The 144,179-nt window shown below is 36.9% G+C and overlaps 6 protein-coding genes and 1 pseudogene across 8 annotated transcripts; 6 read left to right on the top strand and 1 right to left on the bottom strand.

Annotated features, from left to right (window-relative positions):
• The first annotated feature begins 50,556 nt into the window (after positions 1–50,556).
• Positions 50,557–56,054, top strand: LOC127095963 (65-kDa microtubule-associated protein 3). The gene is made up of 13 exons (XM_051034599.1): positions 50,557–50,799; positions 51,195–51,282; positions 51,419–51,625; positions 51,976–52,218; positions 52,336–52,545; positions 52,640–52,795; positions 52,892–53,051; positions 53,148–53,299; positions 53,391–53,478; positions 53,788–53,861; positions 53,964–54,038; positions 54,222–54,498; positions 55,241–56,054. The coding sequence occupies exons 2-13, from the start codon at positions 51,211–51,213 to the stop codon at positions 55,756–55,758; spliced, it is 2,232 nt and encodes a 743-aa protein (XP_050890556.1). The 5' UTR covers positions 50,557–50,799; positions 51,195–51,210; the 3' UTR covers positions 55,759–56,054.
• Positions 56,055–66,147: 10,093 nt separating this feature from the next.
• On the top strand, positions 66,148–70,158 carry LOC127095966 (AT-hook motif nuclear-localized protein 6). Its single transcript, XM_051034606.1, has 5 exons — positions 66,148–66,951; positions 68,428–68,531; positions 68,987–69,115; positions 69,349–69,510; positions 69,590–70,158. The coding sequence occupies exons 1-5, from the start codon at positions 66,588–66,590 to the stop codon at positions 69,896–69,898; spliced, it is 1,068 nt and encodes a 355-aa protein (XP_050890563.1). The 5' UTR covers positions 66,148–66,587; the 3' UTR covers positions 69,899–70,158.
• A 1,028-nt stretch (positions 70,159–71,186) lies between these two features.
• On the top strand, positions 71,187–73,676 carry LOC127095277 (uncharacterized). The gene is made up of 5 exons (XM_051033989.1): positions 71,187–71,264; positions 71,352–71,700; positions 71,748–72,802; positions 72,880–73,584; positions 73,671–73,676. The coding sequence occupies exons 1-5, from the start codon at positions 71,187–71,189 to the stop codon at positions 73,674–73,676; spliced, it is 2,193 nt and encodes a 730-aa protein (XP_050889946.1).
• A 29-nt stretch (positions 73,677–73,705) lies between these two features.
• LOC127095967 (uncharacterized) lies at positions 73,706–74,362 on the top strand. The gene is made up of 2 exons (XM_051034607.1): positions 73,706–73,824; positions 73,932–74,362. Exons 1-2 carry the CDS (start codon positions 73,777–73,779, stop codon positions 74,301–74,303), a joined length of 420 nt encoding a protein of 139 aa, XP_050890564.1. The 5' UTR covers positions 73,706–73,776; the 3' UTR covers positions 74,304–74,362.
• A 27,266-nt stretch (positions 74,363–101,628) lies between these two features.
• LOC127095965 (damage-control phosphatase At2g17340) lies at positions 101,629–106,421 on the top strand. 3 transcript variants are annotated; one of them, XM_051034605.1, is made up of 14 exons: positions 101,629–101,791; positions 102,030–102,076; positions 102,220–102,438; positions 103,033–103,098; positions 103,329–103,395; positions 103,521–103,589; positions 104,223–104,363; positions 104,688–104,816; positions 104,926–105,012; positions 105,389–105,463; positions 105,543–105,620; positions 105,768–105,845; positions 105,951–106,013; positions 106,123–106,421. In XM_051034605.1, exons 3-14 carry the CDS (start codon positions 102,263–102,265, stop codon positions 106,195–106,197), a joined length of 1,104 nt encoding a protein of 367 aa, XP_050890562.1. In that variant the 5' UTR covers positions 101,629–101,791; positions 102,030–102,076; positions 102,220–102,262; the 3' UTR covers positions 106,198–106,421. The 3 variants fall into 3 exon arrangements, with proteins under 3 accessions (XP_050890562.1, XP_050890561.1, XP_050890560.1); XM_051034604.1 differs by having other exon boundaries at positions 101,630–101,791; positions 102,255–102,438; XM_051034603.1 differs by lacking the exon at positions 101,629–101,791 and having other exon boundaries at positions 101,827–102,076; positions 102,255–102,438.
• Positions 106,422–114,207: 7,786 nt separating this feature from the next.
• On the top strand, positions 114,208–115,026 carry LOC127095276 (uncharacterized). The gene has a single exon (XM_051033988.1). It carries the CDS (start codon positions 114,208–114,210, stop codon positions 115,024–115,026), a length of 819 nt encoding a protein of 272 aa, XP_050889945.1.
• A 9,840-nt stretch (positions 115,027–124,866) lies between these two features.
• On the bottom strand, positions 124,867–124,966 carry LOC127099272 (uncharacterized; annotated as a pseudogene).
• Positions 124,967–144,179: the final 19,213 nt, after the last annotated feature.

Genomic DNA, 144,179 nt, shown 5'->3' with positions numbered 1-144,179 from the left:
AGGTCATTGAAGGCAACAGTTACGAGGATATCTTAGCATTCGAAGGGACTATCATCTTTTAACCGTAGGCAACATCGGAGGGTCATCGAGGGACAAAGTTGTATATTCGAAGGCAACATCCGAGGGACTATAATTTATTTTATGATGATTTAACCGAAGGGTCTTTGCTAAGGGTATCCCCACGTTCGCGGGACATGACCGTAATATCGTAATCGTAAGGCAACAAAGAGAGGTCCAAGATCACTTATTCAAAGGCAAAGTTTTACAATTAATTATATAATTAGGATGAAACTCCACATTAAAATTATTAAAAATAATATATTAAAAAATTAATACATTAGAAATTAATACATTAAAAATTAATTTAGGGTGAAACTCCACAAGGGTATCCCACAAATAAAGTGGAATACCTAGCCAATAACCTTTTCCTGGGATATGTGAACCTTTACGAAACTCAAAAAAAAGAAACATGTCAGAACACCAAATCAGGGTGCAATCGAAGATTACACCGGAGAAATATCACAACAATAAATAGGATAGGATGAATAATGCATGGCTATGATAAAACATAAAAAAACAGAATAGAAAAGTCAGCTACTGTCTCGTTCGCCTCTGCCTCGCCTAGCGAAGGCCACGGATTTTGAATTTGAAAACAGCCCCACGTTAGGAACTTTGAATTTTATGGCATTTTATCACAGGAATAACATGATCAAACATTCAGGGTATTCAGGCATATTTAAATTCCCATACGAAAGCAAATTATATATCAACATTTAATCATGATGCATTATATATGTAGATATGGCCAATTGAAAGTATAAACAATAGAGATACGCAAAACCTGTTTGCCAATTCAAGGTTGAAGGGATTGACCACTTGTAGTATCGGAATAAGTTAGGCAGCGGGAATTGGACGGCGATGGCTTCGGTGCAGATGGGCTGCCTTCAGGGTTTCTTTACTCTGAATTCTCCGGGTAGGCAGGGTTCCTATGCCAAAGTTTCTATTCGTCCTTCTCTGTTCTCTTTCTTTCTTTTTCCTCAAGGTTTTGTTCCAAGGAAACCTCAGAGTGTTTTGCTTCTCTTCCTTCTTTCTCCAGTGAATCTCCCAGTGTAAACTCCAAGTCTAACTCCCCCTACTGAAACTTCAGTATTTATAGACTAATTTCGTGGGTAATGGGCTTGGAATGAGGGAGACCCAAGTCCAAAATAATTTGTTATATTTTATTTATTTATTTATTTTAATTATTTAATTAATTAATTAATTAATTAATTAATTAATTAATTAATTAATTAAAAAAAATTTCTCTTTTTTTTTCTTTTTTTTTTTTTTTTTTTCGTTTTTTTTTTTTTTTTTTTTTTTTTTTTTTTTTTAGGAAAAATGATGGGTAATTTTTGGGGTATGACAATGTGTTTCATGTGTCATAGTTGAGGAGATACATTTTAGATCTATCTCATGTGATCCAAGTGGACGATATACAGGTGGGAGATAACTTGACTATGGAAACATCACCCATGCAGATAGAGGATTGGGAAGTGAAGTAGTTGTGTGGTAAGGAATTTGCCTTGGTGAAGGTAGTATGGGGAGCATCGGCAGGTGGGAGCATACCTTGGGAGCTGGAGAATTAGATGAAAGAGTCGTCTCCGACTCTATTTCCTTCAGGAAATTTTCGAGGGCAAAAATTCTTCTAAGTGGGGGAGAGTTGTAACACCCTGAGTTCATTTGTTTGATTTAATTGAATTATTTAAGATTTTATTCGAATTGGTTGGCATGTTAAATTGTTTATGATGTAGTTGAATGTGTGAAAAACACAAGAAAGAGGGAGTTTGAATTGAGTTTTAAAAACAAAAGTTTTTTACCAACTCAAGAACACCACTTAAATGTTAATAACAAAGAGATGAAAAACACAAGTATTTTTATCCTGGTTCACTTGAAACTAAAAGTTACTCCAGTCCATCCACCAAGGTGATTTTGCCTTATACACAAGGACTTAATCCATTATAGTCAACTGATTACAATAATCACAAAGAATAACCTTATTTGTCTTCTCAAGGATCCGACTATACCCTAGTCTCCTTAAGGACTCACAAAGAACACCTTTCTTTGTCTTCTTAAGAATATGACTACACCCTAGTCTCCTTAAGGAATCAAACAAACAGTTTGAATAATATTTTGTATGTTACAGGTTGCTTCTACACAAGCAGATTTTACACAAATGATAAACAAATCCTTAAAGAAAATGGTGTATAAAAATGATAGCTTTTCACAAAGAATTTAGGCTTTGTCAAATATTGCAGCGCTTTAGCATTCTTGTTTTTCTTCAAGTCTCCAAGTCCCACTTATATAACATAAGGAGAAGACCATTGAAGGGCAAAATGGGGAAACCAAATAGAGCAGTTGTTCACTGTTGGATGGTGAAATGAGTGATATTGCATATTGTCCTTCGCCCATAAATTCAGCGACAAGTGTGATGTATAGTACTATCCTTGCCCACAAAATTAGGTAGTGGAAAGAATATTTGATTTGTACCATGTACTATTTGATCACGTACCCATTTGATCTTATCTCCAAGTTCATTGGCTTCTGATGAAAGCTAATGAAGCATGAAATGAAGAAACATACAGCTGGATTCATAAACTTCATAATTCTCATCCAGAACCTTGACAGCATCAGTAGTCTGGCTTGAGATCTTTAGTATCTTCAGAATCTTCAAAATCTTTAGACTCTTCAGTCAGAACCTTGATAACCTCAACATCTGGCTTGAGATCTTCATAATCATTAGCTAAGTGATCCACTGTCGCGCACGGGTCAAAACGAGTAATTAGAAAACTATAGTTTAGCGGAAGCGAAAACTCGAGTATCGTATCACAAGGATTCTTGTATTATTCTTAACCTAATGAAATCGATTTAAGGGGGGTTTATGTTTTAGTGGTCGATTTAGAAAACAAAGTAAAAAAATGATTAAAATAAGCGATTATAAAATAAGTCAATCTACTGTTTTTGGTTTCCGGCTAATCACTGGTTTTTACCTACCAAATCCCTAAGCAACTTCGATCTCTATTCAATTCAAATTCGATTGACAAGCGCAATAGGTATATGATAGATTTATATTCCTATATTCCGAATTAAGCAAACGAATAAATACAATCGTGAATTAAGCAAACACGATTTATAAACGCAATTTAACGACAAAGCGACGAAAACGACGATTAATAGTTAGGAATGCAATCATACGAATTTAATCAAAATCATTCCACAAAATACAGATTAAGCAAATGCAATTTCATAGAATAGAATTGAAAGAGAACGAAATTAAATTGATAGAATAAAAACCTCAAAGCCTTGGAAATTCGGTTACAGCAGATTGACTCTAGGAGATTAGTTCCTTTTCATGATCGCACAAAAGCAAAAAATTATTGTGAATAATGTGTATTTGCTACAGTACTGCGGCTGCCCCTTTTAAACAGAATAAGGGTTTCACTTATAATTCAAACTGGGCCAGAAAACCTAAATTTGGCCCAACAAATGGCCCAAAAGAAAATATTTCCTAAAGTATGAAACTTCAACGAATTACTTGAGACGTCTTCACTCTGAATAAGCTTTTGGCTTCAACATAAAAGTTGTAGCTCTTTCTCTTAGCTTTCCAACACATGTCAGAACTTGCAAAACGACATCCTGTAGGTGAAGTTATGATCCGAACAGTGGACATGTATCAAATAACCGTTAAAACTGAAAATAGCAAACGAAAATAGATTAAAGGCAAACATGAACTTAAATCTAAAAAAATAATAAAATAATATAATAAGCAAAATAAAGTAGATAAATTCTTAAGCACTATTATAGAAGAATGTGCATCAAAATACACTGATCAAATTCCCCCATACTTGAACTTTTGCACTCCGAGCAAAATTACAATTTTAAAACAAAAGGAAAGAAAACAGAGCATGCACTTCCAAAAGTTTTCAAGATACAAGGTATAAGCATAATTTTAAGTCTAAGCTTCAAGATGTGGTGTTAGTGAGCAACTTTTTGTGACATTCAAAGCAGATAGAAAAATATATTACCAAAAAGTACATCAACAGTAGTAAGATCCTCACAGGATATAATTCACTCAACTCTCAAGTGTTTAGATTAACTGTTTACACTCAAAGCACAACATGAAAATTAGTACTACCATAAGCTTGAAAGGACTCTAACATCCACAGTTGAAATACATGCACACAAAGATCAAAAGGACTTTTATTTGGTTGTAACGTGGCCAAGGTAAGGGTGAGATAAATCCTAAGGGGTACTAGGCTAAAATTCAAAGAGATAAAAGAGACTTGAAAGAAACTGCGGGAGTTGAATTTACAAAATATTTCATTCACTTGAACAACTCTATAGCAATTGTTTTCTCTTCTCATTCCTCTTTTTATTCTTTTTTTTTTGAAGGAGTATGTATTGTCATGTATTGAAATATTACAAATATAATTCCTTTTTTTTCTTCCTCTTATCCTTCTATTTTTTCATTCCTTTTTTTTTTCTTTTCTATTTTTTTTCTTTTTCTGCAATTTCTAAAATATTACAAACATAATTATTCAACCCCACACAACTCCAAACAAGACTCTTTCAACCCTTTGAATAGGGTGATAACATTGTTTTTCACTTCTCGGCTTGTAGTGAATTTTAAATAAAAAAGGATAATAGGCTCAAGAGGGTTTCAAACAAGGGAAGCAATTATTTTAGGGTTGACTTTTTGGCTAACTGGCTAAAAAAACAAAAGAAAATAAAATTGCCTTTATCATATCAGTGTGTACAAGTAAGCAACAACATCAACAAGAGTCAATTCAAGTTCTAGAGGCCAACAGACATGAGTGAATCACGCAAGAAAGAAAGAGATGGATTTTTGTATGTTATCCATATAAGGCTCAAAATCTTACAAGGTTAATTGATCTACCACAAATTATGTACAATTTAGAGTTTAGTCTTATCTATCATACTAAAAATGTACAACAAATTTTTCACATCACACCACAAGACTTTAGTCAAGAGAACTAAGAAAAATACTCATAATTGTAACTCAAAAACCAAAGGAAAAGGCATGCAAACTTTTTTTAAGAAAGCAAACAAAAAGCAAAATAAAGAAAAACTGAAAACAAAATAAATAAATGGTTCCCTCCCCCACACTTAAAACATACATTGTCCTCAATGAAAGAGCATAAATATAAAATAAGAGTGAGAGAAAGGAAAGAACACACCCGAGGAGTCAAAGCGGATAAATGATTGCATAATCAGCCTTTCCCAAAGAGAGCTCTTCTACAGTCTCTTCTTTCAAAATCGGGCTCTCATGGAGTAGCTTTGGGTAGTGTCCATTGAACTTGAAATTTTGATTAGTGTCTTCACCTTGTATTCCAGGATCAAAGAAGAATCTTCGATAAGTAAAAGTTTGAATGGACACATGAAAGTGATCTCATTTTTCACAACATCAAGAATTAAAGGATTATGGGGCTGCCTCACTACTTTTGTTTCATCTTTAAGTGAGATCTTATGCATACATATGGATGAGCTAATATCACGAGTGTCAGCCAAGATCCATCCAATTCCCTTCTTATATGTTTATTTAAGTTGAAGCTTTGATGAATAATATGAATCCTCGAGAAGTGGTTTAGGCTCTAAAGAATGTAGTTGTTCAATGGATGGTATGTTTGGGGAAGTCGGTATGTCGAGAGCTTCAACTGCATAAACAACTTCATGGACAAATTCACTTGTAGGAGAAATGTTACCCTGCAAGGCAACATCAATCTCAGCACATACAACACAAAGTTTAGTGTCAGTACAATCATCACATGAATAAACATCATCAAACCCAGATAGAGATGGAAAATCAAGTGAAAACAATTCAGAAAAAGTGTCATCAACCAACTCAGAGATCAATTCAATATGAAAAACAGAATGCTCTTCCAAGAGATGTTTCATGGCATCGAAAATGTTAAATTTTGCGACAATGTCACCAAATTCCATGGACATGGTTCCATCGTCGACATCGATTTTTGTTTTTGCCGTTTTCATGACGGTCTGCCTAAAATGATGGGCGATCTGCTTGAATTTGTTTCTCTATACATGTCTAGAATGTAGAAATTTGCAGGAAAAATCAAGTCATTAACTTGAACAAGCACATCTTCCACTACTCCAATAGCGCGAGCATTGTTTCTGTTCGCCAGTTGAATGATTAAACTTGTATGCTGCTGTCATACCCCAAAATTTGCCCATCAATAGTTCAAGACATTTTTCAGGGGCATTCCGACTCATTTTATGGCACTGATCTTAAAGGGACAAAGGCCCAGCTCACGAATGGCCCAATCCAGAAAATGGCCCAAACTGGCCTGTTCGCTACACGCTCGCCTAGCGAACGTTCGCTACACGCTCGCCTAGCGAAGCAAACGTTCGCTACCAGCTCGCCTAGCGAAGCTGACAGACAACAAAAATTTTCGGGCTTCGTTCTGAGCCCATTAGGTCATGAAAAAGGGCATTATAAATACCAGCACTTCAGTAATGAAAAGAGGACGAAAAACGGAGGAAGAGGGACGAAAACCCTGGCACAGAAACCCTGGAGGCTACTTTAGAAAGTTCCGAGTGCAGAAACCCTGAAGGCCGCTTCTCCGCTCCGAAGCTACCGCCGCCCAACTCAATCCGGCTTCCAAGCAACCAGTCCCTTTCAATATCGCCATTGCACACAGGTTTGCGTATCATCGCTGTTTTACGTTTCCAATTGATATTCTTTACATACATGATGCATTCCGATTAAAGTATTGGTATGTAATTCGATTTCGTATGTGAATCTAAGTATGAACATCCTGTATAATTGTCTATGCTATGCCTGTGATCGAATGCCATAAGAGTGCAGGTTTTCGGAAGTCATGCTGCTGTCAAACTCCAAACCCGTGGCCGCTCGCTAGCTCATCGCTAAGCGAGCCTGCAGCGAGCCTTCGCTGAGCCTTCGCTAGGCGAAGCAGAGGCGAATGGGACAGTGGCTGCCTTGTCCCTTTGCTGTTCTATCTTGTGTTTATCTAATTGCGATTTTTGTATCACCTGGCCTGAACTCATAACTGTTATGTCTATTTTATGGTGCAATTGTCAAATCATATTTTATCTTAATGCTCTAACCCGTGTGTTGAATGGTGTAAGAGCTTCCATATCCCCAATGAAGCGGCCGGCTAGGTACTCCATTTTACGTGTGGGAGACCTTCGTGGAGATGGATCCTAAATTACTTCACTTTAATGTGAAGATTCATATTGATTGCCTAATTAATTTTAATGTATTAATTTTTAATGTATTGATTTTAATGTGTTGATTTTAATGTGTTGATTTTAATGTGGAGATTCATCATAATTACCCAATTAATTGTTAAAATATGGACTTTAAATAAATAATATCGGACCTCTCTTTTACCCCCGATTACGTAATATGGTCATGTCCCGCGAATATGGGGATACCCTTAGCAAAGACCCTTCGGTTAAATCATCATAAAATAAATCATGGTCCCTCGGATGTTGCCTTCGAAATTACGATTTTGTCCCTCGACGACCCTTCGGTGTAGCCTACGGTTAAATGATGATAGTCCCTTCGAATGCTAAGGTATCCTGCCTTCAATGACCAGTCGATGACCCTACGATGACCCTTTTACATCCAAAGGATAAAACTACTTACTTCTCAATAGTAAGGATAGTTTTACCCTCATAAGGATAGGAAATGCCCGGAAAGACCTCGGACAGGTATAACCCTTAATTGCTCATTCATAACCTAAAATACTTTTCACACCTCGCACTTCCAAACTATTTTTCTAAACTATTTTCAAAACTAAATGAGATAACCACTTTGTATACATTCATACAAGAATCATTACAAAGTTAACTTCTCCTTTTCAAAACATTTCCTATACATTTCTCAAACACTTTTTCAAACTAGAAAAACATAAATGATTGAGCAATTAAGAGCCCATGGATAACCATGGATACAAAGGGTGTTAACACCTTCCCTTTGTATAATGTACCTCCCGAACCTAAGAATCTAAATTAAGGTCTTTCCTATTTTTTTCCACCTTTCCTTATTGGATAAAAGAAAAGTCGGTGGCGACTCTTGCTAACCGCGACATTGCAATTAAAAACACATTAAAGTCAGTTCACCGTATGACAGAACTGGCGACTCTGCTGGGGAATAAAGAGAGGTCACCTTAAAAAAATCATTTATGTTTTCAAATTGTTCCTTCTTTTAAGGGTATTGTTGAGTGAAAGATCCTACACCCGGATCTAGTGTACCTTAGGTTAGTAGCAATAGATCATCGTGACTATCCGGCGTATACTGGAATGGTTAAAATGATGGCTACGGTTAATGTGACACTTTGGATGTCCTGATGTTCCTCATGTTTACTTGAGGAAAAATTTGGCATTCGCGTGGTGTCATCAAAGCATTAACCAGACCTTTAGAACCCTAACTGACTCATCCTAGCCATTAGAAAGTAGTGAGATAACTGACTTCGGTTCCGACTGGGGTTGGTTGAGACTCGATACTACACTCTTTGAGATTGGACTTTAGGGAAGCTTTGGTCAACCACTTGGCGTTGCACTGAAGTGGACTTAAAGAAAGGTCGATGATCTGAGATCCTTCTAGAACCCGGTTACTATTCTAGGACAGGTTGAACCAACCAAACTTCAGTGGGGAGGGTACTTACCTATGGAACTCATGCAAGCCTTAAAACCTAGGAATGATGGTTGTGTGACTTGCTTGTGCTTGTTGTTTACTTAACATCATAACATCATAAGATCATAAGATCATAAGATCATAACATCATGACATCATAACATTGAATTAACCATTTCGAGGACTTAGGGATTTAACTTTGCTCTATTTTGTAAAAAAAAAAAAAAAAAAAAAGTTTCTTTTTTGGTAGTTTATGCAAAGTTAAATTCCAAAAGTCCTTGAAAACATTTCATACATTGCATAGCATAACATTGCATAACAGGTGTTCTAAAGGGATCAATGTTCTCACGGTTTTCATGCGCACAGAAAAATGGACCTCGAACAAACTGTCAAAGATCTCCATGCTCAGAATGCTCAACTCCAGGAAATGATCTTGAACTTATCCAAGGGGCAGGAAGAACTGAAGGCTCTCTTGCTCGAGAAGAAAAAAGACAAGAAATCTGTGAGGCACGTTAACCCGGGAAGGAGGCAGTTTACGAAGATCAATATGACTTTAGCACAAGCACTGCAGGGTATGCTAAAAGCAAATTTAATTACCCTCAGAGATCCTCCTGCAAAACCCAACACTACTTCTCCTCGTTATAATCCCAATGCCAGGTGTGCCTATCACTCCGATAGCCCCGGGCATGATACAAACGATTGTTGGTCGTTGAAGAACAAAATTCAGGATATGATCGACACCGGAGAATTTGAATTTGATCCGCCTAAGACTCCTAATGTCATCACTGCTCCTCTGCCTAATCATGACAAAACTCTTAATGCTATAGAGGATGCTGACAGCGATTGCGACCTGGATAGCTGGGTCTACCCAACAATTGGTGACAGACTCGATAATTGGAAAGCTGAAGACACTATCCCGATTTCCTTTAGTCGGGAGTAATTGTTATTGCTATTTTAGTATTTCAAAAGCATTGTGTCTATACCCGGGGCACAATAGCTAATTTTTCAAGGGTTTTGTCATTTTCATAAGCATATTCATATTCAATAAATCAATGGACTTTTTGCATTCAAATATTGCGCTCTTTATCTTTCCTGTCATCTTTTAAACAAAGCTATGTTTTCTTGCACACACTCACGTAACAAATTGCCGATCCATATCCACTCTGGATCCTGTTGGTAATGACTCTACTACTGTTCATTATGACTTTGAAAATCCGATCTACCAAGCCGAGGATGGAAGTGAGGAAGATTGTGAAGTCCCTGGAGAACTTGCCAGACTGGTACTACAAGAAGAAAAGACTATACAGCCGCATGAGGAATTAATTGAAATTGTAAATCTGGGTACTGAAATAAACAAGAAAGAAGTCAGAGGTTTCTTGGGGCACTCGAATTACATTGCCCGATTCACTCCACACTTGACTGCTATCTGCAAACCCATCTTCAAATTACTGAGAAAAAATCAAGAGATGGTATGGAATGATGAATGCCAAGAAGCTTTTGACAAAATCAAGAAGTATCTCCGAGAACCTCCAATTCTGATACCACCAGTTGAAGAAAGACCTCTCATCATGTATTTGACCGTGTTAGAAAATTCAATGAGGTGTGTGTTGGGGCAACATGACAAGTCTGGTCGAAAAGAGCATGCCATATACTGCCTTAGCAAAAGGTACCGGCTGTGAAACAAGATACTCACAGCTCGAGAAAGCTTGCTGTGCTTTGGCTTGGGCTGCTCGCCGACTAAGACAGTATATGTTGAATCATACCACTTTATTGATTTCTAAGATGGATTCTATCAAATATCTATTTGAGAAACCTGCTGTCTCCTGAGAGAGTTATCACTGATAATGGTACTAAACTGAACTCTGCATGCAGTTCAAAATAAAACACCATAACTCTTCTCCGTACCGGCCAAAGACGAACGACGCCGTGGAGGCTGCTAACAATATCAAGAATATAACAGTAACATACAAAGACTGGTATGCGATGTTACCTTTTGCTCTTCATGGTTACCGCACTTCGACAGGGGCAACCCCTTTCTCTTTAGTCTATGGAATGGAAGCCGTTTTACCAGTGGAAGTTCAGATCCCCTCTCTAAGAATTGTGAAAGATGCAGGCTTAGATGAGGATGAATGGATTCAAGCTCGACTCGATCAGATAAATTTGATTGATGAAAAGAGACTTGCGGCTGTTTGTCATGGGCAGATATATCAGAAGCGCATGACCCAGGCATTTAACAAAAAGGTCAAGAGACGAGTGTACCAAATCGGCGACTTAGTTATCAAGCGTATCATTCTACCACAAGGTGATCCCAGGGGCAAATGGACTCCCACATACGAGGGGCCATTTGTAGTTAAGAAGGTAGTCTCTGGTGGAGCCATGATGCTTGCTACAACGGATGGCAAAGAGTTCCCGCATCCTGTGAACGCTGACATAGTTAAAAAAATACTACGCCTAAAAGAGACCCGCTAGGTCGACGTATCTAGGCAAAAGTAAGGGCATCCCGGCGAACCAAAAGGGTTCGGGAAAAAATTAGGGATAAACATATACAAATGTACACCCGGCAAGTCGAAAACCTGAAAAGGCGGCTTGGGCAAAAAAGGGTATCCTGGTGGACTGAAAACCTGAAAAGGCGGTCCAGGCAAAAATTAGGGATTAAAGCGTAAGACTATGTCCCGTTCTCAGTCAGCTTCAACCAAGTTCAAGGGACTGAACAAGCCAATCACTTCTATCCGACAGCAGGAGATGAGACGCTTGAAGACATAATGACAGTAATGGAATTAAAATCAATAGGACCTGTTCTGCATAGCTTTCTCTTTGTTTTCTTGACGATTTCCTCTTACTAGGATTTCTGTCTCCTTGTACACAAATTGCCCGTTTACAGGCCCTCTTTCAAATCAATACAATTTCATTTCCAAAAAGATGCTTTTGTTTTTACCTTTTCTGTTTTGTTTGCGTAAACGTCCATTGAGTTACTTTGAATTGATTTATGCATTTGAATATGATCAATGTTTACCAAAAATACATGCCTAGAATGGTAATAGCAAGTACTACACGACTTCAGGATCGAGGAGAAGGTCTAACCATGCTTCCCAATGAATCCGTTGCTAATTCGATTCCCTGGCAACGCCAGTTATTCCCCAGAAGAAATTGGCATCACTAGACTGGTCATCTCTTCTACCCCCAGCCAGGCTCTGTTGAATATCTCTGCCATCAGATAAAAGTCAAATACCCCTAGCTAAGGAAGGGTCATCAATACAAATATCTCCGACCAGAAGACTGAGATTTATTTCCCCAGTAGAGTCCCCTGGAAGAACGTTTCAGACACATAGTGCATTCATTACATCACTTCACATCACATACCTACATACAATTTTCGTTCCGCATCATATACATTACATCATTTCATAACATATACATGTATACAATGCTCTCATTTATTCCAGACGCATAATTCACTCATTACATCATTTCACAGCATACGCATGCATACAACATTTGCATCTCATGCATCATGACATGGCATAAAGCTAACTTTATTTTTCAGGTCAATTATCCTCCTGACATAGTCAAAACAAAGGTCCATTCAGACAGACATCTTTATCAATTACGTTCAAGATGCAACTATATCCCTCAGATACTGCCTAGCGTACGGTACATTCCGAGGTGTGGTCTAGCGTACGACTACTTTCTTCTTCAGATACATCTTTCAGATATACTTCATGTCACTATTCATTCTGACATCCTCCTAACGATGGCATCTATAAGCTCATCCCAAATATTCATTGCAAATACAACATATACAAATACTATCAGATATAGCCTAGCATACGGTTCATTCTGATTCAGCTCAACATATAACTCCTTCCACTCAGATACGATCTAACGGACGATCCATTCTGATCTTCAACTACTCCCAACACGGTCTAATGTACGACCCAGTTATACCTTCACTTCTCAGGTACTGCCTAGCATACGGTCCATCCTGATTCATCTCAACACATGACTCCTTCAACTCAGATACGATCTAGCGTACGATCCATTCTGACCTTTAACTCAGATACGATCTAGCGTACGATCCATTCTGACCTTCAATAACTCAGATACAGTCTAATGTACGACCAAGTTAGACCTTCAAATCTTCAAATACCACTCAAATACAGTCTAATGTACGACCAAGTTAGACCCTCAAGTCAGATTCTGCAAATACAGTCTAATGTACGACCAAGTTAGACCTTCAAGTCAGATTCTGCAAATATAGTCTAATGTACGACCACGTTAGACCTTCAAGTCAGATTCTGCAAATATAGTCTAATGTACGACCAAGTTAGACCTTCAAGTCAGATTCTGCAAATACAGTCTAATGTACGACCACGTTAGACCTTCAAGTCAGATTCTGCAAATATAGTCTAATGTACGACCAAGTTAGACCTTCAAGTCAGATTCTGCAAATACAGTCTAATGTACAACCAAGTTAGACCTTCCAGTCATCAAATACAGTCTAATGTACGACCAAGTTAGACCTTCAAGTCAGATTCTGCAAATACAGTCTAAGGTACGACCAAGTTAGACCGTCAAGTCCTCGGATTCTGCCCAGATACAGTCTAATGTGCGACCAAGTTATACCAGATTCTGCTCAGTGACAGTCTAATGTACGACCAAGTTAGACCGTCAAGTCCTCGGATTCTGCCCAGATACAGTCTAATGTGCGACCAAGTTAGACCAGATTCTGCTCAGTGACAGTCTAATGTACGACCAAGTTAGACCGTCAAGTCCTCGGATTCTGCCCAGATACAATCTAATGTGCGACCAAGTTAGACCAGATTCTGCTCAGTGACAGTCTAATGTACGACCAAGTTAGACCGTCAAGTCCTCGGATGCTGCCCGAATACAGTCTAATGTACGACCAAGTTAGACCAGATGCTGCTCGAATACAGTCTAATGTAGACCAAGTTAGACCGTCAAGTCCTCGGATGCTGCCCGAATACAGTCTAATGTACGACCAAGTTAGACCAGATGCTGCTCGAATACAGTCTAATGTACGACCAAGTTAGACCTTCATCTCCTCAGATGCTACCTAGTGTACGGTACATTTCTGAATTGTAGTCTAGCGTACGACTACCCCCTTTTCATCATCAGATCCAGCCTAACGGACGGCTGATTCTGCTCACATACAGTCTAATGTACGACCCAATTAGACCTTCAAGTCCTTAGGTGCTACCTAGTATGCGATCTAGCGCACGATCCATTCTGACCTCTCATCCCCAAGCACAGCCTAACGAACGGCTCATTCCGCAACTTGGATAAGATCTAGTGTACGATCCATTCTGATCTTTCCTCCCCAGCAAGGTCATCCGCCTAATGAACAACTCACTCTGGTATTCAGATACGGTCTAGCGTGTGATCCATTCTGATTTCTTTATCCCCAGCAGCGTATAACACACTCTGACTCCCCGGCGAAGTCGACAGCATAATGAATGACTCACTATACGGTCTGGCGTATGACCCAGCGACACCCATGACTTCGGATATCGTCTAACGTACGACGCACTCTGAAGCTCTCATCATCAAACTTCCTAGATGGCATCTTTAAGCCCATCTCCATCAAGACTAACTAATTGACGAATGCAAATTTTTGGGGCGTTCTAAGTGTTCAATAATCTTCCACCTCCAGACCACGAATGGCGTACATACCATCCTAACTCTCTCGGTTCAAGAGTATTGAACAGGGGCAGCTGTCATACCCCAAAATTTGCCCATCAATAGTTCAAGACATTTTTCAGGGGCATTCCGACTCATTTTATGGCACTGATCTTAAAGGGACAAAGGCCCAGCTCACGAATGGCCCAATCCAGAAAATGGCCCAAACTGGCCTGTTCGCTACACGCTCGCCTAGCGAACGTTCGCTACACGCTCGCCTAGCGAAGCAAACGTTCGCTACCAGCTCGCCTAGCGAAGCTGACAGACAACAAAAAATTTCGGGCTTCGTTCTGAGCCCATTAGGTCATGAAAAAGGGCATTATAAATACCAGCACTTCAGTAATGAAAAGAGGACGAAAAACGGAGGAAGAGGGACGAAAACCCTGGCACAGAAACCCTGGAGGCTACTTTAGAAAGTTCCGAGTGCAGAAACCCTGAAGGCCGCTTCTCCGCTCCGAAGCTACCGCCGCCTAACTCAATCCGGCTTCCAAGCAACCAGTCCCTTTCAATATCGCCATTGCACACAGGTTTGCGTATCATCGCTGTTTTACGTTTCCAATTGATATTCTTTACATACATGATGCATTCCGATTAAAGTATTGGTATGTAATTCGATTTCGTATGTGAATCTAAGTATGAACATCCTGTATAATTGTCTATGCTATGCCTATGATCGAATGCCATAAGAGTGCAGGTTTTCGGAAATCATGCTGCTGTCAAACTCCAAACCCGTGGCCGCTCGCTAGCTCATCGCTAAGCGAGCCTGCAGCGAGCCTTCGCTGAGCCTTCGCTAGGCGAAGCAGAGGCGAATGGGACAGTGGCTGCCTTGTCCCTTTGCTGTTCTATCTTGTGTTTATCTAATTGCGATTTTTGTATCACCTGGCCTGAACTCATAACTGTTATGTCTATTTTATGGTGCAATTGTCAAATCATATTTTATCTTAATGCTCTAACCCGTGTGTTGAATGGTGTAAGAGCTTCCATATCCCCAATGAAGCGGCCGGCTAGGTACTCCACTTTACGTGTGGGAGACCTTCGTGGAGATGGATCCTAAATTACTTCACTTTAATGTGAAGATTCATATTGATTGCCTAATTAATTTTAATGTATTAATTTTTAATGTATTGATTTTAATGTGTTGATTTTAATGTGTTGATTTTAATGTGGAGATTCATCATAATTACCCAATTAATTGTTAAAATATGGACTTTAAATAAATAATATCGGACCTCTCTTTTACCCCCGATTACGTAATATGGTCATGTCCCGCGAATATGGGGATACCCTTAGCAAAGACCCTTCGGTTAAATCATCATAAAATAAATCATGGTCCCTCGGATGTTGCCTTCGAAATTACGATTCTGTCCCTCGACGACCCTTCGGTGTAGCCTACGGTTAAATGATGATAGTCCCTTCGAATGCTAAGGTATCCTCACAACTGTTGCCTTCAATGACCAGTCGATGACCCTACGATGACCCTTTTACATCCAAAGGATAAAACTACTTACTTCTCAATAGTAAGGACAGTTTTACCCTCATAAGGATAGGAAATGCCCGGAAAGACCTCGGACAGGTATAACCCTTAATTGCTCATTCATAACCTAAAATACTTTTCACACCTCGCACTTCCAAACTATTTTTCTAAACTATTTTCAAAACTAAATGAGATAACCACTTTGTATACATTCATACAAGAATCATTACAAAGTTAACTTCTCCTTTTCAAAACATTTCCTATACATTTCTCAAACACTTTTTCAAACTAGAAAAACATAAATGATTGAGCAATTAAGAGCCCATGGATAACCATGGATACAAAGGGTGCTAACACCTTCCCTTTGTATAATGTACCTCCCGAACCTAAGAATCTAAATTAAGGTCTTTCCTGTTCTTTTCCACCTTTCCTTATTGGATAAAAGAAAAGTCGGTGGCGACTCTTGCTAACCGCGACATTGCGATTAAAAACACATTAAAGTCAGTTCACCGTATGACAGCTGCAAAGGACCAAGATCAAGGTTATTATAAACAGAAGTAGGCATAACATTAATGCCCGCTCCCAAATCAAGCATGCAATTTTTGAATTTATTATCCCCAATGGTACATGGAATAGCAAAAGTTCCTGGATCCTTGCACTTTTGGGGTATGGCCTGATTGAGGGATGAAACAGTAGCTTTTTCAGGTGAATGTTTAGGCTGGATAAGGGCTGAAATGTTTCGTCCTAAATTTACTCTCTCATTGCCCTTCAACATTCTCTTACTTGTGCACAAGTCTTTTAGAAATTTTGCATACTTTGGAACCTGCTTAATAACATCAAGAAGCGGAATGTTTACCGCCACTTTTCTGAACACATCTAAAATCTCTCTCTCCTTGTCTCCATCATCAGTCCTTTTATTTTTCAGTATTCTATGTGGGAAGGGAACTGGTGGCACATACTCTTTCTCTTTTTCTTTTTTTTTTGTTTCTAACATAACAGAGGGTTCAGTTTCTATCACAACGGAAGAAGGTTCAGGTGTTACCTTAAGAATTTTTTTATTATTTTCTAGGGCTGGTTATGTTACCTTCTCGGATCTCAAGGAAATTGCACCCACATTAGCATTATGGCCTTTTGGATTCACAACTGTTTGGGCAGGAAGTTGGTTTGATCCTTGGGCTTGCTGCATGACATTCATCGAAGTGGCAAGTTGTCCAATCTGTGTCTGCAAAGTCTGAATACTGGAATCTATTCATTGCTGAAATTAGAGATTGTTAATAGCCATTTGTTTGACAAGATCCTCCAATGAAGGTCCAGAAGGTGCAGAGATGGAGACTTGGGGAGTGGTCTGTGGTTGTGGCAGGGGTATGACTAATTGTTGTTGGGTGGGATGATGGTTTCCATGTCGAAGGTTTCGATGGTTCCTCCAATTGGGATGATATTTGTTGCTGGACAAGTCAGGAATGTTGTACCCTCTCTGATTATTGCTTTTGTTGAAAAAGTTAGCTGCATATGCTTGAGGCAACTGAGTGACCGAATCATCTTGAAGAATATGACATGTGTCAGTTGGATGTTCAATAAAAGTACAAATACCACACAAGTTTATTGTTTGAGGTTTACTCACTGCCATTTGTTTCACTAAAGAAGTAAGCTCTTCAATTCTGGTTTCTAAAGCCTTGTTGGAAGAGGAAACCTGAATGTCATTCACACCTTTTGTTTGGACCATAGAATTATTTCTGGTTGTGAATTGTTGGGAGTTGAGTGACATGTTCTCAATCAGGGCTTTAGCAGCAACTGGAGTTTTATCGACAAGTGTTCCACCACTAGCAACATCAAGAATGTTTCTATCCATTGGTAACAATCCCTCATAGAAATACTGAATAAGCAGTTGTTCGGTAATTTGATGTTGAGGGCAGCTAGATACTAATTGTTTGAATCTCTCCCAATACTCAGCCAATGACTCATTTCCCTGTCTAATACCACATATATCTTTTCGGGTTGATGCAGCCCTGAAGGCAGGAAAGTATCTCTCTAGGAAAACTCTCTTCAAATCATTCCAAGTCGTGACAGAATTCGGCTCAAGATAATATAACCAATCCTTGGCAGCACCCTGAAGTGAAAACGGGAAGGCTCTCAGCTTGATGTGATCTTCGGTGATTCCTTCAGGTCTCAATGGTGTAGAGCAAACCACCTGAAATTCCTTAAGATGCTTATGCGAATCCTCACCTGCAAGACCACTAAACCTTGGCAACAAGTGTATTAAACCAGATTTCAACTCAAAAGGAACAGTAACATCAGCATATTCAATACATAAACCATTGTAATTCATATCAGGAGCAGCAAGTTCTCTCAGAGTTCTTTAGTCAGCCATATTAAACTCAATAGAAAAAAGTCAACAAAGAATGAGAAAACACATAACTAATTCAGCAATGCAGCAACAAATAGGAAAATACCGACTATGTCCCTATTAAGAACAAACAATTGAAATACGTAAAAAACTATTAAAATAAAAGGGAAAAATACAAAAACACAAAAATTAATCTAATAACGTCAATTAAAAATTTTGAGAATTTTTTTGGAATTTTCTGAAACTATCAAAACAGGAAAAAAAATTCTTAAAAAATAGAAAAATAAGGAATTTCAGGTTTTTAGGATGACTTCCACTATTTAGTTCCTAAATAAAGGCTTTTGATCCTTGATTTTTTCCTAGTTAATCAACAAAGAATCGGAATAATTTGAGATGATTTTCTTACAAAAACAGATTTTTTTTATCCTAAAACGCAAAAACACCAAAACACAAGAAAGTTAGGGCAAAAAAATGTTAAAACACCTATGACTATAATAATATTTAGACTATAATAATGGTTAAAATCTACAAGAATCCGCGACAACGGCGCCAATTTGATCCACTGTCGCGCACGATCAAAACGAGTAATTAGAAAACTATAGTTTAGCGGAAGCGACAACTCGAGTATCGTATCGCAAGGATTCTTGTATTATTCTTAACCTAATGAAATCGATTTAAGGGGGTTTATGTTTTAGTGGTCGATTTAGAAAACAAAGTAAAAAAAGTGATTAAAATAAGCGATTATAAAATAAGTCAATCTACTGTTTTCGGTTTTCGGCTAATCATTGGTTTTTACCTACCAATTCCCTAAGCGGATTCGATCTTTATTCGATTCAAATTCGATTGACAAGCACAATAGATATATGATAGATTTATATTCCTATATTCCGAATTAAGCAAACGGATAAATACAATCGTGAATTAAGCAAACACGATTTACAAACACAATTTAACGACAAAGCGACGAAAACGACGATTAATAGTTAGGAATGCAATCATACGAATTTAATCAAAACCATTCCACAAAATACAGATTAAGCAAATGCAATTTCATAGAATAGAATTGAAAGATAACGAAATTAAATTGATAGAATAAAAACCTCAAAGCCTTGAAAATTCGGTTACAGCAGATTAACTCTAGGAGATTAGTTCCTTTTCATGATCGCACAAAAGCAAAAAGTTATTGTGAATAATGTGCATTTGCTACAGTACCACGGCTTCCCCTTTTAAACAGATTAAGGGTTTCACTTATAATTCAAACTGGGTCGGAAAACCTAATTTTGGCCCAACAAATGGCCCAAAAGAAAATATTTCCTAAAGTACAAAACTTCAACGAATTACTTGAGACGTCTTCACTCTGAATCAGCTTTTGGCTCCAACATAAAAGTCGTAGCCCTTTCTCTTAGCTTTCCAACGCATACGAGAACTTGCAAAACGACATCCTGTAGCTCAAGTTATGATCTGAGCAGTGGACATGTATCAAATAACCGCTAAAACTGAAAATAGCAAACGAAAATAGATTAAAGGCAAACATGAACTTAAATCTAAAAATATAATAAAATAGTAAAATAAGTAAAATAAACTAGATAAATGCCTAAGTTCTATTATAGAAGAATGTGCATCAAAATACACTGATCACTAAGTAACACGACTTCATAAGCTTGCCATTCTTCAGAACCTAAATGATCAGAGTCACATTCAAAAGCACAAATTGAGAGAATGTTATAGCAACAACATAGTGTCTCCTCAGAAGCTTATCGAGAGTGAATCAGCATAAAAGCATAAAGATCATTGCATCAGCAACTTTGGACATCCTTCAGAACTTCTAATGATATGCGCAAAAGTAGAATTGGAACACATTGTTCAGAAACTGATGACGTTGCACGTCATATACTCAGAATTAAAATTGGATGTTAAAGTTACACAATAACAAACCATTAGGGTACCAGAATTGTTCTCACATAAATACAACATTGTTATTATCAAAACTCAAGGTATACCAAATCTTGTTCTAACAATCTCCCCATTTTTTATGATGAAAAAAACATGTATTTTGATGAACAGTTTTGTACATGGTAATCACAGAAGGATACATCTTACATAAGCACAAAACTCCCCCAAAGATGTATAATTCTAAAAAGATAAAATAAGAATGAAAGAGCATTTTCCTTATTAACCTTTTTGAAGTACCAGAATAATCTTCCATCAGAATTTGGCTTGTCTTCAGAAATATGCTTGATGTTGTCCAGAGCACTAGTTTGTTAACATAAACATTATGATTAGCTTCACTTCAAGAGCTTGGTTGAATTCTTTTGAAGAAGCTTCAGAACCTGGTTATCTTCAAAAGCTTGAATTCTGGCTCTCTTTGAAATTCTCTTTCAGATCTTGGATACCTTAAAAAAAATCTTTGAAAAGAGACTTTAGAATCTGGTTAAGGATTCTTATTAAAAGCTTGATTGTCAAGTTCCAAGTTTAGAGCTTGGTTTTTAATTTCTTGAATAGTCAATGCTTGGATCTGATTCCTTGTTGATATTCTTCTCAAACAATATTAAAACTTCTGATGTTTGAACTTATCCCTGCAAAACACTTAACAAATTATTCTTCGAAGTAGTTGTTAGCAAAAACATTAAACAATGTTTGGGTTCTGATTTATGAATATAGGTATATCAAAATAAATTACGATTCTCCCCTTTTACTATGTTTCTCCCCCTTTATCATCAATAAAAAAGATATAGACAAATAAAATAAAAGTGATAGAAAGACACAAACATGATTTTCTTTAGGTAGTTCCAAAAGGCAAAAAATGAGTACAAACAAGTTGTAAGCAAAATGAAAAAAACATAAAGTGAAAAACAATTTTATATATATATATATATATATATATATATATATATATATATATATATATATATTAAGGGTTCTTAGGAGTAGGAGGCGGAAGTCTAGATAGTATCAACTGAAACATTATTTCCTTTCTATCCAGACGTTCTTTGACCAGGGCATTCTCAGCTTTCATTTCCTCGATGGTCTTCATAAGCACTCAGGAATGTCCCTATAAGTGGTTCCAACAGACTATTGATTATGAGAAACCTTAATCTGATGGTCTTCAAAAGCAACCGTCTAAGCAAAAACTTCTTCCATGACGCATTCTGGATGCCCATAATCTACCTCAGCTTCTGGAACAACTTCCTTAATCTCTGGAGCAAGAAGACACAATGCAGTATTTTGTAACTTCCAGATTTCCATTAGGGGTACAAACCCATAACAGAAGTTTATTTCAGATGCTTTGTACCCAAAGTTCTTTAGCTTGGAGATTTTTTGGAGTTTATCCAACTTCTGTAGTCTTCCCAAGCTGAGTCACTTTCAGCAGGATTAGCTGATGAACAACTAGTCGTCATAGCTGCATGAAACCAATATTTAGGTTTGGTTTGGGTGGTTTAGGGATTCTAACATAAATATATGTGATGGTTGTATGAGGTTCCGGACCATAAACAGTTGAAAGATAAGGGGAATGACCTTTGGTGTTTCTGAAACAGCTACTTCTGGTTTAGGTTCAAAATTGAACATTCCTTCGGAAATACCCTCAGACACTTGGTTACCATAATATCTTGAAAAATATATTTTGGGTGTTTTTATATTTGGATTTTCAATGTGGGGAGCAGAAATAGACATAGATTAAGGTGGAATGGGTGATGAAGGTAACTGTGAAGGAGGTGGTGTTGGTGGTATTTGTTGTTGTTGTTGTTGTTGTTGTTGTAACTGAGTTTCATAAACTGTAGGAGTTTCGGTAATAGGTTCTAAAACAAGTTTTAAAATAGGTGTTTCTGTGGGAAGTGGTTGTGAAAAAGGAATGGTTTGAGAAGGATATGAAATTGGTTGTGAAATGGGAGGTGGTTGAATTGGTAAGATCCTTTCAGAATTAACAGAATCAGAAACAAAAAGATTTTTGGCCTTAGGAAGCTTACTAGTAATAAGAGTGTCAGAAGCTCTAGAAGATTGTTGGACAACACCAAACATGTCCTGTAAAAGTATTGATTTCTAGTGCTCACTGAGAGGCACCTCGTCTTCATCTAGAAAGGTAGCAACCTTCTTCTTCTGAGGTCTTGAAGATCCTTCTTCATGAGACTCTTTCTTCCTTTTCCCATACACATCTGGGTAAGTCTCTGGTAAGTTAAATGGGTCAAATATTGGGCCAATACCATCTTAATACAACTCTCAAGGTAATGCATCATAATTTCTTGAGGATCAATCATGGTGAATACTGGGAAGTTGTCCACTGGAATCCTAGTTCCATAGATATCATGCTTTGAAGGAATGGTATCTGGCCTGATTACCTTGGAGATGAGAGTCATGCTCTTGAGATTCTTCCCCTATAAGATCTTTCCAGCATCTTTCACCAACTCCTCAATTAAACCACTGATTAGAAGGTCATCCACAAGACCATTTTCAGCCAGAATGTCAGAAATTAGCCTTCCGTTTGGAATGCACCTTCCCTTCTTGGATGTGTTTCCAATTCTAGTTTCTCTAATAGAATCCCTGAGAAACTTGAACAATATTGTTGGAAGATCCATTTTGTACCCTTTTTCCAAGAAGAACATCATATACTTCTGGATAATGTTGATGTAGTCATAGGAGTTTGTACTGGGTCGATGACGAATACATCCCAAAATCATCTTAAACCACACCCTTAACTTATTAGTTAGGTCATTAGCAGTTGGATTTTTGCCTTCATCCAACTTTGTTCCTTCCTTAAAAATAACAAATGCTACGATTGCTTCTCTTCTTGCATCAATTTTTATGTTGTAAACCCTTTTTCCACAGCCATTATGAGAAATCAGGTCAGCGATTGATTTCTTAGTGACAACAATCTTCCTGTTCATAACAAAGGAAGATATTATGTCTTTGCTAGCAATAATGTGTATCTAGAACCGCTTCACAAGCACTAGATAAACAGGACCAGTTAAAATTTTAAAAAAATCCTTTCCATCCTTGGAATTCCAAGGTCTTCGAGAAATCAAATCCATTGTCTTTCAAAATTTTGAAATCCACGATGGTCTCATAAAGAACCATAAGCTCATTAATAGGGATGTTGAGAGTAAGTTCAAGGATCCCTCAATAACAGGATGATTTTCATCAGTCATGGATCAATTGGGATATTATTGTTGTTGTTGAGGAGAATCCATTGTTGAAGTATGAAATTGAGGATGAACAGTTGCAGAAAAAAAAAAGGTGTTTAAAAGTTTGAAAGACGAAAGTGTGAGAGTATAGTGCGCGTAGTGTGAAAATGTGAGTGAAATGGGTTTATATAAAAAAAACTGCAATGATGACAACTTAAAAATATGCAGTCATGGGGGGAAGCGTAAGAGATTTTAACCTAATTCCATGAAATAAGAAACCCAATGTGTCACGATATCATCACGCATGCTCATAAAGTGGGACAGTTGTCACCACTTAGAACCACGTGATATCAAACGACAAGACAAATATTTAATGCAACAATTGTTCAGAATCAGGAAGACAAACCGATAAGTTTGCTTATGATCAAAACCTTTCTGATTCATGAAACTTTCTCACTTCATAAAGCTCATGTCTCGGGATAAACAAATAAATTCTCATAATCTAATCTAGAGTTCTAAAGACTTAAACATTCTAAAATTCATCTTTTCATTCTGGACATAAATCCATAAATAAGTTTTTCATAATGAAAATGAATTTATCTTTAGTAAGGGGTTTTGTAAAGATATCAGACCATTGATGGTCAGTATCAACAAATTTTAGGTGAAAAATACTCTTCTGAACATAGTCACATAAAAAAAGATGTTTAGTTTCAATATGCGTAGCCCTATAATGCAAGATAGAATTCTTAGACAAACAAATAGCAGAAGTATTATCACATAGAATAAGAATGTTACTCTCAAAATACCTCTTTAGAATCGGAGTCTGATTCTGATTCTGTTGTCACCTTGTCTTCTAGTTCTTCAGAACCTTCTAGATCAGCTATAGTTGCCATCAATGCAACATTGGCTTGTTCTTCGCTAAAATATTCTTCTTCGGTCTAAGTCATCCTATGTAGCCATCATCCCCTTCTTGCCTTCAGAAAAATTCTTCTTAGGCCTTTTGTCCTTTTTCATCTTAGGAGATTCATTTTTGTAGTGGCCTGGCTCCTTGCACTCAAAGTAGATAACCTCTTTTCTAGAACCTTGCTTCTTTTGTCCAGACAAAGAATCAGAACGACCAACAATTCTTCTAGCTCCTCTAAACTTCCCTTGCCCATTCTGCCTGTGTTTCCAGAGTCTGTTGACCCTCTTAGAAATCAAAGATAACTTATTATCATATTCTAAGTCTTTATCAGAAACTTCTAATTCTTCCTCAGCTTGATATGCTCTTGTCTTCTCAGGCTTGGACTTTAGAGCAATAGATTTACCTTGCTTATAAGGTTCATATTCCTCGAGTTTAATCTCATGGCTTCTCAAAGAACTAACAACTTCTTCAAGACTAATATTATTAAGATCCTTTTCCAGCTACAATGCAGTTGCCATATGTATCCATTTTTTAAGGAGACTTCTCATTTTCTTCTTGACATGATCAACTGTAGAGTATCCTTTGTCCAGAACTTTCAGTCCTTCTACAAGCATCTGAAATCTTGAGAACACAATCTCAATAATTTCAGCATCTTACATTCTGAATGCTTCATACTTCTGGATTAAGGCCAAGGCCTTTGTCTCATTTACTTGAGAATTCCCCTCATGAGTGTTCCTTAGAGAGTCAAATATGGATTTGGCAGAATCTTTGCTTGTTATCTTCTCATACTCAGTATAAGAGATAACATTTAGCAATATAGTTCTGGCCTTATAATGATTTTTGAAATCTTTCTTTTGTTTATCTATCATAGCATTTCTTGCTATATTATTTCCTTCAGCATTAACTAGGTGAATGTAGTCATTGACTACAAGATCCCAGATATCAACATCGTATCCAAGAAAGAAGCTTTCAATTCTATCTTTCCAATAATTAAATTTCTCACCATCAAATATTGGTGGTTTAACACTGTAATAATCTCTCTCATCGTAGTTAACAATGTTAGCAGCATTATCAGTAACCATTATTTCTCACACAAACTAGATTGATATTTAACACGGTGAAGTGTTGATAAATCTTTTATCGTAATCAGAACCAGGGTTATGATGCCAATTAAAGTTGTGAAAAACACAAGAAATTGGGGGTTAGAATTGGGTTTTAAAAACAAAATCTTTTTACCAACTCAAGAACACCACTTAAATGTTAATAATAAAGAGATTATCAAGGATCCTACCATAGTCTCCTTAAGGACTCACAAAGAATAAACTTATTTTCCTTCCCAAGGATCCTACCCTAGTCTCCTTAAGGACTCACAAATAACACCTTTCTTTGTCTTCTTAAGAATTTGACTATATCCTAATCTCCTTAAGGAATCAAACAAACAGTTTGAATAATATATTGTGTGTTACAAGTTGCTTCTACACAAGTATCCAAGTATTTGTATAAAAACTGTGTATAAAAATGATAACTTTTCACAAAGAATTTAGGCTATGTCAAATATAACAGTGCTTCAGCATTCTTGTTTTTCTTTAAGTATCCAAGTCCCACTTATATAGCATAAGGAGAAGACTGCTGAAGGGTAAAATGGGGAAACCAAATATAACGGTTGTTCACTGTTGGATGGTGAAAGAAGTGATATTACGTATTGTCCTTCACCCACAAATTCAGTGACAGATGTGATGTATAGTATTGTCCTTGCCCACGAAATCAGGTAGTGGAAATAATATTTGATTTGTACCATGTGCTATTTGATCACATATGCATTTGAACTTATCTTAAAGTTAATTGGCTTCTGATGAAAGTTGATGAAGCATGAAATGAAGAAACATACAACCGGGTTCATAAACTTCAGAATCTTGACGTAGTCAGCAGTCTGGCTAAATATATTTAGTATCCTTAGAATCTTCAGACTTTTCACTCAAAACCTTGATAACCTCAACGTCTGGCTTCAGATCTTCAGAATCTTCAGCTAAGTAACACAATTTCAAAAGTTTGCCATTCTTCAGAAGCTAAATGATCAGAGTCACGTCCAGAAGCACAGACTAAGAAAATATTGCAGCAACCACATATCGTCTCCTCATAAGCTTCTCAGAAGTGAATCAACACAGAAGCAGAAAGATCATTGTAGTAACAACTTTGAACATCTTTCAAAACTTCTTATGATAGGCGTAAAAGCGGAATTGGAACACATTGTTCAGAAACTGATGATTGCACGTCATATACTCAGAATTAAAATTGGCTATTAAAGATACACAATAATAAACCATTAGGGTACCAAAATTATTCTCATACAATTATAACATTGTTATCATGAAAACTCAAGGTATATATGCAAAACTAAATCTTGTTCTAACAGTAGTTGTGGGGTAAGTGTCCTTGATGTAGAAGTATAGGGAGAGTACGAGTTGGGAAATGGTGTTTAGAATTATTGGGAATTTAATGGATATTTAGAATAATATTTATTTTTGAATTAATTAAAATAACGAGGAAATTAGGTGTGTAAAAGAAATGGGTGCAAGGTTGGGAATAAGGAAAATATGGAGGATAAAATGGGGATGCAATGATAAGTTGGAGGGTACAAAGGGAAAAGCCTATTTTGGAATGAAATAAGTCTTGGAACAAAATAAAGATTTGAGAATGTAGAGTGTCAGAACGTGTTTTGGAGAGTTGGACCAAAAGAAGCAAAAAGGGAGAGCAAATGCTTAAGGTTGAAGAACTCTAGGAAATCAAGGGGGCTTTTGCTGGAAATCAGGTAAGGGGGAGATGTGCTACTTTAATGGGTGTTATAACATGTGAGATAGATGGACGAACCCTTAACCTCCTTAGGATTGGGTATTGTAGATCTTAATTCTGGTGTTGTGTAATCACTTTGATTGTATGATGAATTAGAGTGAAATTAGTGTATTGTATATATTTATATGTTACTTTGATGTTGTTGATCATGATATGCCATTGATTGATGTTTGAAGGTTTTTAACCTTAACTATGTTATTAGTGATTTAAAGATGATGAGTATGATGATATATGTTATAACTTGATGTTGACTCTTGAAAACTATGAGTATATGATGAAATTAGGAAGTTATAACCATAAAAAATGAGTTTTATTTGATGGGTTTTCGTGGTATGAGTTTTTGGTACATTTGGGAGTGTTTACATGGTCAAAAAGTTGATTTTTTTTTGAAAAATTCGCAGTATGTGTCGACCTATAAAGGTCATGTGTCGGCCTATGAAGGTCGTGCATCGATACATGCAATCGACACACAAGTTAGAATGTACAAGCTTTAAAAATGCAGCACATATGCCGACCTGTAAGTCGTATGTGTCGACACATAGGCAAAAAACTTCTTCTATGCGTCGACCTATGAATCGTATGTGTCGACACATAGACTACTTTTTTGCTTAAAAAAATTATTTTTTTCGGCACAGAACCTTTTTTACGTATTTCAAAAGGCTTATAGGCTTCCTAAGGCTAAGTTACACTAATAGTAGTCAAATTTCAATAGTATAGAGGTTTATAATGATTTGTTGATTAACTAGTGAATCATTACAATAAATGCAATGATGTGCTATTGTTCTTGGGCAAAGTGATATGAATGAATGCCATGTAATAATGTATGATGAGTTGCTGATGTTTATTGATGTTAATGACATTATAATATGAATTAATTATTGCATGAAGAATGATGTGATACATGAAGGATGAGATGTGTGTGGAGGATCCTTTGTAGTGAACCTTGATTTGTTAGTTGCATGTTATTTAAGAGTCATACATCATGGTGTACATACTTTAGTCCAGTTTTGGTGGGACTCGATCCTATGGTGATGAACCGGGTGCGAGTAGCTAATTCCTATTATGCGGGATTAGTGAAGTGTTACCTAGGGTGATAATAGCGATTTTGGTGTGCTCCAGTTCCAAGAGGGAATCGATCTTATGGTAGGTGTCGCATTACGCGAAAAACCGGCGGGAAAACGAGAACAACAGAGCCGCCACCGTGCGTTATTTATCCCAAAAGAGGGAAAGGAAACGCTTAGAGTAAACCTGGAAAAGACGTGGTCTCGCGACCAAAGAGAATGGGATCGGGAGTCGGTTATGCGAAGGGAAGGTATTAGCACCCCTACGCATCCGTCGTACTCGACGGGATCCACGCTCTAAGAAAGAAAAGGTTGCTAAAACAAACACCACACACACACACACACTGGCTGAAAGAGACACAAGAAAACAAACAAAACTGAAACTGACTCGGCAGGATATCGCATCCTGGGCCTACTTAGTCTATCAGGCATAGACATCAGAGTCAAAGTAGTTCGAACTGGGGAAACGACACATGCTCGCTAGGATATCGCGTCCTATGCATACGTATCTCCTTGGACGAAGGAGAATCAGAGCATTCGTAGCTCGGCTGACACGCACACAAAAACAGGCAAAGGCAAACGTGGAGCCCGAATGCCAATCACTGGACTTACATCAGCATCCAAACCAACACACGCACACTGGAACCCAGATGCCACTCGATGGACTTATACCGGCTTCCAAGCACACAACAAGAACAAACAGACAACAAATTGCTAAGGAGTCGGGAACTCGAGCCTAGCAATCGTCAAACAACACACACAAAAATAAAAAAAGGTGCCCGGAGAGACCTCGCACGGTCTCCTGCCTACATACCTCGTCTGGAACGAGGATCAGGGCGATGTAGTTCCCCTACAGAGGGAGAAAGACTAGCCTAACCAGATAACAGAGGGAGACACAACTAGGGAGACTACGACTCGAGCCTAGATGTTATCATGCAAATCATCCCTAAGTTAAGGTTTCTAGCTAACTTGCACAGGAAGCAAGCCTATCCTAACCCTGACTTGCACAGGAAGCAAGCCAAACTAAACCTAACTTGCACAGGAAGCAAGCTAAACTAAACCTAACTTGCACAGGAAGCAAGTCAAACAAACACACAAGCACAAGTAGCACACACTATATGCAAACAATGGGCTCAATCAAGGTTAGGTTTTAGTCGAGGGGTCATATCAACCTCAACAAACAAACCTCTGTAACTGGGTTAATGGTGCTCTTAACCTTGACATTGAGAGCGAAGGTGAAGCAGATGAAAGGATATGAGGGGTGTGCCTCATTGCTCTTATCCCTGGTCAGGGAGAACATTTGAATATCAGAAGGTGTGGGAGTTCAGAAAGTAGGAACTCTCTCCACAGATTATTGACTCGATAGATCTTGGGTTAGGATCTCAATGCTACAACCATGTCATGGGAGCAAGGAGAAGACTCACAGAATAGTGGGAGATAGACTACGTATCTCTTATATCCACCAATTGCCTTATTTAAAGGACTTTTCCTGCTTGGGACTAATGTAAACACACACAAGCATTGCCTCTTAAGGAGGACTTCAGACAGTTGCCTGGCCAAGTAACAGGCCAGGTCTTCCAGACTACATGGAGTAAGGAATTATACCTCAATGCAAATTGCTTATCAAGCAAAGAAAAGCAAAGTTCACAAGGAACTAAAAGCAACTAAAGTACCTGAAATCAGTCAAGCACAGTTAGTATATCAGACACAAAGTTAGAACAAACAACATAAACCAAACAGATAATACAGTCAATCAGTCGTGCAAAGCACAAGCTCAAAGCAAGTGAGCTAAACAACCTACAAAACACACAAGTTAGTCCATGATAAAACATCAAACTCAAGCAACTGGTATTAATCTCTTTGAAGCATTTGTTGCTTAACCTGAAACAACAAGCTTAAACATGAGCAACAAGACCACTAGGACAAGCCTAGGGTCAAAAAGAGATAAGAAAGTCAAAACAGCAAGTGGCAAGTGTCCAAAATCAAGTTCAAACAATCAAGAAACAAACTCAATTGGTTTCACAATCATATCATTCATCATCATCATTTTATAAGCAAAAGAAGTCAAAGCATGGCATATGGAAGCTCATAGAAGTCAACAGCAAGACTCAACTAAAAACCAATCATAAACAATTCCAAAAATCATCAAATAATTCATGCTCAAACATAATCCATAACATGATATGCATATCAAGTTTCATCTCATTTGGATCAAAGGAAGTTGGTCAATGAAAATCAGAAAGGCAAGGCAAGTTCAAGCATACTCAAAGAAGTCAACCAAACATGCACCAACTTGAATAATTCATAAAACAGTGATAGCATATGAGAAATGAATGGGATCAAAACCATGGCAAATCTTAAGATGTCTACTAATCACATGTCAAATTTCATGTTCATCCAATAAAGTATGAGAATTTCACAAATGAAATGGGAACATGTGTCACAAAAATTCAACATATGACTAAACAGGGGAGAAAATCCCAAACAATTAGGAAATGCCACAAATAATTCCAAGAAAAATCACATGTAAACTAGACATACTCAAGTACATTCATGCAAAAATTCAATCCAATTTGAGGTCAAGAGGCATGGTATTGAAAATCATCAAGTTGCACATCAATGGTGTGACACAAATTGTCACACCCTACTTCAAAAAATCATAACTCAATGACCAGAGATGATAAATTCACAAACTCTATACCAAAATCACCATGAATGTGTCTAGTTTGTGCACAAAAAATTTGGAAGCCATTGGACAAAGCATCATCATTTCACAAATGTTTTGGAAAAAGGTACAAAAAATGGTCACATGTCACAAACCCTAATACCATTTAAAATCCACTCATGCAAAAAAAATCAGGAAAAATCATGATTAAATAATAGAGATCCAGATGAACACAATGCAAAAATTCTCATGAAAATTGGATTTAAAATGAAGGACTTATGAATTTTGTAAGTTGATGTATCCAAATGAAATAAATATTAAAACCAACATGATTTAGTGAGACCAATGGCATGGGCGATGGCAAATTTGTAAATACCGGACCAACTAATCAAAACGCAGCGCTTTGGTACATGAGAATGAAATAACGTGATTGGCCAGTATGAATGCACAGTGTCATGCAACGTGAAAGAGGATTTTCTGGGCAGCACACGAACTTAGGGTTTACATGAACAGTATCATCATCTTCAACAATCAACTCACGAAAATAATTTTCCAGAAATTCAAATTAAATGCATCATTGGACTCAGCAAACATCACACAACACGAATCCATCATTCATTTTCATTAAATCAAAATAAACAGCATGAATCGAACAAGAACAATAATGAACACAAAAATTCATTTCCACATAACTTCAAAAATACACAATCATTTTCAAAACCAAGACCACCATAGAACTCAGCATGCAAAGACCTTTCCAAAACATGTTAAGATTTAGCAAATGGTAGGGTTCGAAATCTTACTTGATTTTGAAGAAAATAGTGAAACAGTTGGGATTTGGATGTTTTAGCTCGAAACAGATGTAGCTTCCAGCTTGTATTGATGGATGATGAAGGGAGTTTGGCTCAGGAAAGCTTGGGATGGCTCAAATCCAAATCTGCCATTGATGTGTTCTTCAATGGAACAGTCATATGCTTTGCTTACAGTTGGTTTTTGAGGTTTGAAATGAGCTCAACAAGGATGATATATCATGTAGCAACCAAGAAGGAGTCGTGCTCTTTGCAATTTTTCCAAGAGAGGTTCAAAATGCCAAGATGAGAAATTGAGAGAGAGTGAGAAAATCTGTTTGTAAAGTGGCTGCTAGGGCTTCATTGAGCAGAAAATGAACCTTATATGTGTTGTTTAAGGTTTGCTAAGTGAATGCTAATCACAATTTGGTTTAATGAGAAGTTTTGCTAATTTGAGCATTTTGGCCTAAGTGCATGGTGCATGAGCAAAAGCTGCGAAATTGGGCCTTGTAACATGTTCCAAATGTCATTCCTGAACATTCCCAATTGGCACAATTGATTAAAAATGGTTATTTCAAAAATTCATTTTTGTACCACACTTGAAATAATTCAAAGCCAATCCAAAAATGCCATTTTGATCTATGATGTTTTGGTGAATGATGGTTACATTTTTGGAAAGAGGGGATCAAATGTGACTTGTTGCAAAAACCCCACCCAATTTGGCCAAATGGTTTGAGAGATATGGCCTTTTGAAGTTCAAAAATTTCTGAAAATGATTCGATCATAACTTGCCAACCATACATGGGAATTGAGTGTTCTTGGACTTTTTGGAAATGGGAAAACAAGATCTTCAACTTTCATGTTGGGCAAAAATTCATTTGAAGCTTGTATCATGATGTAAGTTTGAGGATCAAGACTTTCCATTTTTGGCAAATTCCAATTACAGGTCAACTTTCTATTTTTGGAAATTTCTTGTCTGGCTTCAAATTCTTCCATGATGGTGTTTGACATGTTATATGAGGCCTATATGGACATGAATGAGACCTCTCAAACCAATTCCCACCTTCAAATCCCTGATCAAATGCACAGTTGACCAACAGTTGACTTTTTAGGGTTTCTGGTGAACTGAGCCATGACTGATGACTTCTGAGCAATCAAACCTTGACCAAAACACTTCAAAAGGACCCCTAGGTCATGTGAACATGTTGGACCAACCCTAGGGCCTTGGCTCAATGAAAATTGCACTTGCTTGCTTGATTGACTGATCTCCTGACCAGTTTGACCTAACTTGTCAGCTGAACTTGCACTTGGGCAAATGGACAATGCAATGTTATGCAGTGGACTATATTATGTTAATGAACTAATGATGAAAATGTATGTACAAAATGTAGGTGCAAATTTGAGGTGCTACAGTAGGGATCATAGAGTAAGATGAACCTGAGTGTTCATATTTGGTACCACATGCATGTCGAGTTGGTGTTGAGTGAATTGCATAAATATTGCATTATGTTGATTGTTGATGATTTGTTATTGGACGAGAATACTTTGTGTGTTGGTGTTGATTGAGAATTGTGTATGTTGATGTTATGCAATAATTCACTTCCACTTGTGTTTTCACTATTGATTATTGAAGTGTATTCTCACCCCTTCTATTTGAATATTGTCTTTACATGGGCAACATGCAGTTACTCATGAGTAATTTGCTGCAGTAAATGGAAGGTAGCTCTTAGAGTGGCTTTCTGTAGTTGTTGTTTCTTTAGTAGGGTATTTCTCTAGTCAATGTAACATGAGGTTGGGAATGTTTTGTTTTAATTTATTTTGTCTTAGTGAATTTGTCATTGTGTTTCGATGAGGTTTAAATGGTTATGATGTGAACATCACGATAACTGTTATTGCATTATGAAGTTTGAAGTTATGAGATTTAATACCTTGAATTTCAATTATAAATTGTTTGATTGATTCCGCTACAATGATATCCTAAGTAAAGGTGAGAAATCAATGAGAGGAGTTGTGTGATAAGTTTTATAACATGTCTTATGGAGCAGGATTGAATTTTGATGTGTGTGACACCCTTGTAGTCATATTTTCAATTAAATTATGCGTTAAAATTACGTGCGGATTTTAAGGTGTTACACTAGTAGCTTCCCCTTGCGTAACCGACTCCCGAACCCGAATATGATTGCAACGATCATCTTATTTTTATTTTAAGGGATTTTATCGATATTTTCCCTTTCCTTCTTTGAAATAAATAAAGTTCAATGGAGAATCTGTTTGAATCATTTTTCGTGAGCGTGCAAACGCCCCGCAAAGGGTCGTATTTTTCGAGATACGACAAGATCAACTGGGGATTAGGGAATGTTGAAACCAGTCGGGCATCAAAGAGAGATGTTGGTCGGCAAAATGATGAAGGAGAGTGCAAGCCTCTGTCCAAATTTGATGCTTATTCTCTTCTAAACACTTCAAGGGAGAAAATTTGAAAAGAATATCCGAACACGAAATTCAAAAAAGTTCACTACGCCAAATAAGGGAAAAGAGGGCGCTTTTTTTGGCCTATAACAGCGCTTTAAAGCGCCCTCTAATCTGGCGCTGGCATAGGTAAAGACAGCGCTTTTTTTCCTGGTGAAAGCGCTCTCTAAAGTGGCTCTTTAAGCCCTTTAAGGGCCACTTTAGAGGGCGCTTTTTAAAGAAAGCGCCCTCTAAAGTGGAAACTTTTAAGGGCGCTTTTTAAAGAAAGCGCCCTCTAAAGTGGAAACTTTTAAGGGTTTAGAGGGCGCTTTTACTGGAAAGCGCCCTCTAAAGTGGACACTTTTAAGGGTTTAGAGGGCGCTTTTACTGGAAAGCGCCCTCTAAAGTGGAAATTTAAAGGGTTTAGAGGGCGCTTATTTTGGAAAGCGCCCTCTAAAGTGGGTGGTTATTTAAAATTTTTTTTTAAAAAAGCGCTATATTTTTTATTTTATTTTAGACAACCTGTATATTGAAGCAGTACACCTAAAACTGTATAATTTGAAGCCCTTTTTCACACATTGCATTCAACAAGCCTTATATACAACAATCCATACATATACAACATTCCACTGATATATAATCGTTTAACTTCTAAAGATTCTAAATATACAACCAATTCATAACTTAAAAAGAAATAAAACTAAGTAGCAAAAGCATCTCTGAGATGTATGTTTTTTTTGCTAGCCGCAGTCTTCTTAGCAACAACCTCTTTTTGTTCAATATCAATAGCATGAACCTAAAATATCATAAAATTAGTTAGGTGAAGTATAAGATCAAGACTTAACATTTTCTATGCATAAATATCATATAATTATGTTTATACCTTTTTTTTTATGCAACTGACTCGATTTGCTGTAATAAAAGCCATTTTACCTGTAATAAAGAAAACAATTAAAATCATTTGACCTGTACCTTTTTCACTAAGTTCTCTTTCTTTTCTTGGTTGGAATATGTTCTACATGTCTCTTAACAACACGGACGATTGGATTGATCCAAATACCCTCATTATGATCATTTCTAATATATGAATCATTTGATATAATATTCTCATCTTGATCATTTCTGGTAAACGATTCAATCTCAACATCAATATCACCTTGATCTCCAGTGTTTTCATCAATTACTTTGTTGGAAAAAAGAACTATAGACCATTTCGTACTTTTCGGATCATTGACATAGAACACTTGTCTAGCTTGAGAGGCTAGAATAAAAGACTCATCTTTGTATCCCACCCTATTAAGATCCACTTGCAAAAATCCTGACTTATCCATTCGAATGTCGTTATTATTTTCAACCCACTTGCAACCAAATATAGGAATCTGAAACTTCTCATAATCAAACACCCAAATGCGCTCGATAACACCAAAATACGACAGATTTGCAAATTTGGGGTTTAAGTCCTTCACACTTGATATGTGCATTGCTTCAGCTACCACGGTGACACCACTATTCTGCATAGTACTTTTATCATCAACATTTCGGGACAATCCTTAAGATCTCCTTCAAGTGCTTCTGCAATCTCTTCAACTCGATCACAATCGTATGTATCTGCGCCACTATAGTTTGAGGCATAGGTCGTACTATCCCCCGGTTCAACATTCTCGTTACTTTTCTCACCATGCAAATTCCAACATGTATAACTTCGATCAATTCCATGCCTCATTAGATGCGATGTCAACTGAACTGTGTCAACCCATTTCCCATAACAACAACCCAAGCAAGGACATATCATTCTACTGGGGTCTTCGGCGTGCGCAACGGCAAACTTAACGAATTCTGATACCCCATTCTCGTACTCTCTCGACAATCGATTGGAAGACATCCATGTATTATCCATTACTAATTAGAATAAACAAAAAACAATTTCAGAAGAGAAACCAAAAATGGGATGAGACAAAACAATTTCGCTTTATTGAGTTAGTCTCTGTGCAGGGCATTCATGTCTCCAACAACAACCCAAAACCAAAACAATTTTGGTTTATTGAGTTAGTTTCTCAACATTTTCAGATATCTCTGACTTCAATAGCATGAGAATGTATGAACCATGCATTAAGCATTAGTGGTATGCACTAATTTGTAGCATAGTTATATATCATCATATAGTTTTTACAAAAGATAAACATTGACTAGAAAATATATATGTAGAATTGTATAATGGTCTAACTGAAAGCTAACAGAAGAATAGTCGACTCTAATTTACTCTATCAAATAACATCCATACCTAAACTTCTTAAGTTACTAGCTACGCTATGTATGCTAGAATAAATACACTCATAACCTGCATAGTGTACCTTTGATTGGTAGAAGGTGTTTTAGATATTGCTGCCTCCTTTTTCTACATCGAGAAACAAATGGAACAGTTGGTGAAATTTAACCCATAATGCCTAGTCTCCATTGCTAGCATTGCAACACAATAATTATTGTTGAGAATACTCAATAAATGTATGAACCAAGAAAAATGAAACCAAAAATGAACAATAGTGAACGTCAGAAGAGAAACCAAGTAATATGAAGATTAGAAAAATACCTATGGTGTCAAAATCGAACAGCTAACAACGAATTAATAGAAGGAGGAAACGTCGTAGATCTAACAAAGGTGGAAGGAGAACGCCTTAGAAGTAGCGAAAATCGTAGCAGTGAGAACCCTAACGTGAAAAAGAACGAAAAATAACAGAGAGTGAAATAACAAAACGCGCAGTATGTTATAATTTTAATGTTTACTAAAGGGGACCTTAGAGGGCGCTTGTGGAAAAAAAGCGCCCTCTAAAGGGGGCCTAAGAGGGCGCTTATGAAAGCGCTCTCTAAGGCTTTCCAAAAGCGCTTTATAAACTGGAAATGCACATGGACTTATAGAGCGCTTTTTTAAAAGCGCCCTCTAAGGGTAACCTTAGAGAGCGCTTTCTAAAAAGCGCCCTGTATTGTTGTCCCTCTATCTCCTCCTTATTTTTTCGCTTCACCTTAGAGGGCGCTTTATTACAAAAGCGCCCTCTAAAATGCGCTGTCTATTCCAGTTGTTCGCTCCTTATTTTTTCGCTTCACTTTAGAGTGCGCTTTTGTAATAAAGCGTCCTCTAAGGTGCGCTGTCTATTCCAGTTTTTGGCGTAGTGGTTGGTATCAGGATCTCGTATTCAGTTAGAGATTCTTCCTGGACATACAAGTCCAAGTACTGAAATTTCCATAAAAGCCACAACTATAACAAATGACTGCATCCAACTAAAGGATGTGATTGAAGGACTAACTAAGAAGGAACGATTGGATGAGTACACCAAGGATAACAAGAGAGGTCGAGAAGACTCACCAAAGAAGAAGAAATCTCCCAATAAAATTGTTGAAGTCGTAGTTAGGGCCAAAATCAAGGATATCAACAGTAGAGAAGAATAAGGATACAAAGAGAAACGCTAGTACATTACTTCCAACACTAGTGGTGCCTCGAGGGCAAGGAATCCCTCCAAAGGGACATTGAAGAGGAAGATCAACAAGTTGATGACCATCAATAAGAAGGACGAAAGTACTTTGAGCAATGGACCAAAGAAGTAAATCCTCAAAGTATGGGGGATCCCGAATGAGATATTTTCATTAGTGGTAACAACCACAATCACTAACTTTGACGTCTCATGGGTACTCATAAATGGTGGCAGCTCTTGTGATAAATTATACTCATGTCTCTTTATAGGGGATGAGGCTGAAAAAAGAGAAGTTGTGGCCATACGAAGGGTCTGACCTATAGGCTTTCAACGACAAAGTGACCCGTCCGTGGGGGTACATTAAGCTAATGGTCACTTTAGGAGAATAACGGGATACTAGGATAATCGATTCTCAATTTCTGGTAGTTCTTTACAGAAGTGTCTAAATTTGCATCCTAGGAAAACCCTTTAAAGCAACCTTGGATACAATATCATCTTTATTCTACCTAAAACTAAAGAATCACAATGTCCATGATGAGCCGATAACGATAAATGTTGACCCTTCTAGAATGATGAAGATCTATAAAGATTTTTACTAAGACCAAAAAGAAGGCAAAGGTAAAGTTATGGATATCAATGTAGCCTCCTTGGCTAAGAAGTTTAAAACATGGTTATCGGACCCCCTATACATTTAAGGCAGGTCATCTCGTCTTGACAAGTACAAGTGGTTGATCCAAGTGAATTTGAAGCCAACCACCACGTCCTTAATGGCCAATAAGCAGTGGTTATGCCACATGATTATCTTAATTTAATACTTTTGTAAAAGAAATGACACACTATTATAATGTACTATGTTATTCGATTAAAGAAATACTACATCTGTTCCTTTTTATAAGAGACAATTCAATTTTTAAATTCATTAAATAATCAATGTATCTAATCTATAAACAAACCAAATACATTGATTATTTAATGAACCTAAAAAATGAGTGGTCTCTTATACAAAGGAACAGAAGTAGTAATAAATTTCCACTGAACTATTTTCATTCCTTATGATTAAGAAAGGTAGTTATGAGTCTGAGATACAACCAAAAGAGGTCAATGTTCCATCATAAAGACATGGGAGTGTTGTCACAAACGCCTCATGCGTATGACTAAAGCAATCAAAATTCCATGATGCCAATACACACACACAAAGAAAACAAACCCCAACATGGAAAATACTATCTCACCCCTCTTGGTAGCTAGCCACTCAAGAGGAAATGGTGAGCCTGCCATTCACCAATCTTTAACCAGGTTTTCACCTAGAGGTAGGGAATGGGTATCAACCTTTGGTTGGACACAATCCCCAAAGACTTCCAATAAAATTTGAGCACAGTCTCGGAGAAAAATCTACATCCCAAAGAAACGAACATGAGACCAAAATTAATACCATGAAAATAGGTGACAATATGGGAAAGTAACAAGTTGGAATATATATTATGGTAAAAAATAATCAAATATTACTTATCCATTAATTTACATATGTCACGTATAAGTACGCCGATAAAAAAAGAGTTAATCCAACAAGGAAACCACCTTCACATTTTCAATAGCTTGATTAAAACAAACATGCTTTCGAGGGATCAACTTAGTAGGATAAAAATGTTCCACCTACTTCAAGGAGTTTTCAAAAGAGTCCTGGGAAATATAGTAACTTTCTTTTATTATTTTGTTCTACTCCTTAGACAAACAAATTTTCTCGAGGCGCGTCTCACAGAGGCCATCCTAAATATATATTTTTTTACCTTTTTGATGTTCCTTCAGAGACTTTTCAATCTCTTATATATATTTTTAGGAAGGATCCAATGATTGGTTTGCTTCGTCTAGGGCAATTTGATAGGCCACCTCTCCTATCATTGTCGATGAATTTGCATTTGAATTATAAACAGTAAATATCATGAGTCTTATGGTAAAATTAGAAGGATAAAAAAGTAAGTTAGTTTTAAAATAACTCTCCTCCCCATGTGAACCAAACATATTTGTAAATAAAATACCTTTATTCCTCTCCCCTTTCATACTTTGACCTAAACATATATGTAATTAAAATCCCTCACCTCCCTTCCCCTCATCTCTCTTCCCCTTGATAAAAATCCTTCCCCTCCCCTCCCATCGATTGAACAAAATAAACCCTTAAATAACTAGAATTATGCACTATCAACCAAAAGCATTAAATACTAATACTAACCACCCCAACATCATCCAATGCAGATAGAAATCAATTTAAATAATAAAATATACACAATTTCAAATAAATAAATAAATTATAAAAATGGGGTGTTATAACTCCCCACTACTTAAAAAAATCGCCCTCGAAAATTACCTAAAAGAAACAGAGTCAGATACGATTCCCTCATCTGACTCTCCAACTCCCAAGTCACGCTTCCACCAGTTGGTCCTCCACACACCACCTTCACCAAGACAATCTCCTTACCATGCAACTACTTCACTTATCGATCCTTTGTCCACATGGGTAATGCCTCAACAATTAGGTTTGCTCTTACTTGTACATCGTCCACTTGGATCACATGAGACAGATCTAGAGTGTATCTCCTCAACTGAGACACATGAAACACATCATGAAGATTAGTAAGTGATAATGGCAAGGTAATCCAATGGGTCACCTTTCCTATCCTCTGCGAGATCTGATATGGACCAACAAAATATGGTGTAAGCTTTCGAGACTTCTAAGCTCGACCAACACCAATTGCCAAAGTAACTCACAAGAACACATGACCTTCCTCTTGGAACTCAAGTGCTTTCCTCCTTTTATCATGGTAACTCTTCTGGAGAAACTGTGAATCTTTCATCTTCTCTTGGATCATCTTGATCTTCTCAAAAGTTTGCTGCATAATCTCATGTCTAATCACTGTACTTTCACCTGATTCATACCAACACAGAGGTGTCAAGAACCTCTTACCATAAAAAACTTTGAACGAAGACATTCCAATACTTGATTGGAAATTGTTATTTTAAGTGAACTCAATCAACAATTTTTTTTTATCTCAATCACCTCCTTGTTCTAGAACATAAGCCCTCACAGATCCTCCAAGGATTGAATATTTTTCTCCGTCTGACCATCCGTCTATGGGTGATAAGCAAAACTTTACTTCAACTTAGTACCCACCGCTTCTTGCAAACTCTTCCAAAACCTTAATGTTAATCACAGATCTTTATCTGACACAATGCTTGATGGAATACCATTCAGGCTAACAATGTTCTCAATATACAACTCAACCAACTTCTATAAAGGATAACTGATCTTAATCAGAATGAATAAGCCAATCTAGTCATCCTATCAACAATTACCCAAATGGAATCACATCCCTTCGTCGTCTTTGGTAAACCCATTACAAAGTCCATGGAAATGATGTCCTACTTCCACTCAAGAATACTCAACGGTTTCATTAGACCCAACAACTTCTGATGTTCAATCTTCAACTTCTAACAAGTCAAGCAAGCATAAACAAACTCAGTTACTTCCTTCTTATTCCCGGCTAAAAAAAATCTTCTTCAAGTCTTGATACATCTTAGTGGCTCCAGGATGAATACTCAAACCACTTTTATGACCTTCCTCAAGGATACTCTTCTTAAGCTCTAGAGCATCTGGTACACAAACCCTGTCTCTGAATCTTATCATACCATTCTCGCTGATTCTAAAATCACCTCCCTTACCTTGATTGATTAACACAAGTCAGTCAACCAATTCCGTATTGATCTTCTGACCTTCCTTGATCTCTTGAAGGATACCACTAGTCAGCTTCAGCATACCCAACTTCACACTATTATGAGTCTCTTCACACACTCGACTCATGTCTCTAAATTGCTCAATCAATTCCAATTCTCGAACCATAATCATCGACATATGCAATGACTTCCTACTCAACGCATCAACCTAGATGGTAACTCAAGCCAAAATCATAATCCTTTAGAAACTTAAGTCATCTCCTATGTCTCATATTCAACTCCTTCTAATCGAATAAATACTTCAACTCTTATGATCACTGAACACAAACGCTCCCCGCGATGAAACACGTGGTCGAACAAATTTCTTCTCAAGCAACTCTTCCAACTGCTTCTTCAACTCACATAACTTTGAAGCATATATCCTATAAGGATCCATCGACATCGGACTAGTACCAGGTACTAAGTCTATGACGAACTCAACTTCACGCTCTGGTAGAAAATCACTGATATCATCTGGAAACACTTCAGGAAACTCGCATACCACTGGTAGTTCACCAACCACAACTTTTCTTTCAGCCTTCATAGAAGCTAATATCATAAACATTTCTGCCTCATCATTCACGAACTCACCCACTTGCTTGGCGGACACAAACAACTCATCACTTGCGTCAAACTCTGTAAATGACACTGTCTTGTTGTAACAGTTGATATGAACATGGTTGAAATCCAACCAGTTCATTCTAAGGATAAAATCAAGATTTATCAAAGGTAGACACACTAAATTCATTCCAAAACTCTTACAATAAAAATAAGTGGACAATTCAAACAAACCAACAAAGTGATTCCTGGACCTAAAGCTAGGGTATCAACAATCATACTCCCAGCCATAAAAGACAATTTCAAACTCAATCTCTCAGCACAGTCAAGCGAAACAAATGAATATGTTGCACGCGTGTCAATAATAGAAATCAGTGAAATACTATTAATAAAACACATACCTCTAATCAACCTTTCTGAGCTAGTAGTCTCTGACCCTATCAACGCGAAGACTTTTCCCCCAGACTGAACTTTCTTTGTCTTATGACAATTGGTACTAATATGACCTTGTTCACCATAGTTATGATAAGTCGGCCCAATACTTTTGCAATCCGTCACTCCGTGACCCATATTTCCACATTTGAAGCACCTCAGAACATTATCATTGCATTCATTAGCATGGTGGCCCAACCCGCCACACTTGAAATACTTGACAGAAGTGAAGTCTCTCCCCCATTTAGCTTCCTCTCATATGAAGCTCTCTACTTCCCTTTGTCAGCTGGAGCATTATACGACTTCCCACGATATTGATTTTTTCCATTCTTCTCACTAATACTATTATAGTGAGCAGAATGAGCCCCGTTATCCTCATCATATATCCTACACTTATTCACCAGCATAGGAAATTTGTGAATCTCTTGGAACCCAATTCCCTATTTGATCTTTGGATGCATTCTGCTCTCAAACTTAATGCACTTCAATCCCTCAGCAACCGCATCATTGTAGTGAGGACAACATTTAACAAGCTCTTCGAACATAGCAGCGTATTCGACAACAATCACATTTTCGTGCTTGGGTTTGAGGAACTCGATATCCTTCTTGCTACACACATCCTCAAGAAAGTACTTCACTAGAAAGTGAACTCTGAACATAACCCAAGTAACTTAAGTACCAACAACTTCAAGTCTCTGGCGTGCATTATTCCACCAGTCTCCAGTCTCTTCAAACAACATGTGAGTACCGAACTGCAACTTCTAAACTTCCATGCAAACCATCACTCGAAAAATTTCTCAATTTATTTAAGTCATGCCTACGCACCCTCGGGAACATATATGCCCTTGAAAGTCAGCGACTTGTTTCTTTGAAATTTGTCTAGTCCATGAAACTCATCATTATCACCTTGATGATTATGTTGCCCCTACAGCGCCTAAGCCACTGACTCAAAAACATCAATGATTGCATAATTATTTCTTTCAGCCATTACACTGCACATGATCAATAAGACATTAGATAAATAATGCATTGATAACATACACACACATGTCGCATACTCGAGACAATTAACATGTCAAAAACCTGGCTGGATGGACCAACTTGATTTGATACCAATATGTAACACCATAAACCCTGAAATGCAAAATAATGTGAAAATAAGACAATTACACGCATAGGGTGTCAGTCAAACACAACATAAACTTACTTCGTAACACATTCTATATAAAATATACAATAATTAAAATGCATGTCATCACATGCTCGCTTAACATAGACTCATCACATCAGAATCAATTAATATAAATAATTCAATAAAGAAATAAGTCTCATGACATAAAACACGGTCATGGCAAAATGCTTTCAGCATCAACAACGTTGCAAATAATAACAAAACCAAACGAATCATTCACCCGCCCAGTGTTACAGATCAGAGAAATGGAAACTAAACATCGCATAAAAACACAAAAGAAGAAGAATAACCTCAACGTCATCCCCCAACTTCTAAGCAGCTACTCATTTACCTGCTCGTATGTACCCCAAGAAGGAGCACAAAATCACACAAACAACACTGGGGTGAGAATACACTCATAATATATAATGGTGCAAAAGTATGCAAGGATAGCCTAAACAACATCAACAATTATTCAACATAATTTAATTTTATACATCGCCAAAGTATTATCAATCATCAACATTAACATGATCACTCAATACACATGCAAGCAATAAATACAAATATACTTAACACCAAGACTCAACAATGCATGCAATTCCATTATGGACAACACATGTCACTCTCTCTCCTGAATCCCCACCATAGGATCAGAGCACACCAATTCCTTACCATCGCCATATATAACACTTAACCCATTCCTATATTGAACCGGCTACTTGCTCATAAATCCTCACCACTGGACCAGAGCATGCCAAAATTCAATGTTATCAACATAAGAAACGCTTCACTAATTCCTCATTGGAATTAGCTACTCGTTCCTGAATTCATACCACCATACCAAAGCATACAAAAACTGGACCGAAGCCCGTACACCATGATGCATGATTCACCATAACATGCAATCTCACCAAAAATGATCACCATAATAGACAACATCATCATTCTCCATATAAAAAAGTGAATTAAATCAATTAACATAATAAACAACATTAAACACCTCAAAACCATGGCCAAACAGTAGCCAATTCACAACAACACATCAAAAATCGGAACGACAAAATCCCACACAACTGAGCGAATTACGTTCATTCTGGCAGCGTGACAGGTTGCCCGTCACCAAGGTGATTCCTGTCACCCTACATGCCACATCACTCGTCTTCCTAGTGACGACCGTCCCAACCAATCATGATAGTCTACCCGTCAGGAAGCTGACCCTCGTCAGTGCCTCCAAAGCAATCACAACCAAGGCATCAATAGGGTGATACCGTCCCCCTAAACTAGAAGGCAAAGTTGCATTTTTCCATTAGAGTTCAAATCAAAACTCCGATTTCACATCCCCTGACCGCAAATCGCACAACAACCCCAAGGGAAATAACATTTAGCATCCAAGCCTTAATTATCCATAAATTGACATGCAATTTCACTCATTTAATCATGGATTTGACATGGATTGTTCATTAATTTCACAATAACATATGAATACACTTTCATAGCAATTTCATCAACATAACACATGATTTTCAAGGTATAACATTGCACGAATTTCACATATTGCATCACACATATCATACAATTATAGGACCCAATCACATATTCATCTAACATTCATCGAAAGGAAAAAAGTAAGAAAAATCGAATGGGATTAAGGATTTCCCTCTACCCCATCATGCAATATACACCATATTAGGAGTAGTCCCCATTACCTTAGATTGCTTGAGAAATTTAGAATTTGCTCCAAGTTCTTCTCTCCTCTCCAAGCTCTAACCTTGCCTCCTTCTCTCAATTCTATTTTTCACGTATTAATTCTCAAACCCTTACTAACTTCTTCTTATTAGAGCTCTAATCTCCCTAATTAGTGACTTCTCACCTTACCCTCACTCATTCTTCTATTCACCAAAATGCCCTTCTTGACTCTAATATTATTTTAATAATAATACTAATAGTTTTCTCCTTTTCTCTCTACTATTTTCTACTATTCTATATTATTCCAACAAATTAAGTAAAATAAATACCTTCTAATTATTTAATAATAGTAATTCTCATTATTCTAATATTTTTAATTCTATTATTATCTAAATAACTAGAACTATGCATTATCAACCCAAAGCACCAAATACTACTACTAGCCACCCCAAAAACACCTAATGCACATAGAAAACAATTTAAATAATTAAATACACATAATTTCAAATAAATAAATAAATTATAAAAATAAGATGTTACAAGGCGCATCTCACAGAGGCCATCCTCAATCTTTTTTCGACCTTTTTGATATTCCTTCAGAGACTTTTCAAGCTCTTATAGATTTTTTCGGGCATGATCCAAGAATTGGTTTGCTTTGTCTAGGGTGTCCTCCACCTTGGATAAAGATGTCTGAGTAGAAGCCAAAGTCTCATTCTTCTCCATCACTTCCCTAACAAGCAGTTTTATCTTTTCGACTAGGGTTTTGGGATAATCTAAGAGTTTCACATCGGGCTCTATAGCCAGGAACGAGTCAGAAGCCCCTCAGATTTCTCCTTAACACTGATTATGATCAACAATGAGGGCATCAACCCGTACTTTGAGCACCTCCCTCTCCACCACACCAGAAGCTCAAAGCCACCACAACAAACATTGCCTCCTCATTTACCAATCAATTTTGGCTCCACCACAAAGTAATTGTCATACCCGTTATATCAACATTTTCCTTTACATGTCGATCCAAATCCTTTTGGCTCAGACCGAGACAACATGTATATGTTCATGGCAAAAAACGTATTTGTATTGTCCATCTCAACAATTCCTCAATCGGCTCAGTTGATTTTTCCCTCCTTAAGAATTTTTTAAATAGTTTTTTTTTGAAAATATATGTTGTTAGTTATCAAGTGGTTGTATGAATTATTCCATTTGCAATACTATTTTCCTTTGATTTTCTCGGGGGAGGGGGGGGGGGGGGGGATTTTTCCGTACAAAAACCAAATATATTTATCTTTATGCAGAGAATAAAATATGTAATCATCTTTGATGATATTAAAGAAAAGTTTAATCATTTTCTAATGACAAATCATTATTATCCCCTTTGACATGTCTTAAGTCATGACATAAGTAACTTTTACTTTTAAAATTTTCATTTGTTAATATATTTGTCTTGGAATCGACTAACATATCATCATTAGGATATTCCTTGTCTATGATGGATGTTAGGTGTGCACCTATTTCTCGGCTAACACATTTATTTTCTTTTTTCTTGAGTGAACTTATAAATTTGTATTGCCCTTAAGCCAATTAATTCAAGTTGTTGCAAGTCTCCCTTTCTAGTTTCTCTCTATTTTAAAGGTGCATCTCACTGATGGCCGTTAAAACATACTTTATGGAATTAGACATAACATTTTCCTTCTATTTTTTTAACCTTTCAATAAAGTTTACGACTTATACAATTATTGTTTCAAGTTCATTGAATTGTTCAACATTGCCCAACTATTTATGCGGATCCCCACAATTAATTTGTTCTTCCTTCCTTCACAACATCTTTCTTTTTCCGTATTCACACGTGCACTCTCTCCTCATAACGTAACTTTGTGCCAATAATCATCTCGGTTAATGACACTATAAACATAAAACACAAGTAAAATGTCAAATTGTTAAGTTTGATTATTTTTCACAAAGTCTAACACTCCCACGACATTTGTTGGACTATGTGAACTTGAGAAATATTTAGGGTGTGTTTGATTTAGTTTATAAAAACAGTTTTTCTGTTTTCAAAATTTATAAAATTAAAAATTTGTTTGATTACAATGTTTTAGAAAACTGTTTTTAAAAACTCTTTCATTTTTATTGTTTTTAAAAGTGAAAAACAAAAACAGGTTTAACATGTTTTTCATTTTTAATTTTGGATTTTTGTATTTCAAATCTCAAATGAAAAACACGAAGAAAAGTGACAATTTTCATTAATGGCACATATGTAATTATAATAAACTTTATCATTTTTTATAATTGAGTCAAGTGAATGAAAAACTAAGTAGTACAACTAAAAAATGAATGTAATGCACTTGCATAAGTTTATAAAAGTATTTTTTTTCTTTCTATAAACCATGACCAATTTATACTAAACTTCATACACCATTTGTTACATTAGTTATTTATAATATCTCTATAAATAAATAAATAATAGAATATTATAATTTAAAGTTAAATAATTTTTTCCTTTTAAAATTATAAAGTTTTGTTTGTTATTATCATCATAAAAAATTCATATTTTTAATCTTATAAAAGTACATGCGGATATTTTTAGTCTCTACTATTAAATCAACCTATATTTTAAAATTATTTTGTATATATTTTTAAAGTAAGATAAAAAATTCCATAAAAATAAGTTGAAAGTCAAATTTTAAAGTTCGTGTTTTAATCATTTTCATTTTGAGTTTTTGTCATTTAAAGTATTAATATTTGTTCCGTTATGGAACCAGAAATGGATGAGATTGCGGAAATCACGACGGGGCGATGCTTCACGAGTGACTCTACGATATGATTTTGTGAATCGAAGGTTGCGATCACAATGCAACTTGAACCGAAAGTATTGATCTTGGATCAGCGTCTTTGATCGGTGTCGATCTTGAATCGACATTGCAAATCTCCAATACGACGGTTCAAATAGAGGTACTTGCATGGTTAGCATTTCAATGCCCAAGTCAGTTTAGTGTTTGAGAAAACTGCAATGAGAGTGCAGATTAGAAAGTGTGTACCTGAAAATCCTTTGTGAAGGTATTTATACCTTGAGCTTGATGAATCAGGTGGAATAAGTGGAACTCGTGTTATTAGGCATTTAGTTGACGGGAGAGGTGAGTCCTTAGGCCTTTGGCCTATACGAAACAACATTTAATTTTAATCAGATATGAGATATAGGAAGCTCACTCTTTGAAAGAGTGAGCTTGGGTTGATGGTGAACTAAGGGATTCAAATTGTATTTTGAAGTTCTGGTCTGCCGTCGAGAGATGGTATATGCAAATACTTCGACGCCTAAATTACTGACTATTGTGAGAGGTATTTAAGATTTAAAAAATGTGTACCTTAATATGATCCTTTAACTGTCGATATATAGTAAAAAATGGTTTTGGGGGCATATAACCTTAAAGGTAAGATGGGTATTATAAGATTATTTGATACTCGTGCTTCAATCATTTTTCATGATCATGTGTCCCTTTAGCAAAGTCTATCGCAAGTCTTACAATTTAGAACCTTCTTATGGTTTACAGTTGGACGAGTGATGTTTGCAACTTGATGTCATGATGATGATGTTGGAAGAGTGACTTAAAGCATAAGAGAGAGTGAATTGTGGTATTCAAAATTCGCGAGTAATTTTATATTTTTCTCAAATTAAGCTTTAAACAAGGTTAGTATATTCTTAAGAGTAAGTAGCAACGAAAATAAAACACTAAATAACATTAAATAAAGATAGTAAGGGTTAATTGCTTGGTTAATACTGGATATAGAATTGTTGCAAGTCATTAATGTGTTGTCTTAATCGTTTGGTTAATTGCTTGACCCTGCTCAAATTGATTGGCATAATGCTCCAATCAGTTGGCTGACTTGTAAAATTTTTACCAATCGATTGACACAAGTTACCAATCGATTGGTTAGTTCAAAAGTTACTAGGAGAGTGATTGAACAACTTCTTAATCACTTGACTTTCTTTAGAAAATAATTTTCAAGATAAAATCATTTGAAAAATATATTTTATAGTGTGACTGAGTTGCCTTAGTACTTCAAAGTTACTTCCTTACTTTTTATAAAACTCGGGTCACTCAGACAAACACACAAACATGACTTGACGAGTTTTCACACTTTATCCGAGACTTCAAGATCATTTGCTAGATTACTTCATATCTTATAATCACTTTAATCTTGAGTCTCATTCTGTTGATAAAGCATGAGATATTTCTTTGGTTAGATCACCATCATCGAGGTTGAAAGTTATTGCCACCGACTTCGTCACAACCTTCTTTTAGAACACTGTTTTTAAAAACTCTTTCATTTTTTTTTCCTGGTTAAATCTAACAGTCTGCAACCTTCTTGAAATTTTGAAATTTTTAGAGAATTCTATATTTAAATCGATTCACTGCCAATTTGGGTCTTTGGACCCTGTCGAAACAAATTCATTTTAAAAATAAACTTTTTATAATGATTTAAAGATGATTGCATAAAATTATTTAAAATTTTGAAAAATAACTAAAATATTTTGTTTAAGAGGGACTAAAACATTTTTGCATAAATTTGTAATGACTAAAAAATTTAACTTTTTAAGAAAAAAAAATAATTTTATAAGAATTAGATTTAACTCTACAATTTAATCATAGAGATGTGACTTTTTAAAAATAAACCTACCAAACACGTTTTTTTATTATTCTTTAAAACAGTTTTTAAAATTGTTATTACCAAATGAATTTTATTTTATTTTAGTTTGAAAAAATAATTTGTTAAAATTGTTTTAAAAAATATATTTTAAAAATTAAAAATCAAAACTCATTCAAACAATTAGATATTTGTATTCAATTATATCGTATTTGACTAATCATCATTAAATTAATAGACTTCGAGTAATCATAATAATACGTATTAAAAAATAATATAAAAATATTGTCTTGAAAGATACATATCCAATCTTTTGAAATTTTCAATTTCTTAAAATACTAAAAAATATAATTTAGCTAAAAACATTTCATTTCTACCTTGGAAAACAAATTTTTTAACTGTGTGGTATGTGCTTAATCATGATCATAAAATCATATATCGGTATTTTTTTAAAAACCTGTATACATTCACTTTGACGAAAATCAGGATCCTATGATATTACATATCATCACTGACGTTTGGTTGCAGTAAAACAAACAGATTTCTTAGTGAGAATATAAATATAAATGTTACTAGTAGTACGTTACTATACCATCCAAATCCAAACAACTCTTTTTTCTCTCTCTTCTGAATTTGAAATTTGAATTCTTTTTTCTAATTTTTACTAATCTCATCATTTCACTTTTCTTTTACTACAAATCTAAACCCCACCATAGACCGTACATACACAATTTATTTAATTAACTTAATAAATTAATAATAATAATAATAATAATAATAACACAACGATAAATAAATCCAAATCAAATTCACGTCGAGCGCTCTTCAGACCTCAACGGTCACGTTTTTTCCCTTCCTTCAAATAAATAAAATTAAAATTAAAACGGCTATACTCTCTTTCACTCTCTCTCATCATTTCAAACTTCAAACTTCAAAACCTCAATCTCATTTTTGTCTGCAAAATTCAACTCGTTCCTTTTCTCATCACCACTTGAGAACACCAAAATCTGATAACCCTAAAGCGATTCTTCAATCACCATCTTTCTCCGTTCTTCAGGTCAGTGTACTATACTCACTTCACTTTTTTCATCTCAATCCCTAATTTTCCAATTTTCAATTCTCTTCCTAACTCCACACACTTTCAATTTCTATTCCTTTTCTACCAACTTTCCGTTTTCCCTCTTTTGAAGCTACTTCCAGCTAAGATCTATAATCATTCTCATAATCTATTTCCCCCGTTTTTTTTTAAATCGTTTGATTTCAGATTTTTTTACTTTTGAAACCCTAACAATTTCAAAATTATTTTTCTATGTTTGCAACTCTTGAACCGATTTTTTATAATTTTTTTATAATTGTGTTTGTAACTCTATGATAAGTGAATTTACAGTTGAATCAGATATATTTGTAGCTAGTTTGTGTAAATCTGAATTTTGAAGAGAATGTGTCTGGCAGATACGAGTGATTCAAAATGTCTAATCCTCCAAATGATCCTATTTCGCAAGCTGAGACAACTTGTGGATCACTTCTGTATGAACTTCAGGTATGCATTGAGTTTTGATGCAATGTAGTTATTTTTTCTGCGACAACATTTTGTAAGAAAAAGTGATAATTTATGACTGAAAAAGGTTGTGAAACTTATGAGAATTTATAATTGTTTGTTTTGATTTATTTATTAGATAATATGGGACGAAGTTGGGGAGGCTGAGCCTGACAGAGACAGAATGCTGTTTGAGCTTGAACAAGAGTGTCTTGAAGTTTATAGAAGGAAAGTAGATCAGGCGAATCGGTCTAGAGCTCAACTAAGGCAGGCGATTGCTGATTGTGAGGCTGAACTTGCAGCCATCTGTTCAGCAATGGGAGAGCGTCCTGTTCATATAAGACAGGTTGGTTATTTTAATAACGGCATTAATTTGCTCATTTTTGTTTTAGTCTGGGTGTGTTTGTCACCTAAAGAAGAGCTTAATTTGAAAATAACTTGATGTGGTAAGATCAGCATTTAAAAATAGCAACCTGAGTGGATTGCTGCTACCCTATTTAAGCACAACAACTTTTACAGGAGAGATGGCTCATCATTAATAGACCAAAGGATAAGTCATTCCACTCACTCACATATATTATACTAGGAGACATTGGCCTGGCTTAATGCATAATTTTTTGTTTTCTTGGGTATTTTTTTATGCCAAGTTAGACTGCTAATATGATTGGTACTATGTTCCCTTTCTCTTTTGTCTAGTCTGATCAAAATGCCGGAAGCCTAAAGGAAGAGCACGCACGAATTCTTCCACAGTTGGAAGAGATGCGAAAGCAGAAGGTTGAGCGTAGAAATCAGTTTATTGAAGTTCAAGAGCAGATTCAAAGCCTCTCAATTGAGATATATGGCCCCAAAGATATTCCTTCCATTGTAGATGAAACTGATTTGTCTCAAAGAAAACTTGAAGAATTGCACAGACAACTAAATGCACTTCTAAGTGAAAAGGTCAATTAATTTACTTCTATCCATCATTTTTTCTGTTCCATTTAACGATATTTTCTCATGTTGCTCTTTATCACTATTACCAACTACTAATAATGGTTGTTTGTTCTTTTCATGCAGAGTGGTCGCTTAAAGAAGGTTCAGGAGCACCTGTGTACTTTAGAGTCTCTTTGTTTAGTGCTTGGTTTTGACTTTAAGCAGACAGTCCTTGGAGTTCATCCCAGTTTAGGAGACTTTGAAGGACCCAAGAGTGTAAGTAATGATACCATCCAGCAATTGGCTGTTGCAATACAACAATTACGGGAAATTAAACTACAGAGAATGCAGAAGGTAAACAAATATTTAATAATAAACTCTGCCACTTTATATTTTGAATTTTCTGTTCTTTCCTATGCTTGAAAGTTGTAAATCATGTGTTTGGCAGCTCCAAGATCTTGCAACAACAATGTTGGAGCTCTGGAACCTGATGGATACACCTCTTGAAGAGCAACAAAATTTTCAGAATGTTACTTGTAATATAGCTGCTTCAGAACACGAAATAACTGAACCAAATACCTTATCCGCGGATTTCATCAATTGTGTGAGTTAAAAGTTACTTGAGTATAGTATGGAGTATATTTCTTTATTTTATACTGTTCATTATTCATGAAGAAGTACTAATACTAATGCCATGCAGGTGGAGGTTGAAGTATCTAGGTTAGAAGAGTTAAAATCCAGTAAAATGAAGGAGCTTGTACTAAAGAAGAGAACTGAGCTGGAGGAGATTTGTCGAAAGACTCATTTGATTCCAGAAATAGATGGTGCAGTCGAGTATGCTGTTGAAGCTATAGAATCCGGTAACATTCTATCTATTTTGACGAGTAATGTGTTTCCTGAACATGATTGCACTTATTTCCTTTGCACACTTAAAAGTCTGCATGTTCTTTGTACAGGATCTGTGGACCCTGGTTGTGTGCTTGAACAGTTTGAGCGTCAGGTTGCCCAAGTTAAAGAGGAAGCTTTGGGTCGAAAAGAAATACTTGAAAAGGTTGAGAAGTGGCTAGCTGCATGTGATGAAGAGTCTTGGCTTGAGGAATACAACAGGGTTAGTTGTTTGTATTTTCCTTCAGTGTGGCACTTTGACTTCCAATATTTCAATCATACTTGTCTCACTGTTCATTGATTTCATCTTCTAGGATGATAATCGATATAATGCTGGAAGAGGCGCTCATCTCACTCTGAAGCGAGCTGAGAAAGCTCGTGGCTTGGTGAACAAAATTCCAGGTATTTATAGTTCTTAATTGTTATGCATATGTCATGGCTCAGCTATATAGTGCATCATTCAATTATGTGTGGAGTTTCAGCAAAGGTGCCAATTTAAATGTGTAGTGATAGTGCTTACTATTCTGACTTTGTTTGTGAGTTCCAATTCCAAAAGCAAGAATGGAATAAAAATAAGCATAGTTTGGTTGTTTTCTTTGATTGGTTTCCTTTTTTTTCTTTCCATTTTGTTCCACTTCAACTTCATTTCTATTCCAAGCCATCTGCATCAATATTTACATACGTTTGTGATATGTCTTTTTTTGCATATAGCAATGGTTGATGTGTTGACTTCAAAAACTATGTCCTGGGAAGCGGAAAGAGGTGTACAGTTCACGTATGATGGTGTAAGTTCTCTCTCTAAGTCCCTGGCAGTTCTCGTACTAAAAATTGGAATTTTTTAGTAAATCAGCTTCAAAATGATTCTGTCTGTTTTTTTGGTTTTTTAGATTCGTTTACTCTCAATGCTTGAAGAGTACAACATATTACGGGAAGAGAAAGAGCAAGAACGGCGTAGGCAGCGGGTATGGTCCTCCAAATTAATTACGGTTAAAAAACCCTAGTATTGTCTCTCATACTGGATTTTGAAAGCCCTAGAATAGAACTCTCAATGCTTGAAGAGTACAACATATTACGGGAAGAGATAGATGTTTTGTGTACTTTCTATTTCTCCTAAACTTGTTCAAATGTTACTTTTTCTGTTTCAGGACATGAAGAAGCTTCAGGGGCAAATGATAGCGGAACAGGAGGCGCTATATGGGTCTAAACCAAGCCCTTCCAAGCCCCAGAGTGTAAAGAAAGGATCTAGGATGTCAACAGGAGGTGCAGCTAGTAGAAGAGTTTCACTTGGAGGAGCAATGCTTCAGACTCCAAAACCTGATTCAAAAGCTACTACTAATTCACGTGCCACGAGGAAGACTGACAAAGTACATCAAATTGATCAACTAAGTTACCTAGAAGATGGGATTTCCTGTTTATCATCAGGTAGTTTGTTCAAACTTTACTTTTGGTTTTCGTGGTTGCCAATTCCTTGCATAGTAAATGAGAAGAGATGATGACACGATAGCTGTTTATTGTACATTCTCTCAAACTTATGCTTGACCTGACATTGTTAAGTTAAGGCTGTATATTGTAGGAAGAAATAACATCTGGCATATCTATTTCCTTGATGTTTGTGTATCGCATAAGTTGCACAAATAGCCACATATATGATTGATAATATAACTCATAGGGGGTGTTTGTTTAATGGATACAAATGTTACTCCCGGGAATGTGACATTGGAATTCACATATTCCCTTGTTTGTTTCAAGTTTTGATAATTTATGTCCTGGTACTTTTTATTCCCAGGATTATGTTTTGTTCATAAATTTCTTTATTTTTATTCCCATGTCAAAGGATGGGAATCTTATATTCCCATGAAAATATAAAATAACCAACCATAACTTCCCTCTCTCATGTTATTTTAACACATTTACTTTTTAATTTTTAATTTTTAAAATTTAATTAAAATAAAACTTAAAAATATTCCTGAGAACTTTATTGATTTGCCAAACACATTGATGGGAATAAAGTTCCTGGTAATAATATTCCTAGGAATGATATTCCCGGGATTATAATTTTAATCCATCAAACAAACACACCCATAGACACACATTCTGGTGTACCATATGGTCTTAGAATTCTTATGAGTGTTTCTTTTTCTTTCTTTTTTGTCCTTATGTGCAGCTCGAAGAGGACTGGATATTGCTGGCATTCCTGTTAAAAAATATTCATTTGGTGCTGCTAGTACTAATGGTACGGAATCCCCTCTAACAAGACAACCTAGTGTTCATGGCATGGAATCCCCTCTAACAAGGCAACCTTTTTCTCCTATCTCATCTAATGTGTCATCAAAAACCAGTGTGGTAAATGCTGCAAATGAACATAGTACACAGAGTGAGAAGTTGCAGAAAATAATGCCACTCAACAATGTGCCCTTCACTAGTCCCTGCAAGGCAATGACTGTGGTTGATAATGAGAATAGAACTCCAAAGGCAATGCCTATTCCTATCCCTGCAACACCTTCAACAGTATCAGTTCCTATGAATATGGCCTTGACTCCAGCTCCTTCAACAGTTTTGATGAATGTGGCCACGACTCCAGTTCCCTCGTCAGCTTCTTTTGGATGTGACATGACTCCAGTCCAAGAGATTGAATATTCTTTCGAGGAAAGAAGACTCGCATATTATAATATGTTAGCATGATTATTTTGTTTGGCCAAGAGATTACTAGTATTGCTACCTGTGATGGATAATCATTTGTCCATTGTAATTAGCTAAGAGATTGTTACTTGTGATGGATAATCATAAGTCAATTGTAATTGGCTTCCTGATTATATTACGAGACGTGAATGTAGACTAGGATGTGGAAACTTACTACTGAGATTTTTCAGTGGAGTGCATTTTAATTTCCGATTGTTTCATCTGGAAATGGTCATTGCTGTATTGGATCCAACTATGGAGAATTATATTTTTATTTGAAAACCCTGCATTTCATTGTAGTTCTTCTCAAAATTACTTTCAAATAGACTCATCTCATTCTTTTCTTCTACCACTTTCACGATCCGTATCATCAAAATTACTTTATAATTTCAAGGTTCATGATGGATTTGCATTGAAAACTTTTTATAATTGGTAGTTGGAGTAGCAAACCGTATTGTCAGATAACTTCTTGAAAGCAATATTTCTCAACACTGTCATTTTGTTTTGATATACACCCCTTTGATAATTATTATAAACAATTTTTTTTTAAATTTATTGAATAATTGATGTATTTGGTCATTATTATATATATCAGATACATCAATTATTAAATAATCTAAAAATTATATTGTTGTTTATAATAGTGACCAGAGAATGTATTATTCAAACATTTAATTATGATAAATTAAAATTCTATTTACACATATGAAGAGAGCGGATGAATGAGAAATGTTTATATAAATTTGAAGTTTGAAAGGAGAAACTGAATGTTTTTGGTGAGGATAAATATTAATTTTAGATATTTATCGATAGGAACGAACTCAAAAAGAAACAACCCATGAAAATAAAAAATTGATCGGTGCGTCGTATATTGTCGAAATGGAAGCATAATTATTTGAGAATTAGTGGTTGAGTGGTTATCATTAAACCACTCTTGTCACCTCTACCAATATATCTACTCTCTTTTTTCCATACATCGTCAAGTATTATTTTAAAACTTAAATCACTTTTTAAACAATTCTTATGAGATGAGAGTGAAGAGGGAAAACAAATTAATTAGGTGAGTTGAGATAAAGTGTGTAGATTATCAGAAGATGAGAGTTTTGGGTATATTTTTTAAGGATTTTTATCGGTACTTTTATTGTTAATTAGTTATGAAAAATAAAAATTAAGAATGATGGTCTTTAATTAAGAACTTTAACAGATAAATATGTGGGCGATTGATATAAGCCAATTAGATATAAGTAATCGAAAGATGTCAAATGATTATTCAATAAAAGAAGTACAAGATCTTAAGAGAGCATGAAATCTCTCCCCATTCATCACTACTGGCATATTCCTCGCCTCTCGTCTTCTTTGCACAACACAATGTTTATGAGGATATAAATCCAACAATCAATTAGTGAAATGAGGGATATAATCAATTTATTTATCTTAAATGAAAGAAGTGTACTTCGGAACTCTTCCATGAACGTTAAAAAAAGAACTCTTGAGTTATAGATTGATTTCTCCCCCCCACCAATTTGTTCAATTTTATTTATTTCAGTTAATAGATTATATGTTAAAGATATTCAGATATACTCAATTGCATGTGTAATGGCTATATCATTACTAATCGCGCTATGATTTTTGTGTAAGGGTTATATCGTAGCATTGACATTGCAAACCACCCCGCGCCCATTGAAAGCTTATTCCTTTGCTCCTTTCAATCACACCACGATAGTACAAATCGCCCAACGATTATCCAAAAATCTTATGTTTTCTTTCCTTTTTTCATTAACTAAAATAACTTAAATTCACGGGTTGTCTTCCATTCAACAATTTTTTTAATGTCATGATTTTGATGGTCTAATTTCTCAAGTGATCTGTAGTAAAAGATTAAGTTGTTCTCACATTCTTTCCTAAATGGTAGTGTTTTAGCCTATGATCGTTGACCTTAAAAGTTTGGACATCTTCTTTAATTTTTATCTCTAAAGCTCCATGTGAAAAAAACTTTGTATTATTTACAAGCTTAGCCATGGACTTCAGCTTTCCAGAAAACAATTTCAATATGGAATTACACAACATAACCCATTGCCTTTACAAACCCCTCTCTTTTGAATATTTTGATCTTCCTTTTTTTTCTTTGTAAGTTTTAGCATTCTTTAAATTTATCCACTCATGGAGTTAAATAATTGGAGTATTCTCTACTTTTTGCAAAATCAAAACGGAGAGATTTCAACACCCATAAAGCTTTGTGCTCGAGCTTAAGGGGTGAGTGACATGCTTTACCACAAACAATTTGATAGGGACACGTATCTAGTGGAGTTTTGAAAGTTGTGCAATATGACCATAAAAGTATCACCCAAATTGATTGTTTGATCTCTTCTTGAAGCATTAACAAACTTCTATAGTATTTGCTTTATTTGTCTGTTTGAAAATTCCATTTGATAACTTGTCTGAAGGTGATACATTGTAGCATGTGATACTTCTTCAATAATTCCACCATCTTTTGGTTGAGAAAATACATATCTTTGTCACTTATCAAAGCTCTTGACACTCTAAAATAAGATATTTGTCTTTATGAAATCCATCATTGTCTTGGCATCATTCATACAAGTGACAATTATTTCTACTCGTTTAGAGACATAACTTCGAACAATATATAATTCTTGGTGTAAGAGGGTGAAATGGATTTATAAAATTTATCCCTATACATCAAATATTTCCACCTAAAACACTGGATTATGAGGCATTTCAACCCTTTTAGATATGTTCCATGGGTATTGGTGGTGATCACATCTTAGAACGTAAATGAATGTATCCTGAATAGTGATGACTATTCTCTCTCCACTAAAATGGGCACCATCAATTTTAGATTCAAGGTGCAGAGTTGAGGAGAATGACTTAAGAAATCTAAAAAATTAATTCGCTAAAACACAGTGTGCATGTGGGGAATGCGATGGGTTTGTAGGAATGCCCTGCGTTGGGATAAGATGCAATGCGTCATGCATTTTGCCGGGAATGCATTGCGTCATAGGAAAACGATGCATTACATTTCGCATGATACTTATAAAAGGTTTTTTTTGGCTTATTAAGCACTTATAAAATATGAGATATTCTTGTGAGCATGAAAGACTATTAGGGATGGCAATGGGCAGGGGTACTATAGTACCCATCCCCATACCCGCGATTTGAAAAAATTCCCGTACCCGAGCCCATATCTGTTTGGGTGCCAAAGTTAGCATCCGTACCCATGCCCCATGGGTATGTAAGTACACATATCTGTACCTGTGACTCGCATTCCTATTAAAAATAAATAGATCAATTATAAAATATTATATAATTTTAAGTTTTAAAAAACATAAAAAAAAATCAAACAATTTATTGTTGAATTAAACGGACACGTATATTAAATATGTAATGATTTAACATTGATATACGTTTTATAATTGCTACACATATATTTTTATATAATAATATAAACTAAAAAATAAAAATAAAAATAAAAATACATAAATATATAGTGTGCGGGTATGAGGCGGGGTGGATACCAAGGTGTCCATACCCACACTCGTACCCGCTTATTTTTATGGGTAATTACCCGAACTCATACCCGTACCCGCTTATTTTTATGGATAATTACTTGAGCTCATGCCCGTACTCATTTTTGCGGATTTTTACCTACCCGTTGCGGGTAAATTTGCGGGTGCCCATTGGGGATGAGTTAAATTGTCATTCCTATAGATGTACATATTCTTTATTTTCTTCTCACCCTTATGATTTAGTAGGGGCGGCCTTGGGCCAGGGTAAGCAGTCTCGTGGTCCAGGACTTCAAAAAATCGGGATCTCAAAATCAGGAGAAGAGTTAAAAAAATTATAATAAATAATAAGTAATATAAATTGTATTTGCTAAATAATTAACATTTCACATGCAATAGTCAAGTGGTTAAGACAGTGTTGTTTAAATGAAAGAGTCTCTAGTTTTGATTATATTTTCATTTTATAATTTTATAAAATTTAATACATTAATTTTATTTTATATCTCCATTTACAAATAATTTTTTAATATAATCTTTTGAAATTGATATGAGTCATGAAGTCAAGCTTTGTTATCAATTATTATTATTATTTTTTAAATTTTATTTCAATTTTTTTTATAAATTTTAATACTATTTATAATTAATATTTAAAAATTCATCCTACAACCATATCATTTATTATCAAATTTTAATGATTAAATATAATTCATTATCATTTTTGAAAGTGGACCATCAATAATTATTTTTGTAAAACACTCTTTAACTCAATACATTGATTTGATTTGATTTGATTGTATCGATGTCAATATAAAATTCACATCTCATTCTTCAATATATTTTCACGTTTTCACATAACTATCCCTTTTTTAGCTCTTCACCGTCGAACCTTCGCTTCCCACACGCCAGCCACTTCCCCGTCGTCACCTCGGTGACAACTATAACCACAGTCATTCTCTTTGAGTCTAACACAATGACTTTTTATTCTCTCTCTTTGAAACAAAAGAGAGAAAACAAAACACCAAAAAAGAAAATTAAAAATTAAAAGTTAGTTGTTATAGAGGTCCGTTTTTATTATTTGCCCAGAATTACTAAAAAGTTAGAACTGACCATAAGATTTAGTTATACCATATATGAAATTAATTTTGTTTGAATCCATATAATTGTTGAAGAGTAATTCAATATTTTAATATTTCGGCTACGTGACATTATTATTTGTGTATATATAGTATTGTAGATATTAACAGTTGTATCCACTGAGGATTATAGTGTAGTGTGTGTGCAATCATTTTGTTGTAACCGTTTTAGTAGTATAGTGGAAGTTTGCTATTCTCTCTTCTCTTTCTTCTTCCATCGTCATCATTCTCATCTTGTGCACCAATAATTGGTATATAGAGGTTCGATTCAGATCCATGGGCAAAGACGAGTGAACGACTAGGCGTTGTATGATTCATTTCGTTTCTTGAGTTTGTGTTGAACTTTTGATTGGAATCGTAATAGAATCACATTTCTTGATTTTGCGGGATTGAGAAACACTAGTGTTTTGGTGAGATCTGAGTTTCGCACAAGGTTGAAGATGAACGGAAACTATAATCTGAGTACCAAGCTTCTAGTGTTCGATTGCAAGAATTGGAATCATTGGATGATTCAGATGCGTGTGTTGTTTGGCGCCCAAGATGTTCTTGATCTCGTTAACAACGATTATGTTCCGATTGTATTTTTGGAAAATGCAACAGATGCATAGAGAAATGCTCACATGATCTGAGGAAGAGGATCAAAAAGTGTTGTTTTACATCCATCAGTGTGTGGATATGAACGTGTTTAAGGAAATCGTTGATTCGAAAACGGTGAAGAGCGTGGGGGACACACTAGTATGGTGCTACGACGGTGATGCATAAGTGAAGAAGTTAAAGATTCAGTCTCTATGTAAGCAGTATGAGAATTTCAGCATGAAGAACAATGAAAAGGTACCTGACTACATCTCAAGAGTGATTCTGATCACAAATGAGATGAAGTTGTATGGAGAAACTCTATCTGAATATAGTATAATTAAGAAGGTGTTTAGATCTCTTACTCATCAATTTGATTACATTGTGGTAACAATTGAACACTCTAAGGATCTTAGCACCATGAGAATTGAAGAGCCGCAAAGTAGTCTAGAGGAACAAGAGTTGCGTTTATGTGTGAGAAACTCTGAAATAGAGGTAGAGCAGCAGGCTCTGAAAGAAACTTCTAGTAAGAAATATCAGAAGCAATCTTCGTCAGAAGCCAGGAAGAGATTTGATGGTGTTCAGAAGTCAAAAACCCCAACTTCTGGAATTTAGAAGATTACTCAAAAAGAGAAGGAGAAGTATGACAAGAGGAAAGTTCAGTGCTACTGTTGTAAGAAGTTTGACCACTTCATTGTTGATTGTTGGTCAAACAAGGAAAAGAAGTCAGAAGAAGCAAACGTAGGCAGATGCGATTCTGATGATGAATTTATGTTGTTGATGGCTTCTGAATCTGATGATGCATATTTGGCAGACTGGTGGTATATGGATAATGACTGCTTAAATCATCTTACTGGAAATAAGAAATGGTTGGTTGACTTTGACTCTGGTAAGAGGACAAAGATTAGATGTGTTGATGATAAATACCTCAATGCTGAATGTATGGGAAATGTCAGAGTAGTTCTGAATAATGGTAAAATAACATTGATTCAGAATGTGTGGTATGTTCCTGGCATGAAAAACAATATGATGAGTGTAGGTCAATTAATTGAGAAAGGATTTTTAGTTACCATGAAGGACAATCTTTTGAAGTTGTATGACTATAATCAGAAGCTGATTATGAAGTCAAAACAGGGGAGGAATAGAACATTCAAAGTGAATGTTAAAACTCCAGACTCTGAATGACTTAGTGCAACAAGTGTTGTGAAGAAAAGTGAGTTGTGGCACAAAAGATTTGGTCATTTGAACTTCAGAAGTTTAAGGCATCTGAATTCAAAAAAGTTGGTACATAGAATTCCTGCAATTAAGAAGGCAGAGAAGTCATATAATGTGTGATGAGAGGGAAGCAACCAAGACTACCATTTGCATCTGAAATGCCTCCAAGAGCAAAGCATGTTTTAGGTGTGGTGCATTCTGATGTGTGTGGACCATTTCCAGTACCTTCACTTGGAGAGAATAAATACTTTGTGTCATTTGTTGATGAGTTCACAAGAATGATGTGGGTATACCTTATAAAGTTCAAAAATGAGGTGTTTGCTGAATTTAAGAAATTCAGAATCAAGGCTGAGAATCAGAGTGGTCAGAAGCTGAAAGTTCTCATAACTGATGATGGAGGTGAGTATAACTCTACAGAGTTTAGAAAGTTTTGTGAGGAGAACGGAATTGAGCATGAGGTGACTGCTCCATACACTCATCAACATAATGGCCTTGTTGAAAGAAGAAACCAAATTTTGTTTGATATGACAAGGAGCATGCTGAAGGATAAGAATCTACCTCACACTTTGTGGAGAGAAGTTGTTGCCACCTTAACGTATGTGCTCAACAGGTGTCCAACTAAGAAGCTGAAGGAAATTATTCCTTTAGAGAAGTGGACTGGAGATAAGAAAAGTGTGAGCCATCTGGAGGTGTTTGGTTCTGTTTGTTACAAACATGTTCTAGATGCTAAGAGAAGGAAGTTGAATGAAAAAAACAGAGTTATGTTGCTTGTAGAGTATCAAAGTACATGTGCTTATAAGCTCTATTGTCCAGTCACTAACAAGGTTGAATTCAGTAGAGATGTCATTGTGAACGAATCAGAAGCGTGGGATTAGAGTAAATCTTAATCCAGCTATGGTGTAGAATTAAACTCTGAAGATACTTCAGAATTTGAAGATTCTGAAGATGAGTCAGAACCAGAAAATGATTCTGAAGGTGAGTCTGAAGTAACTCTGAAGGTGAATCTGATTCTGATCCAGATTTTGATGGTGATTCAGACTTTGGTGGAGATCCAAACTCTGAAGGTGGTCATGCATCTGAAGGTGGTACTTTTGGGGTTCCAACATCTGATATTGTTCCAGTGTCCGAAGGAGATTATGAACATGTTCAGAGGCCATAGAGAATCAAAAGCATACCAAGAAGGTTTGCAGAGTTTGACATGCTGCAAGATACTGAAGTAGACTCTGAAGGAGAAGTCATTTAGTGCGCCATGTTAGTAGACTTTGAACCAATGAGTACATAAGAAACGTGTGGCTGAAGTCCATAAAATAAGAACTCGAGGCTATATAAAGAAACAAGACTTGGGAGTTGACTAAGCTTAAAAAGGACAAGAAAGCCATCAGTGCCAAATGGCTTTTCAAGGAGAAACTGAAGCCAGATGGATCAATTGACAAACATAAAACAAGGTTAGTAGTAATAGGTTTCCTATATAAACCTGGATTAGATTACTTTGAAGTGTTTGCTCCTGTAGCGAGACATGAGACAATCAAACTGGTGATTGCGATAGTTGCTAACAGGAATTGGCCTCTGATGTCTTTAGATGTGAAATCTGCATTTCTGAACGGTTCTTTGCAAGAAGAGGTATACGTGCAACAACCTCCATGGATTTAGAATAAGAATCAGGAAGGGATGTTGTACAAGTTGCATAAAACCTTGTATGGACTAAAACAAGCTCCTCGAGTTTGGAATCTGAAGATTGATTCATTTTTCAAGCTCCAAGGATTCAGAAAGTGTGAGATGGAGTATGACGTTTCTGTTCAGCATATTTCTGAAGGCAATATGATTCTGGTATGTCTCTATGTTGATGACATATCGCTAACAGAGAGTTTTGAACATGAGATAACTAAGTTCAAGAAAGTGCTGATGAGTTTGAGATAACTGATCTTGGAAAGATGACATGTTTTTTAGGGGTGAGTTTTAAGTACTCTGAGAAGGGTGTCATTTTGCATCAGCTGAAATATGAACTTGACCTTCTGAATTGTAAGGCTGTTGTCACACTATCATAAACAAATAACAAATTGAATTCTGATTTTGAAGGTGATGGTTTAGATGCTATAACTTTAAAGCAATTGGTTGGATCTCTGAGGTATTTGTGTAATACCAGACCTGACATTTGTTATGCAGTTGGAATGATTAGTACAATCATGCATAAACCGAAGTGGTCTCATTACCAAGCTGCTGTCAGGATTATGAGGTATATTAAGAAGACTATGAAGTATGGAGTTTTGTTCCCTTCTGAAGAAAAAACTAATTCAGAGCTAATGTGTTACTCAAACTCTGATTATTTGTTTGAATATCTGAGAGGTCCTATCTCTTGGTGTTCCAAGAAACAATCAATTGTTGCTTTGTCAACCTGTGAAGCTGGATATATTACAAGTGTTGTGGCTGCATGTCAACCTGTTAAACTTCTGAATTTACTGCATGATTTGAAGATCATGGTAAACAAGCCTCTAAAGTTGATGATTGATAGCAACTCTGCAATCAATCTTGCCAAGAACTCAATGTTGCATGAGAGAAGCAAGCATATTGAGACTAAGTATCATTTTCTGAGAAGGTTCATAATGGAGTGCTAAAAGTTATGCATTGTAGTATCTAGAAGCAGCTGGTAGATGTTCAAACGAAAGCGATAAAAAATGATCAATTTCTCCACTTAAGGGATGAAATTAGTGTTATTAGTTTTAATTAGTTAAATCTTGAATTAAGGAAAGGTGTTGAAAGGTAATTCAATATTTTAGTATTTCGCCAACGTACATTATTATTTGTGTATATATAATACTGTAGCTATCAACAATTATATTCATTGAGTATTATAGAGTAGTGTGTGTAACCATTTTACTATAACGATTTTAACATAATAATAAAATTTTATTATTCTCTCTCATCTTCCATCTTCATCTTCTTTATTTTGTGCAACCAACATGCATTAATTGCGATTGTCTTTTATCCCCTACATTCAAATCATAATATGTTTGACGTTTGTATCTTAAAAATACTGGACTTCGTTTCTACCTTCAATATTTTCATGACTCAAGTTAAAATATACAACACTCTTTAAATTCTAAAATCTCATGCTCTCAACCAATTGTTCGTCATTCGTCACAATAGTTGCATCCACACCCCTATTTAAAAGCGGCTTCCATAAGCACATGAATACAATTATGAATTATTGTATACCAAATATTTTGCTCTCTCTTCATTAAGAGTGCTCTTAATTAACTAGAAGAGACGAATATGAAGACAAAAATAGCAGAAGTTTGGTGCATCATCATTAACTTCAAGAATATAACATGACCTCGAATTTCAACACAATTTTCTGAAAACCATGATATCATCTTCATCTTTTATATATAAAAAATTTAATAAATCTTCATGCCTTAACATTTTTCATGATTAAAAGCAGAAAGTAGGTTTTTACTTTTAGAACACGGTCAACAGAAAAAAAAAAAACAAAAAAAAAACAACGCGTTTACAATTACAGTGGCATCTTCCGTAAATTCCTCAAAGTTCAAGCCCATTTAAAATTCCATTTTAATATCCATTTTTAAATTCATCTATTTGGTCAACTTTAATTTTTATTTAACTCAAAAGACAAAGAACTTGTCAGTAGTTAGGAAAATGCAATGGTTCTCTTCTAAACTTTACACCTTTAAATATTTATTTAAATCAAAAACTTTAAATAAATAAATCCCATTTTCTTTCCTTTTCAAAAATGCAACTAATTTTTTAATCTATTCAAATTAAATATCTGCATTCACAGTTAATTATTAATTCAACTTTATTAAATTTCCAAGACGGACGTGAATCATTTTCTTAACCAAAATTTATACTTTCCATTTTTCTATTAAAATATTAATTCATAATTAAAATCCGAATATTTAATTACTTTATTTTAATATTTTTTAATTTAACAAAATTTTTTATCAACTTTATTTATTTACTCAACCTTTTCCATCAAAACCCTAATTTCATAAATCACTTATCAGATTTTGTTAACCAAAGTTTGTATTTTTTTTCTTTGTAATTTTGGAGTTTGTAGATTTTTTTTTGGTAATTTCAACGTTTTTTGTGTTCTCTACAATGGTGCAGATTTGAAGCTGCGATTTTCTCGGAGACCAAGGTCAACTGTTTCAATTCCATTTCTAGGTCTTCATTTTTCAAAAATTTCATACGAAAATTGCTGTTTTTGAAGTTTAATCTGTGATTGTGAAATTTTCTGCATCAAAATCTGTTTTTTGAAGTTAATTTTGAATTTTTCTGAGTTTTTTAGTGTGATTAGGTTGTGAAAACGTTAGATTCTTCAATAGTTAGGGTTTAAACCAAATTTAGAAGTGCTAGGTATCTTAGTTTTTCTATGATTTGCATAAAAATGGAGGAAAGAGAGAATTTTGGTGCTGTGAATGCAGTGGCGGGTAATCAAGTCGCAGTGAGCTTCCATGGAGCTCCTAGGATTGAAAACAACTTGGATTTTTCCATGGCGACGGTGCCAGTGTCGATGCCGGTGACGGCAGTGAAGAAGAAGAGGGGGAGGCCAAGGAAGTATGGGCCGGACGGGAAGCCTACTCCTGGGTCTGCGACTGCGCTTTCACCGATGCCGATTTCTTCATCGATTCCTTTGACTGGAGAGTTCTCTGCTTGGAAAAGGGGTGGAGGGAAGCCTGTTGAATCTATCAAGAAATCATCTTTTAAATTTGATTTTGAAAGTCCACCAGGACAAGGTATTATTTATAGCTTTTTGATCTTTTTAGTTTCAAGTTTGAAATACTTTGAAGCTTTTAATTTTAGTAAGTTTGTGTTTATTAATTTTTGCTTCTTTGACTGTTATTTATGTTTTTAAGATTTTGTTTTTACTGTTATTATAACTTATATTTGCAGTTTTTAAGAAATGATGAATCTAGTCTAATGGCTCTTGTTATTTTCCTTTTAAATAGAGGATAAACATGACATATTTTAATTTAATTTTAATTTTAATTTTAATTTTTGGTTTGAATTTTAATTGATATGGAGTAAGTTATTTTCTCTGATATGTGTTTTTAGTATGCAATTTTGTATATTTGCTTGTGAATTGTGATAGAGTTTACATTTGGGGGGTGGGGAGTAGAGTGGACCCATAGCTGAGATTCCTTTTCAGATCTGAGTACAAATTGTGAGGTGGATTTGGATATTTTTGTGGTTGAAACTTGAAAGTGAGTTTTTGTTTTTGTTTATGTTTATGTTTAGGGTAGCATATATGATGCTCCTTATTTTCCTTTATGAGAAGAAGTAAAAGATTGCATGAGAGTAAATGAAGGGACCAGCTAGAACTGGTCTAATTCTAATCTATAATAATTAATTTTAACATCTTCTTAGCTTACTAGTTGCCTTATTGGCTGATTTGAATAATGGGTTGCAATATAGGAACTTATCCATTATTATGGAGACTATGTGGCCTCGTAGAACGGTAGTATCAAACAATATTGCAGTCAAATGTGTTGAAATGAATTTTAAATTTCGCGGGGAGGTTTTTGGTCAAAGGGTTTGTTTGGATGGAGAGAATCAGAGAAGGATTTAGGTAGAACTTTGAGATCGCTTAAAACTCTCTCTTATTCCTTACTTTTTTTTAAGTCATTATTGAGTAAATACCAAAAAAGTCATAAAACAAACTGTTTAAGCACCTAAAGGTTTAATGTATATAAAAAAATTGATGTTTATATCCCTGTATTAGAAGAAGAAAACACTAAAATATATACTGTAAAAAAACATAAAAACATAAAATTATACGTAATATCAAGTTTTTCATTTTAAACATTTATTATCTATCGGTACCACTGCCATTTTGACCTGTAAAGCAAGCATAGCAGCAACCAAGCAAACCACTCCTCTACAGAACAGGCTTCCATTAGCTGCCGGTAGTCTCTATAGTGTTCTACTTCTAGCATTTTAAACAACAAAATAAAGAAAACAGACAAAAATCATTAGTACTTAATGCTTCCTTTTCTTTCCTTTTTCTTTGTTTGTTTGGTTTCCCTTTTCTTTATCTTCCAACATCCAAGTAGGTCCCATTGGCAGGATAAATTTCACATAAGGACCAGGATGATGTGAATCATGAATGAACTGGTTATTGTTCTCATTTTAGGAAGATCAATTGTGGACTTCTATTATTATATTTCCTGTCTTTCTCAATCAATTAACCTTCCTTTATGTATTTTATGTAGGTGTAGGTGTAAGTGCAGGTGCAGTTGCAGGTGCAGGTGAGAGAATTGCAAAAGCAGTAGGTGCCAATTTCACGGCTTATATGCTTACCGTGAATTCTGGCGAGGTAATCTATTCATTTCCCTTTTAGTGCCTATACCCTGAAGTAAAGTTATGATGTTACTATAAGTCTACACCAATCAATTCATGTATGTATGAATACCTTACTTAAAATGCAAATAATGTTGTCCTTTTCGTATGTTCATATCCCATATACATGTTTCTGTATCTTGTGTATAATGCTCATTGTTCATCTCTTTTGCACGTTTTTCTTTACCTTATGTATGTGCACATAGTTGTACTTTAGTATGTGTACTGTATTGTGGAATGAGGATAACCAGTTGGAAAAAATCATTTAATTCCCGAGATAAACAGCTACGCAAGTGGCTCAGATGTGTTTGAATTAGCTTGGTACCGTTTATTTTTTTGTTGCAATATGTAATAGTGATGTGATATAGCGCACATGGTAGTGGTTGTGTATGTTGTCTCATTTGCATTTGTGATTTTCATGATATGTCTTAGGATGTCACCATGAAAATTATGTCCTCCCAACAAGGATCACGTGCTATATGCATTCTCTCTGCAACTGGCACAATTTCAAATGTTACACTTCGCCAATCGACTTCTTCAGGGAGTACTTTAACATATGAGGTGAGTTCAATACCGTGTCTATTATGGAAAATATGTACCATAATGTCCTTGGTTTACATACAGCCCTTTGCCCTCTTGTACTTTAACATAAAGGGAAGGCTCATTTATGAGCTTCATTTTTCTACTCTAGAAAGATAACTCTATCCTTCGATGGCATCATTTTACTAACTTCATACTGAGTTGGTGTTACAATTATCTTCAAGTTTCATACCTCATACCGCGTTCTTTTACAGGGACGGTTTGAGATTCTTTCCTTGTCTGGTTCCTTCATGCCAACTGATAATGGAATTACAAAAAGCAGATCTGGTGGAATGAGCGTCTCTTTGGCAGGTCCGGATGGTCGAGTATTGGGCGGCGGGCTCGCTGGTTTGCTTATAGCTTCTGGTCCTGTGCAGGTAATCCTCAAGAGTATGCTCGATAAACGGAAAGTCTTGTAATCTCTTTCCAACACTCACTATCTTGTGCATGCATCAGGTTGTTTTGGGAAGTTTTCTTCCTAATCACCATCTAGAGGACAAAAGCAAGAATCAGAGGACGGAGCATACTATATCAACCATTACACATAATCATCCTCCTCCACATGTTAATCATCATCATCACAAGTCTAATGAAGTAAGTTTCGGTGGCGTGAAACCTATTATGACACCTGCTGCATTTCAAGAAGAGAAAATTGTTTCTTTCAACAACAACAACAACGTTCAAGACTCTAGGAACAATTCATCTGCTGATGACAGAGATCCTTTACCTGAAAAGGATTCTAATCATAGCCAATCAAATGCTTGAGCTGACTCAACCTCATACTATACTGAAGCTCTCAAAATTAACTTGCCAAGACAGAATTGTGGTTGTCATCATCATGTGTCAAAAGTTGCAATGTTTAGTGGTAGGTGTTAGTTTTCCACGTTGTTGTTTTGTTCCTCTGATGTATCTCTTGTAATGTTTTGTTTACTCAGTATGGTATCAGTTAGATATAGGATACTTGTTGTGCTATTATTATTTTTGTACTTGTTTACATTTTATATATAATATGGATGTTAAATTAAGTGTGAGTGAATGTGATGTAAACTGTTATTTTGCTGTGAAAGAAGATTTTGCATATCAACTTCTTAACTTTAGCTTCTCTTGTTAATAAAAGGCCACTTTACTTTTTTATAAATCAGGTTCCAGTATAGTTTTCAAGTAAATAAATTAATTGGTGATTATAACTGTTTCTGTAACTAGAGCTATTGCCATCATCTTTTTAATATAGATACATTAGTTACTTAAATTATTATGTTTGTTTCCTGAATAAATTGAGACAAGTTTCATAATTAAATATAGTTAAATAATAAGAGATCTATATGAGACTTAAATAGTTAAAGTTTACTAGCCCTTTTTTTCAATGCTTATAACTCATTCTAGAGTTCTGTATGAATTTCAAAGTAGAAGACGCCTTCAATATTTTTCATGTATAAAATGTCCAAGACCAAATATAATTTGAGCAAGAATATTCGTACAACTTTTTATTTCGTTAAGCAACTGATATTATTATTTAAGTAACAAATTAAACATTTTCATGTGTTAAATGGATTGTTTATTGAATTTCGAAGCTTTTCATGCACCGAATTTGTTGACGTTTTGTTTTTGGGTGGAAAAGAAGAGGAACCCCAAGGCAAAGAAAAAGAAAACAAGCAAAAAGACAAAGTCAAACAGGCCAAAAAAAAATGAGATAATAATTTTTTTAAGGGTTAAATACACTTTTCCCCCTGTAATGTTAGCGAGTTTAGGATTACCCCCTGTAAAAATATTTTTTGTAAACCCCCCCTTATGTTATGTAGATTCCTTCATAGAACCCCCTAATATCCAGGTGGCATGGAATCTAATAAGAGGTCCTACACCTGGCATATTTTTAATTTTGTTAAAGTGATTATGTGTCATTTTACACTTTTTAATTTCAAATACCCCCTTAGAAAATTAGGGTTCTGAACATAGCAGGGAAGACGAAGACGAAATTTCCAGGGGAAGACGAAGACGAAGAAGAAGAATGCAGGGAACGAAGCAAACGAGAAAGACGACCGCAGTGAAGACGAAGATGAAGACAACCTCAGCGAATACGAAGAAGCGATCCAGCTCAGTGAAGACGAGCTCAGTGAAGTGTCCAAAGTCCGAGGTTAGTAAAAATTTGAAGTTCATCAATGTCGTAGGGTAAAATTTTGAAATCAACAATCTTTGACATGTGGGTATAATATATTGACAGGATTCACAACACTTTAGTGTTACACTCCACCATGGGGGTGAATTTTACAGGGTTTTTGAAGAAGAAATTATATACAGAGGGGGTACGGATACGACAGTTAATGGGATACATGTTTCAAATTGGAACATGGATAACATTGAGAAGTTGTTGAGTAGGTTAGAGTATAAGGCTGATTGTGTTAGGGTATGGACAAAAGTTTTAGAAATTCAAGATGGTTTTTTTCTGATTAGGAAAGATGATGATGCTGTTGATGATTTTGCTCTATACTTTAGTGCAATGAATGTGAAAGGAGATTTGTATGTTGAACATAGTACTGGGAACATGGACCCTGCTGATAGGGAACCTAAATGTGTGAATGATGATGACCACCCCCTGATAATGGAATTGATGGGTTAGATGAGGAGAAGGTAGAGGGGTTAGATGACAGTGAAGATGAAAGAGATACTGCTTACTTTGATGGTTTTGAAGGAATAGATGTTACTAAGCCTATTAGGGAGGAGCCCAATAACAGTATGGAGGAGCCCAATAAGAGTATGGATTCAGATGATGTATACTATAGTGATGAGTTGAATAGTTCTGACCCAGATGATTCTTGTGATGAAGAAAGGCCCAAGTATGCTAGGTTTAGGAAAGAGCATCTAAACAAAGACTTTATATTCAAGTGGGGTATGGAATTCAACACACTTGATGACTTTAGGGCAGCTATCCGTGAGTGGTCAGTGCTTAATGGGAGGGAAATTTCTTTTGTGAAAAATGAGGGAGATAGGGTAAGGGTGGTGTGTAAGCATAAATGTGGGTTTTTAGTCTTATGCTCTAAGGTGGGCCACAAGGAGACTTTTGCTATAAAAATACTTGTACATAAGCACACATGTGCTAGGGTTTTGAACAACAAGTCTGCTAGCTCAAAGTGGGTGGCCAAGCATGTGGTAAAGAGGATGCAAACTTCTGATACAGTCAGGATAAGAGACATCATCCAAGATATGAGGCAAACATATTCTGTGGGTATTACTGTTGCAAAAGCATGGAGGGCTAAGCTAATTGCCAAGAAGATAATTGAAGGTGATGCTGACAATCAGTATGCTTCCATATGGAGGTATGCAGAAGAACTAAGAAGGGTAAACCATGGCAACACTGTGAAGATAAATGTAGAAAGACCTAGTCCATCCATACAACCAAGGTTTGGGTCATTTTATTTCTGTTTTGATGGCTGTAAGAAAGGCTTTATTCATGGATGCAGACCATTTGTGGGGGTTGATGGATGTCACTTAAAGACCAAGTATGGTGGACAGTTACTTATTGCTGTAGGCAGGGATGCTAATGATCAATACTTCCCTTTGGCATTTGGTGTGGTTGAAAATGAAACAAAGGAGAGTTGGAGATGGTTTATACAACTACTAATGGAGGACATTGGTCAGGATAGAAGATATGTATTTATCTCTGATCAACAGAAGGTATGTATTTAACTCTATCTTTCTGTTGCAAATTATTCTATTCTCTAAATGTTGAAAAAATTTCTATTTTGTATCAGGGACTTGTGGCTGTATTTGAAGAATTGTCTGATACTATTGAGCATAAATTATGTCTTAGGCACTTGTATGCTAATTTCAAGAAAAGGTTTGGTGGAGGAGCCCTTATTAGAGATTTAATGATGGGAGCTGCTAAAGCCACATACTATCAGGCATGGGTCCAAAAGATGAATGAATTGAAGAATGCAGATCCCAATGCTTGGACTTGGTTGATGGCTGTTCCTACCAAAAGCTGGTGTAAGCATGCCTTTTCTTTTTACCCTAAATGTGATACATTGATGAATAATATCTCAGAGTCTTTTAATGCTACCATTCTAGCTGCTAGGGACAAACCTATACTCACAATGTGTGAGTGGATAAGAAAATATCTGATGAATAGGTTATCCACCTCTGCAAGTAAACTAGAAAATTGGCCACATAAGGTGATGCCAATACCTAGGAGAAGGTTAGATAATGAGGTGTTCAATAGTGGTCATTGGTTGCCAACATGGTCAATTGCTGAGACTTTTCAGGTTACACATAGTTACAACACACATGAATTTATTGTTGACATTGCTAAAAGGTCATGTAGTTGTAATTTTTGGGAATTAGTAGGAATTCCATGTAGGCATGCTGTAGCTGCTCTGAGTTATAGAAAGCAAAACCCTGATGAATTTGTTGATGCTTGTTACACAAGAGAAAAGTTTGCACTATGTTATGGATTTTCAGTAAGTCCAATCAATGGTCAAGATATGTGGCCAGAAGTTGAGATGGAACCACCTCTACCACCTGCATATAAAAATGGTCATGGTAGACCTAAGAAGATTAGGATAAGAGAAAGTGGAGAGGATGGTGCAAGGAAGAGAAGATCTGGTGTTGCATATAAGTGCACCAAATGTGATAATTTTGGTCACAATGCTATGACTTGTAAGGCTACCACTCAGGATCCCAATGCACTTAAAAGAAAGGTAATTCATTGTGATATACATTTTGTCTTACATTCTACATTTTGTCTTACATTCTTCATTGTGATATGCATTGTGATGACAACCATACATTGTGTCTTACATTGTAGAGAAAACCTAAAAAAGGACATGTGCCAACTGCAACTGATATGCCAACTGCAAATGATATGCCAACTGCATCTGATATGCCTGCCCCAACTGCAACTGATATGACTGTTCCAACAAATGTGCCTGTTCCAACTGATCCACAGCCTCCAACTGATATGCCTGTTCCAACTATTATGAGTCAAACAGGATCTAGTGTGGCTGCCTCAATCACAAAACAATCCAGAAAAAGGGTTGAAAAAAAACCTATCATCAAAAGAAGGCAAAGTGAGAGGATCAAGTTGAGTTGGTTTAAAAGACTCATAACAGGTGAAGGAATATCTAGTGACAAACCAATTACCCTACCAGAAAATGAAGACATACCCACTTCAAAATGAGGGACTGATTATTATGTTTCTGCTATGTATTTTGTAATCCTTTTGGAAAACTCTTTTGTAATGCCAACTGATCTTTGAAGACATGTATTTTGTAATCCTTTTGTAACAAACATATGCACTTACTGTGATGATCAATTCTAATGTATCAGTTTAACATTATTGGTGTGTATTGTCTATAAAACACAATGGCTAGTCTGTCACATTTTTTTCTTGTTTTTCATAAACCATGAATTCTGCAGAGAGCCATGGCTAGTCTGTGCACTAATCTTACAACAAAACCATGAATTCTGCAGGACCTAAAGAAAAAGCCAAAGTATTTAATTACATTCACCTTGAATTCTGCACTGAAAAAGTTTAAGAGATAGACTACATTAATATATTTCAATTTATTTATATGTTTACTATGTCATATTTTCTTTAGAATTACTGACTATAAAATTGTTATGTAGTTTTCTGATGATTTTGCAATTTTGCTCTTTCATTATGATATAACTTTTTTCTGTCATTATTGGTAGATTGAATGCTGAAAGTTTAATCAAATAATGATGTTGCACTGACAGTTTAAGATTGATGAACAGATTACATTTCATTGATGAACACATTACAAGTTCAACATTACATTGCTGAAAAACACTAATGACATAACAATTACATGACAGACTCATTAGACTAACTTAACCATAGCTGCTATCAACATCCATGACAGACCAATTACAAACATTAACCATACATTTTTCCTCTTTTCCATTGCAATCTTTTTCTTCAGTTTTTCTAACTTGTTAAGCTTTCCGACTCTGCAATCTATCTCCTCAACAATCTCTTTAGCAAATTCAATCAAATAAGCCTTGTTGACTTCACATTGGCGGCATCCAGACGGATTGGTTTCTTTCACTGCAAACTCATTGACCAAATCATCCCACAAAAATAAACCGTACCCATTCTGCAATTTGAGACAAACACCACCAACAATTAATTTCGAAATCAAACTCAAAATAATAAAATGCTTCAAAATTGCTCACCATATAATTCCTGCATTTCCAAAATTTGCGACCGGGGTTTTCAATTGACTTGGAGACCAACAACTTCATGGTTTCATTGCATCCACATCTTGGTAAGCCGTTTCCAACTTCACTCGTGGAAGATGCCTTGCTGCCACCCATAACCCAGATGAAGGGGACACGGACGAAGATGAAGAGAGGGATGGATTTGGGGTAGGGATGGATTTCACGAAGAGAGAGAGGGATGGATTTGGGATAGGGATGGATTTCACGAAGAGAGAGAGGGATGGATTTGGAACCCTAATTTCTAGTTTATGCCATGCTGGAGACCTAATGAAGATTCACATGTGAAAATAAAAAAATTAAAAAGCCACGTCTGAAATAAAAAACCAAGATTCCATGCCACCTGGATATTAGGGGGTTCTATGAAGGAATCTACATAACATAAGGGGGGTATTGAAAAAATAACTTTACCAGGGGGGTAACCCTAAACTCGCTAACATTACAGGGGGGTAAAGTGTATTTAACCCTTTTTTTAATGAAACCTATATGTAAATTTACGTACTACACAAAAATACTAAAATATTTTTCATATTTTAAAAATGCATCTCTTGACGTATTGTGTACCAACGTTATGACGCATTAAATGAGTGTCACCTTAAATGAATATTAAAAAAATTTCGAAGATGCATTTTTGGGTATTTTCAACAAATATAATGACAATTGATCAGTTCAGTGGAGATGTCAGAGATGCATCTTTGAAAATTTGGGGTAGAATTTTAAAATTTGCTATCACCTTTACATGTCAAACATTTCCGGAGATGCATCTCCGAAATAATTTGATAAAACACAGAAATGCATGATCACAGAACCATACTTGTTTTTCCACTCAAAATTCTACCATTCTCAATCCATATTTTCACTCCAAATCTTCAATCTTGCGTTTCATCACATCAAAGAGAGCAAAAGAAGTTGAAATTCTAAGTAAAGATCATTTATTTCAAACCTTATTCCTCACATTAATCTTGTTTTTTGTCTGAAAAACTAGCATTTATTCCGAATATACATTTCAAGAACGAGTATGAACTTACCCGCAAATGCATCTCCAATATCTGTTTGTGTTCATTTTTTCAGCTCTATTTACAACATTAACGCTTATTTACTGTTCTGTGATAATTGTTTTCATGAGAAATGGGCACCCCGATGTTTTTCCTAAACAAGTTGTGTCACCCACTATCAAAGGTATTGTTGTGAAGGCGGGTAGATCTTGACAACCAATTTAAAAATGAGCAAGAGTTTGAATCTCGTGATCACATGCTTCATTAGATTCGTACAAAGACCTCAAAACTTAGATTTAGTGTGGTTATCGGAAGATCCGATAATGGTTCGAATATAAGATGTACTTTTGTAATAATAACGTGCGAAAAAGCGGGAAATATAAACCTCTTATATGGAATTTTAAACGAGACGACACCGGTTCAAGAAAATGTTAGTGTCCCTTTAAGATGTGTGGTTATATGTTGGCAAACAATAACTGAATATTTAATGTTATATGTGGTTTTCATAACAATGATTTGTGTGAAAAGTTAGTCGGTCATCCAATTGTGTGTCGCCTTATGCCGGAAGAGAAGGAATGTGTTACTGGCATGACATTGAATTTGGTTCAACCAAAAAATATACTTGCAACTTTGAAATGTAAAAAACCGGAAAATATCTCAAATATCAAGCAAATGTACAATATTCAGTATCGAACTAACAAGGCGCTTAACGAGGATAGAACTGAAATGCAACAACTCTTGAAACTGTTTTGAAACTGTTGAATGAAAACAATTATATGTCTAGGTACCGAATGTGCGAGGATGGAGTTACCGTTAGAGATATATTTTGGACTCATCCTGATTCCATAAGTTGTTCAACACGTCCTACTATGCTCATACTTGATTCAACGTATATGACCAACAAGTATAGACTTCCATTATAGGAGATGGTTGGTGTTACCTCTACTGAGAAGACCTATTATGTCGGGTTTGCATTTCTAGAGAGCAAAAAATAGGACAATGTTACTTGGGCCTTAGAGGTGTGTCGGGAAATGCTGAAGGATCAAGAAGAGGTGCCTAAAGTGATTGTTACCGACCGTGACACCGTCTTGATGAATTCGGTTGCAAAGGTATTTCCTACTTCTTATGCATTACTTTGTAGGTATCACATAACAAAGAATGTGAGAAGTCAGGTTAAATCCGCGGTAGGGACGAAACAAATAGAGTTCGAAGATGGAAAATGGTGAAGTCGGACGTGGTTTTGGAAAAAATAATGGATGCATGAAATCGTATAGTAAATTCTTCCACTAAATAATTATATGCCGATTTCATTATGCATTTCAGGAAAGTGTGCGAAAAATATCATGATTTGTTAAAATATGTTAAAAGCACAATTCTTGACCAGGTGAAGGAGAAAATAATTTGTGCTTGGACCGATCAGGTTAGACAACTTGAAAATACAACAACTAACCGAGTTGAGTCTCCCCATGCCACATTGAAGAATTTGTTGGGAAATAGTAAGGGCGATTTGTGTAGAGATTGGGATTCCGTGAACCAAATGATTCAGAAGCAACATAATAAGATACATACATCATTTGGTTGGATCATCACTGTTTTGGAACACAGATTTAAAGACAACTAACTTTATTCTCAGTTGGTCGAAAATATATCTTGAGCGGACGTGAATTATATTTTTCATGAAGCTAAACGAGATGATAATATAGGCTCTGATAGTGTAAAATGTGAATGCACAATTGTGAAATATGGTCTCTCATGTGCTTGTGTTATTGCAAAAAAGGTGAAACTTAGTAGCCCGATAAGAATGGATGAGGTTTGCACTCACTAGAAGAGGCTTAGGTTTGACGATGATAGTGTCATAAAAGACGGTAAATGAAATATCTTTATCTTGACCGAATGGGAAGTGATACAAGAGATATTTTTGAAAGCCGGTGACAAAAAGAAACTCCATATCAAAGAACAATTGATGAATATTGCATATCTGGAAACCACCAACTTGAAACCACCTTCTCAACTGGTAAAAACAAAAGGTTCTCTGAAGAAGCTTAAGCCTACACCAAATGACACTTCAACGATGCGGTCTCCTTCGTATTTTGAACATGTTGAGAAAGTTTTTTCGGACTCGCCAACTCCAAAATGTTAACAAAAAAATTCAAAGGATCTCGCATTAGCAAACCACTTCCTTCGGCGCCTCCATCAAAGATTCCATTCATTACCGAGATACCAATTTTTACGCACAAATACATTGAGCATATCGTCAATGTTGAGGGGACGGTAATTGCAGTTATCGAGTTGTTTCAAATTTACTCGATAAAAGAGAAGATAATCATACACTTTTCCTTCATCAACTTATCCAAGAGTTGAGGATCCATAAAGAATCATACACACGACTATACGAAAAGAAAGAAAACTTGATGAAGTTTATGAGTCTCTTATTCCTTGCCTTAGTGGACCATCCCCAAAGGCAAAATGGACATGCTTCCCTAAAATGGATCACCTTATAGCATATGCGTATGATAGAGTGTGTATTGATTTTACACGATATAGTTTTTCAGAAACCTTTTTCCCACTGTGCACCGCCCACCTAAAAATCCAAATAATCGTATTATGTGTATTGGATGGCTTTCAAAATCATGGAATTTTTTTCAAGTTTACTTGAAACCGGGATACTCTATACCACTTACATCACCGGAGTGGGCAACTCATTCAATAACAAAAGTCAAGACTTGGCCGGACCATTTTATGGAAAGGATGCAAGAGTTCGAGAAATTGAGAAACATTGAAAGAGAATCAAATGCACAAAAGTCAAAGGGGGTACCACCCATAGATTTAGCCGATGATAAATGTTTTGATTCATTTTAATTTTCTGTTTAGTCGAACAAATAAGTGTTATCATACCTCAAAATTTACCCTACCCTTCACAATGTCCACCTAGTTCCTTAACCCTAATTCATATGCATATCTTCATGATAAATCATTTCACTTGCATTAGCATTGTTCAAGACAAGAGGACATGTATCTTGGATTCAAAGCATTATTGTGTGTACCTAGTGGAAGCTAGGGTTTCCTAGCAACTTGAGGTTGCTTAATCAAGCTAAATCCTAATTAGTTATCCTTTGTTTCTTTGTGTGTGTACCTTGTGTTGAAGTTTCATTTGTGTCTTCTTAGTGAAGCAAAACCCTAATTATGGCTATCCTTCCTTGTGGGGGCATCTAACCCTAGTTTCATCTGGTTCATTACCATCCATTTGTGCATGATTCATTTGCTTGTTCAAACTCCATTCAAGGCCACTTGTTCTTGGTCCATTATGAGGACTTATTGATTGAATCAATTTCATTTCAAGTCATTACATGTTTATCTGTTGCTTAATGATATCTTTTGGTCCAAAGCCCATTCCCAAGGCACTTGTTAACACTGAAACGCATCACATATTTGGCTCGATTTGCATATATTTTACTGTCGTTTTGATTTCATTTCTAGTATTATGGTGGTACTTAGTCTAGAATTCAAGTACTTAACCATATGGAAGTCGTACATGAAGAAACGAGGCAAATCAGATGGAAAATGGAGAAAAATGCACATTTTACACTCACGGCGACCAACATGGCGATCGCCATAGAGCTAGCCACGATGTGTCTGACATGTCCCATGACCCAATGATCACAAAGACCAAGTCCCCACATTTTATGAAGGTGGCGTTCGCCACAAGGGGTATGGCGATCACCATCCCCTATAAGAGTGAAGCAGTCAAAGGGCTGGAGCATTCTTCCTGACTTTCCCATTTTTCTCTCACATGAATTTAGCCACATTGACTTGGTATCCAAGGATTTGTAACACTATAAATAGAGGTTGAATTTCACATTTTAAGGTATCCAATATTAGTACAACTTAAGCCATATATTCATATTTTTGAGAGCTTTAACTCTTCACATCAGAGGGTTATCGCATTGCGGTTGCCATTAAGTTTGTAGCACTTTATTTTGGATCACTTTTAGTTTTATCTTGCCAACATTTATTTTCATGTTCAAGCTTTCCTTCGATTTATTTCTGTACCATATTCAAGACTCCGTTTGGAGAAGGTTCTTATTATTATCAGCTTTATTTATTTCTTTTGTCTATTTACTTCTTATTACCAGGATTACTTATTTCTTTTAGTCATATACGTTATATGCTTGTTATTTTTCTTGCCTTACCTTAAATTCAAAGTTAAATTTATTTCACTGCATGTTCGTAATTTTAATCGAATCGCTTGTTATGTTTAATTTGCAATCCATCGCTTTATTGTTTACTATGATCATGTCCAACTAATCTATTGGTGCTAGAATGTGAGGGTCGTCAATTCAACGGTACTTGATATGTTATTTCTTTAGGATTACTATCAGGGCTATTTTGTTTTTTATCTAAACTTTTAAGAAATTAAATTGGTCAGGTTACTACGAGAGTATGACCGTAGATATGCCGGGTAAGATCGAAATTCGTCCGGTACCTAAGATAAAATTGTTAATTTTTTTTAATAAACACCGCGAGAGCACTTTGTTAATTAATGAGGAGAAGTTGATATTTTTAGAAAGTGGTTTTAAAACTGTTTTCGGACGCGTTTATAAGTTTAGAATCCGGTTACCCGAGCGAAAGCCGGGAATCCTTTAAAGTTAAATTTTTCAACCAAAATCACTTTTTTTACTAAGCAACATAATTTAATTTCTAAAAAAGGGTTTTCACTACTTTAATGCAAAGCGCACCAGGCATGCGAGAGCGGACAGTCTAATTTAGAGAGTAAAACCTGGTTCCGAATACACGAGAGCAACGATTCCTTTTTAATTAGTTCTTTTACAAGGAAGGAAACATTGTCCCGTAAGTAGTTCTACTTAGGAATAATAAGAGTATTATTGATCAATGAGAGAAATATTCCGGTATTATATTTATGAATTTATTCAAGTCCATTATTTTTACTTTGTTGTTCCTGTTCCTAATCTTTTACGATCGCCTTAGATAAACACCGTACCAATAGAAAACGATAGATTTACCATTAGGTTTTTGTGGGTTCGACAACCTTTTATATTACTCTGATACACTCCGTATACTTGTGGAAAACACCCATCAACACCCCAACTCCCACTTGGCCCATTCATGATCATTTCATTTGGTTATTGCTAGTTCTTGTTTGGCTTAATCATAATTTTCCATGTGTCCATTAATCCTTCATTCAAGTTTCATTGTCCATTCATTGGTCATTGGTCATTGGTCATTGTTCAATCAAGTCCATTCATTCATGTCATTCCATTTTGTCATACGGTGAACTGACTTTATGTGTTTTGCTTTTAATCGCAATGTCGCGGATAGCAAGAGTCGCCACCGACTTTTCTTTTATCCAATAAGGACAGGTGGAAAAGAACAGGAAAGACCTTAATTAGATTTTGGGTTTGGGAGGTACATTATACAAAGGGAAGGTGTTAGCACCCTTTGTATCCATGGTTATCCATGGGCTCTTAATTGCTTGATCACTTATATTATTTTTTCTTGTCTGAAAAAGTGTTCGTGAATTGTTTAGAAAATATTTTGAAAAAGAGAATTTAACTTTGTAATGATTCTCGTATGAATGTATACAAAGTGGTTATCTCGTTTAGTTTTGAAAATGGTTTAGAAAAATATAACTCAGTAATGATTCTAGTATGAATATATACCAAGTGGTGATTTTCTAGTATTTGTGAAGTGTGAAAAGTATTTTTACATTGTGAGTAAGCAATTAAGAGTTATACCTACCCAAGGTCTTGATGGGCATTTCCTATCCTCGTGAGGGTAAAACCGTCCTTATTATTGGGAAATAAGTAGTTTTATCCTTTGGATGTAAAAGGGTCATCGTAGGGTCATCAATTGGTCATTGAAGGCAACAGCTGTGAGGATACCTTAGCATTCGAAGGGACTATCATCATTTAACCGTAGGCTACACCGAAGGGTCATCGAGGGACAAAGGCAACATTCGAGGGACTATGATGATTTAACCGAAGGGTCTTTGCTAAGTGTATCCCCATATTCGTGGGACATGACCATAATACCGTAATCGTAGGGTAACAAAAGAGAGGTCCAAGATCACTTATTAAAAGGCAAAGTTTTACAATTAATTATATAGCCGTAATCAATTAGGTAATTAGGTCCACATTAACATCGATGAAATCAATACATTAAAATCAACTAGAGAATTTAGGATGAATCTCCACATTAAAATCAAGTAATTCAGAATCCATCTCCATAGGGATATCCCACACATAAGGTGGAATACCTAGCCGGCCATTTCCTCGGGAATATGTAAACCTTTACACAATTCAGCACACGGGTTAGAGCACCGAGGTAAAGTACAATTGAAAATTGCACCACAAAATAAACACAACAGTCATAAAGTCAGGCCAAATAATGCAGAATTATAATGAAGCTTGATTAGACAAACATAAGGCAGAACAGAAAAGAAACAAAACAGCCACTGTCTCGTTCGCTCCTGCTTCGCCTAGCGAAGGCTTAGCGAGTGCTCGCTACAAGCTCGCTTAGCGATGTGCTAGCGAGCGGCTGCTGGTTTTGAATTTGATGACAGCATGATCTCCGGAACCCTGAACTTTGCGGCATTGAATTACAGGAATAGCATGGATAAACATTCAGGATATTCAAGCATATTTAAGTTCGCATGTGAAATCAAATTACATATCCGGAAATTTAATCATGATGTCTTATGTATGTAGAGATTATCGATTAAAAGCATAAAACATTAGAGATACGCCAACCTGTTTGCAACCGAGCTGCGAGGTTGAAGGGACTGACCACTCTTGGTATCGGATGGAATTGGGCGGCGGTAGCTTCGGAGCGGATGAGCAGCCTTTAGGGTTTCTTTACTCGGAATTCCTTAAGCTGGTCTCCAGGGTTTCTGTGCCAGGGTTTCCGTCCGTCTTCGTCTGTTTTCGTCCTCCTCTTTCCTGACTGAAGCTTGGCTATTTATAATGTTCTTGTTGTGACCTAATGGGCTCAGAATGAAGCCCAGAAATTCTGATATTCGCAAGCTTCGCTAGGCGAAGGAGTTGCTCGCCTAGCGAGCAAGCTAGTTTGGGCTTTTACTGGATCTGGTGCTTCGCTGGGGCGAGTGTCATAACGAGGGGTTCGCTAGGCGAAGGAATTGCTCGCCTAGCGAGCGAGCTAGTTTGGGCCTTTTTCTGGAGTGGGTCCGTTGTGAGCTGGCCTTTTGTTCCTTTAAGGTCAGTGCCTTGCAGAATAAGTCGGAGTGCTTCGAGAAATGTTTTATAAGATTAGTGGGCAAATTTTGGGGTATGACAGCTGCCCCTGTTCAATATTCTTGAACCGAGAGAGTTAGGATGGCAAGTATGCCGTTCGTGGTCTGGAGGTGGAAGATTATTGAACACTAGAATGCCCCAAAAATTTGCACTTGTCAATTAGTCTTGACGGAGATGGGCTTAAAGATGCCATCCAGGAAGTTTGATGATGAGAGCTTCAGATTGTGTCGTACGTTAGGCGATATCCGAAGACATGGGTGTCATATCGGGTCGTACGTTAGACTGTATAGTGAGTCCTCCATTATGCTGTCGACTTCGCCGGGGAGTCGGAGTGTGTTATATACTGCTGGGGATAAGGGATCAGAATGGATCATACGCTAGACCGCATCTGAATAGCAGAGTGAGTTGTTCATTAGGCGGATGACTTTGCTGGGGATGAGAGATCGGAGTGGATCGTATGCCAGATCGTATCTGAGTTGAAGATCCAAATAGGTCGTACGTTAGACCGTGTTGGAGTTGTGGCATGTCAGGCTGCATCTGAGGATGAAAGGGATAGTCATACGCTAGACTACACTTCAGAGATGTATGTATGCTAGGTAGCATCTGAGGGAATGAACATCCAAATGGGTCGTACGCTAGACCGTCTCTGAGCAGAATGAGCCGTCCGTTAGGCTGGATCTGATGATGAAAGGGGTAGTCGTATGCTAGACTACGCTTCAGAAATGTACCGTACACTAGGTAGCATCTGAGGAGATGAAGGTCTAACTGGGTCGTACATTAGACCGTATTGGAGTTGTTGAAGGTCAGAATGGACCATACGTTAGATCGCATCTGAGTTGAAGGAGTCATATGTTGAGCTGAATCAGAATGAACCGTACGCTAGGCTATATCTGATAGTATTTGTATATGTTGTATTTGCAATAAATGTCTGGGATGGGCTTATAGATGCCATCGTTAGGAGGATGTCAGAATGAATGGTGACATGGGGTATATCTGAAAGATGTAGTTGAATCCTGAATGTAATTGATAAAGAGGTCCGTCTGGATGGACCTTTGTTTTGATTGTACCAAGAGGATAATCAACCTGAAAAATAAAAGTTAGCTTCATGCCATGTCATGATGCATGAGATGTTTTATGCTTTTGACAATAAATGCGAACAATGTGTGTATGCTGTGAAATGATGTAATGAATGCACTATGCGTCTGAAACGTTCTTCCAGGGGACTCTACTGGGGAAATAAATCTAGTCTTCTGGTCGGAGATATTTGTATTGATGACCCTGTCTCAGCTGGGGGTATTTGATTTCTGTCTGATGGTAGAAACATTCGACAGAGCCTGGCTGGGGATAGAAGAGATGACTAATTCGTCTAGTGATGCCAATTTCTTCTGGGGCATAACTGGTTTTTGTTGGGGAATCGAATTAGCAACGGATTCATTTGGAAGCGTGATTAGACCTTCTCCTCGATCCTGAAGTCGTGTAGTAATTGCTATTACTATTCTAGGCAGGCATTTTTGGTAAACATTGCTCATATTCAAATGCATAAATCAATTCAAATTAAATCAATGGACGTTTACGCAAACAAAACAGAAAAAGTGAAAACAAAAGCATCTTTTTTGGAGATAAAATTGTATTGATTTTGAAAGAGGGCCTATAAACAGGCAATTTGTGTACACGAAGACAGAAATCCTAGTAAGAGGAAATTGTCAGGCAACAAAGAGAAAGCTATGCAGAAAAAGTCCTATCGATTCTAATTCCACTACTGTCATTATGTCTTCAAGCATCTCATCTCCTGCTGTCGGATATAAGTGATTGGCTTGTTTGGTTCCTTTGACTTGGTTGAAGGTGACTGAGAACGGGACATAGTCATACGCTTTAATCCCTAATTTTTGCCTGGACCGCCTTTTCAGGTTTTCAGTCCACCAGGATACCCTTTTTTGCCCAAGCCGCCTTTTCAGGTTTTCGACTTGCCGGGTGTGCATTTTTATATGTTTATCCCTAATTTTTGCCCGAACCCTTTTGGTTCGCCGGGATGCCCTTACTTTTGCTTAGGTACGTCGACCTAGCGGGTCTCTTTTATGCGTAGTATTTTTTAACTATGTCTGCGTTCACGGGATGTGGGAAGTCTTCGCCATCCATCGTAGCAAGTATCATGGCTCCACCGGAGAATAACTTCTTAACTACAAATGGCCCTTCGTATGTGGGAGTCCATTTGCCCCTGGGATCACCTTGTGGTAGAATGATACGCTTGATAACTAAGTCGCCGATTTGGTACACTCGTCTCTTGACCTTTTTGTTGAATGCCTGGGTCATGCGCTTCTGATATATCTGCCCATGACAAACAACCGCGAGTCTTTTTTCATCAATCAAATTTATCTGATCGAGTCGAGTCTGAATCCATTCATCCTCATCTAAGCTTGTCTCTTTCATGATTCTTAGAGAGGGAATCTGAACTTCCACTGGTAAGACGGCTTCCATTCCGTAGACTAAAGAGAAAGGAGTTGCCCCTGTCGAAGTGCGTACTGAAGTGCGATAACCATGAAGAGCAAACGGTAACATCTCATGCCAGTCTTTGTACTTTACTGTCATCTTTTGTATGATCTTCTTGATATTCTTATTAGCAGCTTCCACGGCACCGTTCATCTTTGGCCGGTACGGAGAAGAGTTATGGTGTTTTATTTTGAACTGCGTGCAGAGTTCAGCAATCATCTTGTTGTTCAAATTAGTGCCATTATCAGTGATAACTCTTTCAGGGATGCCGTATCGACAGATGAGATTATTCTTGATGAATCGTGCCACCACATTCCTGGTAACAGAAGCAAATGAGGCTGCCTCTACCCACTTTGTAAAGTAATCAATAGCAACAAGGATGAAGCGATGTCCATTAGAAGCCGTAGGTTTGATCTCTCCGATCATATCAATGCCCCACATTGCAAAGGGCCAAGGGGCCGTCAACACGTTTAATGGAGCAGGAGGTACATGTATTTTATCCGCATAGATCTGGCACTTGTGACAAGTTCTGGCATGATGGTGGCAATCAACTTCCATGGTAGACCAATAATACCCTGATCTCAGAATCTTCTTGGCCATTGTATGTCCACTAGGGTGAGTCCCAAAAATACTGTCATGCATGTCTTCCATAATCTTTTCTGCTTCCTTTTTATCCACACAGCGAAGCAAAGTCGAATCATGATTACGTTTGTATAACACTCAATTACTCAAAAAGAATTTAGCGGAGAACTTCCTCAGGAACTTTCTGTCATTGACGGATGCCCCTTCAGGGTATTCCTGAGTTTCTAAATATCCTTTCACTTCATGGAACCAAGGTCTCTCCTCTACTCCCTCAGTATTATGACAATATGCTGGTTCTTCTAATCGTTCAATGGTTATCCTAGGAGCTTCATTGTCCCATTTGACTCTGAACATAGATGACATGGTAGCCAACGCGTCTGCCAACTGATTCTCCTCTCGTGGAATATGTTCGAATGTAATCTCTTCAAAGTATGGGATTAATGTCAACACCCGCTCTCGATAAGGGATGAGATTCGGATGTTTAGTGTCCCATTCTCCTTTGATCTGACTGATTACTAAGGCTGAGTCTCCGTATACGCTTAAAAACTTGATTCTCAGGTCTATAGCAGCTCTGAGTCCCAAAATACATGCTTCATACTCGGCCATATTGTTGGTACAGTCGAAACATAGTCTAGCAGTGAAAGGCGTATGACGACCCTTGGGAGAAATAATTACAACACCAACACCATTACCCAACGCATTAGAAGATCCATCGAAAACCATAGTCCATCGGGATCCCGGTTCGGGTCCTTCATCCGGTCCCGGTTCTTCATAATCAGTAACAAGCATGACATCCTCATCTGGGAACTCAAAATTCATAGATTGGTAATCATCCACTACTTGATGAGCCAAATGATCGGCTAACACGCTTCCTTTGATTACTTTCTGGGTAGTATACTGGATATCATACTCTGTTAAAATCATCTGCCATCTCGCTATTCTTCCGGAGAGGGCAGGTTTCTCAAATATGTATTTGATGGGATCCATCTTAGAAATCAACAAAGTGGTATGATTCAACATATACTGTCTTAGTCGGCGAGCAGCCCAGGCCAAAGCACAGCAAGTTCTCTCGAGCAGTGAGTATCTTGTTTCACAGTCGGTAAACTTTTTGCTAAGGTAGTATATGGCATGCTCTTTTCGACCAGACTCGTCATGTTGCCCCAACACACACCCCATTGAATTTTCTAACACGGTCAAATACATGATTAGAGGTATTCCTTCAACTGGTGGTATCAGGATCGGAGGTTCCTGGAGATACTTCTTGATTTTGTCAAAAGCTTCTTGACATTCGTCATTCCATATCATCTCTTGATTCTTCCTTAGTAGTTTGAAGATGGGTCTGCAGGTGGCAGTTAAATAGGAGATAAACCGGGCGATGTAATTCAAACGTCCCAAGAAACCTCAGACTTCTTTATCTGTACGGGGCACCGGCATTTCTTGGATAACTCTCACCTTAGCCGGGTCAACCTCAATTCCTTTACCATTGACAATAAATCCCAAGAGTTTACCGGATCTTACTCCAAAGGTGCATTTGTTCGGGTTCAATCTCAGCTTGTATTTCTTCAACCTCTCAAACAATTTGTACAAATGATCGAGATGTTCTTCTTCAGTATGAGATCTGGCTATCATGTCATCCACATATACTTCTATTTCATGATGAATCATATCATGGAACAAAACCACCATAGCACGCTGGTACGTTGCCCCGGCGTTCTTTAAACCGAATGGCATTACTTTGTAACAGAAAGTGCCCCATTGCGTCACAAACGTAGTTTTCTCCATGTCTTCAGGTGCCATCTTAATCTGGTTATAACCCGAGAATCCATCCATGAAGGAGAATACTTTGTGTTGAGCGGTATTGTCTACTAGAACATCAATGTGCGGGAGTGAAAAGTCATCTTTGGGACTCGCTTTATTCAGATCTCTGTAATCGACGCACATTCGCACCTTACCATCCTTCTTCGGTACCGGTACCACATTGGCAACCCATTGAGGATAAGAAGTAACAGCCAGAAAACCTGCATCAAATTGTTTCATAACCTCGGCTTTGATTTTCTCAGACATTTCAGGACGCATGCGGCGAACCTTTTGCTTAACAGGACGACAATCTTCCTTCGTTGGCAAACGATGCACTACTATATCAGTATCCAATCTTGGCATGTCTTCATAAGACCAAGCAAAAATCTCTACATAGTCATGTAACATCTGAATCAATCTTTCTTTAATACTGTTTTCCAAGCTTGCTCCTATTTTGACTTCTCTCTTGTCCACTTCAGTACCCAGGTTTACAATTTCGATTGACTCTTCATGCAGCTGTATAGTCCTTTCTTCTTGCAGTAACAGTCTGGCAAGTTCTCCAGGTACTTCACAATCTTCCTCACTTCCATCCTCGGCTTGGTAGATCGGATTTTCAAAGTCATAATGAACAATAGTAGAACTATTATCGACAGGATCCAGAGTGGGTATGGATCTGCAATTCGTTACGTGAGTGTGTGTAAGAAAACATAGCTTTTTTGGAAGATGACAGGAAAGATAAGGAGCGCAATATTTGAATGCAAAAAGTCCATTGATTTATTGAATATGAATATGCTTATGAAAATGACAAAACCCTTAACAAATTAGCTATTGTGCCCCGGGCATAGACACAATGCTTTAAGAAGTTCAATTGTAAAAATTAAAAAAAATGCAACACTAAAATAGACAATAACAATTACTCATGACTAAAGGAAATCGGGATAGTGTCTTCAGCCTTCCAATTATTGAGTCTGTCACCAATTGTTGGGAAAATCCAGCTATCCAGGTCGCAATCGCTATCAGCATCTTCTACAGCATTAACCTGATCTTTGACCATCCTTTCAGAGTTAAATCCCAGACCACACTTGTCAGACTTGTACGGTACGTTGATCAGTTGACCCCAACCAGTACGACCACCATTTTCAACCACGGCTTGAGCGTCCTTCAGAGAAATCATGGCAGGAGGAGCATGAATAACCTTGGGCACAAGGGGAGTCGGCTTAAGGACAGGACTGGGCGGAGGGACCACTTCAAATGACTGAGAAGGAGTCTCGACGAACTCGCCATCCATCTCGACGTATCTGAAGGCCTGCACACTACTGACAATATACTCTTCTTCTCCACACACAGTGACGATTTTACCCTCTATTGGATACTTCAGCTTTTGATGGAGAGATGAAGCTACGGCACTTGCCCCGTGAATCCAAGGGCGTCCCAGCAAGCAGGAATAGGCGGGACGAATGTTCATTACATGAAAGGTAGTGTTGAAGACTTGAGGTCCTATCTTGATAGGGAGAACCACTTCACCATGGACAACACTTTTCGCACCGTCATACGCACGCACCACAGTGTCACTAGGCTTCAGTTCAATGCTCTTGCAGTCAAGTTTATCGAGCACGGCTTTCGGCAGCACATTCAAAGAAGAGCCATTATCGATCAACACATGAGACAAGGTGAACCCCTTACACTCAATGGAGATATGCAGAGCTTTATTGTGATTCTTCCCTGCTGGTGTCAGGTCAGCATTGGAAAAACCTAGGCCATTGTCAACAGTCAGGTTAGCAACATAGTTCTTGAACTGATCGACAGATGTCTCCTGAGGTACATGAGCGGTCTTCAAGAATTTGATCAATGCATTGGCATGAGATTCAGAAGATAACAACAAGGATAACATCGAAATTTTAGACGGGGTATGCCCCAGCTGTTCTACCACATCAAAATCACTCTTACGGATGATTTTCAGCATTTCCTCCACTTCCTGCTTGGCAACATCTTCAGCAGTAACTTCGACCGGTGTTTTTGACTGAGAAGGGTTGACTGGTTCCTCGCCTCGAGTTTCAGGGACGGGAGGTGAGATTTCTGGAGAGAAGATCCTTCCACTTTGAGTAACTTTACTAGTCCCAACAATGTCATTAGGATTAGCAGAATTACCAACTTGCTTTACGCCATGGATGTAAACATCACCTCCATAATTCCACGGAATGGCTTTGCTGGAGGAATACGGTACTGGGCCAGGCGCAGTAATGATTAGGGGAGCCACCTTGGGCTCAGCAGTAATCTTCACAGGCGCTCTAGTAGCGGTAATCTTCACTGGAACTTTGGACCTAGCAATCACAGATATTTCTTCAGTAAGGTTTTCCACCTTAGGAACCGTTTCGAAGAGAATTGTGCGATCATCCATCAGCCGTTGAATACCATTCCTCAACTTCAAGCACTCATTGGGTCGGAGTATACAGCGATCGCAATTTTCAGCACAACCTGGAAATAAACCAGCCTGCAATAAATTCTTCTTGATGATCAGGAGAGGAGATGTTAAATCAGCTACATTAGAAATGTGAGAGTTGTCATCCACAACATTAACAGTCTTGTCATGGTTAGGCATAGGTGCAGTGATGACATTAGGAGTCTCCGGAGGCTCAAATTCAATTTCACCAGCGTCGATCATATCCTGAATCTTATTCTTCAACGACCAACAATCGTTTGTATCATGCCCGGGGCTATCGGAGTGATATGCGCACCTGGCATTGGGATTATAACGAGAAGAAGTAGTGTTGGGATTCGTAGGAGGATCTCTGAGGGTGATCAAATTTGCCTTTAGCATTCCCTGCAGTGCCTGTGCCAAGGTCATATTGATCCTGGTAAACTGCCTTCTTGGCTTGTCTTGTTTGGGCTGGAAGTTTTGAGATGGCGGTGCTGCAATCGTAACCGCTCCAATGGTATGGTCACGATTTTTCTTGTTACGACCCTTTTGACCGTACACAGCATTTAATTCATTCCTCCCCTGATAGGACCTCTTGGTGCTTGCAGAGGTAGTCGCCTGTATCTTTCCACTTCGAATGCCGCTTTCAACACGTTCACCTGTCAGTATAAGTTCAGTGAAACCTGATGAAGAACTTCCCAGTAGATGGCTGTAGAATGGGCCAGTCAGTGTGCTCATGAACATGTCCACTAATTCTCGGTCAGTCATAGGGGGTTTGACTCTGCCAACCAAATCTCTCCATTTCTGAGCATATTCTTTGAAGCTTTCTTTGGATCCCATAGTCATATTCTGCAACTGTAGCCGAGTAGGCGCTAGTTTAGAGTTATACTGGTACTGTTTATAGAAAGCTGTTGCTAAATCAGTCCAGGTGCGGATGTCAGAGCTCTCGAGCTGATAATACCATTCCAACTGTGTGCCAGACAGACTCTCTTGGAAGAAATGGATCCATAGCTTCCTATCAGTGGTATGCGGCTGAATCTTTCTCACATAAGCTCTCAGATGCATCTGAGGACAGGACGCACCATCGTACTTAGTGAAAGTGGGGATCTTGAATTTGCGAGGAATGGTCACATCGGAGACCAGACCCAAACTTTCGAAATCCAGACCGGGCGCCTTCTGACCCTTCATGGCTAGCATACGTTCTTCCAGCAACTTGTACTTATCATCTCTTGGAGAGTATTGTTCACCTTCATAATCTTCATCGTCATCCTCAGGGTTGGAGAAATCAACATTCTCCTCCTCTGAATCATTCTCCGTCTCCTCTTCTGGACCATTCGGAATTCCAAACTTGACTCCCGCAGCCTGTCTTTTAAGCCTTCTTCCCGTGTTGATGTAACTCACAGCTTTCTTGTCTTTCTTCTTTTCGAGCAAAAGAGCCTTCAATTCCTCCTGCCCTTTGGATAAGCTCAGGATCAACTCCTGGAATTGAGCATTCTGAGTCTGGAGATCTTTGACAGTTTGTTCGAGGTCCATTTTTCTGTTTGCAATGAAGACCGTGAGAACATTGATCTTTTAGAATACCTGTTATGCAATGTTATGTTATGCAATGCAATGTATGAAATGTTTTCAAGGACTTTTGGAATTTAACTTTGCGTAAACCACCCAAAAGAGGGGAACTTTTATTAATAATTTCTTTAATCAATGTTCATTACAAAAAGTAAAATACAACAAAAGCTCAAGTCTCCCAGGGACGGCTTCTTTTTGGGCGAAGATATGCATTGAGTCTTCGCTCCTCATTAAGCTGGCTGGTGAGCTCTAGTACTTTCTTCTTTTCTGCATTGAACTGAATTTCGAAAGTATCCCTTTCCTCTCTCAACTGGGTCCAGGATCTCCTCAATTCCTCAACATCGGTAGGCATATCTGGATAAGGAATGATCTGAGAAGTACCTCCTTCAACTTCTGGTTCAATAATCAGCGGTCCGACTGCAAGGTATGGCATGACAAGTTCACGAGCTCTGGCTCGTACCCATCTGAGATAAGGTTCCATAGGAATAGAGTTTTTTTGTCCTAAAGTGCTTCTTTTCACCATGCCCCAAGCTCGTACAAATCTTTGACGGAGACCTTGGGAATCATTGTCATAGTCAAACACAGTGCCCTGGATAATTATTTCATGTGGACCATCTCTTCGAGCATAACCAAACTGGCGTAGGGCTAAAGCTGGGTTATAAGTAATACCTCCTCTTATCCCCAGGAGTGGTACATTAGAGAATTCTCCACAACGGTCAATGAGGGTAACATTTCCTTCGAGATGAGGACACCAACGGATGTCTGAATGGGAGAGTGACATTATCCTTTGAGACCATTTCAGATTTTGCTCATTCTTCAAGACTGATTGAGGAAGGTGTGAAATAAACCACCTAGACAATAGAGATATGCAGCACATGAGAGTCCCTTGCTTTTTCATAGTACGAGTGTGAAGGGAATGCAGAATGTCTCCAAGCAAGGTAGGCACAGGGTTATGAGTGAGAAATATCTTAATAGCATTCATATCTACGAATTGGTCTGGGTTAGGAAATAACACCAAACCATAGATTAGTAATGCTAGAACATCCTCGAAAGCATGGACATCCATAATTTTTAGGAATTCTCGGGCCTTATTTATCAAAAATTTGGCAAGTAAACCCTTAACTCCACTTCTTGTTACCCAATTAGTTTCAATGTCGGACTTTGTCATGTGTAAAGCTGCGGCAACTTCTTCATACTTCGGAATCTTTTCTAAACCACTGAAAGGTGTCCGATCAAGAATAGGTATCCCAAGCATCCTGGAGAATTCTTCTAATGTGGGTACCAACTGATAATCTGGGAATGTGAAGCAATGATGTTTAGGATCGAAGAACTGGAATAGGACCCTCATCATATCCTCTTTGAAACCAATGGTAACCAACTTGAGGATAGAACCATGTCTCTTGATGAACTGAGCATGATCGGGAAGTTCTGACACTAAATCCTTGAGTTGAGGAGAGATTGCTACAAGATTAATCCGGATAGTCTTCCTGGGAGCCATAACCTGTTTAACAGAGCAAAGCTAAATCCCTAAGCCCTTGAAATGGTTAGTACAATGCCGTGATGTTATGATGTTATGATGCTATGATGTTATGATGTTAAGTAAATAACACGCACAAGCAAGTCACACAACAATCATTCCTAAGTTTTGAGGCTTGCATGAGTTCCATAGGTAAGTACCCTCCCCACTGAAGTTTTGTTGGTTCAACCTGTCCTAGAATAGTAACCGGGTTCTAGAAGGATCTCAAATCATTGACCTTTCTTTAAGTCCACTTCAGTGCAACACCAAGTGGTTGACCGAAGCTTCCCTAAAGTCCAATCTCAAAGAGTGTAGTATCGAGTATCAACCAACCCCAGTCGGAACCGAAATCAGTTACCTCACTACTTTCTAATGGCTAGGATGAGTCAATTAGGGTTCTAAAGGTCTGGTTAATGCTTTGATGACACCACGCGAATGCCAAATTTTTCCTCAAGTAAACATGAGGAACATCAGGACATCCAAAGTGTCACATTAACCGTAGCCATCATTTTGACCATTCCGGTATACGCCAGATAGTCGCGATGATCTATTGCTACTTACCTAAGGTACACTAGATCCGGGTGTGGGATCTTTCACTCAAGCATAACATACCCAAGCAATCCCTTAAAAGTAAATCAGACAATTTAAATAAGTGATCTTGTTTTTAAGGTAACCTCTCTTTTTAAGGATCCCCAGCAGAGTCGCCAGTTCTGTCATATGGTGAACTGACTTTATGTGTTTTGCTTTTAATCGCAATGTCGCGGATAGCAAGAGTCGCCACCGACTTTTCTTTTATCCAATAAGGACAGGTGGAAAAGAACAGGAAAAACCTTAATTAGATTTTGGGTTCGGGAGGTACATTATACAAAGGGAAGGTGTTAGCACCCTTTGTATCCATGGTTATCCATGGGCTCTTAATTGCTTGATCACTTATATTATTTTTTCTTGTCTGAAAAAGTGTTCGTGAATTGTTTAGAAAATATTTTGAAAAAGAGAATTTAACTTTGTAATGATTCTCGTATGAATGTATACAAAGTGGTTATCTCGTTTAGTTTTGAAAATGGTTTAGAAAAATATAACTCAGTAATGATTCTAGTATGAATATATACCAAGTGGTGATTTTCTAGTATTTGTGAAGTGTGAAAAGTATTTTTACATTGTGAGTAAGCAATTAAGAGTTATACCTACCCAAGGTCTTGATGGGCATTTCCTATCCTCGTGAGGGTAAAACCGTCCTTATTATTGGGAAATAAGTAGTTTTATCCTTTGGATGTAAAAGGGTCATCGTAGGATCATCAATTGGTCATTGAAGGCAACAGCTGTGAGGATACCTTAGCATTCGAAGGGACTATCATCATTTAACCGTAGGCTACACCGAAGGGTCATCGAGGGACAAAGGCAACATTCGAGGGACTATGATGATTTAACCGAAGGGTCTTTGCTAAGTGTATCCCCATATTCGTGGGACATGACCATAATACCGTAATCGTAGGGTAACAAAAGAGAGGTCCAAGATCACTTATTAAAAGGCAAAGTTTTACAATTAATTATATAGCCGTAATCAATTAGGTAATTAGGTCCACATTAACATCGATGAAATCAATACATTAAAATCAACTAGAGAATTTAGGATGAATCTCCACATTAAAATCAAGTAATTCAGAATCCATCTCCATAGGGATATCCCACACATAAGGTGGAATACCTAGCCGGCCATTTCCTCGGGAATATGTAAACCTTTACACAATTCAGCACACGGGTTAGAGCACCGAGGTAAAGTACAATTGAAAATTGCACCACAAAATAAACACAACAGTCATAAAGTCAGGCCAAATAATGCAGAATTATAATGAAGCTTGATTAGACAAACATAAGGCAGAACAGAAAAGAAACAAAACAGCCACTGTCTCGTTCGCTCCTGCTTCGCCTAGCGAAGGCTTAGCGAGTGCTCGCTACAAGCTCGCTTAGCGATGTGCTAGCGAGCGGCTGCTGGTTTTGAATTTGATGACAGCATGATCTCCGGAACCCTGAACTTTGCGGCATTGAATTACAGGAATATCATGGATAAACATTCAGGATATTCAAGCATATTTAAGTTCGCATGTGAAATCAAATTACATATCCGGAAATTTAATCATGATGTCTTATGTATGTAGAGATTATCGATTAAAAGCATAAAACATTAGAGATACGCCAACCTGTTTGCAACCGAGCTGCGAGGTTGAAGGGACTGACCACTCTTGGTATTGGATGGAATTGGGCGGCGGTAGCTTCGGAGCGGATGAGCAGCCTTTAGGGTTTCTTTACTCGGAATTCCTTAAGCTGGTCTCCAGGGTTTCTGTGCCAGGGTTTCCGTCCGTCTTCGTCTGTTTTCGTCCTCCTCTTTCCTGACTGAAGCTTGGCTATTTATAATGTTCTTGTTGTGACCTAATGGGCTCAGAATGAAGCCCAGAAATTCTGATATTCGCAAGCTTCGCTAGGCGAAGGAGTTGCTCGCCTAGCGAGCAAGCTAGTTTGGGCTTTTACTGGATCTGGTGCTTCGCTGGGGCGAGTGTCATAACGAGGGGTTCGCTAGGCGAAGGAATTGCTCGCCTAGCGAGCGAGCTAGTTTGGGCCTTTTTCTGGAGTGGGTCCGTTGTGAGCTGGCCTTTTGTTCCTTTAAGGTCAGTGCCTTGCAGAATAAGTCGGAGTGCTTCGAGAAATGTTTTATAAGATTAGTGGGCAAATTTTGGGGTATGACACATTCACTTCATTACTCATTCAAATTGTCTTGGGTCTTATACTTGTAGCGTTGGATTTCTATTCATTTCATTAGTCTAAGTTGTCGCTACCGAGGTTTCGGGAACAACCATACCGATCGTTTAAAAGGAATGCCTACTAAAAGAAAAAGGCAAACACAGAGTCGTTACCAAATTTTATTTACTCCTAAGAGGAAAGGGAAAATAGTCGATAAAACCCTTAAGAAAGTGAATGCACAAGGAAGTGCACGTATATATGGACATGGATTGGTCTTGCAACCAAGATTGAGTTCGAAATTCGATTACGCAAGGGGAAGATATTAACACCCCTCACGTCCATGATACTCCATGGGAACCAATTAAATTGTCTGCGTGCCTGAGTATTTATTTATAAAAATTTATATCTTTATTATTTATTTACAAAGTGTTAAAGAATGAGACTTTGAGTTTTTTATTATTGTGCTCGCCAAGGATTGAGGCCCTTGTGCCTACGTATCATTTATCAGGCGATGAAGAATCAGAGCTCTGTAGTTCATAGTAGAAAATGTTTGTGGGTTGGTTGATTTTACCTTTGAGAAAAAGGTTTTCAGTGTGATGCCCTAAGGCGCAAAAATGAGTTTGATGGATTGTGTTGATTTTACCTTAAAGAAGGGTTTATGAAAAGGTTATTTGTGATTAGATTGCACTAAAGTCTAGGAGCGAAGGTGAATATTCTAGACAAACAAGCCAAGCGTCTTGTGTCCAAAATAACTAGAGTAAGGGTAGGAGAGATCCATCCTTACTCATTCCCCATCACTTAAGGCCCGTGGCGCACAATACTAATAATATTTTTATCGTTTTTTGAGTTTGATTATGAAAATGCCACTTGATGTTGGATCAAGGGTTTATTGCTTTGATTTTGAAATTGCGACGTACATGAATATTTACATGGTAACCAAGAAAGAAAGTAAATGGTCTCATTGTAAGGTAGCCCAAGAGAAAGCCTTATGTGTGCAAATGTGACATAAGCTAACAAGTGGATAATAGTCTTACAATCATGTATCCCTAGGATAGTGCCATGATGCCATTCTTACAATGAAAGATTGCAAGTTATAGATGAAATCCAAGTTAAGGAAAAGTGTAAAAGGGTTAAGGAAAGGTATCCAAGCAAGGGTCCTAAATGAAATCCTATAAGTCCAACGATTGGTTACAGATGAATCTATCTTTTTTGTCTTATAATTTTATCATGTTTTTGTTGTTTTTGATTGTATGATGACAAAGAGTAAATAACAATAATAAACATGCATGAGGAGTATATACAATGATGATGATAATGGGTAATTGGAAGTAAATTTCAATCCAATATGGTTGACATAAAGTAAATCACAAGATAATAATAACAAGATTAATAATAACAATGGTTAACAATATCAAAGTTAGTAGTTAGTTAAATGTACAAGGTAAACATTTGAGGATTATCTATCCATAGGTCAAAGGACTCAAAATATGGCGCATCAAGGGATAACTTATCATTGATGAAAAGTATTGAAGATGATTTATGATCATCTAAGAATAGATTTAAAACAATGAAAGTTATACAATCCCAAGTCCATCTATCAATGATTTGACAAATAGAAGATTGTATCACTCAATAATTACAAGTTAATAGTTGATTAATGATTGATTTATATACAAGTTAAAATGGGATCACAAGTGTTAGAGGGTTAGTAGTCAATGGAAACAAAACAACTCAAATGGATTGACAAGTTCGAATCACAACAAATGGCTTAATCTATGCATCAAATGACTTGAGTATGGTTAAATAGAGGCAACCTATCAATGCCTCAAAGTTTCATGAATGATCCATTGATCATTCATTGATAGATTTGAAGCATTGGAGGTTTTATCAACCCTAAAAAATCCAAAGTCATGACCAAATAGACCTCATTAACCATCATCAATCAAGACATGAAAAATCAACAAAATAAGTCAAAATAAAATAAACCAAGGGTGAAATAAAATAAAAGGGAAAAAATAATGAAGGTATGTTCACAAAATTAGTTTGATCAGAATAAAAATAAGAGGTAAAAAAATAAAATCAAAATGAAAGAAAATAGTTTAAAAATAAGAAAAAGGGAAATAAAAGAAAGGAAAGAAAAAGAAAGTGAGGACGCTAGGGGTTGAACCCCTAACCTTGGGCTCATGGGGTCAACCCCCATCCACTTGGCCAAACACCTTGTAGTGTCAAAGAATACGCTTAGCAAATAAAATATAAAAACACAACATTAAATGAAACGCACACGTTAATGAACCAATCAGAAGTTGCCAACGAATTTATTCAAATTCAAACACGCGAAGTAACAAACTTAGTGGAATTTATAGCTTTTAGTTCTTCCCATAATAGTATCCTATTCTCCATATTAGGGATACCATAAATAGATGATAAGTACCACACATTTCCTTCATTAAACTGTACTTTAATATGCATATAATGAAACTTCATACTCTACAAGGTAACACTTATATCTTCCATTTTCCATATTATCACTATTCCTCCAGCATATCCATTAACTTTTGTAAAAAGAAAGCCACCAAAATCAAGTTTTTCAAATGTCTTCCTCAACTCCAATGGATCACACAAGGTTTCTACAACCACTAGCATGCTAGGGTTTTTCATCTTTATGTTGTTTGCAATATCTATAAAATACAGAACTAGCTGCTCCTCTATAGTTCCAAACAAAAATATTCATATTTTTACTCATCATAATTAATATTGAGCAAAAAAGAACCACTCCTGACAAAAGTAACAACTAATTGTCATATGGTGTCTCATGCACCACTTCCATAACAGAGTCACAAAAACTCAACACTTCTGGATCACTTGCTTCTCTACTTTCTTCCTCATTCAAGACATTCACCTCTTTTCCATCATCTGTGTCTCTTTTATTATCTTGAGCTTTGTCTCCCCCATTAGGTGAACATGGAACATTTAGCTCTACTTCTTCTATGTTGAGTTCAACTCTCATGTCTTCCTTCTCTGTTCTACCATTGGTCAATTGTTGACTTTTTTGTGCATGCATATTTCTCATTCTGCTTTAAGTTATGTAACTGAAACAATATTTTTCTCCATATTGATTTCCTCAAGTAATCCTGTAACATTCTAATTTGGTATCTTTTATTGTCCCACATATTCCCCTTTAAAGGTAAAGCTTTTAACTAGGGGTGGCAAAACGGGCCCAGTCCGTCAGACATGTTTGTTTTTCTTGCATATTTTTGCAAGATGAGTTAAGATCTTAGACCCGCACCCACTAATATGTCCGCCCCGCTCTGTCCCATTTTTTTTGCAAGCGCGAACATTCACATAACAATTTCATTTTTTAGGCTTAAAAGGTGCAATGCCCGCGGGCCCACCCGCTCTACATTCTTTTTTTGTGAGGCGGGACAAGATTTTAGGCTCGTACCATCAACAAAGCCCACCCTGTCTCAACCGCGTTTTTTGTGGACTTTTGTTGGGTGGGCTTAAACGGGATGATCGTGCACGTTTGTCACCCCTACTTTTAATACATGTGGCCATCCGATGCTTTTTTTTTTGTCTTTCTCGCCATTGATTGCTTAACTTCCTATCCATCTCTACTGAGATTCTGCACGTCTTTAACTTCCTATCCACCTCTACTGAGATTCTGCACGATCAACTTCAACGCATAATCGAGCGTATTTCCCCCGCTCCTACATCAAGGTATTCTTATCCACTTTGATAGTTTTGCCAACTTGATTTCCAATGATCGTTAAAACTCGAGAGTCATAATATTTTATTGGTAATCCGACCATGCACACCCACACTGGAACTTTCTCTATCGTTTCACTCGCCAGATGGAAATTGAGACTCCACTCCTTAACTGTCAAATAATGATCATAGATAAACCATGGTTTATCTATGAGCCCAACGTTATGATCATCATCATGTGAGAATATGACGAGATAATAATCATTTCCCAGATCAATGATATTAATCACCCATTTCCTCACCCACATTTGTTTTAATCATGTCACCAAAGCTTTGTATCCAATTCTTCTCCTTAGCAGCTTCACAATAATTCCTCTTCTCCATGGTTTAAATATTCTTTTCTCATCAAGTTTGGAAAGAATAAACTCCGAACACTCATATTTTTCGTTAGTGTGCTCTTCTACCGTTATACCATTCAGATCTATCATTTCATCCTCCATATCTCCATCTGCTAACTTCTGATTCTCTATCCCCACCACCATATCTTTGAAGGATTTTACTCCTACGTGTGCAGAGACTCCATTCGATTCTCCCTCATTTGATTCGTCCACTCCACCCCCCAAAATATCAATGCGGTCTTTGGATAACGAAGAATGTGGTGAAAAGCTATCTTATCCACCCTTGGTTTTCTTCGTATTGCTCGCCTTTAGATCGTGCTGCTCATTGTTACCTCTCCATTGTTCTCAGAATTTTGCCCTAGCAGAACCATTTTTTCTCACTCTTTATTGAACTTTATATTTAAGGATGAATGAATTAGTATTATTATCATCGTAATATATATATATATATATATATATATATATATATATATATATATATATATATATATATATATATATATATATATATATATTCTGAGTAACTAATGTCTCATGGACAGTCTATAAATTTCATTTTTTTTTATAGAAAAACTAATTATTTCAATTTCCAATAAATTAAATATGTATATTTAAAAAAAAAGACTTGCTATTTTAAAGTCTTAAAAGATTGGTCATGCGACACTCGTTATCATTTTTCTAATAGTTTCTTTTGTTCTACTAAAAACAATGGGCAAAAGCAAGTGGATATATTGTCTCCGGTTAATAGTTTGTCCTGTGAAATTTTAGCCACATAAAATATAAATAAATAATTGGATCTAAGATTTTAAAGGTACAGATATGAAGTGCATCAGCTCTAGTGAAAATAGCACTGTAGAGAATTTTTCCACAAAGGCAGGGAGTTGAATTTCCAGCGTGGGTGGCTTCCTAAGAACCTTAGTGAATGCTACGAAAAATAACGTTCCATAATCAAACTCCAGAGGTATGTGACAAAAATAATAATTAAATATCCTATTTTCAATATTCAACGACACTTTTAACCTAGACTTTATTTCTTAACACAACTTGATAGTAGCAACTAGCAACAGCTTCACTTCAATGATGATACTGAAACCATTTATAGTATCACCAACACCAATTAAAAGTCATAGGTTCAGCGCTTCGAATATTTTTGCATCATCTTCATTATTGTCCTTCCATTCACGTGCTGTTTCTTGCAGGGTTAATTCTCTCTCCTTCAATCAATCACCAGACTTCAAATCACAAGGTAACAGAGTTCCCTGAATTTAATTTATATAGTTATCATGGTTAAATTATATTACTTTCATAATTATACATTTTGTAGGTATGCATGCGTACTGTTTGATAAAAAGCCACACTGAAAGTAATATTCTGTTGTATTATTTGTAGCCTTTTGTTAATTGGATTCTACCTATCTATTTCAGAAGAAGTAATGGAGAGTAGTAGATTACAGCTGGTAAGATTCTCTTTGTTGATGGATGATACTGATACTCACACTTACAAACCGTGTAGCATTCCTATGAGGTTCCCTTCTGATGATCCAACTGTCCCCACTCCCACTGAGTTATCTTGGATTAATCTCTTATACGGTGGTATCCCCTCCTATAGGTATGTTCTTTCTTACTAGCTGATTGGTTGATTTTGAATGAATCGATTTTGTATAAAGTGAGTTGAATGTAAAATTATCTATTCTTGGAAACATTTATGTAAAGTGGGTTTAAGAAATTCGAGACTAAAAATCAATTTTAGAGGCTAAAGCCCCAAATTCTAGCTTCATTTTAAAATCAATTATGTAGGCAAAATCAATTTTACTCGAGAACATTCAAACATGGCGAAATCAATTTTGCTGTGTTCAAAAGTGGAACCGAACATACACTTAAAGTTTATTTCTCTCAAAACGAAATTGGTGCATCTTCATTCATAACTTATCTATCTTTATATTGGTTAAAAATAACTTTTTTGTGTATGTGGTTCACGATTCTCTTTCAGAAATTCATATCTCGAATGCCTTTTTTGGCAGCGATGACTTATAATTTGAGTCACCATAGAACCAACAAATATACCTTTTCTTACGTCTAAGGATTAAATAGGTTGATGTGAATAAATTCTGTTTTAGCGAAGTATGAATCTTATATTATTGCAAGGATTTTATTAATTCAAAGTTTCTTGTTTTTATCAATTTATAACTTTGATTTGGTATAGGAAGCATGCTGAGAATGATACCACTGTCCCTGATGCTGCAAGTAGAGCCGAACTTTTTGCTCAAAGGTTAGGTGACCACTCATTATTTCATCCTTCCCCTTTTGTTCACCATGAGAGGTTTTTTGCACTAGAGGCCTATGCTTTTACATCTTATTTATTAGCAAGATCAGCATGCTGTTTTGAAATTATTAGGAAGCATAATCTTTCTTATGGACATCAGGCGTGTACTGCCCTTATCCTATAATGTTCAATTTGTTGTTAATTGCAATATTGCATCGTCTGTTTGTTTCAAAAAGGTATGCTAAAATACTTGAAGATTTGAAGAAAGATCCGGCAAGTTATGACGACCCTGTTGATATCTCTGTATGTTTTTTACTTGATATTATATGGAAAAGAGAAAAATAATAAAAAGTAAAATGTTTGGTATATGTCTGATTTCCCCCTCTGTGTTTTTCTTCATTTCTCTTAATTCTGTGTTTTTGTTCTAGCTTCTATGCAGACTTCGCGAGGAAGTCCTTAAAGAAGTGGGATTCAGAGATATCTTCAAGAAAATCAAGGCATGTTTAAGCAATAAATCTGCTGTTCTATGTGATAAATGCTAATATATTCAGCTAAAATATGGAAGAAAAGTATGAATATCTGATTATTGGGGTTGAAGTAATTTAACATCTTGCATCAAGAATATATCAAAATTTAATTGCATACTCTTCATATTTTTGTTGCCCAAAGTTGAAGAAATTTAACACCATTACTTTTCATTGTCATTAAGAGATGGGATGGAGTATTATTCTAACTATCAATAAATCATCATGTAGTTTCGAGGATAGTTTCTGATTAAAAAAAATATTTATGTATTTCATCCTTTAGCTATGACTTTTTTTATGTTAAAATTTCAATTAAATTTTGAATAGCTTTTCATGAAAATCATTTTTGACATGTATCTTTTTGAAAATTATGTATTTTCAAGATGTTAAAATCTATAATAATGAATATTTAAGTTATTGGATGTAAAAATCACTCTTTTAATTTAGAACAAAGAGTTTGAAACAACTTTTACATTTTTTGAAGTTCTTAGAAAAATCAAATTTGAAAATACAAAGATAAACCACTTTTTTAATATATAACAAACGGGCTCTTTCCGTTTGTTATTTTGGCCATGATTTGTAATTCCTTTACATTGAATACAACAGGATGAAGAGAATGCAAAAGCCATCTCTCTATTTGAGAATGTTGTTAGTCTAAATGATGCCATTGAAGATGAAGGCAAGCGACTTGAGAATTTAGTTAGAGGAATTTTCGCAGGGAACATATTTGATCTTGGTTCTGCTGAGGTAGGTTGATTTTCTATTGTAAATTTGTTCACTTCTGGTGTAATGGTAGCTAACAATTGATTAAAGAAATGAACTTAATCGCTGTGAAATAACTCCCACAAATTGAAAATGAGGCTAGTTAGTATGAATTTAACTGAACTATATGGAGAACTGTTTTAGTACAACCATTCGCAGACAATTTGCACGGGAACTTTACATCAAAATGAGTTTATTTGCCTACTAGAAGACTGTTGTTTACTACAATCATTGCCATAGTTTGGAGGATTATATATTAAGTATTTGTAGTTGATGTGTTACTTTTTTTCTTCCCTCAATTTCTTGAAGCTTGCTGAAGTTTTCTCTAGGGATGGAATGTCGTTTTCGACTACTTGTGAAAATCTTCTCCCTCGACCTTGGATTGTTGATGACCTTGACGCTCTCAAAATGAGATGGAGCAAGAAGTCCTGGAAGAAGGCAAGTGTTGTATGGCTAAAGAAATATACAATTCTTATAAAGCCCTTTATGTCTTCTGACAATTTTTTGTCCAAGGGTAGTGTCATAATCATTTTCTTTTTCATGGCAGGTTCTCATATTTGTTGATAACTCAGGTGCAGATATTATTTTAGGTGTTTTGCCATTTGCAAGGGAGCTCCTTCGGCGTGGGAGTCAGGTTGCACACTTTAATTTATTTCTCTTTCAACTGTATTTTATGGTCTGGAAGTTTGATACCAATTGCTAAAACAATGTTATATGTTCTTTTGTTGAAGTGTCTATGTTTATAGACAGAGGCAACAACTGTCGAAACATGTAAATTATGTGGCTTTTTTTTTTCTTGGTGCAATTGTGTTTTTGCAGTGGGGTAGGGATGAGGAGGATAATGGTAGTGTTTTTATTATTGAACACAATAAATCAATATGTTGAAATACCTGGAATCCATTCTGCTTTATAAGGAGCTTCAGATTTTTAAATTAGATCCACTTAACACTTATTTATAGAAGACATGTTTCATAGTCCATTTTGTAAGTTGTTTGAATATTTTAATGCAGGTTGTTTTGGCTGCTAATGACTTACCTTCTATCAATGATGTGACTTACTCTGAGCTAATTGAAATTGTATCAAAGGTAACACAAATTAATTTCAACAAATTTTTGATATAACCAAACCTGTTTCCTTTCCTAACTCAGCCATGTTGGTTGCCAGTTAAAGGATGAAGAAGGTCGTCTCTTGGGTGTCAGCACTTCAAATCTTTTAATTGCCAACTCTGGAAATGGTTTACCTGTAAGGCTTTTATCAGAAATATTTTGTTTGTTATATTAGGAAAATTCTGGTTTCCTTTCATTTTATGGCCTATACTGTCAAATCACTGACATGTATGATGATTACATGATTGCATGCTTCTTTGTTGTTTTGTTCTATGGATTGCAGGTTATTGATCTTACAAAGGTGTCACAAGAGCTTAATTGCCTTGCCAGTGATGTAGATCTTGTTATTTTAGAAGGGATGGTATGAATTCTTATCCTCCAATGAGTCCAATATAGTTATTCACTAAACCTTGTCAGAAATTGGTGCGCATAGTGAGTTTAAAGACTGACATATTTCTTATGACAGGGTCGCGGTATAGAAACAAATCTCCATGCTCTATTTAAATGTGATTCTATCAATATTGCAATGGTAATGTTTTTTTTGTATCATTTTTGAACTTGCTTCTTAAAATATGAGAAATTGAAAAGTGTTCATGTTATTTTCTGATATTTCCTTTGTTGTAATTTTTCTCTTACAGGTGAAACATCCTCAGGTTGCAGAATATCTTGGATCACGGTTGTATGACTGTCTAATCAAATACAAGGAAGTTTAAAGCTTATACTTGAGCTGATTCTTGTCCTCCGATACCATTTGATCATACACAAACTAGTTTTGTTGACTGAGTTGAGAATTTCATGGCAGTTGAGAATTAACAATTCAATATATGCTGTCTTATGAATAAGAGGATTGGTGAAGGAAAATCAATTGTATGTGTTTGTTCGTACTTTTGATGAATTTGTTTGATTATCAAGGGATTGACAAATTGTTTTTGCTTAATTATATTTTTGGTCTCTATTTTATTATGTTAATGATCTTGACCCACATTTTTGTTTCTAAATAGTATAGGGGCTAAATTTTCACTCTATGCGAAGTGTCGCACATATTTGGACCTATCCTCATTCAATTGGATATCTTTGCGACTACCGATTAAATTGTATGTATTTACAGGCGGCTATTTTCAAATCACTTACATTTTGCCTATTGGTGGAACACTGTCGGGAGCATTTTAACAAAAATGAGCCAAATGAGTGGAAGAAAAGTAGGCAATTTCTTTTCTAGAATTTTTTATAAGAATAATCCCGTTTTTTAAAAAAATTCCCAAAAAAATTCTCATTTCAAAAAAATACCCAAACTATCTCACTTTTAGGAGGAGACGTCAATCCAATTGGCGTCTCATCTTAAAATTAGAGAGGAGACGTCAATTGGATTGGCTAGGGCACATGGTACAACCAATTCAATCGGTTCCCATGTGTATGGATTAAAGAGAGGTGCCAATTGGATTGACATCTCAGTGTATTTTGTAATTTTTTTCAAAAACGTCCACGTGATACGTAATTTCGAAATCAGACAAATTCATATTAATATAAATTCCCGTTTACACAAAAAGACTAATGTTGATGATAGAGATCACCTAAACCGACCTCCGGTCCCACATCTCCTAGCTACCCGAACCCGTGACCCTAATCCACGTTGATGATTCACCACTGGTGTTTGACCATCTGAGGGTCCAGGAACATCACTACTAACTGCAGGAGATGACCTGTTGAGATATTCAAACAAATCATCGTAGTCTTGAGTATGCATCGAAGGTGTACCGCCATAACCGAGTTCATGACCCATGCCAAAGTAGTTGGGTTGTGTTTGACTTGTTGGTGGGTGACCGGGACGGTTGAAGAGAGACATTGGTGTGAACGATGCATCAAGGAAAGGTTGGAAAGATTGCTGTGGTGTTTGGTAGAGATAGGGTTGTTGAAGGTTTCAGTTTTGTGAGGTTTGAGCTTCTTGACTATGGTAGGAGGAAGGGCAGTTGGTGTTAAATGATCGTTGAGTGTTCTGGCTAAGGCGACTTTGGTAGGGTGATGTGTAGGTGCGAAGCGATGTTGGGTCTTTGGTTGATGATCTATTTGTTGGTGGTGGTACGGGGTATGCTCTTGGTATTGTGGTTGGGTGTATGGCATGTTAGGGTTGTACGTTTGTGTGTTTGTGGAACGGAAAGTTTGACGGATATGGGGTTGTGTGTAACCGATCTGTCAATGTTGTTAGGGGTTAGATGTTGAGGCGTCTGGTGTGTAAGTTTGTTGGCGTGAGTCGTATAGGTACATATTCTCGACGATGAACTCAAAACCAACCGATCTGTACCAAGCCATATAAGTACGACTTGGTTTTTCTTCATTTGGCATCACTGCGTCAGTTAAGACATGGTCATGGCGGTGCTTCCATTTGTGACACTCAGATCTAGCGAAGCTTTGACATGGGTTGAAGTTCCATTGGTCGTTAACTTTGCGCAGATGCCATTCTCCTAGGTTTGCTGGGGGATCTAGGATGTGTTGAAGCATACCGAACTTCAATTTCACACGATCACTGTTGTGCATCTCTACAGTTGTGAATCTTATGATCGGTGTGCATGCAGTCCATACGACTGCGTCTTCTTCGTTGATTTCGTGGTCATGATCCAAATTTAGGTATGGACGCCAAATGAACTGAAATGTGAACGTATGTTAGATTATAAACTTGGTAGAAGAAATTAACAAATTATTACGAAATAATTAGGTTATTATCCATACATCTGTCGGTCGAAAGTGATCAAAGAGATTGCGATACTGGGTAATACAATGTCTAGGACATCTGTTATAACTCATACCACGAGCCGACCATCTGCACCATAAAGGTAGAAATATTAGTTAGAGATAATAATCAATAAAGTAAGTAAATATATAACATTTTAAACAACTTACTATTGTGCATACGAGAATGTGAAAGGGTTGTTGTTGACGGGCGCTAGGGACGGTAGTCTTGACCAACCCCATGCTTGGAGCAAAACCGCACATCCAGAAAAGGTAGATGTGTCTTTGTGTGAATTTTTACACAAAGAGCTATAAAGATAGGCCAGACAAGCGGATCCCCAACTGTAACTTCATATTCTATCTACATGTCTTAGTACAGGTAAATACATAACATGCATACTAGAACCACTACCTTCGGGAAATAAAAAAGAACCAATTAAAAGCATAATGTAACACCTAGTTTTTATTATTCGAGCCTCTTCCGTAGAATGCTCATCTAAATGTAAACTATTATAGTATGACTTAAGGCGTGAAATGAGTATATCTTGGCCTCTTGAGTTATCATCTAACAAATCAGTAATGAGTGATGGTGTGGAAGAAATGTTAGTCACCTGCCTATTTATATGGTGTGACATGCAAAAGTGTGGAAGCTTGGAAAAATGTGATTGCATGCGCTAGCCAAATGAATTGACGCCCATGTGCATTTTCTATATGCTAACGCCATTCAAATTGGCGCCTCCCTAGGCTCATGCATGACACATCTAGCTCTGCATGCTTGGTTACGAGGTTTGCATGCATGCAAGACATGATGTCGCCAAATGGACTGGCGCCCATGTGCAAGGATTGCAAGGAGGTGCCAATTCATTTGGAGTTAGGGCTTGGATGTGTGACACATGGCTTTCCTCTCTCTTGCATGCTGGACACATCACTTCCGTATAACTTGCATGTTTGACACGTAACTTCGGATTTGCTTGCATGTTAGACACATCACTTCGGACTTGCTTGCATGTTAGACAAATCACTTACCTATTCAAGTGTCTTACTATCAACATCCAACAATTAACACACATTCATCTGCAGTAAGAAATTAATTTTCATCTGCACTAGAAATATTACAATGTCATCTTCACCAAAATATAGTGTCAATGTTCACTGCAATGGTGAGACATATGAGTCTGAGTTATACAGGTCTTGTTTTCGAAACACCGATACCATTCGACTTACGATCAAGAGAAATGCAAATTTCTTGCATTTGAAAAAACGAATTCAATCCTGCATAGGATCTGGTATTGTGTTAAAGATCACGTATCAAAATCCATTTTTTTAGAACAATCAATGCAAGTTTTTCCCGCTAAAGGTACGGGATGATGAAGATGTTGAATACATGTTTGTTAGTCACGAACATTCTGGCTGCAACTGTATTGAGTTGTATATTACTCTTCAACCAAGTATACCATCTCAACAATCTCAAATAACTAATCAGGATGAATTTGATGAATTTGATTCACAATACTCAGACGACGTCGACCCAGAAGTAGAAGCAGAAGTCAACGTCGTTGATGAAGAAGAAGAAGAGACCGAGACACAGGTCGATGAAATGTTGAACAAAAACATTAAAGATGATGATCAACCATCTCCATTACCTCCAAGTCATATCTACAATCCGCCTCAACATATGACAAACATGGATCTGCATGATGATGAAACATCAAACAATGTTTTTTATAACCCGTATCGACGATTAGAAGGCGAGTTAAAGGTGGGAGACATGTTCTGCACTAAAGAAGAATGTGCGCGAGCTATCAAAAAATTTCACATGAATAACTCTGCTGATTTCACAGTGAAACGCACTGATTCAAGATGGTATGTCATCAAATGTCGTAACATCCTTTGTAAGTTTCGGTTGGCTACGTCTCACAAAAAGAAAAGCGACTCTTGGGAGATAACTTCAATAGACCCACCTCACAGTTGCATTGCAACTAACGTTGAACAAGATCACCGTAAATTAAGCGCTGCATTGATATGTCAAGACATTTTGCCGCTTGTTAAAAAAGACCCATCAATCAAGGTGAGTATAATTATATCTCATATCAGAACAAGATATAATTATACTCCATCTTACAAGAAAGCGTGGTTTGCGAGGACAAAGGCTGTTGAAAAGGTATTCGGCAACTGGGAGGATTCATACAAATAATTGCCACGGTTTTTACGGCCACTAAAAACATATGTGCCACGAAATATTGCAATTATGGAGACATTGTTAGCAATGACGCCAGACGGAACCTGTGTTACTGAAAATAGAATCTTTCACCGCCTCTTTTGGGCGTTTGGCCCATGCATCAAAGGTTTTACATTTTGCAAACCTATTATTCAAATTGATGGAACATGGTTATACGGCAAATACAAGGGTACTTTGCTTATGGCGGTTGCACAAGACGACAACAACAATGTCTTTCCCATTGCCTTTGCTCTGGTTGAAGGTGAAACTGCTGGTGGTTGGGGTTTCTTTCTTCGACATATCAGAACACATGTGGCTCCACAAGCCAATCTTTGTTTAATTTCTGATAGACATGCTGCCATTGAGAGTGCTTACAATAACCATGACAACGGATGACATGATCCTCCTTCTACCCATGTCTATTGCATTAGACCATTCGCACAAAACTTCATGCGTGTAATAAAAGATAAGAACCTTCGCAAGAAAGTGGTGAATGCTGGGTATGCTTTAACTCAACCGTCATTTCAATATTACCGTGATGAAATTAGACTATCTAATGAAGATGGATGAATAACATACCAGTAGAGCAATGGACAAGGGCATTTGACGGAGGCTGTCGATGGGGCCACATGACAACAAACCTTGTGGAATGCATGAACGGCGTATTCAAAGGCATTAGAAATCTGCCAATAACCGCCTTGGTAAGATCAACCTATTATAGGTTGACTTCTACCTTCGCAACCAGAGGTAAAAGATGGAGTGCAGTGTTAATGTCTGGGCAAATATTCAGTGAGTGTTGCATGAAAGTGATGAAAGAGGAGAGCATTAAAGATAGCACACACGCGGTAACAGTCTTTGACCGTCATAGGCAAAATTTCAGCTTGCAGGAAACAATTGACCACAATGAGGGGAAACCAAATTTAGCCTATGCTGTCAAACTAAACAAAAGTTGGTGCGACTGTGGAAAATTCCAGGCCTTCCGCATTCCTTGCTCCCATATCATTGCAGCATGCGCACATACTCTCCAGGACGCTTACAACCATCTATCTGATGTTTACAAGGCCATTACCGTCATGAATGTCTATAACAAAAGCTTCTCGGTGTTACCAATGGAGGAATACTGGTCTCCATATGAAGGTGACATAGTTTGACACAACGACGAGATGTGTAGAAAGAAAAAAGGACGACTAAACAGCACACATATCAGAACATAAATGGATACGACAAGTAAAATGATAAGATTATGTAGTATCTGTCGTCAACCGGGACACAATAAGAACAACTGTCCCAATCGAGGAGCATCATCTGAGTCATAATCTTTTTGTAACATTGGAATTTTGTAACCTTCAATTTTTATATATCATTAAGTTTTTGTTACAACAAGGTTCACAACAAACATCATTATAACATAAGCAAACTGAAAACAAAATATTTCTAACTGATTACAACAATCAAAGTGATGTCATCTCGTCCAAACACCATTTCCCTAGCATCCTTATCAGTTTTCATTCGCACCTAACCAAAGATACTGTCGAGTCTCTCAATACTTCTAATTTTTTTCCCTTCTGGTATTTTTCCATCTAACCAACGAACCAGCTCCCTCTTCAGTTGATCGAAAGTAGTGATGTTCCAGAAGAGCATCAACATCTGAGGTTTGTCTCTTGAATAAATCACCTTTCCATAGCGGCGACGAACACCAAACATGTTTGCAAAATGATGAAATGAGACGTGGAAAAATGATTCACACAACACCTCTACTTATAACAAAAAAATTGTACTTTGCACTGAGGCGCCAGACCAATTAGCGCCTTCTCTCAAAAGTAACACATGGACACCAATTGAATTGGCTGCACCATGTGCCCTAGCCAATCCAATTGGCGTCTCCTCTCTAATTTTAAGAGGAGACGCCAATTGGATTGGCGCCTCCTCCTAAAAGTGGGGTAGTTTGAGATTTTTTTTGAAATCAGGGTTATTTTGGGATTTTTTTTTTTAAAATTAGGGGTATTTGGGTAAAAAAATCTCTTTTCTAAGTCTTAGGGTGTGACTCATAAAGCTGAAAATTTGAAAATGCTCTCAAGTATTTTTAAAGATCCATTTTCGAATGCATTTTAGATCGTCTTATTTTTTGTAAATCAAATAGTTATTCCAGTTATGCAAAAAAAATTGGTCTGAAGATACATTTGCGAAATTTTCTTGGATGTATTCGAAGATACATCTCCAAAAAAAACCATGAACTCCATTTACTTCACATTTTTCATTGAGCTGATTTATTTAACTATCTAGTGACAATTTTGGAAATCCATCTCCAAAAATATCAAGCAGGAAATTAAATGTAAAACCACGTTGCATAATCATCTCTCCCACACTCCATATCACTTATATAACCCAAAACCCTTTTTTTAATTCTCAATCAACTTTTCGACTCCAAATCATCATTATTGTGTTTTATCACATCAAAGGAAGCAAAAGAAACTTCAATTCATGGTAAAGTTTACTCATTTCATCCCTCATTGCTTGCATTATCTTGTTCTTGAGTTGAAAAAATGTACGTTACGTCCGGATGTGCATCTCTGAATTTCACTACTACTGTGAGTTTTTAATTGTTTTTCTTTTTTGGTTTGTACTAGATATGGTGCACCCAAATATGTTTCTCAAAGTTGCTGTAAGTAATGATGCAAAACCGAATGTAGTGATGAATGATGTTAAATAAAATGAAGTGAGGATGATGTTAAACCGATTGTTGTCGAGATAGACGTTGGTCAACATTTTAGAAATTAACAATTATTTGCTGCTCATGAACATATGATTGAATGAGTTTGCATGGAGGCCAGTAAATTGGGGTTTGACATTGTAATCGAAAAGTCTGACAATGGTTCAAATAAAAGGAAAACATTTGCAACCATGAGATGCGACAGAAGTGGCACATATGTTCCAATGATTCGAAAGTTGAAATATGATGACACCTGATAAAAAAATGTGAGTGCCCGTTTAAATTGCACGAACACTATAACGCAGGGACGGTACCAAAACTTTTGAATTGTGAAGATAATTATTATATATTTATATTATAAAAAAATATAATATATAGTTTAAAATTTCAAGTATAATGTTATTTTTTTATACTAACTTTGATATTACGAAAACTTTCAATAAAAATATATATCATTAACAAAATTATTTAATAATTAAAAAAACATAATATAATAACATATTAATATACTTGAAGTTTTTAGCAACATTTATTTATTAATTAATCTCTAAAATCTTACCCAATTATTTATGATATATATTTGTTTTATGATTATATCATGTTATAAAATATTGAAATTTAAAGTTACATTGAATATACATAATTCATGTTTATCTCTCCTGTATGAATGTCCCTCACTTTAATCTTTAATTATGGTATTATGTATATAACACTTCATAATGATTGGCCATTTTATTATGATATCTTTTATTATGATATGCATATAATATTTAATAATAATTGGATTTTTAGTGGGGGCAGCAGCCCCGACCCCTTGCTTTAGGTCCGTCTCTGCTGTAAGGTGAGAGATATATGAAAATTTAATGAGATTCTTGTATACATAATCATGTTTTACAAACCGAGTTAGTCGTTCTTTCCATCGTTTGTCGCCTTAAATCGAAAGAGAAGGAAATTGTTTCAGACATGTATTTAATAGGGTGGCGTCGAAAAATATACTTGCAGATTTGAAATGGAGAAACCTAAAGTGTTTCAAATATCAAGCAGGTATACAATGCGTGTTATCGAAATAACATGGCGATAAGAGGTCCTAGATCCAAAATGCAACAACTTTTGAAGCTTTTGTATAATAACCGCTATGTTTCTAGGTACAAAGTTTGTGAGGATAAAATCATTGTTCGTGACACATTTTGGGCTCATCCCGAAAGTATCAAATTGTTCAACACATTTCTCACTGTCCTCGTAATTGATTCAACATATAAGACCAACAAGTATAGGCTTCCACTTCTGGAAATTGTTGGTGTTACTTCTATGGAGAAGACTTTTTCAGTGGGATTTGTGTTTTTAGAATCCGAAAAAGAGGTTAACGTTACATGGGCATCGGAAATGTGCAAGAATTTGTTGAAGAACCAAGAAAACATGCCGAATGTAATTGTCACTGGTCGAGACACCGCACTGATGAATTCAGTTGCAAAGGTGTTTCCTACATCCTACACTTTACATAGACACCTTGGAAATATAACAACTAACATAGTCAAATTTGCACATTCGACACTGAAGAAATGGTTGGGTGATAGTAAGGGTGATTTTTGTAGAGAGCAGGATACCTTGAACCAAATGCTCCAAAACCAACATAATGAAATAAAAATAAATTTTGGTCGGAGCATTACCGTGCTAGAACACCGATTCAAACACAACACTCTCTATTCAGACTTGGTTGACTACGTGTCTCATGCAGGATTGAATTTCATATTTCACGAAGCTAAACGAGTAGAGAAGATAAGTTTAGATAGTTCAAAGTATGGATGTACACTTAGAAAGACTTACGATCTTCCATGTGCTTGTATCATTTCAAAAAAGATGAAGCCTGATGCCCTTGATATGTATGAATGAAGTCTACAGTCACTGGAAAAGGCTCCGGTTTGATGACGATGGTGTGATGAAGGATGGTAAAGCAAGTATAACTATCATGATCGAGTGGGAAATAATACAAGATAGATTTTATAAAGCATATGAAACCATGAAATCGCACATCAAAGAGCACTGAGGAAGATTGCTTATCCAGAAACCACATATTTGAAACCTCCTTCGAAACCGGTTAAAACCAAAGATGTTCCTAAAAAGGTCAAATCGACACAAGATGAAAATTCAATGAAATGATATCCTTCATATTTTGAACATGTTGATTCACATTTCCCGAATTCTTCAACTCCAAAATCTCAAAAAAGTGCTTAGAAGGGTGCTCGCATTAGCAAACCACCTATTTCACCGTTGATGCCGAAAATAATCTACATTGAAGAAATGCCACTTTGTATGAACAAACACATTGAGCAGATTGTAAATTTTAAGGGTGATAGTAATTGCGGTTATCAGGCCGTATCCGACTTGCTCGGTAGAAGAGAAGAGAATCACTTTCTTATCCTCCAACAACTTTTGAAAGAGTTGATGTCACATACAGAGTTCTACACATCGCTATAAGGGGAAAAAGAACATTTTGATGCAATTCACGATGCTCTTATTCCTTTTGTTAGCGGTCAAATACTAGTCAAAATGGATACGCTTCCCTAAAATGAGCCATCTTATAGCAAGTGCATATAACAAGGTGTGCATGGATCTTGACAAGATATGATTTCTTGAAGACATTTTTTCTACTTCAGAGTGGCCCAACTCAAGATCCATCCGGACGCATCATGTGTATCAGGTGACTTTCAAAATAGCTACATTTTATTGAGGTTCATTTGAAATCGGGGTGTCTTATACTAAGTACATCATTGGAGTGTCCTATGCTAAGTAGATGGAAGAGTTCACCAAATTGAGTGAGATTGAAAGAGAATCAAATAAGGAAAAGTCAAAGGAGGAACCAATAGTAGATTTTTACAGTGTTGCATCTTTTAATACATTTTAGATTGTAATCTTTTACACTTTTTTTGAATGTATTGTCGTTAATTTTGGAAATATTGATACAATTTAATACATAAGTAATATATATTCATCAATGATGGTGTAAATGTTGACTGTTTTGGTTTACATTTTAAGTTTTTGTTTACACAATTTTTGATGTGGTTCTGGTTAAGGGTTATTCAGGATATGCATATCTGGATAAATTCCACAATAAATTAAAAAAAACACAACAAGGTAATTTACATATGTGCATATCCATAAACACCATTTTTTGCAAAAAAAAAATAGAGTTTATCCGAAGATGCATATCCTAAAAGATCCCTTACGACAGGATAAGTTTTCTAAGGTCCAAAGTGACCTAAAACTTGTATAAATAAGGTCTCTTTAATTCCATATTATCTACAAAACACACAATGATTAGAGACTGACTACTTATCCTTATCTTGCGTTTGTGTATTTCAATTTCTCAAAACCCCCACTTCCATTTCGGATATGCGAGGACATACTTCTCGTCTATCTAAAAACCAAATTGAATACTCTCCTACGATATCCAGAAATTAGAGAGGTGTCAAGCTCGAGTATTGTTCACCCTCATTTGATAGCTAAGGGAAAATATAGTTCACTAGATGTGAACTGAAGACGGATGGAAATTTAAAGGTCATGTGGAGTATATTTTAACGTTACATATCAAAGGGTCCGATTAAAATGGATGCAAAGATTGCATGATCCACCGACGATATTATCAATATGTTGCAACGTATTGAACTACCCATTTATAACGATATGTAATTTTAAATTTATGTTAACAAGTATCTATGTAATGTTGAGTGTTTTAATTTAATGTCAAGTTGTTTTTGTTTCTAGATCTTCCTCATATTGTCTCTATTCCCGATTTGAAGTATCAAGGCCATTTTCAGATATGTATCTCTGAATTAACCCCAATACACTTTCAGAGATGTAACTCTAAACTAAAATTAAGTATAACAGGGATGACTCAGTTGTTTGCATTCAATTTTGTGGGAAATAGGTGCGTCAGGAGATGCATCTATGAATTCTAGAGACATTTTTGGGTAATGCAACATGTATGTAAAGTAACCAACAAGAAAATAAAGGGTCTCATTGTAAGGTAGCCCAAGAGAAAGCCTTGTGTGTGCAAAAGTGACCTAAGATAAACAAAGGATAATGGTCTTACAAACATGTCCACCTAAGATGGTGCCATGATGCCATTCTTACAACAGAAATGTAGGTTACAGATGAAATCCAAGGTTAACAGAGTATCACAAAGGTAATGGAAAAGGTCTCCAAGCAAAGGTCCTAGGATGAGATCCTCTAAGTCCAAATTGATTAAGGGAAATGGATTGTTTTTGGTCTTATAATTTTATCATGTTTTTGTTGTTTTTAAATATAATGATAACAATGAAGTAAAGACAAATGATAAAGTATGGATGATGAAGTTTATAGAATGAATATGATAATGAAAACTTAAATGTAAATGACATAAAAGTAAATAATATTGAATATAATAAATTATAATAACAATAACAAAAGGCTAGTGATAATCAAAAGTTAGTAAAGTTAGGTTAGATTGGTATTATGAACAAATGAGACAACACTTGAGGATTATCTATCCTAAGTCAATAGATTCAAAATATGGCGCATCAAGAGATAGTTTATCACTGATGCAAAGTATGGAAGATGATTAATGAATCAACTTACCATAGATTTGTAACAATGAAAGTTATTCAACCCCAAGTCCATCTATCAATAGATTGACAAAAAAAAGACTATAACAAACCCAAGGTTGAAAGTTAATGATTAATTAAGTTGTTAAGTTAACAAGTATAAGATCAAAGCATAATATTAATAAGGTAATAAGAGTTAGTATATGATATAAGCAAGTAAGTATAAAGAGGTTAGTGGGTTAATATAAAGAAAAGACAATGTACCATATGAATCCACAAGTTAACAAATGCAAGGCCTCATCTACATGTCCGATGACCCAAGTTGATTGGTATAGGAGTAACCTATCCATGATTCAAAGTACCGTGGATGAATACTTGATCATCCATTAGTAGATTCGAAACAAGGAAGGTTGAATCAACCTTAACCAAGCCAACATCATGAAAAAAAGTAGATTTCATTGGCCCTAAGGTTCAAGACCCTATAAGTCCCTTAAAAAAATATCCAAATGACTTGAAATAAGACAAAATTAAATACTAGAGACAAAAATAACATGGGTCTATGTTGAACATTTTTTTAGAATAATAAAAATAATGAGGGTACAAAATAAACTGAAAAAAGGAATAAAATGGTAAAATAAATAAATAAAAACAAATAAAATGGAAAATAAAATAAAGGATTGCACACGCTGGGGGTTGAACCCTTGACCTTGGTGTCATGGGGGGATCAACCACCTCCTCCACTGGGCCAATGGCCCAGTTGTGTCAACAAAACGCGTATGGAAAATAAATATTAAAAACAAAGTCAAAATGAGAGGCACGCGCTAAACAAACAATCAAAATGTGACAACCATTATTTTTGAATTCAAACGCGCGCGCCAACTGTCATCTTCAACCTCCAACCTTTGAAAATCAAAGTTCAAAAATATGTGTTTTCAATCAGATTCAAGCATGGAGATAGCTTGTATGATAAAAAAAAATCACCCTCCACACTCATGAGCCATTGATTGGCTCTGAGTGTGGAGTATTTCACCATGAACCAGATGAACACAGTTAACCTAATTTAAAAATTAAATTCTAAATATGGAGTAATCAAACTGGAAACTTAGGGTTAATAATCAGAAGAACATTTCAAGGTGATTAGGAACTTGCTTGGATAATGGGGGTGAAGGTAACTAGGGAACTACCTGATAAAAAAAAATTCAGAGAGGTATTTCGACGATTGAGCTCAGCTCAGATGAGACTCGAGGAGGATGAGTTAGGCTTGTGAAAGCTTGAGTGAAAGTTTCTGGGTGGTTATTTGGGATTGAAATGCTCTGGAAATGAAAATATGATTCTCTGTTCTTGGAGGTTCAACTCAGATTAGCAAATAGGTTTGGGGGGTTTTTCAGCGTGCAAAATGAAGGGGACATCTTCACCTATTTATAGGGAAGGTGTGTGGATGGTTTGGAGGGAAATAACTAGAGGTTTACTTTAGATTGTTGGGTGGCTCGAAGCATGCTTGAGGTTGGACCATGAGGGACAAGTGTGGTTATTGTCTGAGCTTGCTTGCACCTCAGACTACTTTGTCTTGGTCCTTAGCATCGATTTGGAACAGGAAAAGGCAAATGGATGGCATGCTATAGATTTTGCTTTTTGCCATTTTGGGGAAAATCTGAATTTTGCACATGGGCCCGGGTTTTACAATGTGATGAGTTTTAACATCCAACTTGACTTTCTGCTACACCATAATAATATATGCAATATGCTTGGGGGACCATTGGGATCATATTGGATTGATTTGGTGACTTGGTGAATCCATTTGCAAATTCTGACTGGTTGTGGTCTGGTTTGTGCATCAGGGTGGTCACCAATATTTGAACCAAGGCCAAATGAAATTGGATCGTGCATTTTGTCTCAAACTTGTGCCATATATTCCTTGCAATGGCCTTGATTGAATGCAAAAAGAACTAGGTCAAAAGGGTTTATGGTTTAGAAATGGCAATGTGCTAAAGTAGTGGTCTTGACATGATTTTAGGGTATGGTGGGCATGTTGACCAGCTTGGCCAATGGAAAAATTGAAGCCCTTCCTCAATGAATTAGGTCTTATACCTTGAAACAAAGTTGGAGAGGAAGTTATTTAGGACATTTTTTTTGAAGTGGAATTTAAAAATCTTGTGAGATGAGAAAGTTATGGTCTTTGGAACTTCCCATAGGCCATTCTTGCCAAAATGCAACCAACCTACATGACCTAAAAATGGGATTTTGTGATTTCTTGATTTATAAGACAAAATAGTGAATGCTCTGAGTTCATATGATCATACCATGATGGGAAATAAGATTTGGATCTTTGTGGAATGATTTTAGTTTAAGTTGATGGGTGGATCAAAGCATTTAAAGTTGAAAAATCATGAACAAACCAACTACTTTTAACATGGATTGAATGGATGTTTAAATGATGGATTTTGATTGTAAAGGGCATGAAATTATGTGGAATGAATGGTATGGTGATTGTATAGTGAAAATTGGGCAAAATCAATGATCAAGGGATCCCTAAATTAGGGTTTCTTGAGCCATAAGTTTTGTCAAGAACCAAAGCCAGATGGATTAGGGTTGAGATGCAAGGATCAAATTGAGATGTTTAAAAGGTATGTGGCATGAACACTTTTTGGATTTGAGGGGTTCTTAATGGCATGGCCAAAATACACGGTGAACCATGACTTTTACAAGCCAAAGGGGGGTAAAGAACTAGGGTTTGGTCCTTGGGTGACCAAATGAATCTTGAAGCTTCTTCAAGGGGGTTTCACCAACCAAATTGGGTTTGGGGAGTAAATGAGATGTCTTGAGGGATCCTCCAAGCTTTGTGGGATGGTTGAGGATGAGATTAGGGTTAGTGTGGCTTGGGCACACCTTAACATGGCCTAAGGGTCTTAAATCTTCACAAATGAATCCCATGCCTTGAATTTGTGGATAATTATTGATTGTTAAGTATAAATGCATATGAGGTGGCATGTGTGGTATGTATGCTCATAAAGTAGGGTTTAAGAAGGTGAAGTGGGGTATGGTAAATTTGAGGGTATGACATTTACCCCTTTTTAATCTTCTCGGACCTGAAGGTATGGATAACAACGAATTCCAATACATTCATGGTAGGAGGGGATTAAATACTAATAGGAGTAATCAGAAATTTGCCCTGTTGGGGGATAATAGTGATATGAGTTGAATTGATGGGGATTATGCATGGTTATGATGATTATGCCTGCAATGCGATGTATGCAATATGATCATCTTCTGATGTTAAAACTTCAAGAAGACGGAGGGAAGAAACTCTACTAGGAATGAGAATCTTGGTAAAAGAGAAGGGGTTACTTCCCCTAGCAGCGACTGGGTAGAAAAATGAAGGTAATTCCTAGTAATGACTGAAGGAGAAGAGCGATCCAAAACGCAGCGGAATTTAAAATTTCTCCTTTAGTGATCCTTACGAATGGGCATGATCAGTGATAAAATCGTTACCTCTTGTGGCGATTGTAACCTTTGATGGAGATCTACGGAGCGATCACGAACGTTGAATGATGACAACGCCTCTACTCAGTCCACACGAACGGATTGCAACTGCACAAATGCTTCTACACAAGGGTTCTATTTATAGAACCACTTGTGTGGTCTGCAAGCTACAAAACTCACTCAAGTGTATGTGACCCATATCTTATAATATGCCAAAATCACTTAAGCGCGTGGTACCTTACCATATTTCGTATTCTACTTAAGTACACCGTACCTTACGATGTTCTACAATTCACTTAAGTGCGCCGTACATTACGGTATTCCTTAGTTACTCTATCCCTCATCAATCCATCCTTTTGTGTGTGACCTTATAGGTTTTCGCAGCATTGGCAATTGTATTAAATGATGTATTTAACATAATAAACAGTGAGCGGTATCTAGCAACACATCACTGCTACCCAAGACACGAAAATGTCATGTGATCTGACAAATCCTTTTGTGATAATACTTATGTATACAATTACCCTTTTGCCCTTATTTCTATATTGAACACAAGGCATAGGCCGTGTCATCCTTGTCCAGTTCAATATTGGGCCCATAGACATTTATCCTGTTACGCAGGATGGGCAAATTCCACCTAGGTCACTCATGTCCCTTATCATGCTTCGTGGAGTACCCATCAACTGTCTTTATAGTCATTGTCGCAACGGGTGCAAAAAAAAACAACCGGCGAGGAAAAAGAAAATAGAAGAGTCGCCACCGTTTGTTATTTATCCTAAAGGAGGGAAAGGAAACGATCGAAGAAAACCTGAAGAGAAGGAAAAGACAAGGTCTCGCAACCAAATCTTGGGTTCGGGAGTCGATTATGCAAAGGGAAGGTATTAGCACCCCTACGCATCCGTAGTACTCTACGGGATCCACTCTTGTGGTTCTAGTCTATAGGGTGTAGGTATGTCTAAGGTATTATTTACTAAAAGAAGGTCAAAATAAAATGAAAATGACTCGCAAGGATGTCGCATCCACTGTCTACGTATCTCATCTGAGTATGAGAATCAGAGTCTTCGTAGCTCGGCTACCTATGGGTTAAGGAGAAGTGTGCTCGCTAAGACGTCGCGTCTTATGCCTACGTATCTCATCTGGAATGAGAATCAGAGCAAAACGTAGTTCAGCTAACTACGGGAACAAGGGTCTCAATTGCAACTAGGGCAAGAGAAAGGGAAGGTCTCGATCGCAATGAGGGCGAGAGAAAAGAATCGCAACAAGGGCTGATAACATGAAACTATATCACATTTTTGGACTTGATTTAATTAAATTATATTGTTATTTGATTCGATTTATTTTATATTATTCGATATTATTTGGTATTTTCTTTTTATTTATTTCAGGTGTCATTATTTAAAGCATGGGTGAAAAAGAAAAAAAAGGGGTGCAAAAAGAGGATTTTCTAGGAAAAGCATCTCACAAAGCCCAACCCACGTTTGGGGCAAGCAAAATGGCTGTGACGACCGCCACACTCACGTGCCGAGCGTCACGCCCCTTTACCTAGTGTTACGACCGTAACACATAGTGTGACGGCCGTCACACCCCCATTCCTATATTTTGGCTTTGACACGCGTAACAGAAGGACGTTCTCTCCTATTTTTCCTCTTGACTCGTTGACGCTTTAGAAACCCTACTGAAGATACTTTTGAGAAAACGATTACTTTATGGATGAATATAAATAGACCTCAAAGGATCCAATTGACGTCTCTCGACGCCGTGCAATATTTTCCATGCTTTCTAATTTTCCAGCATTCTATTTTCTTAGCATTTTATTAACTTTTCTTTGCTAGCTTAATTTACTAAGCATTCAATTTATTTTCTCACGATAGTTTCTACACCGGAAACTATTGTGTAATTTTTACTGGATCTAACCTTACGTTAGATCATAGTATTTTATTTCCTTGTTTTTATTTACCTGTCTGATCAAGAATTGTGAAGAACAAATCCAACCGACTTGTGGTGGAATGTTCGAGCATCAAGGCTAGGAATAAAATCAAGATTTCTAGTAATTTTCCAGGTTCATTAATTAATTGAGTTATTATTTTAATTTACATATGCTCTGTGCTGCTATTTATATATATTGTCTATTTGATATGGCCGTATTTATGCATGATTATTGTTTAGGCGTGTTTAGCATGTCCGGCTAATTAATTTATATATCGGTATATAAAGTAAGCGGAATAAAGGAATCAAAACTGAGTTGGTTTAAATTTATTTCAAAATATAGTCATTCTTTTTCTGGTCTCAATTTACAGAGTTAATACCAAAGTTTTTGTACGAGAGTAAAAGACATAAAGAAGTTAAAATCAATAGAACGACGGTTTGAGCTTTTAACTGGACAGTGTAAATTGGACATTAACTTTAAATCAGGGCGAGAGCAATTTTTAAGGTTAATTAAATCCTAATCATTTTCAAAAATTATTTTTAAAGGTTAAATGTGAGGACGAGAGTTAAGCATTTAAGTTTAATCATATAATCTAAGTCAACAGAGCGAGAGTTTGAGACGAGGGTGTTTAAACGGTTAGTGTTTTCTTAAAAAGAGTTTCTATAGATTCTATTACTTTCAAAATGTGATTTTAGAATTAACGAACCAAGTGAGAGCGTACGTTAATATAAAGTCATAGTCTAATTCAACAGAGCGAGAGTTTGAGAAAAAGACTTTTAATTGATAGTGTCTGCTGAAAGGACTTATTTTAAATTAAGAAAAAGACCAACGAAGATTTGATTCCCTAATTACGACGAACTACATACCGATATCCGTGTTATTTGATATTTAATCTAGATCTAAATTTAGTTTTACTATTCCCCCTAATCATCAAAGTATCATCAGCCTTACCTTTACGCAGTAACCCTAGAAAAACGGTATATCGATTCATTAATTCCCTGTGGGATCGATATCTTTTAAAACTACGCGATTAGACTGTGCACTTGCAGTTAATACCCCGATAGACTCACAAAGCCGCGATCAAGTTTTTGGCGCCGTTGCCGGGGACTTTTATTTAGTCGATATCGTAACTCTTCTGTTACGCTGTAGAGACTAAGGCAATTTTTATTTTTCCTTCTTTTTTGTTGATTTGTATACCACACACTCGCTCACAAGGCGAACCGTACTACTTACGAATCAACAACGTTGAATGATATCTCCGATTATTATGACGAATTCAGGAGTATCGTGCTACAAACAATCTTCCTCCAATCGAAATTCCTGATCTCAAAAATCTCCTTCCATCGACGCTACCAGCGATGGCAGAAACAGCTCGAGCTCTTCGAGATTACGCTGCTCCATCGCAAGATGAGCCACATTCGAGTATTGCTCCACCCGCAATCGAAGCGAAAAACTTCGAACTTAAACCTTCACTGTTGCAGGCAGTGCAACAGAACCAATTTTCTGGAAATCCTATCGAGGATCCAAACCTTCATTTATCCGTATTTGTCCAATACGCTGACACTGTTAAAGCTAATGGTGTCACTTCAGAGGCAATTCGACTTCGTCTCTTTCCTTTCTCGTTAAGAGATAAATCGAGAAGATGGCTTCAGTCTCTTCCTTCCAACTCAGTCACCACATGGAATGAGTTGAAGAAAGTCTTTCTTGCCCGATATTTTCCTCCAAGCAAAACAGCTATGTTAAGAGCCCAGATAAATGAATTTAAGCAAAAAGATAACGAGTCTCTTTTCGAAGCATGGGAAAGATACAAAGACATGATGAGACTTTGCCCACACCACGGTTTAGAGGACTGGTTAGTAACTCATACCTTCTACAATGGTCTCTTGTACAACACAAGGTTAACAATAGACGCCGCCGCCGGTGGTGCGCTTATGGATAAACCTTATGCTGACGCTTATCAACTTATCGAGAGCATGGCCCAAAATCATTATCAGTGGGGAAGCGACCGAACAATGGTAGAGAAACCTCAAACAAAAGGGGGCATGTACGAGATAAGTAGCCTTGATCATGTTAATGCAAAAGTGGATGCTCTTGCCCAGAAAATCGAAAGTTTAAATGTATCACCTCCAGCCACCGTGGTTGCCGTAACTCAAAATTGCGAAGTCTGTGGAATTCAAGGTCACATGCCTACAGATTGTCAACTCCTAACAGGAATTCAAACAGAGCAGGTGAACTACGCTCAAGGAAATCCTTACTCGCATACCTATAACTCAAACTGGAAGAACCATCCTAACTTTTCATATAAAAGTAACAACGCTTTATACGCACCAGGTCAAGCTCCTAGTCAAGCCCCAACTATACCTCATGGATATCAAAAGCCGACCCCATCTACACCTAACAATAACGTTCCTAGGAAATTCAATTTGGAAATCATGATGGAGAACTTCATAGCTTCTCAACAACAAACCAATAAAGAGTTCTTAAACCAGAATGTACACACTAACGAACAGATAAAACAACTAGCAAGTAAAGTAGATGCCCTGGCTACCCATAACAAAATGCTGGAAACACAAATCTCGCAAGTAGCTCAACAACAAGCGCCTACTGCTGCCCCAACTGGTACCTTTCCTGGACAGCCCCAACCTAATCCGAAAGGCCACGCTCATGCAATTATTTTAAGAAGTGGAACAGAGGTAGAAGGACCGTCTGACCCAAGGATTGAGAACCAAAACTCTAAAAAGTCAACTGAGGAAGAAGGTAGACCTAAGGAAAAGGAAGAGTGTAATAAAGAAACCGTAGAAAACAAAGAACCTTATGTACCTCCGCCACCTTACAAACCACCTATCCCTTATCCTCAAAGGCTAATTAAAACCAAAGACGCGGGCCAATTTAAAAAATTTGTTGACCTACTGAAACAATTAAACGTCACAATTCCTTTTACAGAAGCTATTACACAGATGCCCTCATATGCTAAGTTCTTAAAAGAAATTTTATCTAATAAAAGGAAACTTGAAGACAGCGAAACCGTTACACTCACTGCTGAGTGTAGCGTAATAATCCAGAATATGCCTCCTAAACTTAAAGATCCTGGTAGTTTTTCTATACCCTGTCACATAGGAAAATTTGTCATAGATAAAGCTTTATGCGATTTAGGAGCCGGTATCAGTGTTATGCCCTTGTCCATATGCAATAAACTTGAAATGGGAGAATTAAGACCAACCAAAATGTCTGTACAATTAGCGGATCGTTCCGTCAGATATCCCGTAGGAATTCTTGAAAACGTTCCCATGCGCATAGGTCAATTCTACATTCCCACCGATTTTATAATTATGGACATCAGAGAAGATGAAGTTACCCCTATTATATTGGGAAGACCCTTCTTAGCAACCGCCGGTGCTATCATAGACGTAAAACGAGGACGACTCACTTTCGAAGTAGGAGAAGAGAAAATTGAGTTTATTCTTTCCAAATTTTTGAAAGCACCTGCAATAGAAGACACATGTTACTTCATGGATATCATCGATGAATGCATAAAAGAAACAAAATTAGAAAATGATGAATTGTCCGACTATCGTGTAGAAGACAGACTGAACCAATGTTTAGCAATAACATCAGATCCTACGCAATGCCTCAAGAAACCAACCCTCAACCTGAAAAAACTTCCCAAAAATCTGAGATATGAATTCCTAGACTTAGAACTTGAACGACCAGTGATAGTCAATGGAAACCTAGGAAAACTTGAAACCGAAAAACTCCTACATATCTTAAGAAAATATCCAACCGCACTAGGATACAACATCACCGATCTTAAAGGGATAAGTCCTTCTATTTGTATGCACCGCATCATGCTAGAAGAAGACTGTAAAACTTATAGGGAACATCAGAGGAGACTAAACCCGATCCTGAGTGAGGTAGTGAAGAAGGAAGTAACAAAGTTATTAGAGGCAGGTATCATATATCCTATATCCGATAGCAAATGGGTTAGTCCTGTACACGTAGTACCAAAGGAAGGAGGTATAACAGTGATCGAAAATGAAAAAGGAGAAACTATAACCAAACGAATTGAATCGGGATGGAGAATGTGCATTGACTATAGAAAGCTAAACAAAGCAACCCGAAAAGATCATTTTCCTTTACCATTCATAGACCAGATGTTAGAGCGACTAGCCAAGCATTCTCACTTCTGCTATCTGGACGGTTACTCAGGTTTCTTTCAAATACCGGTTCATCCTGATGACCAAGAAAAGACAACGTTCACATGTCCTTTTGGTACCTTCGCTTATCGACAAATGCCGTTTGGCTTGTGCAATGCTCCTGCAACCTTCCAAAGGTGCATGATGGCATTATTCGCCGATTTTCTCGAAAACATCATGGAAGTCTTTATGGATGACTTTTCCGTATGCGGACAAAGTTTTGAAGAATGTCTTGAAAACCTAGAAAGAGTTCTAGAACGATGTGTAAAAGTAAACCTAGTACTTAATTGGGAAAAATGTCACTTTATGGTACAAGAAGGAATTGTTTTGGGACACATCATATCAAATAGAGGAATTAAAGTAGACAAAGCCAAAATAGAAGTAATCGAAAACCTTCAACCTCCGAAAACTGTGAGAGAAATACGAAGCTTCTTAGGACATGCCGGTTTTTACCGACGATTCATTAAAGATTTCTCTAAAATAACTAAACCTTTAACCGGATTATTAATGAAAGACGCTGAATTCATCTTCGACAATAAATGTTTGGAAGCATTTCAAACACTTAAACAAGCATTGATCTCCGCGCCCATAATGCAGACCCTGGATTGGAATGAACCTTTCGAAATAATGTGTGACGCAAGTGACTACGCCGTAGGCGCTGTTTTAGGACAACGAAAGGATAAAAAACTTCACGTCATATATTATGCGAGTAGAACTCTAGATGAAGCACAAATGAATTACACCACGACCGAGAAAGAACTTTTAGCAGTAGTATTTGCACTAGATAAATTTCGTTCCTACTTGGTCGGAGCTAAAATAATCGTTTACACTGATCACGCTGCCATTAAGTACCTCTTAACAAAAAAGGACGCTAAACCTAGACTCCTAAGGTGGATCTTGTTGCTACAAGAATTTGATTTGGAAATCAAAGATAAAAAAGGAACTGAAAACGTAGTAGCAGATCACCTCTCTAGACTTGAAAACCTGGAACCGGAAAGAACATCGATCAACGATGATTTCTCGTACGATAAACTTATAGCTAATTTAGAAGAAAATAGAGCTGATGAACAGGTAGAGACCACCTTGGCGGTATGCGTTACACCATGGTACGCTGATTTTGTCAATTATTTAGCCGCCGGAGTGGTTCCGCTTGATTTATCCTACCAACAAAAGAAACGATTCTTCCATGACATAAAACATTACTACTGGGACGACCCTTTACTTTTCAAAAGAGGCCCCGATGGTATTTTCCGTCGCTGTACACCTGAAGAAGAGGTAGAAAGTATAATTCAACATTGTCATTCCGCTCCTTATGGTGGACATGCAAGTACATCCAAAACCTGCTCTAAAATCCTACAAGCCGGTCTTTATTGGCCAAACATATGGAAGGATGTGCATGCCGTTGTCAAGAAATGCGATAGGTGTCAACGCACAGGAAACATATCTAGACGTGACGAGATGCCACAAAAAGGCATTTTGGAAGTAGAAATTTTCGATGTGTGGGGAATAGATTTCATGGGACCTTTTCCACCTTCTTTCGGTAACAAGTACATACTCGTAGCGGTTGACTACGTATCAAAATGGATTGAGGCTATAGCTTCTCCAACAAACGACACACGAGTAGTAATTAGACTCTTTAAGCATATAATCTTTCCAAGATTTGGTGTCCCAAGAATAGTAGTCAGTGACGGTGGATCTCATTTCATATCTAAGATACTCGAAAAATTATTGTTTAAGTATGGTGTAAAACATCGAGTAGCAACACCTTACCATCCTCAAACTAGTGGACAAGTGGAAGTGTCTAACTGAGAAATTAAACAGATATTGAAAAAAACAGTCGCTACATCGAGGAAAGACTGGTCATCAAAATTACCCGAAGCTTTATGGGCATATAGAACCGCTTACAAAACTCCCATAGGAACAACTCCATTTAAGCTTATTTATGGTAAATCCTGCCACCTCCCGGTGGAGTTAGAACATAAGGCCTACTGGGCTATTAAAAATTTAAATTTAAACTATAAGGCCGCTGGTGAAAAGCGAATTCTTGATATAAACGAATTAGAGGAACTTAGACAAGACGCATACGAAAATGCCAGAATCTACAAGGAAAGAACGAAAAAATGGCATGATAAACGTATATCAAGAAAAAGTTTCAAACCAGGCGATGTAGTCCTATTGTTTAACTCTAGACTTAAGTTATTCCCAGGAAAACTACGCTCTAGGTGGTCTGGCCCTTTCCAAGTCACTAATGTCTTTCCTAGTGGGGCTATAGAAATTAAAGGAAAATCTATTGAATCATTTATCGTAAACGGGCAACGTCTAAAACATTATCATTATGATGAAAACAATGAAGAATCGCAAGTCCTTCACTTAGACATATTGTCTCCAAAATTAATAGATTAACATTTAATAATTTTATGTCGAGCTTGCGACATTAAACAAAGCGCTTCGTGGGAGACAACCCACAAATTTTTATTTTTCTTTGATTATCCTTTTTGATTTTATTCAGTTTTCACTCTTCATTTTCTTTATTTTATTAAATTTTTCCTTTTTTTTCTTCTTTCGGCATCTGGCCAAATCCTAACTAAATTCTTGTTTTCCTTTTCTTTAGTTAACACTAACCTGATGGGACATATTGATCGCATGGGTATCAAATTCCGAGGGAGAGCTCAGAGACAAAAAATTGAAGAACTAGCTGAGAGAGAGATGCACCCAAGTTTTTATGCTGATGATTGTGCAATGACCGTTCTTGGGCTAAGAGATAGTGTCCTATATCTGCTGAGTCAAATAGGGTGGGAAACCACTCCTATTTGAAGACAATTTGTTACTTACCGGAGACTAACTCTAGAATTCCTTAGCTCCCTGATTTATTTACCAAACCATGGAAAAGGAATAAACCGAGGTTTCATTCAGTTCAGGATGTTCAATATGGAGTATCAGTATAACATTCAAGAATTTACTAACCTCTTAGGGTTCCCTACTTATTTTGACACATTCACCATGAGCCAAGAAGACCTTTTTGAATATCGAGAGCTTGAGCATTTTTGGGGAAGTTTGACGAGAAATGACGATCCCGAGGAACATGAGTTTCTTTCTGGAAACATACATAACCCAGCGTTCCGTTATTTCCACAAGATCCTAGCACACACTCTTTTTGGGAAAAGATCAAACATCACCACAGTATCACGTGATGAACTCTTCATAATATTTTGTGCTTCCCAGAACCGTCCAGTGAATGGTGCCACTTATATGTTGGCGAGTTTTGACCTCCTTATTCAAGATGATCGTGCACCGATTCAAAAAGGATTAGTTGATAACTATGATTGGTAATGCTATTGGATTACGCCAACCCATGCTTGATTTGAACCCTTTTTGTGGTATTCAGCCTATGAATATACTTTTCCTTTTCAACACTATGTTTGTAGGAAACCTTGGACCTGAAGAGTTTGAACTATTAATTAACAACCAAGCTTTTTACCTATTCACCATGCCTAGCCCGATGACTAGTGTCCATAACCGAAATAATTGGCTCTATAACCTGGATGGAATACCTTCTCCTGTTAGATCTATTGAAACCATCCAAGATTATGAGATTCTTGGCAACCAGATTCCTTATGCTGAGTCTGATTCGCAGACACCAACTGGTTACCATGATGCTGCCTCTCCACCTCATCCTATCCCGTCTGCAGAATCGGCAATACCTGATCTTATACATCATATGCCCGGAACTAATTATAATACCGCTATTCAAGCTTTGATGTCAGAACAAGATGCCATTAGAGAAGAGTTAACTAAAATGGGACATGAATTTATGGAATACATGAGTCGAATGACAAATCAATTTTACGAGTTGCTACACCGTGTCAATTCCTTTGCTCCTTCGACAAGAGATTCTACAAGTGACTTGAAGAATTGCAGTTAACTAGTTTTAGTTTTAGGAAATTTATAGTTTCGTTTGACATTATTTTTATCTTAGTATTTACTTTTCGCATGTTTTATTTTATTTTCAAATATTCCATTATGTTTATTTTTATGAAGCTATTGGCATTATTGGTTAAATTAAATTTTATCTTGATCTATGCACTATCTAAAGTTACCAATAACGATATTTACTGTATGCTACTACTTACATGGCCTATTAGAAAATATATATATACACTGTGGTGTGGTAGAGTAGCATTCATGGCAATTCAAAAAAAATAAAATAATAGCAAATATAATAAACAAAACTAAAAAAAAAAAAAAAAAAAACATTTTTTAAGCTTCCACGCATGCTGTCACGAGCGTAGTGACCGTTGCATGCTCAGAAGTGTGACGAGCGTCACACATACTTTCACGGTCGCCATGCAACCCATGACGCCCGTAACACACTCTGTCACGAGCGTGAAAGCGTGATTCCTCGTAAACGTTGTTGACCGTTATGGTCATGACCGTTACTCCCCATCTTTTCATCTCCCCATTCAACCCACCTCTTTACTCCATTCCATCCATATTCATCCACATTTATTTTTCTCTCACCCACTCCTCTTCCCAATTTTAAAACTCTTCCTATAAATACCTACACTACATTTCTTCCTACACCACATCATTCTAACAAACCATTCTATACAAATATATTTCACCCTCTTTTCCTTCTTTCTACCTACCTATCAATATGGCGGAGAATCAACATCAAGAAGTGCAATTCAGAAATATTATTTTCCGATCTGAAGATAACAACTATCAACAGGAGCAGTTCGTTCGGTTCCAACAACGCGGTGTCATATCCACCAGGTACCCAGATTTAAATTGCTTACAAGAATTAGGATTACTTCAAGGTGTACAATGGCTGCTTAGGCTTTCTGATTTAACTTTTCTTTGCATACAAAATCACCCAACATACCCATCACTCACCTTGGAGTTTTTAAGTTCTTATTCCTACACCACTCCACCCGGTGAGGACGAATACTTAACCGGTACCGCAAAGTTCCGTATGTTCAACACTGAGTGCTACGCTTTCCTGTAGGAGACCAAGTCCACCCAAGAATCCCTCCAAACTCAGAGTGGAACACGAACGCATTCGACCTCTTTGGAAAAATATCCGGCTTGGAAACCACCAATTGGGACGCCTTACTTGCTTCGCACATACACAACCCCACTATCCGGTATTTTATCCGTATTCTGCAAAACACCATTTTTGGAAGACCCAACAACAGCAAAGTCAACACGAAAGAATTATTCTTCCTACACTGCATCTTTTCAGCCGACACAAAGGTAAACGCCGCCTCTTTCTTACTTCACCATATCCGTACCCTTTGCGCTCGAGGCCGTCAACCTTTTGTGATTGGAGGATTAATAACCACCATCGCACTCGGCTTGAATCTAGGAGACCGACTTCAAAATTTGCAATCGTTGCCACCCCTGTTTATGGATATAAGCTATTGTCGCTCCAGCCGCTTAATCAAAAATAGGGTAGGCGGGAAGTATTATCTTATGGTGAATAACCAAGAAGTCCCAAGCGTTGTTTTGCCCAACATTACCCTACAGATGTCACCAACCCCAACCGATTCATCTACGATCTGAATGCTCCCGAACCCACCGAGCCTACACAAGCAAACCCGCCCCCAGACGAGTTTGATGAAATGGAGCAAGGTGATCAAGGTCCTGAACAACATTCGGTCCCGCTTAATCCTTCCGATAATGTAGCTGGTCCATCCTCCCGATGTCGTCGAAGAAGAAGGCCCGCAACAAATGATGACATCATGGATGCTATTGAACATCAAGCCCAACGACTTGATGCCATGCATGCGCAGAATAACGAAGTAATGCAACTGATATGCCAGATGCAACAACAACAAGAAGCGAGGAATGCAATAACCGACCAGCGGTTCACTGACTTTCTTAACAGGTTTGATGACTTGGAAGTACGTCAACGATCACCGGGTCCGAGAACAAGAGGACGCAGGCAGAATTGAGTTTGGGTTCCTTCTTTTTTTTTCCTTTTCTTTCGTTTTTTGAAACATTGGGGACAATGTTTCATTTAAGTGTAGGGGGGAAAACTTTGTTTCAGTTATATTTATTTACCTTTCAATATTTCCCTTTCAAGTATGTTATTTCCCTTATATATATATATATATAAAAAAAAATTATTTTAAGTCAAGTCCCTAGTGTAAAACAATTTTTATTATCTATTCCCCTCAAAATTTCTTGAGCCATAACAAACTTCAACACACTCAATAAGTATAAAGGATGCTTATTTTATAAAACCTGAGTGAAATTAAGACAAAATTATTACCGCCCCAGCACTCTAAAAACCTCAGCATGTTAGATCAGGCTAAGTACCTATTATACCAATTCCTTGCACTTTTAGTTTTATAGTAACCCCGAGTAGTTTATACGAGTAGTCGGCACCATCTTAATAGCAAACTACGTGGAGAGCCGATGAATATAAGTGAATGATTCCCAAAACAACATATTAAGAACCAAGGAATGCACTAATTAAGTTAGGTGATCCTTACCCGATCATTTAATCCAAAGGTTGCGGACCCTACAAAACATGGTATGAACGATCCATTATGAGTTGGTTCAGCGGTTTCTGGTGCTGAACTTGGTAGGGCGGACTACGGTCCGATCCCCCGCAATTTGCAATGGACTAAATAACGAAGTTATCTAACTTATGTACCAGAACTTCCAGCTAAAAAGGGGATCAGAATCGCTAACCGGTTACTCCACTATGTGCGCGAAAAGATAAAGGGCTTAATGTGATTTCGCTAGAATGAAAACGGGTGAAATAAGAGTAAAAGAACTAGACTAGCTATAATAGCATGACTCGAACTGGTTTGCATAAGGTGGGATTATCTAGTGTTGTTACAGTAATTTTTGATGTTAAGATTAAGCTCAGGTTATTTCTAAACGAGATTTACTTGCAACCTATTAAGAATTGACGTGTGTTTGGAAATTTCATCTGGCTAATATTTTAAAACGATTTCTACATTGTATCTTGCTTGAGGACAAGCAAAAGTCTAAGTGTGGGGGAGTTTGATAACATGAAACTATATCACATTTTTGGACTTGATTTAATTAAATTATATTGTTATTTGATTCGATTTATTTTATATTATTCGATATTACTTGGTATTTTATTTTTATTTATTTCAGGTGTCATTATTTAAAGCATGGGAGAAAAAGAAAGAAAAGGGGTGCAAAAAGAGGATTTTCTAGGAAAAGCATCTCACAAAGCCCAACCCACGTTTGGGGCAAGCAAAATGGCTGTGACGACCGCCACACTCACGTGCCGAGCGTCACGCCCCTTTACCTAGTGTTACGACCGTAACACATAGTGTGACGGCCGTCACACCCCCACTCCTATATTTTGGCTTTGACGCGCGTAACAGAAGGACATTCTCTCCTATTTTTCCTCTTGACTCGTTGACGCTTTAGAAACCCTACTGAAGATACTTTTGAGAAAACGGTTACTTTATGGATGAATATAAATAGACCTCAAAGGATCCAATTGACATCTCTCGACGCCGTGCAATATTTTCCCTACTTCCTAATTTTCCAGCATTCTATTTTCTTAGCATTTTATTAACTTTTTTTTGCTAGCTTAATTTACTAAGCATTCAATTTATTTTCTCACGATAGTTTCTACACCGGAAACTATTGTGTAATTTTTACTGGATCTAACCTTACGTTAGATCATAGTATTTTATTTCCTTATTTTTATTTACCTGTCTGATCAAGAATTGTGAAGAACAAATCCAACCGACTTGTGGTGGAGTGTTCGAGCATCAAAGCTAGGAATAAAACCAAGATTTCTAGTAATTTTCCAGGTTCATTAATTAATTGAGTTATTATTTTAATTTACATATGCTCTGTGCTGCTATTTATATATATTGTCTGTTTGATATGGTCGTATTTATGCATGATTATTGTTTAGGCGTGTTTAGCATGTCCGGCTAATTAATTTAGATATCGGTATGTAAAGTAAGCGGAATAAAGGAATCAAAATTGAGTTGGTTTAAATTTATTTCAAAATATAGTCACTCTTTTTCTGGTCTCAATTTACAGAGTTAATACCAAAGTTTTTATACGAGAGTAAAAGACATAAAGAAGTTAAAATCAATATAACGACGGTTTGAGCTTTTAACTGGATAGTGTAAATTGGACATTAACTTTAAATCAGGGCGAGAGCAATTTTTAAGGTTAATTAAATCCTAATCATTTTCAAAAATTATTTTTAAAGGTTAAATGTGAGGACGAGAATTAATCATTTAAGTTTAATCATATAATCTAAGTCAACAGAGCGAGAGTTTGAGACGAGGGTGTTTAAACGGTTGGTGTTTTCTTAAAAAGAGTTTCTATAGATTCTATTACTTTCAAAATGTGATTTTAGAATTAACGAACCAAGTGAGAGCGTACGTTAATATAAAGTCATAGTCTAATTCAACAGAGCGAGAGTTTGAGAAAAAGACTTTTAATTGATAGTGTCTGCTGAAAGGACTTATTTTAAATTAAGAAAAAGACTAACGGAGATTTGATTCCCTAATTACGACGAACTACATACCGATATCCGTGTTATTTGATATTTAATCTAGATCTAAATTTAGTTTTAATATTCCCCCTAATCATCAAAGTATCATCAGCCTTAGCTTTACGCAGTAACCCTAGAAAAACGGTATATCGATTCATTAATTCCCTGTGGGATCGATATCTTTTAAAACTACGCGATTAGATTGTGCACTTGCAGTTAATACCCCGATAGACTCACAAAGTCGCGATCAAGGGCGAAAGCAAGCAAGGATTAGTTGTTAGTCGTCAGTCAAAAATGAGGCAAGACATCGCATCTCGTGCCTACGTATCTCATCTGAACATGAGAATCAGAGTTGTCGTAGTTCGACTAACTAAGGGTTAAGGATTGCCATCTGAACATGGACTTACAAAAGAGGACACCAGCTGTGTCAAAGGAAAGTGGGCAATGTGTTCAACGTCCTAGCAGTAGGTGTCGCAGCTCGCTGAATCGGGTCTTAGGCAGTTACCTCTTTGCAATAGAATGGACTGACATGCCACAAGATTGGAGACGCACAGAAGGTCTAAAAGTGGGGAAGCTCTGCCCTAGTGTTGTCATGCAATGTGGACTTATGTGTTAGGATTTACAGAGGGGAACATCTACCTAATGTTAGCATGCAAAGAATAAGGGAATTCTACCTATGTTATCATACAAAGGGTTCTACCTAATGGGTGCTACCTAAACGGAACAAGAGTCGACGGACGGAGCAAGGAGAGGAATCACGGATAAGGGTAGATGGCGATGCCTGAGGCAATCGACTTACAGGTAGATGGCGATGCCATAAGCAATCGACTTACAAGAGAAATAGCGATGCCAAAAGCAATCGACTTATAAGAGGATAGATAAATACGTGCTGGTTCTGTTAAGTTTTGAAAATGATTACTCGACGTTGGATCGAGCTTTTGATCTTGTTTTGAAATGGTTATCGGATGTTCGTTTTAATTCTTGTATTAACAGATGAATAAAGAATGAAAGAATAAATATTATACACTTCATGGGAGAGGGGTACATTTGTTATGAATGGGGATTGTTCATGGCAATCAAACAATAAGAATATATGCCTCATACATCATACAAGTAGGCAACATTTATCAATCAAGTCAGATAAGTAAACATGTATATAATCAAGTCAAAGAATCAAAGAATAGAATAATAGAGCACTAAACAATGCATGGGAAGTATGAACATGTTAAACAATCAAACAATAGAAGCATGGATGAAAGAAACAAGCATAACAAATGACAGATGAATCAGACAGATGAAAATATGCACAAAAGGGGTTCACTGAATAATTTAATCAGGAAATGATGCAAGGATCAAATAAAATCAAGATGAAAGGCCTCTAATACATGGCATATGAGATGAACAAGGGAGGATCAAAAGATCTCTTCAATTGCCATAAGCAATCCCTAAGTCAAACATCAATCATAGAAAAGTCAACTGAAAAGTCAAGTCAACTTAAAAAAAAATGAAATAAATAGCAAATTAATCAAGAAAATCATGAAAAATTAAACTAAATAAGATGGGGTCAGGACATCATCATCCCCCAAAAAGATTTCAAAAATAATGAAAATTGGTATGTGAATTAAATGAAATAAAACAAAGGTCAAACTAAAAGTCAACCCACCAAAATAATTATCAAATAAATTGAAAATGGGAAACAAAATTCCAAGAAAAGGTCAGGTTGACCATGGGACAGTGGTCAACCTTCATCCCAAAAATCAAAAGCTAAAAAGAATTTAAAGTCATGAAAATAAAATCAATAAAAAAGAGTATGCTAAAATGAATCACTTGGAACAAAAAATTAAATAAAATATCAATATTAAATAAATACGAAAAGAAAAATTAAATAAAATTAAATAATGCATCAAGAAAAGTGAAAAATATTTTTGGGTATTTTTATGAATAAAGAAAATATTTTAAATAATTAAAATCAAAATAGAAATAAAAAATGGAAATTAAAATGAACATAAAAAGAAGGGGTGTATTGGCAATTTAATGTGAACTGGGAAATGAAATGAAGCGCTGATTGGGCCTTAGGCGTGGGGGTGTCAAAAGCGAATGGTGGAAGCCCAATCCAAACAATTATTTAAATCAGCGCGTGACACAATTAAAATGAACGTTTAATTAAAAATAACATGTAACATGATGTCAATTGGTCACGTTTCACTTAAACACTACGAGACAAAAAACCAACCAACGACCAGGATTACAACATGCGCTAGGGATCGAAGGGTCCTCAAGACGACACATGGTCGTCTTCCTCATGGGACTAAACCCTAACACCATGCAATGCAGAAAACGTGAAAAATCAGTGAGTTTCTTCAATCTTCAACTCCAAAATGCAAACACGATAGTGCACCAAAAATCATGAAATAAAAACTAAAGTTCAAGTATGAAATGTGAAGAGTATCATGGTATCTTATTTTAGGTAAAATGGCGACTCAAACATGGAGAAATGTCGACCACAAGATGACACCATGGCCACGGGCATGGAGAAATCAATAACATAAATCAAGCAACACAAACAATGCCTCATACTGAGGACTTCAGAAGCAAGCATGGCATAATATTAACATGGAAAACAACATGATGATGAGCATGGAAATGGAATAATAAACATGATGAGCATGGTAAGCATGGATGTATCAACAACATAACTATGGAGATGGTACAAGGAGGTTACCTAGTGGAAGTTAGTCCACTGCTTCTTGGTAATGGAGAAGATGGAAGAAGAATGGTGCTTTGAAACTTCAACTTTGAGAACTTTGCTGTGAAATGCAAGCTGACTCTAATGACTTCTCTTCCTTGCTTAGCTCAAAAATTCACAATGGCCTTCAGATTTAGGGTTTTAGTGCTTTAAATATGATGGATCAAGGTGTCTAATGGGCTGAAAAATGGTCTGATTTGGTTATGTGCATTTGAAGCAAAAGTGAGGTGGTGTGAGCAAGTTTCTTATTTTGGCAAAATTTGAGTGAGTGGAAATAAGAGTGCATGGCCAAATGAGGTAAAAACGTGGGCTGGTTGGTTTTGTAGCATGGCATGGCTTGGCTTGTGCAACATGAAATCAGTCCAAGATAGTGACTTTGTGGCCATATATCTTAATGAGAACATGACCAATTGGTAAGACAATGCAAACAATAGAAAGATTTCATGGAGCTTAGCATCTTTCATGTTAAGCACAAGTTGAAATGATGAATGGAAGAAGGTGAAAAATGGGCCTCAAGTTCAGGTTTCACCATGCCACTTCAGTCTGAATACTGGAAACTGGCCTGAATGCCACAAGTTGCGTCGACCTGAACGTCGGAAACTTCTTCGATCTGAACATCGGAAAACTGGCCTGACTGCCACTTCGGTCTGAATACCGGGTAAACTTTCATGCCTGTCAGCATCGGCAGAAATAGGGAAAATGATAATTGAGGCGGCACGTGGGCCAACGACCCCTGCTGGGAATAATAAAGAAAAGTCATGAACAACCTTCAGTCTGAGTACTGGAAACAAAACCTCTGGTTTATCACTTGGGATACCAAGAATGTCTTATGCTTTACATGCGTATGTTTGAATTTTTCAATGGCGTAATGCTCCATGAAAATGGAAATGCTACGCGATTTGGGAGGATGCAATGCGATATGATTCTACATGCAGGGATGTGAAATGTTAGATTAGAGAGAACGCCAAGCCGAGGCAAGGAATTCTGCTGGGGAAATGACCACGATCTTCTGGATCCAGGCAATACTGTTGGAGATACACAACACAATGAACTCTGTGGGGAAATGACCGGCCATGCGGTGTTCTGGCAATAACAAAATACCGAGACTCTGACTGGGGAGAGAATGGCACTGAAAGCTTCCTGCTGAGGAAAACGACAGTGGTTCTGGCAACCATAATCTACGAGAGAGACGACTCAGCAGGGGAAGCAAACACTGATACGGTACCGAGATTCTGCTTCGAGGAAGGAAACCAAGGGTCTAGCGTCGAGATCATCGATCTGACATCGAACTCTGAGGAGCAGCTGCTTCTGCTGGGAAGATACAGTCTGGCACTGTCAACTCCAATGGGGATATACAGTCTGACACTGTCGACTCTACTGGGGAGGTACAATAGTGAGAAACTGCTGGGGATTGGAGAACCCAATGCTTGGACCAACTTTGCAGGGATAAGATACCAAATACCAAATGTTGAAGAAAAACAATCGCAATCATCTTCTGGGAACCTTAAGGAAATGCCCCGAGTGTACCTGTTCTGATTAGACGATCCAAAGCACTTAAAATTTTCAGCAATTTTAAATGTTTATTAAGCATGTACCTGTAAAGCTCTTATGTTTCATGATGCAATGTTTATCAAAAATTCGGACGTCATTTTTGCAAACAAAACAGTAAAATGAAAATGAATACAGAGATATACTGAATAACATGATTTTATTGATTGAATGGCCTCTGAATAAGCATTTACATCAGGAAGCAATCCCTGGAAAGAGGTAATTGCACAAAAGATAAAAACAGAAATTAATCTAATGGCAATGTGAAATGGATTTCTATCGGGTTCCAATTCTGCTATTACTCGTTCGTCTTCAAGATCCTCCAAATGATCAGCTTTCTGAAAAAGGTGATTGGAATGTTTCCTATCCTTCGAAAATTTCCAGTTATCGACATGAGATGAGATTCAGAACTACTCAGAACGCAGTCATTCGCTTAATCCCTAACTTTTTCCTGGATCGCCCTTTCGGGTTTTCAATCCACCGGGATACCCATTTTTGCCTAAGTTGGCTTTTCAGGGTTTCAACTTACCGGGTGTACAATCTTTTCATTTTTAATCCCTAACTTTTGCCCGAACCTTTTTCATTTTCTTGGTTCGCCGGGATGCCCATTTTTTTGCCTGGACTATTCTTTTTATCGTCCAGCGGGTCTATTTTATGCGAAGTATTTTTTAACTGTGTCTGAGTTCACAGGGGAAGTGAAGTCTTCACCATCCATAGTTACAAGCATTAAGGCTCCACCATCAAAAATCTTAGTGACAATATATGGTCCATCATAGTTAGGAGTCCACTTGCCCCTGTGATCTGTCTGAGGAGGAAGGATCCTTTTCAACACTAAATCTCCGACTTGGAAGCATCGAGGACGCACTTTCTGATCAAAGGCTCTCTTTATCCGACTCTGATACAACTGCCCATGACAGATGGCTGCCATTCGCTTCTCTTCGATAAGACTCAACTCATTGAACCTCGTCTGAATCCATTCAGCTTCGTCTAACTTGACATCCAACATGACTCTTAGAGAAGGAATCTCCACTTCAACAAGTAGGACTGCTTCCATACCATACACAAGGGAGTAAGGGGTTTCCCTGGTCGATGTACGTACTGAAGTACGGTACCCATGCAAGGAGAAGGGTAGCATCTCATGCCAATCTCTGTACGTAACGACCATCTTTTACACAATCTTCTTTATATTCTTATTTGCTGCCTCAACAACACCGTTCATCTTAGGACGATAAGGGGAAGAATTGTGATGTTGAATGTTGAAGTTCTTGCACAACTCCTTCATCATTTTGTTATTGAGATTAGAACCATTATCAGTAATGATTCTTTCGGGAATCCCATAACGAAAAATGATTTCTTTCTTGATGAATCGGGCAACCACATGTCTGGTGACCTTCACAAATGACGCTGCTTCGACCCACTTGGTGAAATAGTCGATGGCAACAAGGATGAAGCGATGCCCATTGGAAGCAGTCGGCTCAATCTTTCCAATCATATCAATGCCCCACATAGCAAACAGCCATGGCGAAGACATCACATTCAGAGGGTTTGGCGGCACATGCACCTTGTCAGCATAAATCTGGCATTTATGACACTTCCGAGCATATTTGAAACAATCAGATTCCATGGTCATCCAGTAATAACCCGCTCTCAACAATTTCTTAGCCATTGCATGTCCTCCGGCATGAGTACCGAAGGAGCCTTCATGAACTTCCTGCATTAACATGTCCGCTTCGTTTCTATCCACGCATCTGAGCAGAACCATGTCGAAGTTTCTCTTATACAACACATCGTCTTTGTTCAAGAAGAAACTGCCTGCCAATCTTCTCAAAGTCTTTCTATCATTGTTGGATGCCCCTGTAGGGTACTCTTGGTTCTTCAGAAAGCACTTGATGTCGTGATACCAGGGCTTGTCATCAACTACCAGTTCAGCAGCAAACACATACGCGGCCCTATCGAGGCGCATAACATCGATCCTGGGAGCATAGTTGCACCGAGTCACTTTGATCATGGAGGATAGAGTAGCAAGAGCGTCTGCCATCTGGTTCTCATCATGAGGTATATGATACAGCTTTACTGTTGTGAAGAAAGTCAACAGTCTTCACGTGTAGTCTTTGTAGGGGACCAGATTAGGCTGGAGAGTATTCCAATCACCATTCACTTGATTGATCACTAGAGCTGAATCTCTGAAGATGTCCAGAGTCTTGATTCTCAAATCAATGGCTTGCTCAATACCCAAGATACAAGCCTCATACTCAGCTTCATTATTGGTGCACTCAAAAGTCAGACGAGCGGTGAAAGGCATGTGGGCACCTTTCAGAGTGGTAATGACATCACCAATTCCACTTCCTTTGGCATTGACGACCCCATCAAACATTAAAGTCCATTTTTCATCTGGATCAGGTCCCTCCTCAACAACTGGCTCTTCACAGTCTTTCATCTTGAGGAACATGATGTCTTCATCCGAAAAATCAAACTTCATCGGCTCATAATCATTAATCGGCTGCTGAGCAAGATAGTCTGATAGAATACTCCCTTTGATGGCTTTCTGGGATGTATACTGGATGTCGTACTCTGTCAGTACCATTTGCCAACGAGCAACCCTTCCGGTGAGAGCTGGTTTCTCAAATATATACTTGACTGGATCCATTTTGGAGATTAGTAAGGTTGTGTGAGTCAGCATGTATTGTCTCAATCGCTTAGCAGCCCATGCAAGTGCATAACATGTCTTTTCAAGCATTGAGTATCTCGACTCGCAATCTGTGAATTTTTTACTCAGGTAGTAGATGGCATGCTCTTTCCTACCTGTCTCGTCGTGTTGCCCGAGAACACAACCCATGGAATTATCAAGTACTGTAGTAAGACCCCAATTTTATCCCTAAGATCCCTCATGGCATCATAACATTGCACTTGCATTGCCTCAAGGATCATGAGCATCTTGGTTCTCTTTGCCTTTGGGGTGGGACCTCTTGTGAGTGGTTTGAGATCACCAAGCATGCTTGACTTGTATATTATTGCTTTTCTTATTTTGTTCACTAACCAAAAAGCACAAAAATATGTCACTGACATCTTTTGTTTGTAGCTTGAGCAATCACAAGGTCCAAAGCTTCTAGGAGATCTTTTATGCAATGATAAGGCCAAGAGGAGATGAAAGCAAGCATGGTAATGGTTCCCAAAGATCTCATCCATCAAATATTCCTCCCTAGCATCTCAATTCATCATTTTGATCAAAGCAAGTCAAAGGGTTTGAGGTTTGTTCCCCAAGGAAACCCTAATTCATCTGTGCACCACAAGGCCTTGCTCTTGAAGCAACCTCAGCCCATGATCAAATACAATCAAGGGAAGTTCTTTAATTCATATTTTAATGCATATTTGAACTTATTTGAGTGTCCTCAATCATTAATTCATCAAGATATGAGTCATGGACTTGAGAAATTGATCAGTCAATTCTTCTAACTATTTTGAAATGCACTGAGACCTAACATTTTGTGTGTTGGTCAAATGGAGATGGTTCCAAAAGAAACTACGTTCTTAAGGACAATATGAACAACTTTCATGTTCATCAAAAATTTATTTGAAGCTTGGAAGGTCATCTCCCATTCCAAGACATTATAGGTCATTTTGTTTGAAACCCTAATTTTGGGTCAACTTTCCAAGGACATAACTCATCCATTTTTTATGATTTTGAGGTGGATTCAAATGAATTGGAAGGATTAAGATGTCTAATTCAAATGTTATGTTGAATAAAATTTCAAAATCTCAAAGGAAGTACATGTGATAATGCAAGACATTATATGTCCTTTTGGACCAAATGCATTAAAAGGCAAAAAAGTCCAACTTCAAGTGCCCATAACTATTTCATCAAAAACCCAAATGATGCAAAATTTAAGTCCATTTTGATTTTCTTGAAAAGATGTACAACGTTTCTGTTGGAGGTTTTTTCATTTGAGGCTTGCATCATTGAAACAGAGGGGCGTGAACATTGGCCAAATTTAGAAACATTGCCTTTGTATGTTTTGCACCTTGCACTTTAAACTCCAATTTCACCAATTTCCACACT

Source organism: Lathyrus oleraceus, chromosome 6 (genome assembly GCF_024323335.1).
Source record: "Lathyrus oleraceus cultivar Zhongwan6 chromosome 6, CAAS_Psat_ZW6_1.0, whole genome shotgun sequence".
In the NCBI taxonomy this organism is placed as follows: domain Eukaryota; kingdom Viridiplantae; phylum Streptophyta; class Magnoliopsida; order Fabales; family Fabaceae; genus Lathyrus; species Lathyrus oleraceus.
Note: the sequence above shows the minus strand (reverse complement) of the source record. Positions and strands in the feature narration are given on the sequence as shown.

Bases quoted from the DNA above. Each gene is read 5' to 3' on its own strand.
- LOC127095963 (XM_051034599.1), top strand. From the start codon at position 51,211: ATGTCTAATCCTCCAAATGATCCTATTTCGCAAGCTGAGACAACTTGT. The intron at 51,283-51,418 runs GTATGCATTGAG...TTTATTTATTAG, and splicing joins CACTTCTGTATGAACTTCAG to ATAATATGGGACGAAGTTGG. The intron at 52,219-52,335 runs GTCAATTAATTT...CTTTTCATGCAG, and splicing joins ATGCACTTCTAAGTGAAAAG to AGTGGTCGCTTAAAGAAGGT.
- LOC127095966 (XM_051034606.1), top strand. From the start codon at position 66,588: ATGATTTGCATAAAAATGGAGGAAAGAGAGAATTTTGGTGCTGTGAAT. The intron at 69,116-69,348 runs GTGAGTTCAATA...GTTCTTTTACAG, and splicing joins GGAGTACTTTAACATATGAG to GGACGGTTTGAGATTCTTTC. The intron at 69,511-69,589 runs GTAATCCTCAAG...TGCATGCATCAG, and splicing joins TAGCTTCTGGTCCTGTGCAG to GTTGTTTTGGGAAGTTTTCT.
- LOC127095277 (XM_051033989.1), top strand. From the start codon at position 71,187: ATGAAGACAACCTCAGCGAATACGAAGAAGCGATCCAGCTCAGTGAAG. The intron at 71,701-71,747 runs GTGTGAATGATG...TTGATGGGTTAG, and splicing joins TGCTGATAGGGAACCTAAAT to ATGAGGAGAAGGTAGAGGGG. The intron at 72,803-72,879 runs GTATGTATTTAA...ATTTTGTATCAG, and splicing joins TTATCTCTGATCAACAGAAG to GGACTTGTGGCTGTATTTGA.
- LOC127095967 (XM_051034607.1), top strand. From the start codon at position 73,777: ATGACTTGTAAGGCTACCACTCAGGATCCCAATGCACTTAAAAGAAAG. The intron at 73,825-73,931 runs GTAATTCATTGT...CTTACATTGTAG, and splicing joins CCAATGCACTTAAAAGAAAG to AGAAAACCTAAAAAAGGACA.
- LOC127095965 (XM_051034603.1), top strand. From the start codon at position 101,908: ATGATGATACTGAAACCATTTATAGTATCACCAACACCAATTAAAAGT. The intron at 103,590-104,222 runs GCATGTTTAAGC...TGAATACAACAG, and splicing joins ATATCTTCAAGAAAATCAAG to GATGAAGAGAATGCAAAAGC. The intron at 105,846-105,950 runs GTATGAATTCTT...TTCTTATGACAG, and splicing joins TTGTTATTTTAGAAGGGATG to GGTCGCGGTATAGAAACAAA.
- LOC127095276 (XM_051033988.1), top strand. From the start codon at position 114,208: ATGGCGATAAGAGGTCCTAGATCCAAAATGCAACAACTTTTGAAGCTT.